The sequence below is a fragment of the Staurois parvus genome, unplaced genomic scaffold (genome assembly GCF_062004578.1).
Source record: "Staurois parvus isolate SC_StPar_1 unplaced genomic scaffold, SC_StPar_1.0 ptg000575l, whole genome shotgun sequence".
Lineage (NCBI taxonomy): Eukaryota > Metazoa > Chordata > Amphibia > Anura > Ranidae > Staurois > Staurois parvus.
The window spans coordinates 7,630,380-7,752,275 of NW_028318371.1; the positions used below are offsets into that span (position 1 = coordinate 7,630,380).

The 121,896-nt window shown below is 43.9% G+C and overlaps 2 protein-coding genes across 2 annotated transcripts; both read left to right on the top strand.

The window, feature by feature from the left end:
* Window positions 1-59,499: 59,499 nt before the first annotated feature.
* LOC149450410 (cytochrome P450 2C25-like) lies at window positions 59,500-105,095 on the top strand. The gene is made up of 10 exons (XM_089692090.1): window positions 59,500-59,646; window positions 66,532-66,715; window positions 74,369-74,531; window positions 76,473-76,613; window positions 81,165-81,325; window positions 81,739-81,912; window positions 92,275-92,416; window positions 97,628-97,815; window positions 98,918-99,059; window positions 103,358-105,095. The coding sequence occupies exons 2-10, from the start codon at window positions 66,536-66,538 to the stop codon at window positions 103,552-103,554; spliced, it is 1,488 nt and encodes a 495-aa protein (XP_089548216.1). The 5' UTR covers window positions 59,500-59,646; window positions 66,532-66,535; the 3' UTR covers window positions 103,555-105,095.
* A 14,905-nt stretch (window positions 105,096-120,000) lies between these two features.
* Window positions 120,001-121,623, top strand: LOC149450411 (E3 ubiquitin-protein ligase TRIM39-like). The gene has a single exon (XM_089691986.1). It carries the CDS (start codon window positions 120,022-120,024, stop codon window positions 121,621-121,623), a length of 1,602 nt encoding a protein of 533 aa, XP_089548112.1. The 5' UTR covers window positions 120,001-120,021.
* The last annotated feature ends 273 nt before the right edge of the window (window positions 121,624-121,896 follow it).

Below are 121,896 nucleotides of genomic sequence, written 5' to 3' on the forward strand. Positions count from 1 at the left end.
GATCTCTTCTACAGGAGGAGGGATGCCCGCCCCCCTCCCCCACCACCAATTCCTTTCCTGGGCTCTCTCATTCCATTGGGGATCCTGGGACCGCTCCAACCGGCAGCACCGACTTCAATACACACAGAGAAAGGAGCTGATGTAGTTCCTCCCTCTCTGTGGGATCACAAAATGGAAGCAACAAGGATTTTGTCACTTTTGGTTCTGGTTCTGTGTTTACTGGGCAGTTGCCGACCAGCTACTGTGCTGACCCATATGTGTCTGATCAGCTGCATTGGAGGCCAGAGGAGAGATCTGGGGTCTGATAGGTCAGATGTCTCCATAAAGAGGACCTGTCATAGCCCATGCTGTCACAAGGGATGTTGTACATCTCTAGTGATAGCAATAAAGTTGGTTTATAAAAAAAAGGTACAGTTAAAAAAAAAAAGTTTAAAAAAAAATTAAAAAAATGTTTTAAAGTGTCCCCCCCCCCCCCCCCCCGTGCTCAGCTCATGTGCAAATACATACACATACGTAAGTCCCGCACACACATGTAAATGGTGATCACACCATACATGTGAGGTATCGCCACGAACGTCAGAACAAGAACAATAATTCCAGCACCAGACCTCCTGCATCACTCTAAACTAGTAACCTGTAGAGGCTTTTAAAGTGTCACCTGTGGAGATTTGTAGGTCCCGTAGTTTGTAGATGTTCCACGAGTGTACTGCACAGTCTATTCCAAATCAAAACATAAAGAAAAATGTTTCAAATTTGTTATTACTTTACAAAAAGTGAAGAAAAAGGAATATTTGGCTGTTCAAAAAAAAAAACATGACCTTTTCAAGTATTTGGATGTGTTCAATCTTGATCCCTGGTATGCGATAAATAGGCCCAACACCGTAGTATGAGAAACATCCCCATATCATGATGCTTGCACCACCATTCTTCACGGTCTTCACAGTGTACTGTGGCTTGAATTCAGTGTTTGGGGGTCGTCTGACAAACTGTCTGCAGCAGATCCAAAAAGAACAATCTTACTTTCATCAGTCTACAAAATGTTGCCCCATTTCTCTTTTGCTCTTTGGTAAATTGTAACCTCTTCAGCACACGTCGTTTTTCCAACAGTGGGACTTTGCGGGGGCTTCTTGCAGATAGTTTGGCTTCACATCGGCGTCTTCTAATTGTAACAGTCCTCACAGGGAACGTCACACCTTCTTTCATCTCCCCGGAGCTGATCATTGGCTGTGTCTTTGCCATTTTGGCTATTATTCGATCCATTCAAATGGCAGTTTTCTGTTTACTTTCACGTTTTGGTTTCCATTTTACAGCATTTGAGATCATTTTAGCTGAGCAGCCTATCAGTTTCTGCACTTCTTTATATATTTTCTCCTCTCCAATGAACTTTTTAATCAAAGTACGCTGTTTTTCTACACTTTGTCTGGAATGAGCCGTTCCTCAGATTTGTAAAGATATATTATATATAGAGGTATATTCCTTTCAGCAACACTGGCTATATCCATATGAACGTCCAACCTCCAGGAGCCACAATATACCGGGCAGAAAACAAACCTTCCTCACAAATTCACTATTCAGTGTCTCTCCAAAGAAAAGCCAAAGGGATCTGCAATAATGTTCTGCCATAAAAAATGTTCTTTATTAAAACCCGACCGGTACTTACATAATAGGAAGAAACAAGAGCGACAATCATACAAAACGCACTCATATCTACATCTCATTGGTTGGTTTGTATTCCCACAGATGGGGGGCCCAGTTTTTATTTCTGGGGCCTGTTTGTTGCCACCTTAGGCAGACTGTAATGGTTATTATATGTGATTTATTTTGTTATTATATACAGTACATGTTGTTCCTTAAAGCAGTTAGGGTGGATCCTGTCATCTCTAGGTGCATGGAGTACACTCACAGTCCTAGAAAGCTGGACTCTAAATACAGATATGACAAATGTTTGCCTGTCAGAAGATTTTTATATCTGTTCATCCATTGCTGGGATTTACACAGCTCTGCCAGACAGCACAGCCAAGCAGACAAGACTACTTACAGTTAGGAAATACAGTGGTGTGCTCTGTCCACCCCCAACCGTCTGATTGGATGGTGAAACAACATCAGCAGACTGATTAGGTCATCTCTTTGCTCTCTTCTCCTATCAGTATGTTCTATGTTGGTACATGTGCATGCAGCACACCTGATTGGCTCTCAGTTCTGCCCCTTCTTCTTCCAGTGCTGCTGCATAGTAAGAGGCTGATACCTAATCAATTTCAGGCACTTCCACTAGTGGCATTAAAAAACACACATTTCTAGATGTATTAACCCCTTCCTGTCGGATGTATGTATATATGTGGCAGCACAGAGATTGGCCGTATTCTGTGCCTCCACGTATACACATACCTGTTTTGTGTTGGCAGCATGCCCCCAGCACTCTGACAGCACCGTCACTGACAATTGGAAGCTGGTAGGATGGGCTTCCAATTATCTAATCATCCAATCACAGTGATCACATGGTGCGGAAGCTGAGCAAGCAGGTAACGATGCTCCGGTGTTGCGATCTCTTAAAAGGCTGGGAAGAAGGGGTTAATGAATACAGAGTTGCATTCATTTGTGTCTGTTATATCTGTCTTGAGATTAGTCCAAAGATGTACAGTTTTTATTCAACTGTGTGTGGCAAAATATCCTAAAAATCCAGAGCTATGAACAGGGGATTCTAAGAAGATCCTGGGATTTCCCGCTGTAAACGCATGTGTTCTGTATTGCAGACATCTAGAACTGCATTCACCTGATGCCAAGCATACTGCGGTGCTGCGAGCAAAAGATCCTGCGGCGGCCCAGACCGGGTTCAACGCAATTCACGGGGCGGTGACGGAACTTCTTCCCAAGGTGATGGCCGAAGTCCAAACTCAAATGGGAAATACGGAACCTCTGGAAGTCATGAAATTCGGCACATGGGCTGGCTAGCAGAAAAGGTCAGTTTGTTGTGTCTTTGGCTTTATATTGTTTATCTCACGAGCTAAATGACCACAAAAATGTCTCATCTGAAGTCCCTTTAACCCTTTTCCGCCTACTCCGGTGTCCTTGTACAAAGTTCTGAGTGCCTGGGGGGCGAAAGATTTTCGATCATGTGACTACTGTGTTTGGCTGTCATAGTGGTCACATGATCAGGAGTCGTTCCACCGGCTATGGATTATTAGTGAGGGCTGAGAGCTGTCTTTGACAGCCCAGTGTCTGTGCTGGGAGCTTGCAGTGAGCTTGTTCTCAGCACAGAAACATTGGCTGCCCAACAACGCACATGTGTGGGTGTTAAAGCCTGCCCTTGCGGCTGCAAATATGTGTTATTTGGGTGACAACAAGTTAAAGTGCAACTTAACCCCCCCAGGTTTAATTTTACTGTAAACCCCCTCCTCCCTTGTGTGCTGGGGGGAACTTAAATAACATACCCAGCCATCAACTGCAGCATTGCCCTGCAGTAATCTGCTGAAAGCGGAACCCACAGGGCCTTGTGCCGCCATCATTGGAGCCAGCTTTCTCTTCCAGGTCCTAGCAAGCAGCTCCCGATGACACTCCACTGCGCATGCACAGCGTATTGTACATAGCCCCAAAGCCACCTGAGACACATGATGTTGGTATCCTAGGGGGCTTCAAGTGGGGTGGGGAGGATGTCATTCTTACCTAAGCAAGGAAGGCAGAAGCATGGGGTGTGTTTTCCTAAAGAAAGAAAGAAAGTACAGGAGTTGGACAAAAATATGGAAACACTACATGATTTGCAGGTATGAAAGTGACGACATGGTTTGCGTTGAAAGCAGAAGTGACGTAACATTCTTTTGCTTCCGTTGTGCGATGAGACACCTAGCTAACAGGTGGAAAGCCTCACTTCCATCATTTACTGCGTGCGCAGCTAGTAATATGGAGTCATGTCAGAGCTTACTGAGCTTCAAAGAGGGCAAATTGTTGGTGCCACTTAGCTGGTGCCTCTGTGACTGAAGTTGCTAATTTATTTGCCGTGTCACGAGGTACAATATCAAAGATTATGGCGGCATATACAGTTTCTGGGAAAACGATGTCTGGGCAGCCATATCTTGGTATTCTGCAGGTCCCATTGTCACTTTGAAAGATAGTCACTGCCAGTGACTATGTACACATTTTGGCCAACTATGTGCACCCCATGGTGCAGACATTGTTTCCCGAAGACCGCGCCATTTACCAAGCTGACAGTGCTCCAAATTCACACAGCTGGCGTTGTCAAATCACGGTTTGGCGAGGATGCAGACAAAGTCTCACACCTTCCCTGGGCGCCACAGTCGCCGGACCTCCATATCATAGAGCCATTATGGTCAACGAGATTTGGGCTTGGTTTCTGCCTCTGGCATCTCTGCGAGAACTGGAACGATTGTTGTATGAAGAGTAGTATCAGATTCCATTATCCACCACCCAAGACTTATATTTGTCAATTCCCAGGAGAATTCAGACCGTCTTGGATGCTAAAGGCAGTCCAACACTATAGTAGCTAATGATTTTGTTCTTTTACCTAGTGTTTCCATAATTTTGTCCAACCCCTGTAACTGGGACTGAAGGTTCGTGTTAAAATCTTAGTAGTTTGACGTCATCGTGTTCTTGCTCTATCTGTTTAATGTGCTGATTATCTGCTTGTTATTTGGGTCCACTTTAAACTATGATCAGTTACTTAGGCGGAGACCTTTCTCTGCCACCTACTGGAATTTGTCATTTCTGTGCAATGTATGCGATTAAAGAGGGGACTCCGTATGCAGCTTTCATTGAATGTTCCCACTTAACAGCAAGCACTGAACACATCAAATATGCCACAGTCTCCTGGGAAGTGTAATTAGTCGGTTTGTTTGAATTTGGGGTTTTACTGTTACACTTAGGAATCGGGGGAGGCTGAGGATAGGGCCACTGTAGCTGACAAGCCCCCTTTGCCAGTCACACTCCGTGAACAGGGGATTGTGGCAGCTATGCTGTGTCTGAGATCAATGTTAGTGACGCCCACTAATTGGGCATTCGTCGGGGAGGAGCAGAGAAGCTGGAAATTAAGGGACCAAAAAGAGATTTACTTCACATTTCAATACTGTTTCATTGGAGAAGTGAATACAGGCATTTAGACATGCAAGGATGGATCTGTATTTATGTTTTTAATTCCTTCAGGAGTTAATTTTTTAAGGCCCAACACTGGAAACACTTTTTAGTCAGTTATTGTGTACCGAGAATACTATCTCTACAGTCACTGACCTTACATTTTCCAAAATACAATATTTTTCCCTAAAGCGGGCCTTTAACGTCTTAAGGAGCCATGCACGGTGCTTACAAGAAGGTGTCCGTTCCGATATTGGGGGCACGTGTAAAGGTAAAGGTACTCTGGGCTCTGATTTGGGTCACGCCGTGTACATCGTTCTCTGGGGAGGTACAGTAGTAAGTGTAGATGGTGAGACGACTTGTTCAGCTGAGCCAATGCAGATTTAATGAGCATCACACTTGTTAGCGTTGGCGGTTGGATTGGCTGGATTTCCGTAAAGACAGATGGATCCAGTGAATGCTTCCTGTTAATATGGAAGATGGACAGTCTAGGTGTTGATAGACATCATTTATGTATTTACTTTGTACAGTTATTGTCATTTGCTTTTTATGAACACATAATTTCCAAAAGTTTTGCCCATTTATAACAGTCCCTGAGCGATTTCTCTGCTCCTTTTTTGTTATGTTTCCACAGAAGTTGAAGCGAATCTAAACCCGAGAACAAAATCTTTTCCAGTTTACCAATCTTTAGATTTGGTGGCTGCCATTGTTTTATTTTTATTAGGATTATCTAGTGTTTATGTTAAGCTGGTAATCATGTTCACTTCCTGTCCTAGGGTGACAACACTCAATGTACTATATCTATTGTAATGTTTGGGGGTTGTTTAGCTCAGGGTAGCGCTCACCAGCAAGTAGAATCCACACCAGAAATTGTTGTTTTAGAGTTTCTTGGCCCACTTTTATTAAAGAAAAAAAAAAGTCCATGCAATGTATGTTTGCCACATCAACAGAAAACAACCAATCCAGCCTCCTGGCTTGCACTTGCAACACAATAGTTCTTCAGCCTCCTGGCTTATGTACAGCAGTTCTGCTCAGGCCTTCCACTATAGACCCTCGTCAGTCCCCCATAGACCACTTCCTCACCAACACTGTCCACACAGCTGGCAGCCCCTTGCTGCCCTGATCCTCAGGCTCTGGACTCTGTCCTTTCCAATGCACATATGCACTCCTCTGGATTCTCCCTTGCACATACCTGGACTCCTCGGGAGGATAGAGCCCAGAACCCTGGTCCTGTCTCTACAAAAAGCCCAGAACCCACCTGCATAATCAGTGTTCTGGCTATAACTAAAATCTAGTCCCAGGATTGCAGATTTCTTCCCACCAAGATCACTTTGAAATTTCCAGGCTCCAGGTCCCAAAATGGACCTTTATGAAACAATGAAGAAACTGAAAAGCCAGTTTCCTCTGCATTACACAAACTCCCTGGAGCCCCTTAACCTGCCTTGTTGAGGATCCTGGGTAGCATAATATCCTTTTACCAACATGACAGATCACCGCACTGTCACACTATGGAGAGCAGCATTGTCACCCTAGGACAAGAAGTGTGCCAGGGCTACAGAACAAACACGTGTCGGCTTGTGAGCTGCTATGTGAGTAATAAATCTTACTAAGTGCTGATTGTGAATCGCCTGCACCTAACACATGCTCATACTAGTGTGTAAAAAAACAAAAACCCACAACGTGCCGCGCTTCACTTCAACAATAATATGTGTATCCAATCACTAATATTTCTAATGCATATCCAAATATATAAATGAATATAAATATATGTAATTGTGCATCCAGTTACTATTAGTTATATATCAAAATAAATGAAAAAGTGAATGAACCAATGATGATTGTCAACAACAGTGTCCATATGATTGTTATAAGCCGTCAAAATAAAATCCATATATGAGTTCCTTCAAACGTGGAAACTTTGCTTTACCGTATAATATCCCGTGCTTCTTAAAAAGTATTTGGTGCGAATAACTTGCATAAACGTGCTCCCCCCCCCGGTTGTGCTCTCACCTCCAATATATGAACAAACCGTTAAGTAAGGTCATATAGCGCTTGTGTCCCTTTAAATGGACCAAAGTGTGGATGGGACGGTATCCTGCTGTTTGGGGTCCTTCTCCACTCAGACGATAAACTCCCCTTCCACGGTGGTTATTATAGAGGAATACATCAAATCATAGTGTATTACCCTTTAAAAATCATTTTTATTAATAAAAGTAATGCACTCACATTTACTCTGTTAAAACTGCTTTGTGCACAAAATGTGTCCTCCAGAACTTTTTCCCAGGTGAAAATCCTAAAATTGCCAGCTGGTGTCAATATGGTACCATCGAGCATCGTGAGGGGCTTTGACGTCATGACGCTGGATGGAGCACGTTTATGCAAGTTATTCGCACCAAATACTTTTTAAGAAGCACGGGATATTATACGGTAAAGCAAAGTTTGCACGTTTGAAGGAACTCATATTTGGATTTTTCTTTTGACTGCCTATAACAATCATAGGACAGAGAGATGTTTCATAAGCTTGTTTTCATCACCTCGATGGAAGCTATATAGGTCGTTCTCTGATCGAAGGAGTTTTACACACAGGTTGGACTGATTTTAAGAAAGTTGTAGATCTTTGCATTTGTACACCAGAACATGCAAACCTATTACTTGATGTAAACACAGCCGGGAATCATCTGTGCATATCAGATGGCATGAAAACTGTATCCTGGACCCATAAAAAGCAGATTTGCCCAGGATTGCCAAACAGATTCCAGCAGCTTCCTTAGGTGTTAAGCACTGGGACATTTTCCTCAGGGCGACATTACTGGGAGGTAGAGATTCTAAAAGAATGAGGGGGGGGGATAGGGATGTGCTATTCCAGCATGGACAGATTAGGACCTTTTTTGTGGATTGCATTTAATAACAAGTACTTGTGTTTGATGAGGTTTTACAGCAATTATGACTTCTCTCATGACCTTTGTCTGCAACAGCTATCAGGAATTTCCATGAGGAGGTTCAGGGTGTATCTGGATTATGAGGCTGGTGAGATCTCTTTTTCTGAGCTATGTGACCCCATCAGACACCGCTTCACTTTCACTGAGACCTCCACACTGTACTGTATGTAGAGAAAAGTTGTGTACAGATGCAAGACCAACCACCACAAAGAGGACCTGTCAGCTCTTGTACTGTCCTAGCTGAGTGTATTCATCCTGCCGGATTCCTGTTTTATAGGAAATGATTGCTATATTTTTATATTTTTATGTTCTTCATCAGTGTCACACCTTGCTTACATGTTAAAGTCATCATTGTCATTCCTCAGCTTGGCAGTGTTAGACTACACTGGGTTTTTTTCCTACACATGACCATTTGGGTGCATAAAACAGATTCCAGCAGCAAGAGTCATCGGATTCTTGTGATTGGAGTGACAGGTGCATGCGAAGAGAGGAGGCCGCTCAGCCTATGTAAACTATTGACAGGCTGACAGTGGCCACCACAGTTCACATGTAGCCGCACACCAAGCAGGTGCCTGTGGTTAGGGGCTGTGTCCAGGCTAAGACATCTGTTCCTGACCTCAGGTAACCCCGTGGTGTGCGGCTACTCAGTCACTATTTGTGTGTACCTGTCATTCCGATGGCGGGAGTCTACTGATTCTTGCTGCGGAAATCCAATGTATGCAGCTAAATGGCTGTGTGAAGGAGCCCTTAGTGTTGTTTCCTATAGTTAAATCATGTGTATACGTGTGTGTACGTATAAAGTCATTTATAACTCTGCCCCAAATTACATCAACAATCTTGTCTCTAAATATCACCCAAACCGTCCCCTCCGCCCCTCGCAAGACCTCCTGCTCTCTAGCCCCCTTGTCTCCTCCTCCCATGCTCATCTCCAGGACTTTTTCCAGAGCTTCCCCTATCCTCTGGAACTCTCTACCCCAATCTATCAGACTATCGTCTACTCTGCTCACTTTTAGGCGATCTCTGAAAACCTATCTCTTCAAGGAAGCCTATCCTGCCCTCAGCTAATAATGGAGTCTTCTACTTTTCCAACCAGTCCATCCCCCACAGTTACTACCTTTTGTACCACTAGCCCCTCCCTCCTAGATTGTAAGCTCCAAGGAGCAGGGCCCTCCTAACCCTCTTGTATTGTTGCTGTATTGTCTCCCGTTATATTGTAAAGTGCTGAGAAAACTGTTGGCGCCATAAATCCTGTATAATAATAACAATCATATGGACACTGTTGTTGAAAATCATCATTGGTTTATTCACTTTTTCATTTATTTTGATATATAACTAATAGTAACTAGATGCACAATTACATATATTTATATTCATTTATACATTTGGATATGCATTAGAAATATTAATGATTGGATACACATATTATTGTTGAAGTGAAGCGCGGCACATTGTGGGGTTTTAGGACTACAGAACACCTCCCCTTTGTCCATCTATACAAGGCTAGGATCACACCCTCTCTATACTCTTTCTCTAAAAAGTTATTCTCTATATCGTATGGATGTATGTATATTAGAAGCCATAGGAATGACCGTTTCTGGCATTCCCGCCCCTTTCTCAAGCTCAATGCACGTTTGAAATTGTGAAAGGGCAGGGATTCCCAAAACTCAAGAAGCGGCTGATTAGGTGGTCGCCTAATGCCTCACCCTCACAGGGGCTTTGCGGCAGCATCATTTTCCTACGGCTAGGTTCACACATGTCTGGTGTGAATTTCCTGGTCATTTTCACTGCCAATTTCCAATGCTGCTATTCAGCGGTTCAGCTGCGGTTTTCAAATATGGTTCAGATGCAGATTTATGGAGCTGCTGGCCACTGGCGTCTTTAACAATACCTGGTCCACTTCAGGTCCAGACACTTGCACCCCCTTCCAGTCTAGGACAATTTTCAGCTTTCAGCGCTATCACACTTTGAGTGACAATTACTCAGTCATGCAACACTATACCCATATTACATTTTTATCTTTTTCTTGTGACAGAACTTTCTTTTGGTGGTATTTGATCACCACGGGGTTTTTTATTTTTTGCTATATAAACGAAAAATACTGAAAAGTTTGAAAAAAAACAAAACATTTTTTGCTTAGTTTTTGTTATATAGTTTTGCAAATAGATCATTTTTCTTCATAAATTTAGGCCAAAATGTATTCTGCTACATTTTTAGTATAAAAATAACCCAAAACAGTTTATATTATTTAGTCTGTGTGAAAGCTATAGAGTCTATAAACTATGGGATATATATTTGAAATATATGTCATATGGCTGTGATCAGGATGGTGGTATGACAGTAGCCAAGACGCTGTTATGTGGTATGGGGGTGATTAAGATGCTGGTATGTGGTATGGCTGTGATCAGGATGCTGGTATAGGGTGTGGCTGTGATCAGGATGCTGGTATGGGGTGTGGCTGTGATCAGGGTGCTGGTATGGGGTGTGGCTGTGATCAGGATGCTGGTATGGGGTGTGGCTGTGATCAGGGTGCTGGTATGGGGTGTGGCTGTGATCAGGTTGCTGGTATGGGGTGTGGCTGTGATCAGGGTGCTGGTATGGGGTGTGGCTGTGATCAGGATGCTGGTATGGGGTGTGGCTGTGATCAGGATGCTGGTATGGGGTGTGGCTGTGATCAGGATGCTGGTATAGGGTGTGGCTGTGATCAGGATGCTGGTATGGGGTGTGGCTGTGATCAGGGCGCTGGTATGGGGTATGGGGGTGATCAGGATGCTGGTATTGGGTGTGGCTGTGATCAGGATGCTGGTATGGGGTGTGGCTGTGATCAGGGCTCTGGTATGGGGTTTGGCTGTGATCAGGATGCCGGTATGGGGTGTGGCTGTGATCAGGGCTCTGGTATGGGGTGTGGCTGTGATCAGGATGCTGGTATGGGGTGTGGCGGTGATCAGGACATTGGTATGGGGTGTGGCTGTGATCAGGATGCCGGTATAGGGTATTGCTGTGATCAGGACATTGGTATGGTGTATGGGGGTGATCAGGACATTGGTATGGTGTATGGGGGGTGTTTTGTTTGCACTGGGACAGGTGACAAGGCCTCCTGAATGATGTATTATTGATATTGTGGGGCAGTGATCAGGGACACAGGGGAACTAAACTGGGGCACTGGGGAGGCTGGCAGTGCAGTGTGTGAGGGTACAAGCAGCCTGACATTCAGTGTAAACTCACACACTGCAGGATCGTTCACACTGAGAGCAGAGAGAAGCGATTGGTCACAGCAGTCACATGTGATACACCACGTGATCGCCCTAACACAGCGGTAATGTGATCCACTGTGTCCGGGCGACACACCGATCACCGGGTTTCGTGGTGAGCGCTCTGTGAGCCGCACACGAGCCATCGATGCAGCCTAACGTACAGGAACATTAGCCCGCATCGGCGCTGCTTCCCGTCTGCCGTCTATGTAGAATGGGCGGACGGGAAGAGGGTAAGGAGGGGGCCAGGTAGCTGGCTGCTTGTCCTGGTTTGGTATGGATTTTGAGGGTAACCCCATGCCAAAAAAAAACCCTTATCCGAGCATGTGACCGGGATGGGCAGTAAAGGGGGGAGACCCCCAGATCCTGCCAACCCAACCCCCCCATCCATGTGAATGACTATGGGGTACATTGGGCATTATTTTGCTATCTGTCACTTCGCTTTATCTGGCAATAGCACGGTCATGCAACGCTGCACACAAATGACATTTTTCATTTTTTTCCCCACAAAAATAGAGCTTTCTTTTGGTGATATATGAACACCACTAGGTATTTATTATATAAATGAAAATTTTGAAACAAAAAAAACTATATTTTTTACTTTTTTTAATAAAACATATCCAATAAAAATTAAAAAAAAAAATTTCTTCATAAATTTAGGCCAACATATATTCTGTTACATGTTTTAAGTAAAAACAAAAATTGCAAATCAGTAAATGTGTATTAATTGGTTTGTGTGAAAGTTGCAGCGTCTACAAACAATGGGATAAATAATAAATACTGGAATTTTATTTATCTTTTACATTTATTTATGTTTATACTATTAATGGCGATGATGAGTGGGGCTGTGATAGTGCGCCGAGCAATCTGACACTTTGTCACAACTGACACTGACATCTCCAGTGACACTGATACAGAGATCAGTGTTAATACTATACACTGTCACTGTATAAATGACACTGACTGGGAAGGGGTAACATCTAGGGGCCATCAAAGGGTTAGCGGTGTGTACTGTGTGTAGTATGGGCTGCTTTTACTAATCCATGTGGCTGTTTTTACTCTCTGCTTTGCAGAGAGAAAAAAAATAGACACAATGCTGCTGTTTGTACAGAGGTCTGTGTTGCTTGTCAACACAGAGCTCTGCTAAGTCATTTGCTCAGCCGTTCAGCAGGTCCCAGCCATAAATCATTTGGCTGAACCTGCTGATTGGCTTGGGCTGTAGCGAATGGCAGCACAGACGGAGGTAACGGGCACACATGCCCCCTACCTAGAAATGAAAGATTACATACATGTACGTGATCTGGTGCAGAGGAGACCCCAGGCTGCTGTATATTTGCATGGGCCTGTCGGCAGCTGGTTAATTCATGGAACAGAGTTCTACTACCTAATAGTCTCTTATATGTTGTGGTGAGATGTCTGGAATCGGGATCCCAGATCTTCACATCCAGTGCAGCCATGACTAGAGGGTCCAACTCTTCTAGATGTGGGATTCATTTTATTGGATGGTCCATGCAGCAGAATTAGTGGGAACAGATGATACTATGAGAGACAGAAGAGGCCAGAGGGTGACTAAGCCCCGTAGACTCCACTGGGAACTAAAATATCACTTTTGGGTGGACTGACCCTTTAACTGTACAGGATATGGTGGTGGTACACAAATGAAAGGAGTACGGGACACACGGAATTATAGAAATGCCAGTCACCACAGACTTGGAATTACACTGTATCTGAGCACCACAAAGAGAAAATGATCATTTATTCATTTGTAATAATCAAAGAAAACTCCCCCATCCATCCATGATTCCATGCTTTATTTTACTGAGAAATCACTTTGAAAAACTCTTGTCTAGCATTTCTGGCTGTGGCCACCTTGAGTAAGGGCAGATGACTGATGTAACATTTACTCCCTGGAATCCATCTGCCCTTAGCTCAGGCATGAGGGTGTGCTTTGCTGAGAAAGCCCCTCCTCCACTCCTGAATACTCCTAGGATGTATGACTTTATTTGCCTAGGCTAGAAACCAGGAAGTAACTGAGGAATTGTTAATAAAAAAGAATACATTTAAAACAAGTAAATGTGATCTACGTTCCTAAATACACTGCTCAAAAAAATTAAAGGAACGCTTTTTAATCAGAGTATAGTGTCAAGTCAATTAAACTTCTGGGATATTTATCTGGTCAGTTAAGTAGCAGAGGGGGTTGTAAATCAGTTTCAGCTGCTTTGGTATTAATGAAATGAACAACAGTTGCATTAGATGGGCAACAATGAGACAACCCCCAACACAGGAATGGTTTTACAGCTGGAGACCACTGACATTTTTTTCCCTACTCATCTTTTCTGACTGTTTTTCACTAGTTTTGTAACATATGACGCCCTCCCAGAACTGGACAACGCGCTCTATCCGTTATTCAGCTATAGCGCGCTTGGCAGGTGGTTAAAAAGTTATCCCAGCATCCTCTGAGATCTCATGTTTCAGTCCATCTGATGCTGCCACGTTGCACCTCAGACTGTCCAGGAGCTCAGTGGTGACCTGGTCCAGATCTGGGAGGAAATCCTCCAGGACACCATCCGTCGTCTAATTAGGAGCATGCCCTGACGTTGTCAGACATACATACAAGCACGTGGGGGCCATACAAACTACTGAGGACCATTCTGAGTTGCTGCAATACAATTTTAGTAAAATGGACTCGTCTGCTGCATTTTTTTTTCACTTTGATTTTCGGGGTGTCTTTGAATTCAGTCCTCTGTTGGTTGATCATTTTCATCAAACGATGGGGCGTCCTTATGTTCCTAACACATCACCCCGTCCATGTCAGTATAGAGACCCAACATGAGATTTTCCCCATTGAGATCTGATGTGTTCTCAAAGTGTTCCTTTATTTTTTGAGCCGTGTATTTGCTAAGGATAGCAGCAGAAGGATTGAAAATAGCTCATGTTTATTGAGATTGAAGTGTATTTTATTTATTATTTATTTCAGGTACTTCTATATCGCCGTCAATTTACACAGCACTTTACATATATATTGTACATTCACATCAGTCCCTAACCCTCAAGGGGCGTCCAATCTAAGGTCCCTAACTCACATCCATACATACACTATCTATCTATCTATCTATCTATCTATCCATCCAGTTGTATCCAACCCTTGGTGATTGCATGGACCGTCACTCGTAAGCGACTTTTTCCATGAATTCTCTTAGCAGTTATTTTACAGGGTAGGTTGCCAGGTCTTTCTCCCACCCCCACCATGCAGGAGATCCCACATGGCCAGGGATGAAACTAGGACAATTTAGACAGGAGCCAATTCACCTACCAGCATGTCTTTGGAGTGTGGGAGGAAACCGGAGTACCCAGAGGAAACCCACACAGGCACAGGGAGAACATGCAAACTCCAGGCAGGTGGTGCCGTGGTTGGGATTCGAACCAACGACCCAAGTACTGCCAGGCGGAAGTGCATTTAGCCACTGTGCTGCCCAAGTTGTGCATTAAAGTTTTTCTGTTGCCTGAAGTTGCCCCTCCTCTGATCAATTTATTGTGTTCCATTGAACGGGCTGCCGACACACGCCAGAATAGACCAAATATCGGACACGCATCGTTTCTTCTGACTAGATGTGCAGTGTGGTGCGCTGCAATGCATGTTTGTCAGATGTGCGTTCGGTTCCTATTGACAATGGATGGCACTGCAACACGCTAATGCATGGACCACGTGTCGTCCTATGTTGCAGTAATGCATCCCTCCGCAACACAAAGTGTGATTGGATGCTTCATGTAAGGTGCGCATAGGCAGGGCAATTCACAGAACGTTACAATACACAGAGTCCTCCAGCATACTTACCAGCCAGCCAGCAAAATTGGAAAAAGCCTAAAATGTTTCAGCAATTTGTGTTCAGTTTGTTGGATACATTTGCAAATATATGTGAAGCCGCACTGCCACGTCAAGGCTCCTCTGTACAGTGCGGTCCCTAACTCCACTCTAATGTCATTTCCAAATTGTGACATACAGAGCAAGAAATACATTCAGAATGTAAACTAGATCAACAAAAATTAAATCAAAAACAGAGGTTTTGGTTGCATATATTTGCAATCATATACGAAACTACCATCTATAGACGTCTGAAACATCAGTGAAAAAAAAATACCGGCCTCCAACCTCCCCTTATAGCCAGTCCAACACACGCCTTTAAAAAAGAATACCGGCCTCCAACCTCCCCTTATAGCCGGTCCAACACACACCTGGAAAAAAAATATTGTAGCTCTCTTGTGGGCGAAGAGAGCTGGTGTAATTGCTTTCTTGGAGGCAGGTGCTGATGACAGTCCTTCAATAGAGCGATGACGGAGCCTCCACGTGAATGTCACATGCTGACGGAGCCTCCACGTGAATATCACATGCTGACGAAGCCTCCACGTGCTCGGCACAAGCCGTCGGAGCCCCCACGTGCTCGGCACAAGCCCTCGGAGCCTCCACGTGCTCGGCACAAGCCCTCGGAGCCTCCACGTGCTCGGCACAAGCCCTCGGAGCCTCCACGTGCTCGGCACAAGCCCTCGGAGCCTCCAGGTGCTCGGCACAAGCCCTCGGAGCCTCCAGGTGCTCGGCACAAGCCCTCGGAGCCTCCACGTGCTCGGCACAAGCCCTCGGAGCCTCCACATGCTCTGCACAAGCCCTCGGAGCCTCCACGTGCTCGGCACAAGCCCTCGGAGCCTCCACGTGCTCGGCACAAGCCCTCGGAGCCTCCACGTGCTCGGCACAAGCCCTCGGAGCCTCCACGTGCTCGGCACAAGCCCTCGGAGCCTCCACGTGCTCGGCCCAAGCCCTCGGAGCCTCCACGTGCTCGGCACAAGCCCTAGGAGCCTCCACGTGCTCGGCACAAGCCCTCGGAGCCTCCACGTGCTCGGCCCAAGCCCTCGGAGCCTCCACGTGCTCGGCCCAAGCCCTCGGAGCCTCCACGTGCTCGGCCCAAGCCCTCGGAGCCTCCACGTGCTCGGCCCAAGCCCTCGGAGCCTCCACGTGCTCGGCCCAAGCCCTCGGAGCCTCCACGTGCTCGGCCCAAGCCCTCGGAGCCTCCACGTGCTCGGCCCATGCTGTCGGAGCCTTCCAGGCGGAAGTGCTAACCATTTAGCCAATGTGCTGCCTCCAACCATTTAGCTACCGGCCTCCAACCTCCCCTTATAGCCGGTCCAACACACACCTTGAAACAAAATATTGTAGCTCTCTTGTGGGTGAAGAGAGCTGGTGTAATTGCTTTCTTGGAGGCAGGTGCTGATGACAATCCTTCAATAGAGCGATGACATAGGGGACTTTCCGATGATGAAGATCCTCCTCTGCTTCACCTCCTAGTGTAAAATTTCTTCCAACTTCTTGGCCATCTTAACTCCCAGAACAGTCGCACCCTGGCCATTTAAGTGCAGTCCGTCCCTGCTGTAGAGCTGGTAACTGAACGAAAAGTCTGCCCAGTTCTCCATGAACTCAAACCCCTCCTCTCTGCACCAGTTCTTCAGCCACTTGTTAAGCTCTCTAATCTCATTCTGCCTCACTGGTGTGGCTCGAGGTACAGGCAGTATTTCTGAAAATACTGCCTTGGAGGTTCTTTTCTTCAATATAGCTCCCAAGTCTCTGAAATCTTTTTGTAGGGCGTTCCATCTTCCTCTGACTTTGTCGTTGGTACCGACATGTACGATGACAGCTGGGTCCTCCCCAGCCCCTTTCAGCAATCTGTCCATGCGATCTGCAATGTCCCGAACCCGAGCGCCTGGTAAACTACAGACTGTTCGGCAATGACGGTCTTTGTGACAGATTGCTTTCTCTGTACCTCTAAGAATGGAGTCCCCTACCACCAGTATATGTCTATCCTTTCTTGTATCCTTGCCCCCATCTTCACTGGAGGAGATGTTCCCCTGGCATTTTGGTAGGGTCTTGTCATTAACGTCGCGTTCTGTCGGAGTCTCCACGTGAATGTCAACTACTGACGGAGCCTCCACGTGCTGGGCACATGCTGTCGGAGCCTCCACGTGCTGGGCACATGCTGTCGGAGCCTCCACGTGCTGGGCACATGCTGTCGGAGCCTCCACGTGCTGGACACATTCTGTCGGAGCCTCCACGTGCTGGGCACATGCTGACGGAGCCTCCACGTGCTGGGCACATGCTGACGGAGCCTCCACGTGCTGGGCACATTCTGTCGGAGCCTCCACGTGCTGGGCACATGCTGTCGGAGCCTCCACGTGCTCGGCACATTCTGTCGGAGCCTCCACGTGCTCGGCACATTCTGTCGGAGCCTCCACGTGCTGGGCACATTTTGTCGGAGCCTCCACGTGCTGGGCACATGCTGTCGGAGCCTCCACGTGCTGGGCACATTCTGTCAGAGCCTCCACGTGCTGGGCACATGCTGTCGGAGCCTCCACGTGCTGGGCACATGCTGTCGGAGCCTCCACGTGCTGGGCACATGCTGTCGGAGCCTCCACGTGCTGGGCACATGCTGTCGGAGCCTCCACGTGCTGGGCACATGCTGTCGGAGCCTCCACGTGCTGGGCACATTCTGTCGGAGCCTCCACGTGAATGTCACATGCTATCTGAGCCTTTACGTGCTCGGCACATGCTGTCGGAGCCTCCACGTGAATGTCACATGCTATCTGAGCCTTTACGTGCTCGGCACATGCTGACGGAGCCTCCATGTCGATATCATATCTCTTCTCGCTCACTGTGGCAAGCCTGCCGGGTGAGCTGTGTTTGCAGTAAATAATATTTACATCTACAATAAAAAAGAATTGAATTTAGCACCTTAATCTACATTTTATATATTTTTCTTTATACAAAATCAAATTACAGAGAATAACGTTAAAAACACCTGTGCCAGGGACAGTAAGGAGACCTGACATGATAGGGACACAGGGATGACTATAGTGGCCTTCATATAAAAATGCTAGTTGGGTGGCAGTTATGGCAAGCCTCTACAATTAAATGACTGAAGAAACCGGCAAGTTAAATGAGTGGGCGGGTCACAAGGGAAGTGGCAGTAGGAAGTAGTGGTGTCACCTGCCTGGCTCTGCATTGTGGCTGGGGTTTGTGAATCATTGGGCCAGCTAAGCACAGCCTTTTTTTACTGGCAGTTTTGCCCAGAAAGTGTCATTTATCAGCCCTGAGGTCAGACAGGATACGGGTCACCCACTATGGGGGGGTCATACACCAGCCTGACAACAGCTGATTGTTTGCATTGGCAGGGAGAGTAAACACGTGACTAATGTAGTAGGAATATTTATGTCTAGTCATATGTTTTTATCAATGTTATATGGATATTCATACTTTTGCTGGTGGAGTTGCAATGTGAGCGTCACATGTATTCATGACCATCTGTATACATGTGTGCATATGGGAACGTCAGCCGTGATCAGTGTCTATGACCATCCGTATACATGTGTGCATATGGGAATGTCAGCCGTCATCAGTGTCTATGACCATCCCTATACATGTGTGCATATGGGAATGTCAGCCGTCATCAGTGTCTATGACCATCCCTATACATGTGTGCATATGGCAATGTCAGCCGTCATCAGTGTCTATGACCATCCCTATACATGTGTGCATATGGGAATGTCAGCCGTCATCAGTGTCTATGGCGATACCTATACATGTGTGCATATGGGAATGTCAGCCGTCATCAGTGTCTATGACCATCCCTATACATGGATACATATGGGAATGTCAGCCGTCATCAGTGTCTATGGCGATCCCTGTACATGGATACATATGGGAATGTCAGCCGTCATCAGTGTCTATGGCCCAGGGATGATGAATTCCTATCTCCCTACACCTGGGACATGTTCAGTCCTGCTGCGGGCAAAATAAAAAAAAAAAAATTCTAATTTTTTTAGTTGTAAACCATGAAAGGTACACCCAAGTACATATCATCCAATCCCCCCCCCCCCCCCAGACATATACGCACGTACAAACGTAAAAGCACACGCTGGGGCGCCTACACATGAAAACATTGATTACAATACACGTTACATATCGCCGCACACGCCAGAATGAGCGCAATAATTCTAGCAGCAGACCCCCTCCATACACTATACTGATCACCTAGAAGGGGCTGTAAAAGCGTCAACTACAGAAAATGTCGGACTGTTACAGCCCCTTCTAGGTGATCAGTATAGTGTATGGAGGGGTCTGCTGCTAGAATTATTGCGCTCATTCTGGCGTGTGCGGCGATATGTAACGTGTATTGTAATCAATGTTTTCATGTGTAGGCGCCCCAGTGTGTGCTTTTACATTTGTACATGTGTATATGTCTGGGGGGGGGGGGTGTTATGTGATTGGGAGGAACTTTAATTTTTTCAATTAAAAAAAATATATTTTATTTTTCCTGAATTTGTTTCCATGACATAGGGAACAATGTGCCGTCTGGGATGTATTTTGGTGACAGGTTCTCTTTATGGAGACATCTGAGGTGTAATAGACCCCGGATGTCTCCCCTGTACTACACTGGATGGACTGCAATGCACATCGGATTCCATATGTCCCGCCCTCGGTGGGCGGGGATCTCTGACCGGTAACCAGGAAGTGACATCACACCGTCACTTCCTGGTCAGGACCAGACGGGGACGGGCGCTCTCCTCCTTCCTCTCCTGCTGAGGGCGGTGAGTCGGCCCCGGGGCCCGCAGATGAGGGGGCGGAGCCCGGGAGATAGTGGGCGGGGGGAGGGTCACACGGGGGGGCCGGCACTGTGTGGAAGCTGCTGCCCCGCCCCTCCAATGCTTCCACTTGACAGGTGAGCCCCGCAGCAGGGCTGAAGGGGAGAGGAAACTACCTGCCCCACCCCCGGGACGTGTCCGGACATGCCCGGCCATATGAATTCCCCATCCCTGCTGGAATGTCAGCTCTCCTCAGTGTCTATGGGGATCCCTGTACATGTGTCCATATGGGAATGTCAGCCGGGAAAAAGGGGAAAAAAGGGTCCAGTGAGAGGAGGTGAGTTCCCTCGTCTCTCTCTAGATCCACAATACATACCATTTTGGTGTTCTGCCTTGTGGTGGCGCCCATTGACTTTACTGCCGGCGCCTAAACATCCAGCAACGGCTCTGAAGCAGCCGCGCAGAAAAGCCCGAGTCCTCTTCATGGTGGTGGGCCTCTTGGTGGTGGGATCTGCAGACTGCTCAGTGATCCCTCCTTCCATAGGGGGCTTTCCTTCCCCCGATTCCTCTTTGGTGGTTTTCTGAGAAATAAACGTTTTAATCTTCAATTGTCTCATTACGGAAAATAATGAAACCCGCTTCAACCTGTGTGAGAGAGGAAGTGCAGCCAATCGGATCAAATCCGAACCGATGAGACTGCAAGCCAAACTCAGGAGAAGGACCAATCACGTCTGCTCTGTACCGGGTACAAGGAGCGACTGAAGGGACTCTGGGGGAGCTGGCTTAGGGGGAGAAAGGGGGGGGGAGGGGGGGAGGGGGAGGGGCCAGGCGATGACATCACGGTGCTGGAGAGCCTTTTTTTTTTTTGTTTCCAAAGTTTTCTTAAAGGGGCCACGTCCTTTTTAAATTCAGCCACCTGCAAGTTTAATTCAAAAACAAGGACGTGGCCCCTTTAAGAACTCTAGGTGACTGTTTTTTTTTTTTTTTTTTTCAAATCTCCTGGTACTCAGACAAACACAACTGACGATTTTTCCTAAAGGGGCGGCAGTTATGTGAATGCAGCCTCAGTATATAGATCTCATATACCAGGAGAAGAGGTTTTTTTCTTTTTTTTTTTTTTTAATTTAAGTGAGTTATTTTGATTGATATTTCAACCTTACAGTCCCACGGCTTAAAATAAAGGTCTTTATTCCTATGAGAACTCTGTGATTGGAGCCTTATCGCTGAATAGAAAGATTTCCTGCCCAACAAATATTTTCATTTCTGTCTTGCTTTTTTTATTTTTATTGTCTTTTATTGTTATTGCCCTAAATGATGGACTTTTTTTTTTTTTTTTAATGCGAAAACGTCTCCCATAGACTTTAACGCAAAATCCCCTCCCATGGACTTCAATGTGAAATCCCCTCCCATAGACTTTAATGCAAAAACACCTTTCAGTAGCCATCCTATGTGAACACTTATGTTCTCTTGAGGCTCTGCTCTATCACTTGTGATTCTGGAACGCACCGCAACAAACTCGCACGGAACCCTTTCCATAATGGCACTCAAAGCACAATGCGTGTTGGTGGCATCTGTGTGAACCTCCTCAATAGGAGCACATAATATCTCGCCTGTCATGTCAATCTGTGAGTTTGAAAATGCATCCAGAATGGCATATGTGTGAACCAGGGCTGCTCCTTTCACATTTGGGCATTTTGGGATTGCGGCAGAATCGCTGTGACCGCAAAACGCACTTTCAGGCGCCATTATTTATTATTAGGGTCATGTACACGGGGCGTTTGGAAAACTCTTCTGACCTCTGGAAACTGACTGCTAGAAAACGTAGGTTATAAAATGTCAGTTTAGCCGCGTTTGCATACCGCGTTTATGCGCGTTTGCGTTTAGAAGCGTTTTTAAACAATAGCGTCAGGAGACCTTCCAAATGCCCAGAATGCACTGAAAATAGTAAATATTGAACTATTTCAGACATTTTGAGAGGAATAGAGAGAGCAGAAGCAGAGAGAGCAGTATGTGTGGAGATGACCTGTCTTTTCTGGTTGTAGTCACTATGGATCCCATCATAATGCGACGCGTTTTACCATTTTTTCCTTCACGCGAAACCTGGAAGTGACTGCGCTGGTGTACCGGGTCCATTGGAATACATGGAAAACGCTTTGCATGCACTTTTGATGAAGAAAATCGTCTCTGGACAGCATCTGGATATGAACCTGTCAAAAATCGCGTCTAAACGCAAACGCTTGTAAAGGCGGTTAACAGCGTTCATAAGCGTTTGGCGTTTGAAATGGCGGTAAAATCTACTCCTGAATGCAATTTTGGGGCGTTATAAAAAAGCCGACTAAACTGATCTGCCTGTAAACGTCTGTAAACGCCTGTGTGTACATGGACACAGGGAGACATAAAGGAGAGTTCAGGGGCTGCTGAAAAATCTGCTCCACAGTTCCTGACCGTCAGTGTAGCAGCTGCAGTGTACATGAGCCCTGAAAACGTTTCAGTTTTGCCGTGATTGTCGTGCGGTAAGTCACATGGTGTGAAGCTTGTCCCCCAAAAGTTGCCTTGTCCCAGGAGCTGACAATCCACGCTACTCTTTACAAAAATCAGTCCGCTGGGTTGAATGAAAACAAAGCTTGTAGTGTGTACCCGGCTACAGCGCCCTCTGCTGGAGGTAGTGAGTAAACAGATGAAGGACTCCATCTCTTCCACTCTCTGCCCCTGATAACAGTCAGGTCTGCGATGGTTGAACAGTGACTGATGAAAGGTTATAGCCTGTGATAGCCGGGTGTGAAGAAGGGCAATAAACTCACAAATGATAATGTGTTCATTTCCAGGTCTTATCCCAGAGAGGTGCCTCTATGTCTGTACCACAGGGTGTTGCAGTTCATCTGCTCAGCCGGGATCAACTCTGTTGTCTCTCTTGTTACAAACTGTTCATGACCACTGTGGTTCTGGGTATGGTGCCGTGTGGTTCTGGGTATGGTGCTGTGTGGTTCTGGGTATGGTGCTGTGTGGTTCTGGGTATGGTGCCGTGTGGTTCTGGGTACGGTGCCGTGTGGTTCTGGGTATGGTGCTGTGTGGTTCTGGGTATGATGCTGTGTGGTTCTGGGTATGGGGCTGTGTGGTTCTGGGTATGATGCTGTGTGGTTCTGGGTATGGGGCTGTGTGGTTCTGGGTATGGTGCCGTGTGGTTCTGCGTATGGTGCCGTGTGGTTCTGGGTATGGTGCCGTGTGGTTCTGGGTATCGGGTTGTGTGGTTCTGGGTATCGGGTTGTGTGTGGCTCCTGGGTATCGGGCTGTGTGTGGTTCCTGGGTATCGGGCTGTGTGTTTGGCTCCTGGGTATCGGGCTGTGTGTGTGGCTCCTGGGTATCGGGCTGTGTGTGTGGCCCCTGGGTATCGGGCTGTGTGTGTGGCTCCTGGGTATCGGGCTGTGTGTGGCTCCTGGGTATCGGGCTGTGTGTGTGGCTCCTGGGTATCGGGCAGTGTGTGTGGCTCCTGGGTATCGGGCCGTGTGTGTGGCCCCTGGGTATCGGGCCGTGTGTGTGGCCCCTGGGTATCGGGCCGTGTGTGTGGCTCCTGGGTATCGGGCCGTGTGTGTGGCTCCTGGGTATCGGGCTGTGTGTGGCTCCTGGGTATCGGGCTGTGTGTGGGGCTCCTGGGTATCGGGCTGTGTGTGTGGCTCCTGGGTATCGGGCTGTGTGTGGCTCCTGGGTATCGGGCTGTGTGTGTGGCTCCTGGGTATCGGGCTGTGTGTGTGGCTCCTGGGTATTGGGCTGTGTGGCTCCTGGGTATCGAGCTGTGTGTGGCTCCTGGGTGTGGGGCTGTGTGTGGCTCCTGAGTATCGGGCTGTGTGTGGCTCCTGGGTATGGGGCTGTGTGTGGCTCCTGGGTATCGGGCTGTGTGTGGCTCCTGGGTATCGGGCTGTGTGTGGCTCCTGGGTATCGGGCTGTGTGTGGCTCCTGGGTATCGGGCTGTGTGGGGCTCCTGGGTATCGGGCTGTGTGTGGCTCCTGGGTATCGGGCTGTGTGTGTGGCTCCTGGGTATCGGGCTGTGTGTGGTTCCTGGGTATCGGGCTGTGTGTGGCTCCTGGGTATCGGGCTGTGTGTGGCTCCTGGGTATGGGGCTGTGTGTGTGGCTCCTGGGTATCGGGCTGTGTGTGGCTCCTGGGTATGGGGCTGTGTGTGGCTCCTGGGTATGGGGCTGTGTGTGTGGCTCCTGGGTATCGGGCTGTGTGTGTGGCTCCTGGGTATCGGGCTGTGTGTGGCTCCTGGGTATCGGGCTGTGTGTGTGGCTCCTGGGTATCGGGCTGTGTGTGGCTCCTGGGTATTGGGCTGTGTGTGGCTCCTGGGTATCGGGCTGTGTGTGGCTCCTGGGTATCGGGCTGTGTGTGTGGCCCCTGGGTATCGGGCTGTGTGTGTGGCTCCTGCGTATCGGGCTGTGTGTGGCTCCTGGGTATCGGGCTGTGTGTGGCTCCTGCGTGTCCTGACCCGGAAGTGACGTGATGATATGACTTCTGGGGCCCCATTGACAGACCCCTGACCATGGAGGCCAGGATAGAATGTAATGCAGTGCACTGTATTCCTGTCAGTGTAGTACAGGGGACACACCCGGGGCTTTTAGAACTTTGATGTCTCAATAAAGAGAACCTGTCACACAGAAAAAAAGAAAAAAAAACAATAAAATTAATGTAATAAATGAAAGTTACCCCCAAGCACATCTCCTCCCCCCTTCAAAAAAAAAAATTGAGACCCCCCCACATATATGCATGTTGAAACAACAAAGCACACAGTGGGGCCCCTACACATGAAGATGTGGATTGCGATACACGTTACATATCAGCGCACACGCCAGGATGAGGCAATAATTCCAGCACCAGACCTCCTCCATACACTACACTGATGACCTTTAAGGGGCTTTAACCCCTCCCACCTGACCAATGTACATAAACGGCCAGCTGGGAGCTCCCCCGTTCTGATTGGACGTTCCTGTACGTCCCTCAGAACATTCGCTTGTGTGCGGCCCCGGGGCCACGCAACAGCACGGATCTGTGATGGCCGCGCCCGTCGGACTCAGCCCATTACGGATTGGGATATGGGCTCTCTGATTGGACCTTCCAATGGTGATGGCAGTGTCCAATCACAGCCATCTCTGAATGTCAGCTGACACGTGTCTCTGTAGCTGTTCCCTCAGCTGAGGTCTGTGAGAGCTCAGTGAGGGGGGGAGGGGGGGATGCTGCAAATTGTGACAGTTGATGTGTGTAGCTGATGATTTTATTCCTCCATTACACAGCTCTGCAGCCCCCCCACACCAGGACACCAAGCAGCATCTGTCCCTGTCCACATGTCAGCGTCTGTCAGTGTCCCACATACATGTCACCACCTGTCAGTGTCCCACATACATGTCATCACCTGTCAGTGTCCCACAAACGTGTCAGCGTCTATCAGTGTCCCACAAACATGTCATCACCTGTCAGTGTCCCACATACATGTCATCACCTGTCAGTGTCCCACAAACATGTCATCACCTGTCAGTGTCCCACAAACATGTCATCACCTGTCAGTGTCCCACAAACATGTCATCCCCTGTCAGTGTCCCACAAACATGTCAGCGTCTGTCAGTGTCCCACACACATGTCATCGCCTGTCAGTGTCCCACAAACATGTCATCGCCTGTCAGTGTCCCACAAACATGTCATCGCCTGTCAGTGTCCCACAAACATGTCCTCACCTGTCAGTGTCCCACAAACATGTCCTCACCTGTCAGTGTCCCACAAACATGCCATCACCCGTCAGTGTCCCACAAACATGCCATCACCTGTCAGTGTCCCACAAACATGTCATCACCTGTCAGTGTCCCACAAACATGTCCTCACCTGTCAGTGTCCCACAAACATGTCATCACCTGTCAGTGTCCCACAAACATGTCATCACCTGTCAGTGTCCCACAAACATGTCCTCACCTGTCAGTGTCCCACAAACATGTCATCACCTGTCAGTGTCCCACAAACATGTCATCACCTGTCAGTGTCCCACAAACATGCCATCACCTGTCAGTGTCCCACAAACATGTCATCACCTGTCAGTGTCCCACAAACATGTCATCACCTGTCACAGTGTACAGGGCACAAAAACAAATAAATAATAAAAAACAATGTAAAGTTCCCCCATCCCCCCCTCGCTGAAGTGCAAAGGTGAGTGCAGGCATTGGTGTCATACACATACATGACCAGTGATCACATCACACATGTGAGGTATCGCGGTGAATGTCGGAGGAGAGCAATAATTCTATCACCTGACCTCCTCTGTAACTCTAAACTGGTAACCTGGAACGGCTTATAAAGTGTCTCCTATAAAGATTTTTATGTTTCAATATTTTTATTAAGTGTTTTCAGAGATAAACAGGAAAAAAAACATTGAAAAGAGAAATGGTTCAATCATCCAATATTGCAATAGACAAGATATGGCTGATAATTGTGTTGCGGTTCCCCCCGTTGGACGGAGGAGGTGTTGGTCTTATTTAGCAATATCATCAGAGGTATTCGTGTGCAATTGGTGCACCCCGGTGAGGAGATTGGTATATTAGGGGGGTTTTGGTGGGGGGGTGGGGGAGGATAGGATTGGGGGAGGAGATTGGTATATTAGGGGGGTTTTGGTGGGGGGGTGGGGGAGGATAGGATTGGGGGAGGAGATTGGTATATTAGGGGGGTTTTGGTGGGGGGGTGGGGGAGGATAGGATTGGGGGAGGAGATTGGTATATTAGGGGGGTTTTGGTGGGGGGGTGGGGGAGGATAGGATTGGGAGAGGAGATTGGTATATTAGGGGGGTTTGGTGGGGGGGTGGGAGAGGATAGGATTGGGAGAGGAGATTGGTATATTAGGGGGTTTTGGTGGGGGGGTGGGGGAGGATAGGATTGGGGGAGGAGATTGGTATATTAGGGGGGTTTTGGTGGGGGGGTGGGGGAGGATAGGATTGGGGGAGGAGATTGGTATATTAGGGGGGTTTTGGTGGGGGGGTGGGGGAGGATAGGATTGGGAGAGGAGATTGGTATATTAGGGGGGTTTGGTGGGGGGTGGGAGAGGATAGGATTGGGTGAGGAGATTGGTATATTAGGGGGTTTTGGTGGGGGGGTGGGGGAGGATAGGATTGGGGGAGGAGATTGGTATATTAGGGGGGTTTTGGTGGGGGGGTGGGAGAGGATAGGATTGGGGGAGGAGATTGGTATATTAGGGGGGTTTTGGTGGGGGGTGGGGGAGGATAGGATTGGGGGAGGAGATTGGTATATTAGGGGGTTTTGGTGGGGGGGTGGGGGAGGATAGGATTGGGGGAGGAGATTGGTATATTAGGGGGGTTTTGGTGGGGGGGGTGGGGGAGGATAGGATTGGGGGAGGAGATTGGTATATTAGGGGGTTTTGGTGGGGGGGGGGTGGGGGAGGAGATTGGTATATTAGGGGGGTTTTGGTGGGGGGGTTGGGGAGGATAGGATTGGGGGAGGAGATTGATATATTAGGGGGGTTTTGGTGGGGGGGAGTGGGGGAGGATAGGATTGGGGGAGGAGATTGGTATATTAGGGGTTTTTGTGGGAGGGTGGGGGAGGATAGGATTGGGTGAGGAGATTGATATATTAGGGGGGTTTTGGTGGGGGGGTGGGGGAGGATAGGATTGGGGGAGGAGATTGGTATATTAGGGGGGTTTTGGTGGGGGGGGGTGGGGGAGGATAGGATTGGGGGAGGAGATTGGTATATTAGGGGGGTTTTGGTGGGGGGGTGGGGGAGGATAGGATTGGGGGAGGAGATTGGTATATTAGGGGGGTTTTGGTGGGGGGGTGGGGGAGGATAGGATTGGGAGAGGAGATTGGTATATTAGGGGGGTTTGGTGGGGGGGTGGGAGAGGATAGGATTGGGAGAGGAGATTGGTATAATTAGGGGGTTTTGGTGGGGGGGTGGGGGAGGATAGGATTGGGGAGGAGATTGGTATATTAGGGGGGTTTTGGTGGGGGGGTGGGGGAGGATAGGATTGGGGGAGGAGATTGGTATATTAGGGGGGTTTTGGTGGGGGGTGGGGGAGGATAGGATTGGGAGAGGAGATTGGTATATTAGGGGGGTTTGGTGGGGGGGTGGGAGAGGATAGGATTGGGTGAGGAGATTGGTATATTAGGGGGTTTTGGTGGGGGGGTGGGGGAGGATAGGATTGGGGGAGGAGATTGGTATATTAGGGGGGTTTTGGTGGGGGGGTGGGAGAGGATAGGATTGGGGGAGGAGATTGGTATATTAGGGGGGTTTTGGTGGGGGTGGGGGAGGATAGGATTGGGGGAGGAGATTGGTATATTAGGGGGTTTTGGTGGGGGGGTGGGGGAGGATAGGATTGGGGGAGGAGATTGGTATATTAGGGGGGTTTTGGTGGGGGGGGTGGGGGAGGATAGGATTGGGGGAGGAGATTGGTATATTAGGGGGTTTTGGTGGGGGGGGGGGGTGGGGGAGGAGATTGGTATATTAGGGGGGTTTTGGTGGGGGGGTTGGGGAGGATAGGATTGGGGGAGGAGATTGATATATTAGGGGGGTTTTGGTGGGGGGGAGTGGGGGAGGATAGGATTGGGGGAGGAGATTGGTATATTAGGGGTTTTGGTGGGAGGGTGGGGGAGGATAGGATTGGGTGAGGAGATTGATATATTAGGGGGGTTTTGGTGGGGGGGAGTGGGGGAGGATAGGATTGGGGGAGGAGATTGGTATATTAGGGGGTTTTGGTGGGGGGGTTGGGGAGGATAGGATTGGGGGAGGAGATTGGTATATTAAGGGGGTTTTGGTGGGGGGGTGGGGGAGGATAGGATTGGGGGAGGAGATTGGTATATTAGGGGGTTTTGGTGGGGGGGTGGGGGAGGATAGGATTGGGGGAGGAGATTGGTATATTAGGGGGGTTTTGGTGGGGGGTGGGGGAGGATAGGATTGGGGGAGGAGATTGGTATATTAGGGGGGTTTTGGTGGGGGGGTGGGGGAGGATAGGATTGGGAGAGGAGATTGGTATATTAGGGGGGTTTGGTGGGGGGGTGGGAGAGATAGGATTGGGAGAGGAGATTGGTATATTAGGGGGTTTTGGTGGGGGGGTGGGGGAGGATAGGATTGGGGGAGGAGATTGGTATATTAGGGGGGTTTTGTGGGGGGGTGGGGGAGGATAGGATTGGGGGAGGAGATTGGTATATTAGGGGGGTTTTGGTGGGGGGGTGGGGGAGGATAGGATTGGGAGAGGAGATTGGTATATTAGGGGGGTTTGGTGGGGGGTGGGAGAGGATAGGATTGGGTGAGGAGATTGGTATATTAGGGGGTTTTGGTGGGGGGGTGGGGGAGGATAGGATTGGGGGAGGAGATTGGTATATTAGGGGGGTTTTGGTGGGGGGGTGGGAGAGGATAGGATTGGGGGAGGAGATTGGTATATTAGGGGGGTTTTGGTGGGGGGTGGGGGAGGATAGGATTGGGGGAGGAGATTGGTATATTAGGGGGTTTTGGTGGGGGGGTGGGGGAGGATAGGATTGGGGGAGGAGATTGGTATATTAGGGGGGTTTTGGTGGGGGGGGTGGGGGAGGATAGGATTGGGGGAGGAGATTGGTATATTAGGGGGTTTTGGTGGGGGGGGTGGGGGAGGAGATTGGTATATTAGGGGGTTTTGGTGGGGGGGTTGGGGAGGATAGGATTGGGGGAGGAGATTGATATATTAGGGGGGTTTTGGTGGGGGGGAGTGGGGGAGGATAGGATTGGGTGAGGAGATTGATATATTAGGGGGGTTTTGGTGGGGGGGAGTGGGGGAGGATAGGATTGGGGGAGGAGATTGGTATATTAGGGGGTTTTGGTGGGGGGGTTGGGGAGGATAGGATTGGGGGAGGAGATTGGTATATTAGGGGGTTTTTGGTGGGGGGGTGGGGGAGGATAGAATTGGGGGAGGAGATTGGTATATTAGGGGGTTTTGGTGGGGGGTGGGGGAGGATAGGATTGGGGGAGGAGATTGGTATATTAGGGGGTTTTTGGTGGGGGAGGATAGGATTGGGGGAGGAGATTGGTATATTAGGGGGGTTTTGGTGGGGGGAGGGTGGGGGAGGATATGATTGGGTGAGGAGATTGGTATATTAGGGGGGTTTTGGTGGGGGGGTGGGGGAGGATAGGATTGGGGGAGGAGATTGGTATATTAGGGGGTTTTGGTGGGGGGGGGTGGGGGAGGAGATTGGTATATTAGGGGGGTTTTGTGGGGGGGTTGGGGAGGATAGGATTGGGGGAGGAGATTGATATATTAGGGGGGTTTTGGTGGGGGGGAGTGGGGGAGGATAGGATTGGGGGAGGAGATTGGTATATTAGGGGTTTTGGTGGGAGGGTGGGGGAGGATAGGATTGGGTGAGGAGATTGATATATTAGGGGGTTTTGGTGGGGGGGAGTGGGGGAGGATAGGATTGGGGGAGGAGATTGGTATATTAGGGGGTTTTGGTGGGGGGGTTGGGGAGGATAGGATTGGGGGAGGAGATTGGTATATTAGGGGGTTTTTGGTGGGGGGGTGGGGGAGGATAGAATTGGGGGAGGAGATTGGTATATTAGGGGGTTTTGGTGGGGGGGTGGGGGAGGATAGGATTGGGGGAGGAGATTGGTATATTAGGGGGTTTTTGGTGGGGGAGGATAGGATTGGGGGAGGAGATTGGTATATTAGGGGGGTTTTGGTGGGGGGAGGGTGGGGGAGGATATGATTGGGTGAGGAGATTGGTATATTAGGGGGTTTTGGTGGGGGGGTGGGGGAGGATAGGATTGGGGGAGGAGATTGGTATATTAGGGGGGTTTTGGTGGGGGTGTGTGGTAGGATAGGATTGGGGGAGGTGATTGGTATATTAGGGGGGTTTTGGTGGGGGGGGGGGATAGGATTGGGGGAGGAGATTTGTATATTAGGGGGTTTTGGTGGGGGGGTGGGGGAGGATAGGATTGGGGGAGGAGATTGGTATATTAGGGGGGTTTTGTTGAGGATAGGATTGGGGGAGGAGATTGGTATATTAGGGGGGTTTTGGTGAGGATAGGATTGGGGGAGGAGATTGGTATATTAGGGGGTTTTGGTGGGGGGGATAGGATTGGGGGAGGAGGGATATATCTGGGTAATTGAGGAGACACCAGTCTCGGTATGGGATGTGATTCCATCTCATGAAAGGTCATCAGGGTTGTACAGGACATTTCGGGTGGTTTTCGGCTCCATTGGATAATAGATGTGTGATGGGATGAAGTGTTCATTGCGGATAATGTTTCCATCTGACATTGAATGTTAAGGTCTGTAATCAGTGAAGTGATTGGGGGGGATTGTTTGTGTTCCAGAATCTAGTAATATTCATTTTGGCAGCAAAGAGTATGTGGGTAATAATTGTTGGGGGATGGGAAGGGAGTTCCTCGATCCCGATGTGTAGGAGTGCTAATGAGGGGTTCAGGACTATCACGATTTTGTGTATTTCGGAGATTAATTGAACAGTAGTATTCCAGAAGGATGGAAGTGACTTGCATGACCACAGAATATGTAATGTGGAGCCTGGCTCACCACGTTGTCTCCAGCATGTAGGAGATTGTTTCGGGGAGTAGATGGAGAGTCTGACCGCGGTCAGGTACCATTGGTGGAGTATTTTTCGATATGACTCCCACTGGGAGCTGCATCGGGTCACTTTATAGGTCACGTTGAAGGTATTTTCCCAGCATTTTAAAGTTATTTAGTCTGATAAGATTTTTTCCCAGTTGGTTAGGGAGGTTGTTTGTAGAGTGAATTGTGAGTTTATGAGGTGTGTATAGAAGGTGGATATACAGGTGAAACTCCAAAAATTAGAATATCGTGCAAAAGTTCATTTATTTCAGTGCAGCAACTTAAAAGGTGAAACTAATATATGAGATAGACTCATTACATGCAAAGCAAGATAGTTCAAGCCGTGATTTGTCATCATTGTGATGATTATGGCTTACAGCTCATGAAAACCCCAAATCCACAATCTCAGAAAATGAGAATATTCCATGCAATCAATAAAACACGGATTGTACATAGAACAATATCGGACCTCTGAAAAGTAGAAGCTGCATATGTACTCAGTACTTGGTTTGGGCCCCTTTTGCAGCAATTACTGCCTCAGTGCGGCGTGGCATGGAAGCTATCAGCCTGTGGCACTGCTGAGGTGTTATGGAAGACCAGGATGCTTCAATAGCGGCCTTCAGCTCTTCTGCATTGTTCGGTCTCATGTCTCTCATCTTTCTCTTGGCAATGCCCCATAGATTCTCTATGGGGTTCAGGTCAGGCGAGTTTGCTGGCCAGTCAAGCACAGTAATCCCACGGTCATTGAACCAGGTTTTGGTGCTTTTAGCAGTGTGGGCGGAGCCAAGTCCTGCTGGAAAATGAAGTCAGCATCCCCACAAAGCTCGTCTGCGGAAGGAAGCATGAAGTGCTCCAAAATCTCCTGCGTTTACCCTGGACTTAATGAAGCACAGTGGACCAACACCAGCAGATGACATGGCTCCCCAAATCAACACAGACTGTGGAAACTTCACACTGGACTTCAAGCATCTTGCAGTGTGTGCCTCTCCATTCTTCCTCCATACTCGGGGTCCTTGGGCCTCTCCATTCTTCCTCCATACTCGGGGTCCTTGGGCCTCTCCATTCTTCCTACATACTCGGGGTCCTTGGGCCTCTCTATTCTTCCTCCATACTCGGGGTCCTTGTGCCTCTCCATTCTTCCTCCATACTCTGGGTCCTTGTGCCTCTCCATTCTTCCTCCATACTCGGGGTCCTTGGGCCTCTCCATTCTTCCTCCATACTCGGGGTCCTTGGGCCTCTCCATTCTTCCTCCATACTCGGGGTCCTTGGGCCTCTCTATTCTTCCTCCATACTCGGGTCCTTGGGCCTCTCCGTTCTTCCTCCATACTCGGGGTCCTTGGTTTCTAAATGAGATGCAAACGTTGCTCTCATCAGAAAAGAGGACTTTGGACCACTGAGCAACAGACCAGGTCTGTTTTTCTTTAGCCCAGGTAAGACGCTTCTGATGTTGTTTGTTGTTCAGGAGCGGTTTGACCTGAAGAATACGATATTTGAAGCCCATGTCCAAGATCCGTCTGTGTGTGGTGGCTCTTGATGCACTGACTCCAGCCTCAGTCCACTCCTTGTGAAAGTTCCCAACACTTTTGAATGGCCTTTTCCTGACAATCCTCTCCAGGCTGCGGTCATCCCTGCTGCTTGTGCACCTTTTTCTTCCACACTTTTCCCTTCCACACAACTTTCTATTAATGTGCTTTGATACAGCACTTCGGGAACATCCAACTTCTTTTGCAATTACCTTTTGAGGCTTTCCCTCCTTATGGAGGGTGTCAATGATGGTTTTCTGTACAACTGTCAGGTCAGCAGTCTTTCCCATGATTGTGATTCCTACTGAACCAGACTGAGAGACCATTTAAAGGCTCAGGAACCCTTTGCAGGTGTTATGGCTTAATTATCTGATTAGAGTGGGACACTTTGAGCCGAGAATATTCCACCTTTTCACAATATTCTCATTTTCTGAGATTGTGGATTTGGGGTTTTCATGAGCTGTAAGTCATAATCATCACAATGATGACAAATCACAGCTTGAACTATCTTGCTTTGCATGTAATGAGTCTATCTCATATATTAGTTTCACCTTTTAAGTTGCATAACTGAAATAAATTAACTTTTGCACGATATTATAATTTTTGAGTTTCACCTTTACCTTTACCTGGGTATTGGGGTTTGGTGAAGAAGATGTAGGCTGTAATTGGTATCGTAGTGTTGTTGGGTAAGCTTCTTGTTTGTAGACAATGAGCGATTCTTAGGTATGTATATTTTCGGTAGAAGGGATATTATATTTGGATTGAAGAATTTAGAAGGGGCATAAGGATTGATTGATATAGAGGTCTGTTATGTTGGTTATTCCTTGTTCTGTCCATTGGGATAGGTCTAATGAGGGAATGAGGAGGTGTAGTATGTTGGTTGGAGTAGGTATATGTTTAATGTCTTTGAATTTAGTGGATAGGAGGCCCCGCCAAGCTTGTAGGGAGGCTATAATACAGGGAAGTTTTAGTTGGGGTTCTATTCGTTTGGACGGTGGGGTCAAGAGTATATTTTGGGGTTTAAGTGGCTGAACAGGGAGGGTTTCCATTATGGACCAAATTTTTTCCTTCGATGGATTCCACCAAAAATATAATTGGTCTAAGAGAGTAGCTGTGTAATAAGATTTGAGGTGTGGGAGTCCTGCTCCTCCTTTAGTTGTAGGTCGTATTAGAAGATTGGTGGTACATTTCGTTTTTTTTTGAGTTCCATAGGAACTTTGTGAGGATTGTTTGAAGGTTAGAGAAGAATGAATTAGGGATTGGTATGGGGAGTGTGCGGAATATGTACAAGGTTTTTGGTAAAATATACATTTTTAGAGTCACCACTCGGCCTAGTTTGGAGAGTTCTGAGGTGTGTAGAGTGTTTAGTTCTCGGGGGATAGTTTCAAGCAACGTTTTGTGGATTGCTGTGTATAGATGGTCTGTCGATGGTGTGAGTCTGATTCCTAAGTAAGGAAGGCTGTTTGTTTCCCATAAAAGTGGGAATTGTTTGGCTAATTGGGTTTTGGAGTTGGGCTGAGATGTGAAGGTTAAGTATGGAAGATTTGGGTTCATTTAGTTGTAATATGAAACTGTAGAGTAGGAATATAGGTGTGAGCGAATCGTTTGGAGGGATTTTTTTGGGTTGGTTACCATTAATATTATATTGTCCGCAATTAGGCTGATTTTGTGTTCCATATTAAGATGTGCGATTCCTGTGAATGTTCAGTCCTCTCTGAGTTTGGAAGCTAGGGGTTCAATAAGGAGTGTAAATATTATCGGGGAGAGTGGGCAGCCTTGTCTTGTACCGTTTGAGATGTCAAAGGGATCAGATAATGTGCCATCTGTCAGAACTCTAGCAGATGGGTGTCAATATAATGACAAGATGGCTTTCATCATCCATCCTGTAATGCCAAATTTTTGGAGTGTGAGTTGCATGAATTGCCAATGTATCCGGTCGAATGCTTTCTCTGCGTCCAAAGATAGGAGCAAGGAGGGCAGTAAGGAGGGGGTCTTAGTAGTTTCTAAGTTGTGTAGGAGGGATATAATTCTACTGGTAGCATCGGGTACTTGGCGACGTGGGATGAAACCAACTTGATCCGGGTCTATAAAGATTTGTAAATCACCTAGTTTGGCACCATTCCATAATCGTGCACAATTATAAAGCATGACGGGTTTTTATGTATTTACTTGGCGCAACACCAGATTTTCTATTTTACCAAAAATGTGGGTATTATATAGTGAGGAACAGAAGTATTTGAACCCCCTGCGATTTTGCAAGTTCTCCCACTTAGAAATCATGGAGGGGTCTGACATTCACATTGTAGGTGCATTCCCACTCTGAGAGACAGAATTAAAAAAAAAATTCAGGAAATCACATTGTATGATTTGTAAAGAATGTATTTGTCTTGCACTGCTGAACAGAAGTATTTGAACCCCTGAGAAAATCCGTGTTAATATTTGGTACAGAAGCCTTTGTTTGCAATTACAGAGGTCAAACGTTTCCTGTAGTTCTTGACCAGGTTTGCACACACCGCACACTTCACATTGCACCTACAATGTAAATTTCAGACTCCTCCATGATTTCTAAGTGGGAGAACTTGCAAAATTGCAGGGTGTTCAAATACTTCTGTTCCTCACTGAGCCGCTCACTCAGCCGTGGGGAAACCTGTCACTGGTTGTGTCCACGGAACACAGCCGATGACACATCACTACACCCACCCGTTACCAGTGTCATGTGACCGATGTGGCCAATCACAGCAGATCACATGTCAATTGTCAATAGTAAAAAAAAAAAAAAAAAAAATAGAAACATTTGAAAAAAAAATACAAATTCAATTATTATTATTATTGTCACCAAAGAAATGTAGCAGAATACATTTTGACTTAAATTTATGAAGAAAGTTTATTTTATTTGTACAATTTTATAACAGAAACAAAGAAAAGGGTTTTTTTCAAGTTTCCGTTGTTTTTTGTTTTAATTAAGCAAAAAAATTTAAAAAAAATTAGTGGTGATTAAATACCACCAAAAGAAAGCTCTAATTACGTGAAAAAATGATAAAAATGTCATATGGGTACGGTGTTGCATGACCGCGCAATTGTCAATGTGTGACAGTGCTGAAAGCTGAAAATTGGCCTGGGCAGGAAGGGGGTATAAGTGCCCAGTATGGAAGTGGTTAAATGATTTCATTTATTAAAGGAAAAAAGCTGTCCAAACCTGCTTGGTCCTATGTGAAAAAGTAATTGCCCCCTAAACCTAATAACTGGTTGTGTCACCCTTGGCGGCAACAACTGCAATCAAGCGTTTGTGATACCTGGCAATGAGTCTTTCACATCACTGTGGAGGAATTTTGGTCCACTCTTCTTTGCGGAATTGTTTTAATTCAGCCACATATGAGGGTTTTCCAGCATGAATGGTTTGTTTAAGACCATGCCATGGCGTCTCATCCAGACTTAAGTGACGCCAAAACCTTCATTTTTTTATTTTTTTTGAGCCCTTCAGAAATAGACCTGCTGGTGTGTTTCGGATCATTGTCCTGCTGCATAATCCAAGTGCTCTTGAGCTTGAGGTCGGGAACTGATGGCCGGATATTCTCTTTCAGGATTTTCTGGTAGAACGCAGAATTTTTGGTTCCATCAATTATGGCAAGTCATCCAGGTCCTGAAGCTGCAAAGCAGCCCAGGACCATCACACTACCACCACCATGTTTGACTGCTGGTATGATGTTCTTTTTATGAAATGCTGTGTTAGTTTTACGTGAGATGTACCGGGACGCACACCTTCCAAAAAGTTCAACTTTTGTCTCATCAGTCCACAGAATATTTTCTCAAAAGTCTTGGGGATAATCAAGATGTTTTTCGGCAAATGTGAAACAAGCCTTTGTGTTCTTCTTGGTCAGCAGTGGCTTTCACCTAGGAACTCTCCCATGAAGGCCATTTTTGCTTGGTCTCTTTCCAATTGTTCAATCATGAACACTGACTGACACTGAGGCAAGTGAGGCCGGCAGTTCTTTAGATGTTGTTTTGGGTTCTTTTATGACCTCCTGGATGAGCTGTTGTTGTGCTGTTGGAGTAATTTTGGTAGGCCAGCCACTCCTGGGAAGGTTCATCACTGTTCCAAGTTTTCTCCATTTGTGGACAATGGCTCTCAAAGTGGTTTGCTGGAGTCCCAAAGTGGCTTTGTAACCCTTTTCCAGACTGATACATGTCAATTACAGGTGAAACTCGAAAAATTAGAATATTGTGCAAAAGTTCATTTATTTCAGTAATGCAACTTAACCTCCCTAGCGGTCTGATTATGTCCATATTTCTGTGCTCAAAGCGGTACATTGCATGGAAATATGTATTTTTTTTATTGTAGGCCTGTAATTTTTAGGAATAATTCACTGAAATCTGTCCGAAAAAGAGTCTAGTAAACATTCCGGGTATGATAAAACTTGAAACACGAAATCATAAATTATAATTTAATAAATAATCATAAAAAATAATATAATAATAATAAATTTAATTCAATAATATAATCAAACCAAAAACACTGAAATGTGAAATATAGCGCCAAGTTCGCACATCGCTGAGCTCAGTCGCAGAATCGTTTTCAGTGTCTGATGATGAATTTCCCCCACCAATCATTATCACTCAATTCTGCAAGTGGTTCTGATTTACTATCGCTGTTCTCTAGCCGGTCTAAAACCGCTTTTGACGTAAAGAGACGCTTTTTGGACGCCATGGACGTTTCTCAGTTTCCAGGCAGAAAGAACAGTAAAAATGCAGGCAGGGCGCCGGACAAAGCACTCGGGACAAAATGTATGTGAAATGGTTTGATACAGGAATGTTATACTATGTGATTTTAGTGTATTTAGTGAATGTCACTTTTTGACATTTTCAAATTTCCCGCCAGTTCCGTCCCCCGTACGTCCCGATGCTCGCAGGGGACGGAACACAGATAACAGATGCCGGCATCGGCCGGAGGAGATGGCCGGGGACACTGCAGGGGGGACATCGCGGGAGCGCAGGACAAGGTAAGAGAAGAACAGATCCCGGATCGGCGCTGAAAGGTATTCCTGAGTGTAGCTCGGGGGGGTTACCGCTTGTGGTACTGAAACTTTACCCCGAGCTACACTCGGGAATACCGCCAGGGAGGTTAAAAGGTGAAACTAATATATGAGACTCATTACATGCAAAGCAAGATAGTTCCAGCCGTGATTTGTCATAATTGTGATGATTATGGCTTACAGCTCATGAAAACCCCAAATCCACAATCTCAGAAAATGAGAATATTGTGAAAAGGTGCAATATTCTCGGCTCAAAGTATCCCATTCTAAATCATCATGTAAAAACTGCATTTTGTATTTACTTATTTTTGTGTAATATTAAACTTTGTTTGATGATCTATATCATTTAAGGTTGAGAAATAAGCAAAAATAAATTAAAAACCCAAAATAAAATATCAGGAAGGGGGGGCAAATACTTATTTCATGGCACTGTAAGGGGACACTTTTTCACTGACCACCAATGTAAGATGTAATTTTTTTTCTCTGACCAGCAAGGGTACACCCACTGACCACTAATGTAAGGGTACACTTCTCCCACTGACCCCTAATGTAAGGGTACACTTCTCCCACTGACCACTAATGTAAGGGTACACTTCTCCCACTGACCACTAATGTAAGGGTACACTTCTCCCACTGACCACTAATGTAAGGGTACACTTCTCCCACTGATCACTAATATAAGGGTACACTTCTCCCACTGACCACTAATGTAAGGGTACACTTCTCCCACTGATCACTAATATAAGGGTACACTTCTCCCACTGACCACTAATGTAAGGGTACACTTCTCCCACTGATGCCTAATGTAAGGGTACACTTCTCCCACTGATCCCTAATGTAAGGGTACACTTCTCCCACTGACCACTAATGTAAGGGTACACTTCTCCCACTGACCACTAATGTAAGGGTACACTTCTCCCACTGACCACTAATGTAAGGGTACACTTCTCCCACTGACCACTAATGTAAGGGTACACTTCTCCCACTGACCACTAATGTAAGGGTACACTTCTCCCACTGACCACTAATGTAAGGGTACACTTCTCCCACTGACCCCTAATGTAAGGGTACACTTCTCCCACTGACCACTAATGTAAGGGTACACTTCTCCCACTGACCCCTAATGTAAGGGTACACTTCTCCCACTGATCCCTAATGTAAGGGTACACTTCTCCCACTGACTCCTAATGTAAGGGTACACTTCTCCCACTTATCACTAATGTAAGGGTACACTTCTCCCACTTATCACTAATGTAAGGGTACACTTCTCCCACTGATCACTAATGTAAGGGTACACTTCCCCCACTGATCACTAATGTAAGGGTACACTTCTCCCACTGATCCCTAATGTAAGGGTACACTTCTCCCACTGATCCCTAATGTAAGGGTACACTTCTCCCACTGGCCCCTAATGTAAGGGTACACTTCTCCCACTGACCACTAATGTAAGGGTACACTTCTCCCACTGACCACTAATATAAGGGGACACTTCTCCCACTGACCCCTAATGTAAGGGTACACTTCTCCCACTGATCACTAATGTAAGGGGGACATTTTTCGCTATCGTGTGCTGGTTGTTGATCGTGATCACGTGTACATATGGAATGCTTCCTGTAAGATATTTAGTTTTCTTTGTTTATCTATTTGTTATTAAATAAATGCTTCGCTTTATCAGATGGTTATTATAGTATTAATTGGTCAGAGGAAGGGGAGAGGGGCAGACAGACCCTGACATGTTATGGGATGCCTTTAAATGTCCCCTGTAATAAGCAATGTTAGATCACCAGATTTAAATGTGCCTGAAAATTTTTACTTGTTAGTCAGGCACATCTAAATCTGCTGATCTAACATTGCCTTCTTCCCAGACTGACAAAGCTGCTGTCCAAAGGTGGCTCCATTGCCCCTGCATCCAGAAAACAGACACCCTAAGACAGGAAGTTTGTTACTGGATGGATCACCAGGTGCAATACAGGGAAAACAACCTAAAAAAGAAAACTAATGCAGCCACCACATCTAAGGATTGATACTGGCTTACACCCTACCCATATACCTGGAGAGGATATCGCCACTTATACGCACATCTCTGAGAGGGAGATCGTTGAAGGGAGATGTATCCAGAGTTAGAGGAATCATATGCATGGAGGATCCGGTTTTGTGATCCCAAAAGTGTTTTGACCCCTGCGGGTGGAAGCAAGGAGGTGAGCGGCTAATTCGGCTACTTCGGATACCATTCTGTGGTTACCCACATTCACCATCCATGGGCATGTGTTGTTTTGGTTTTCTGGACTACATGGTGTTGTCAACACCAATTTTGGACTTTTCACAGATATATTTGTTGTTTTGGGTCATGCGTGTTTTCCATGATATAGTCACACAGATATTTGTCACTATTGTATAGATTGTTTGTTTGTTTATTTCATATATATATATACTTATATCTGTGTATGGAAACACTATGTAGTGTTTGGGGTTTATTTATTTTTTATGCACTTCTGATATGCACTTGCATGTTTATGCATTTTTTTTTGAGTCCTAATTGTTGGACATTCCACTTATTAGTCCCCATTTGGATGAAGTTTATATATATTTTATTCATATTCACCATCACTTCCGATCCCATTCAGGATTCATTCACCTTTATACCATACGTTTTTAGTATTGGTTCACATAACTCTGCTATTACCATCCTTGTGGTGGTTTAGTATTCACTGCGTTCACTTCTGGATCCATTGAGGATCAGCTCACAGTTAGATAACTGAAGATCCCAGGAGGATCAGGTCACTTTTACGTTCTTCTGCACATTGTGTCACTTTATATATTGCTTTCACATTTATTTATATTATGTATATATTAGGTTATATTATATGATTTGTATCTTTGGAGTAGCGCTGCATCATTTCCTTTTAATCCTATTACACCGTGATCATTTGGTATATGATTGGATGTAGCAGCTTCTCCCTATTTTTTGCATCTATCATAGGTAGAAGCGCAGGAGGTTTACACCATTATTTATTGAAGAAGTATTGCCCAGACTTCTCCTATGGGTCACAGGAGTGCACTTAGCTCTGAACTTCTGTGACCCAGATTCATAGCAGCAGTGTGGACTATTGCACTCCTGGCGTATGACATTAAATACCATAAATTCTGAGCTGTCTGTATAAAGGTAAGAAAATATTGTCCCATTTCCTTTGTCACCATTTTTTGCCTGTTTTTCCCTCCAGGGGAGGGCTGTCAGCCCTCTGTATTTTTACAGATAGTTTGAAAAAAAACAAAAAACCCTCCTTGCCCCCATGTCTGTGATGTGAGTTTATGTAAAAGTTTATGTAATAAAGTCTCAGGTACTGAAAGGTGGAGCATTTCACCACTTGGTACTGCAGTTGTGCTGGCACTGTTAGTCCAACAGTGACACCATAGTTCTGGTGTCTGTAGAGAAGCACCGCTGACCACCAATACTAGGTGTTTGTAGTGGGATGTCTGGGTCACACAACAGGATTGCCCCTGTTATGGGTTCTTCTGGGCTACACTAGGCACCTGTAACAGGATCACCTAACTTTACACCCACATGGAAGAAAAATATATTTGAAATATATTTTAAAAATATTCTTCCCAAATATATTTACATATATTTCAAATGCTACAATTTTGGACATATTCAATATATTTAAAATATATTTCAGTATATATATATATATCCACTCTTAGAGATGAACACACATCGTGTACACTTGCACAATAACTGTCCTTCAGGTAACTCTTGGGTACCCGTACAAATACACACCTTCACTATCCACTTGCAATTATGAGAGATACGCTGAGTCTGTGTCCACATCCACCTGCCCAGCATTCTCCACTACCTCCCTCCCAGTAGCAGAATGGAACCCCACCGTGCACCTAGTGTGGGCTCCATGCATGCACTTGACTCTTGACTTCTCTACCTCTGCACTAGCTGGGAACCTCAGGGGTGCTGAGCCGCTCCCATTGTTCTGGGAAACAGACAGCTTTGGAAGGAGTGCTTCCAACACCTCCCTTGCTGCTAAAGGTTGTCCCACCTGACACAGGCACACGCTTATAGGATGCTTGACTGATTGCTGGCTTCCATTACCCTCAGTAACCACTTGCTGTACGGCACTAGGATGACTCTGTAAGTTCTGTCTTCATACCCCAATGTGCTTAGTGACCCAAAGTTTTAAGTGAAGTGTACAATGTGTCGGTTACTAGCGTTACACTTATTTAAGAACTTCGGACCAAGCAGAAGGCTGGCTTTACTCAGAAAAGTGCCAGAAACATTAGAGTCCAACATATGAGAACAGTCCTTTTTTCTATGTCCCTAAACCCTAACTCAGGCTTGTGTGCTGTCCTGGCATACCTACAAAATGTAGAGTCCATTAGTGGTAAGTCCATTAGGATCTGCAGAGTCCAGCAACTGGTGTCTTCGGTGTGAACCCCGGACCCCAGTGGCTTCCTACATCACATTGGGTTCCAAGATAACAGAGAGGTGTAATGTCATTCTCTTTCAGGCCCAGGATTCACAGCAAGAGCCTCAGATTAGTGGGTCTGACCCAAGAAGCCCGCCGAGCGGAAAACCCGGGAACTCAGGTCAACCCTAATCCTCACATCCTGGGACATCACCTAGCTAGCTGTATTGCAACCTGCTTAAATGTTTAAAGTGGTTCCAAAGGCTGAAAGTTTTTCTATGCATAAAGGTAACAAAGCTTCAGTGTGCAGTTCCCCCCTCAGCCCTCTAATACTTACCTGAGCCCGAAATTAAAGCCCCATGAAGAAAATTATGCCACCATTGAGAAAGGAATGCTTAGCAATAAAGTGGACTTTAGACTCTCTCCGGTACTATGTCTTGGGTAGACAGTTTGAACTGGTAACAGATCATGACCAATAAAGTGGATGGCACAAACCAAAGACCAATAGGAGGGTGAATAGGTGGTTCCTGGCCCTTCAAGAAATCAGTTTTATCATAAAACACCGCCCCGGTGTTTGGGGAATGCAGATGCCCTGTCCTGAGTGCACGCATGCTTGCCAACCTGTGTTTGTTCCAACCCCAACCCCGTTTGAAACGGCAAGGGGGGGTGTATGTGACAGGAAGCCAGGAAGAACTATGGGTGTGTCCAGGATGGGGGTATTTGTTCCAGATTCATGCTGTACACTGACTGTTTTTCCTTTTGTGCTGTAAAGTGAATCTGTTTGGGTTAGTGAGCTCAGCTGTAGCAGGTTGAGTTTGTAGTGTGGCTTTCTGGGTTGAAGTGTGATCACTGCAGTGTGGTATACACAGTATTGGAGTGAAATATTGTTTTTGTAGTGCACATTTGTTGTGTTTTTCACGTTTGTAGGAGTTGCATAGGTGTGTGTATTTGTGTATGTATATATATATATGTATATGTGTGTGTATATATATTAATATATATATATTTTTTTTTTTTTCTTCTCCACGTGTGATGTGCACAAATTATATGTGTTTGCATGATCCACTATTAGTGGCACATATGTTTGATTTTTTTTTTTGAAGGGTATAACACTATGTTAGTTTATATATTTTTTTGAGGTACATGAATATTGGAAACTTCACATTGTAATCACAGGAGAGAGAATCATCTTGGAGGAAGAAGAAGGATTTTTATTATATGGTACTTTTTGAATATTGAGGACACTTTTCATTAGGGGTTTAGTGTTCATATAACAGCAATGGTCAAACTACGGCCCGGCGGACCTTTTAATCCGGCCCGCGGAGCTAGGCTCCCGCTAGGCTCCTCTCACAATCCACCCTGAAGACCGGTGTAGCATGAAAATCTGTCTCCTATGAGGATCTGTCCCCCTCGACGTATCTGCGTATGTGCCGGAGATCGCCGATCGGCTGCTAATGCCTGAAACTGGCACATGCGCAGATACGTCGAGGGGGACAGATCCTCATAGGAGACAGATTTTCATGCTACACCGGAACGGCGCTGGAACACGGCGAGAGGAACGCGCGGAGCAAAGGTAAGTGAATTGACACAGGGGGGACTTGGGGACTTAATATGGGGGATGAATTACTATATGGGGGATGAATTACTATGGGGGATGAATTACTATGGGGGATGAATTACTATGGGGGATGAATTACTATATGGGGGATGAATTACTACGGGGGATGAATTACTATATGGGGGATGAATTACTATATGGGGGATGAATTACTATGGGGGATGAATTACTATATGGGGGATGAATTACTATGGGGGATGAATTACTATATGGGGGATGAATTACTATATGGGGGATGAATTACTATATGGGGGATGAATTACTATATGGGGGATGAATTACTATATGGGGGATGAATTACTATGGGGGATGAATTACTATAGGGGGGATGAATTACTATGGGGGATGAATTACTATATGGGGGATGAATTACTATATGGGGGATGAATTACTGTATGGGGGATGAATTACTATGGGGGATGAATTACTATATGGGGGATGAATTACTACATGGGGGATTAATTACTATGCTTACTATGGGGGAATATTACTATACTTACTATGGATGACACATACACATCATTCATCTACTCTTGGTCCGGCCCCCGGGTCCAATATATGAACCCATTGCGGCCCTCAAGTCAAAAAGTTTGCCCACCCCTGTCATATAAGAAAAGGTTTTGGACTTTAAATGAGGTTTAATGTTGATAAATGTAAAGTTCTGCACTTAGGAACTAAGAAAATGCATACATCATACATACTAGGGGGGGTACAACTGGGGGAATTAATGGTCAAGAAGGTTTTGGTAGATTACAAGCTTAGTAATGGCATGCAATGCCAAGCTGCGGTTTCTAAAGTGAGCAAAATCCTCTTGGGGGGAGGGGGGGGGAGAGATCATTTTACACCGGTACAAATCATTCACCTTTCTCTCCTCTCCTTGCAGTGATGACAATACGGACTAGACATCATCTGATTGATCAGAACCGTCCATGTGACCGTGTTGACCAATCAAAAGCCTTCTAGCCCAAACTGTCATCTATGCAAGGAGAGGAGAGAAAGCCGCTTCACAGGTCTGGGGATTTGAAATCTCTGCGGCTTTTTCTCCTCTGCTTGCAGTGATGACAGTAAGGGCTAGACGGCATATGATTGGTCAGCACCATCCATGTCTCCTCCTGCTGAGAATATGGAAAATATGTCACTGTAGTATACATACCTACTCTCCCACTCTCCGCTGCCAGAAACTTCCCTGCACCGCTCCTGTGTGAACTCTGGCTATGACAGTCCGGGTTCACAGGAGCAGTGGGAAAACCACATGCGATTTGGACAGGAATCACATTCCTGTTCAAACCGCATGCTGTTCTTTGCAGTGCAATTTGCGCCAATACATTTTTATATTGACTCAAATCGTACCGCAAAGTATTAGTAATCGATATCGTACTTGCACTTGCCGGGTATGGATATCGTACTTGCACTTGCCGGGTATGGGTATGTTGTGGGCTTTTGAATCACGTCTCAAGAATATGACTTTTATCAAGACATAGTATTATATGGCAAACAGCTCAGCATAACCGGATATTAAGAGTTAATTTTGTCTTGGTTGAACCACCAAGAATTCTAGTTAAAGAACTGGAGAGAATGGGTGAAGGGATTGTTTTTTCTTTCCTCCTAGAGACAATACTATTTTGAAGTTCTACAGGTGATCAAACACCATTATTCAGACTTCAATAAGCAGGTAAACATATACAAGGTCTGGACATGACAATAGAGGAACCAAACTGATTGTCTGAGAGCTTACCCAAACCTTGTAGAGTGTGATGAACCAACAGACCTCTGAAACTATTACCATATACTATTGTTCACCAAGGGTGAAGGCATTAACAGATGTTTACCATGAGTCCAATACAAGGGCCAGGCAAATAGAGAATTTTTTTTCCCTACACAGAGGAAATGTTGATTCTGAAACAAAGGGGTGAAATTCAGGACATTTAAGTTTAAAAGTTCACTGTATATCATGACAAAAATGTACTACAAAAACAGATTATAAATAAGATGTCATAGACTTTAAACACCACTAAATACTCAGCAATGGGAACTATATATCACTAACTTGAGTATTGAGATGATGGGAAGTAAGATGTATTATAAACTAGCATTAGTTACATGTCTTATCAGGAAACAAACAGGATGATATTTCAAGTAGGAATAACTGAATATACACCTATATTCCATGGTCCCTATTTAGAATATCATAGGTATGATCACTGCTATATCTGGAAAGAGCCGTATATTTTATTCCTGAAATTACCTGAAGATTCCACCCAAGGTATGAGTCATCTCAAATGCTCACATTGTTCTGTGATACATGACCGCCACCTGGCGGGCAGGTGAGAAATAGCTTATGTACACACATTTCTCAACTAGCCAATCAGGAAGCCTGGTGGGAAGGTATCTTAGAACAATGGACTAGTGGATATAAAAGCCCATGTGCTTTAAAAAAAAGAAAAACCCTCATAAAAACCTCATGGAAAGACCTGACATCTGAAGAAGATCTGCTGAATAACTACTCTTCCATCTTTTCAAACTTCCTAAAACTTTAAACCTCTAATCTTATAACTTCCTACATTCTCCCCTAATGAATCTATCACTTGCTATATATATCAGTCTAAAGGCGTTCCACTGCCAGCTAAATCCACGGGAGAGTTGCCTAGTCTGAATTCCGGGTGTGGTGAGATATTTATTTGATTTTTGTATTAATTATTTTCTCTGTTGTGTGGAATCATAAAATTACCTCAGTGTATCATAACAATATTGAGTAGTTAGATATATGTAGAAAGATACTGTGTTACTGTTAAAAATTGTTTATTGCCATATTATAAATTTTTCCATATTTCATAATTTATTGAATATTAATAACCAGAGTATCACATATCAAGGGCTTACTTCTTGCAATCCTATGGCCACGGCGTGCGAGAATATAACCTTTGAGATATTCGAAATTATTAATTATTAATAAATTTAATAAATAATCATATCATTTAAAATTGTAATTGATGTAATTAGTTAGAAACTTGATTAGTGTGTCTTACATTGGTAGGATATATTTTTGATTGTGTGTACCAATATTCATTTATCACCAGTCTTTTGCGTTTCGTGTTAATATATATATAATTTTTGTACATAAATAAATTTTTATATTTATCTATTATAAGGCAAATTTTGTGTGTATGGTACGAAATCATATTGGCTAAAAGAATTCAAGGTATAATAATAAGTGGTGATCAAATTGTCAAGGTGTCCAAATTATTGGTTTACTAAATATTTGCCGTATTGTAACGGCTGGAGGCACTGTAATATTTCATCTAAGGGAAAGGGACACGCCCTTTATAAATTATATATATCCTTACATAAACCACCACAACATAAATTTGGAGGCACTGCTGAGATCCATAGAAATCGTACCATAACACAAAACGCACTGGTGATTGTATATTTGTACACTTTATCAAACATATATTTTGTATCAAAATGGCATCCAGTAATCACGGATCCACTTCTTCCAAGCATAACGAGGAAAATATGGCGGCTCAAGGCATTGAGCAAGAAGCTATGAAGCCAGCTCGGAAAGCTGCCGGTGCTTGGCAGAAGTATGTTGAAAATGAAGTAATAGATTATCTCCGCAAGAGATTAAGTTTGGGGGATAGCAATAAGGAATTTGTGGATGAAGAGAAAAAGCAGGCTATTAGCACCTTTGAGGACCTGTTCAACCAAAAGGGCCAGGTTGTTGGGTTTTTAATAGCATTTGCTGGAGCAGAAAGTGATAGAAGCCGTGACAGACTTCTCCTAGAAGCTTGGCCCATGTTATGGTTCATGACCGCTGGAGCTGCCCAGCAGACCATGACTCTAAGGGAAGAGTTGTCAGAGGCCCGCCTCTTGTTAGAAAGCAAAAATCAGGACATTGAGTCTTTGAAAGGGAAGCTTGGTCATGCCGGTGTTCGTTTAGACGAATCCGAGAAACATTATGATAGATTGGTCGGAGACTTTCGAAGTGCTCAGGACCTATATGAAAGAAACTTTCAGGAATTAAAACAACTTCAAAAGAAGTATCAGGACTTAAAAGATGAGGTGGAGTACTTCAGATCAGAGAGGTTATCTCCTGTCAAAATTAAAGTTCACCCAGGGGATAAGCATGACCAGTCAGAACTTACCTTGATAAAATCTGAGCAGAAAACTATGGAGGAGCAGATTATAAGGTTGACGGCCCAAATAAATTCTGGGGTCCAAAGACGGACCAACCCAGTCAAGCCAGAGGCTGATGAGCGGAGATACCCGCATCACAGCGAAGTATCTGATAGTGAGTCAGGGTCAGAATATAGGTCACCTCCTAAGCTTTCAAGATACACTCCAGAGCGCTCTGAAGGAAAATATGAGGTTTCATATAGGCAGGAAGGGAAATCCCAGGGGTCATTCAGGAGATATGACACCCCAAAGGTTATTAAGTTCCTGAAGGACACTGTTCCTATGTTTTCTAAGAAAGGGTCCCTTGAGATCACCGAACACATGAGAACATATGAACAGACGTTAGAGATTCTGGGCATTAGAGATGACCACACCAAAATAGAATTGTTGCCATGGGTGTTTGAAGAGAAATACCGGCAATTCTTTGAGACCTTGAGGGCCTATTCCAATCAGTCCTGGAGAGAGGTTAAACATAAGTGCCACATGGAATTTGGGCCTTATAAAACTGTAACCTCTGCCAAGGCTGCGGCCTACAATTTAAAGTGTGGTCCTCACCAAAGCCCTGCAGAATTTCTGGCTGTCCTCAGAAATGCCTATTTCCTGGCTGAAAAGGATCCCAATCCTAACCAGCCAGAATTCAAGACACTATTCTATGAAGCATTACCTGCTTACATAAAATTGGGACTTGCAAAGGATTACAGAAAGGGATGCTCTCTTGATTGGTTGGTGAGAGAGAGTGACTATTTATTCTCGATCCAACAGTCCAGTGAGGGCGGGATAAAAAGAGAACCTAAAAATAGCCCCAAGATAGTAGCAGCCACTACCGTATCCCCTCCAAATCCAAATTTGCAGGCAGAGAAGAAATCATATGCGGAAGTAGTCCGTGGGGGTAAAACCAATGGTTCCCCTAGATTTGTACCTCAAACCCAGCAAGTGAAGGAGGTCCAAAACTTTGCACCCCAAAACCAGTGGGTGAGAAAGGATAGACAAAAGCCAGGGAACTACGGTAGTGGAAGTGAGAAGAATAAAAAGTATGGTAAGGGCCAGTATAGTGATGAGAATCAAAGGAGGCAATGGTATCCTCAGAGGTTCTATTATCCTCGCCAAAACCAACATGGGAATTTTTATGGGAACCCCAATTTCAACAGGCCCCATAATCACAATAAGAATCCCAATTTTAATAAAAATTCCGACTTCCAAAGATTTCCTCCACGCCAAGAACACCCTCAGGCTCAAAGGGGGGATACAGTACCCCAGGCTCCCTTTAATAACAGGGAGACCCCAAAACCTCAGAGAGAACAATGGCGTCGGGATCAGAGCAGTAGTTCTGACTCTGAGTCTCATTACCAGTCTCGTCCAAAATACAAGCGCAAGTATAGGAAAAGGGAGAATCAACAGAATGACTCCTCTGAGCGTATTGGACAAATAGAGGCACAGGTCAGCAAAATGGCTGAACAAATGGACAGGCTTGTCACTCAATTTCCATCCAATCCTTTTTTAGGAGCAGCTCCTGTGACCAACCAAGGGTCACAGAATTAACAGGCAACCAAGCCTTAAACCAACAGGGGAGGACACTGAGTCAAATGACAGGAGATGTGTGCCCCGTCCCTGACACGCCTACTAATGGAGAAGCTAGTTCTCAGGCAAAGGGGGACCAGTTGTTGGTTATTAATGATTCTCCTGTTTTTCAGTGTCCATCTATTGCCCCTAATATAGTCGCGGCATCGGAAGTCGTCGGGATTGACAAGCCAGACGGAGCACCAACTTCTAGTTGTGCTTCTGTCTTGAGACAGTCCAAGAATCCCACCAGGGAGGATAAGGGTGATGTGTCCACCACATGCGGTGAGATAAGAGCTAGTCATAGGTTATTGAAGGGCCCACAGATCTTCAACCACACCAATTTCATGTGTGAGCTGACTGAATCTGATGGGAGATATTATGCCACGGTGCAGGTGCAGGATGCCAGTGATCTTTCGATTGTCGGCTTAATAGACACTGGATCCCAAGCAACCATCATGTCACAGGAACATTTTGACAAAGTGGCGAATGTCATGCCCACCAAGCCGAGACTTAAAAGTTTTGACAGCTCATTGATTGGTGTAGGTGGAGACCCGTTACAAGTCATGGGTACCGCCTGGCTTAAATTGAAACTGGGTAATAAGGAACTGAGACACCCCATCATCATTGCCAGTATCTCCCAGCACCACATGATAATTGGGATGGACTTCCTAAAAAGGCTGAACACCATAGTTGACTGTGTGAACCAAGTCCTGTGGTCACAGGTAAATACCCCAATTAAATATGGGAAACTTAAAACTCCCCATTCCCGACAACACTGCCACCTGGTGGAAGAAAGGCCTGGATCATTAGAAATCCATTTCAGGAACAGCCAACTTCCTGATGTAACGGTTATCAAACCTGATGACCATAACCCTATCAGAAGAGATGAGGAACACATTTTTAGAATTCCCCAAGATAAAATAAAAGATATTTCCCTCCAAGATGACATCCTTACGATATCTTTTCATCAGGAGGATAAACCAAGAAAAGGGGGAGATCATACCCAATTCTTGACAGGTATTGAAAGGGTTAACAGCGACTTGTTTATCCCCATCCGGATAAATGGTCTTAATAGGTCAAAATATGCCAAACTAGATTTGAGACAGGAACACAGCTTTGTAAGCCATGGACTGATAAAACACCTAACCGAAATGGAAATGATCCGTTTCTCCACACCTCAGCGTCATTGGATTTCAGACTCCCTTGATGACTCTGATGATCACAATTCAATGGCTAGGTGTCTCTTAAACGTCACTGTAGGAAACAAAACAGCCACCCATGTGTTCCTAGTCTTGGATAATCCCCAAACGAAAATTTATTTTGGCAACGATATATTACATCGCTTTGCAACGCAAGTCGACCTAATTAATGACTGTTTATGGAGTCGACTAAAGGGGGACCCCGAAAAATACCAAAATCTGGACTTAGCTTTAAAATCCCAGCAACAGATGCCTTATGCTGTTGAAGTCCAGGTAGCCCAAAAGATTACAATTCCTAAGGGCATAAATAATTTCATACTCCCCATCCAAGTTAAAAAGGGACATAGACTGAAGGGGTCAGATGCATTGGTATGCCTCTCCCATAAAATGCAGGGGGAGGGACTGAACATTACACACACGCCCCTAGTCAACACACATCAATCCCCGATGTACATTTACATACATAATCTGTCCAATCAGGACATCGTCTTACCCAAAGAGACCCTTATTGGTCTAGCGGTAGAGACTGAATATTATACCTTTGGGGTTACTAACCAGGTGATTGGACTCATCCCCGATGAATATTTGTCGGAGGAACAATTAATTGAACAAACATTCCATTCATTACCAGAGGGTATTTTCACCATAGAGTCCATTTATCCATTCGATTCTAAAGATGGCACCTGTCGAGTCGAAGAGACATCAATTGTCTTTGATCACCCAATCAAAGAACAAGAGTACCCCAAAGAACCTGGATGGCAGGAGAACACACACACACACATCACATACCCAATGACCTCACCACGAAACTTGAGGAGGCATATGAGATAGGTCAGCCGGAAAGCTTTCCTGGATTCAAGGAGTTAGTGGAAGAGATGGTGGCCCTCGCCGATGCGTGTTCCAATGATCTCGACCGACAATTGCTCCGAGAGCTTCTCCTTGAATTCCAAGAGATCTTTGCCAAGGATTCTTACGATTGTGGGACTACTGACCTACACATCGCTAGGATCCAAACAGATCCAGATGCCCCACCAGTATTCGTAAGACAGTATAGGTTACCATTAGCTTCCTATGAATCTCTAGCTGAGATTATCAGGAAGTTACATGAAAGGGGTATAATTAGGCCCATCCACAGCTCCTACAACCACCCGATCCTGGGTATCTTAAAACCCAATGGACAATGGCGTCTGTGCGCTGACCTCCGTCAGCTAAACAAACGTGTGTACATGTCAGGATGGCCTGTCCCATACATAGACCAATGTCTCGCCCAGCTCCAAGGATCCCAGGTTTTTACAGCCTTGGATTGTGCACAAGGGTATTGGACCATAAAGGTGAGTGAGGAAGACCAATACAAACTGGCTTTCAGTTTTGGGAATCGACAATATTGTTGGGTACGAATGCCTTTCGGATTCATAAATTCCGGACATGAATTTGCTGTGTTCATGCACAAGGCCATGCCAGACGCCTTCGAAAGGGGGACGTTGCCATATGTGGACGATATCCTGATCAAAAGTACGGATATGGCCAAACACATTACAGAACTTCGGCATGTCCTGGGCCAATTAAAAGCAGCAGGAGTTAAACTGTCCTTACAAAAAGCCCAGTGGTGTCGCACGAAGGTAAACTTCCTAGGCCATGAAGTTACTGCTGAAGGTTTGAACCCACAAAAGAAGAAAGTTGAGGCGGTTCTGAATTGTAAAGTCCCTATTAACCTTAAAGAATTGAGATCATTCCTAGGTATGGTAAACTACTCGCGTAAGTTTATTGATAATTACGCCGAGATAAGCAAGCCACTGCTTCACCTACTGAAGAAGGATGTCGAATGGTCGTGGGGTAAGAAACAGGAGGACGCCATGAAGGAATTAAAGGAACGTCTCACACAAGCTCCGTGTCTCGGATATCCCGAAGGGGGTAAAAATTTCTATCTAGAGACAGGGTTTACGCAGGTAAGTATGAGTTCTGTTCTTTACCAGAAACGTGATGATGTCAGTAAGGTGATTGCCTATGCCAGTAAAACTTTGTCCCCGGTTGAAGTAAAGTTCAGTGACTGTGAAAAAGCTCTATTGTCCACCGTGTGGGCATTACAGAATTTCCGCAGTTACATTCAGGGAGAGAGAATCATTGTTGAAACGGCACACCAGCCTTTACAGTATTTAAAGAGTGAACGTATCAAGGGAGGAAATGTGTCTAATAGCCGCATCACTGCTTGGACTTTGTCTTTGCAAGGGTGGCCTCTTGAAATTCGATACAAACAGAACAAGGAAAGTCCAGTAGCCCAGGGCCTAGCCGAGCTCCATGATTGTTCCGCAACTACGCCTACTATGGAGGGCCCGGACACTGACTTTCTGGAAGAACAACTGTTCTCTCCTTACAAGGTTTACGATGAAGAATACTGTAAACAGCTGCCGTGTGTATATGTAGATGGTTGTGCTTTTCATCACAAGGATGGGGAACAGCTCCAACTAGTGGCAGGTATTGGAATCGTTTGGACCCAAGGTGTCACCCCAATTTCTGTGGGATACAAACTTGGACCAAAGAGCAGTCAGGTTGCTGAACTTACTGCAATTCTTAGAGCAGTTGAGATGGCTATAGAGTTCAACATTAAAGAGTGTGCCATCATAACCGATTCCAATTATGTCAGGAATAGTTTTGTGGAGTATTTCCCTAGGTGGAAGCGAAACAACATGAACAAGAGTAATCACAAACCCGTGAAACATGGTAAGCTCTTTTGTCACATCGATGAACTGGTAAGGTCCAATGATCTCACCCTGCACTTCAAGAAGACCAAAGGCCACTCCAAGGTTCTAGGTGCCGAGAAAGAAGGGAACGATTTGGCCGATTCTCTAGCCAAGGAAGGGGCAATCACCGGTGAACTGTTAGACATTGATCAATTTTTAGGTACCGTACAGGTTGAAGCTGTCACCAGGCAACAGGCCAGAACAGCTGGTGATCCGAATGCAATACAGTGGAGTCACGATTCTCCTAGTGAGGATTTAATTACTGCCCAAAAAGAAGACCCAATAATTGGCTTGTTTTATAGTCATATAGAAGATCCCAACCAAAATCCCATAAATAAGGAAGTATATAGTGGGAAGGAGGATTTACGTATCTTAATGAAATCCAAATCCCAATTCTCTTTATACCAGGGATTGTTGATACGAACCTCAAAGGGTGGCGTACAACAATGGGTCGTCCCACTTAAATTTAGAGGTTTGATGCTACAGCATGCCCATGATGCTCCCACTTCCGGTCATCGTGGAGAGAAGATCACGTATGAGATCCTGCGGGATTATGCCTACTGGCCTCATATGTTGCGTGATGTGAAGGAGTACTGCCAAGGTTGCCTAATATGTCCCCAATTTCAACCTACCAAGCCAACTCACAGAGCACCTCTCCAGAAGAGGGGGATATGTATGCCTTGGTCAGACCTTCAGATGGATTTTATTGGGCCAGTAACAAAATCTTCCCGAGGAAATCGGTATATGTTAACAGTTACATGTTTATTCACCAAGTATGTCGAATGTATACCAGCACCAAATAATAGCTCCGAGACATGTGCTGCATTGCTAATAAATCATGTATTTTCTCGTTTTGGTTTACCTCAGAGGATAGAGTCTGATAGAGGATCGCACTTCACTAGCGAAGTGATGGCCAAATTGTGGAAAATTTTGGGGGTTAAAAGGAAATTGCATATCGCCTATCGGCCAGCCTCTAGTGGTGGTGTAGAACGATACAATCAGACCATCGTTAATGTCCTTAAGAAATTTGTTAAGGAAACAGGCAAAGATTGGGATGTCAAGCTCCCGCTGGTCCTGATGGCGTTGAGGGCTACTCCGAATACAGTTACAAAAATGTCATCTTTTGAACTGATGACAGGTAGACGGATGGTACTGCCCCAGCACTTATTGTATCGCACTACAGATCAAAATTTGATCAATGCTACCACCACACACCAGTACATAGAGGATTTACGTAAACATCTGCAATATGCTTTTGCCTTTGCCCAGCGAAATTTGGAAAGAGCTGCAACTAGTGCTAAGACATACTATGATCTCAAAACCTCCAAGAAGGAATATGAGATTGGTGACAAGGTCTATCTATACAACTTTGCAAGAGACCAGATCAAGGAACGGAAATTCCTTCCATCTTGGAAAGGTCCGTTCTCTATCATTGATAAAATCTCTCCGGTCGCATATAAATTGCAGGTTACCCGGTATGGTGAAATCAGTGATAGATGGGTGCACATCAACCAATTACGTGCTTGCCATCCGAAGTCTCAATTGCAGTTGTTGGAAGACTGAACCCACCAATTCCTATCTGGAGATATTGAGATCATTATTAAATTTCCTTTAAACATATAATTCATCTTTTGCCTTACAGGATCCAGTAACATAATTTTATGTATATCCATTACTCAAACTGTTCATTTTAATAATTTAGAAAGGAAGGCCCAGACTATGACCAGACCGGCGATCGGAGGTGTCAATGACCGGACCCTAGAAGGAAGCTATAATGTCCTGTGGGAAAGACCAGATGCCAGAGATCGATCCGGAGACGATAACCTGATGTCCCAGGCCACCAAGGGCCAGTCCAGAGGAAAAGACCCGCCTAGGAGACCGTCTAAGAGACCTGTCGTGCGGAGGACCCATGGACCCCAAGGTGGATGTGCCAGGCCAGGCCGGCCTCATCACAAGACCAGGATCGTCATCGGAAGTGTCCATCTAAAGACGCCGAGTCAAGTTGAGGAACAACCAGCATGACCGCTGCCATTTTATTATCGAAAATTTTTTTTTTTTTGAATTTCATTCCCTTCACCGGAGAAGACGAACGATCACTCTAACCCAAAAGTCCCACTCATGTTTTTTGATACAGACACCCCTCTACGCGTGCCTATACCCCAAAAACAAAGGGGGATTTTGTTGTGGGCTTTTGAATCACGTCTCAAGAATATGACTTTTATCAAGACATAGTATTATATGGCAAACAGATCAGCATAACCGGATGTTAAGAGTTAATTTTGTCTTGGTTGAACCACCAAGAATTCTAGTTAAAGAACTGGAGAGAATGGGTGAAGGGATTGTTTTTTCTTTCCTCCTAGAGACAATACTATTTTGAAGTTCTACAGGTGATCAAACACCATTATTCAGACTTCAATAAGCAGGTAAACATATACAAGGTCTGGACATGACAATAGAGGAACCAAACTGATTGTCTGAGAGCTTACCCAAACCTTGTAGAGTGTGATGAACCAACAGACCTCTGAAACTATTACCATATACTATTGTTCACCAAGGGTGAAGGCATTAACAGATGTTTACCATGAGTCCAATACAAGGGCCAGGCAAATAGAGAATTTTTTTTCCCTACACAGAGGAAATGTTGATTCTGAAACAAAGGGGTGAAATTCAGGACATTTAAGTTTAAAAGTTCACTGTATATCATGACAAAAATGTACTACAAAAACAGATTATAAATAAGATGTCATAGACTTTAAACACCACTAAATACTCAGCAATGGGAACTATATATCACTAACTTGAGTATTGAGATGATGGGAAGTAAGATGTATTATAAACTAGCATTAGTTACATGTCTTATCAGGAAACAAACAGGATGATATTTCAAGTAGGAATAACTGAATATACACCTATATTCCATGGTCCCTATTTAGAATATCATAGGTATGATCACTGCTATATCTGGAAAGAGCCGTATATTTTATTCCTGAAATTACCTGAAGATTCCACCCAAGGTATGAGTCATCTCAAATGCTCACATTGTTCTGTGATACATGACCGCCACCTGGCGGGCAGGTGAGAAATAGCTTATGTACACACATTTCTCAACTAGCCAATCAGGAAGCCTGGTGGGAAGGTATCTTAGAACAATGGACTAGTGGATATAAAAGCCCATGTGCTTTAAAAAAAAGAAAAACCCTCATAAAAACCTCATGGAAAGACCTGACATCTGAAGAAGATCTGCTGAATAACTACTCTTCCATCTTTTCAAACTTCCTAAAACTTTAAACCTCTAATCTTATAACTTCCTACATTCTCCCCTAATGAATCTATCACTTGCTATATATATCAGTCTAAAGGCGTTCCACTGCCAGCTAAATCCACGGGAGAGTTGCCTAGTCTGAATTCCGGGTGTGGTGAGATATTTATTTGATTTTTGTATTAATTATTTTCTCTGTTGTGTGGAATCATAAAATTACCTCAGTGTATATTGAGTAGTTAGATATATGTAGAAAGATACTGTGTTACTGTTAAAAATTGTTTATTGCCATATTATAAATTTTTCCATATTTCATAATTTATTGAATATTAATAACCAGAGTATCACATATCAAGGGCTTACTTCTTGCAATCCTATGGCCACGGCGTGCGAGAATATAACCTTTGAGATATTCGAAATTATTAATTATTAATAAATTTAATAAATAATCATATCATTTAAAATTGTAATTGATGTAATTAGTTAGAAACTTGATTAGTGTGTCTTACATTGGTAGGATATATTTTTGATTGTGTGTACCAATATTCATTTATCACCAGTCTTTTGCGTTTCGTGTTAATATATATATAATTTTTGTACATAAATAAATTTTTATATTTATCTATTATAAGGCAAATTTTGTGTGTATGGTACGAAATCATATTGGCTAAAAGAATTCAAGGTATAATAATAAGTGGTGATCAAATTGTCAAGGTGTCCAAATTATTGGTTTACTAAATATTTGCCGTATTTTAACGGCTGGAGGCACTGTAATATTTCATCTAAGGGAAAGGGACACGCCCTTTATAAATTATATATATCCTTACATAAACCACCACAACAGGTATCGTACTTGCACTTGCCGGGTATGGGTATCGTACTTGCACTTGCCGGGTATGGGTATCATACTTGCACTTGCCAGGTATAGATATCGTACTTGCCGGGTATGGATATCGTACTTGCACTTGCCGGGTATGGGTATCGTACTTGCACTTGCCGGGTATGGGTATCGTACTTGCACTTGCCGGGTATGGATATCGTACTTGCACTTGCCGGGTATGGGTATCGTACTTGCACTTGCCGGGTATGGGTATCGTACTTGCACTTGCCGGGTATGGGTATCGTACTTGCACTTGCCGGGTATGGGTATCGTACTTGCCGGGTATGGATATCGTACTTGCACTTGCCGGGTATGGGTATCGTACTTGCACTTGCCGGGTATGGGTATCGTACTTGCACTTGCCAGGTATGGATATCGTACTTGCACTTGCCGGGTATGGGTATCGTACTTGCACTTGCCGGGTATGGGTATCGTACTTGTACTTGCCAGGTATGGATGTCGTACTTGCACTTGCCGGGTATGGGTATCGTACTTGCACTTGCCGGGTATGGATATCGTACTTGCACTTGCCGGGTATGGATATCGTACTTGCACTTGCCAGGTATCGGTATCGTACTTGCACTTGCCGGGTATCGGTATCGTACTTGCACTTGCCAGGTATGGGTATCGTACTTGCACTTGCCGGGTATGGGTATCGTACTTGCACTTGCCGGGTATGGGTATCGTACTTGCACTTGCCGGGTATGGATATCGTACTTGCACTTGCCAGGTATGGATATCGTACTTGCACTTGCCGGGTATGGGTATCGTACTTGCACTTACCAGGTATGGGTATCGTACTTGCACTTGCCAGGTATGGGTATCGTACTTGCACTTGCCAGGTATGGATATCGTACTTGCACTTGCCGGGTATGGATATCGTACTTGTACTTGCCAGGTATGGATATCGTACTTGTACTTGCCAGGTATGGGTATCGTACTTGCACTTGCCGGGTATGGGTATCGTACTTGCACTTGCCGGGTATGGATATCGTACTTGCACTTGCCAGGTATGGATATCGTACTTGCACTTGCCAGGTATGGGTATCGTACTTGCACTTGCCAGGTATGGGTATCGTACTTGCACTTGCCGGGTATGGATATCGTACTTGCACTTGCCGGGTATGGATATCGTACTTGCACTTGCCGGGTATGGGTATCGTACTTGCACTTGCCGGGTATGGGTATCGTACTTGCACTTGCCGGGTATGGATATCGTACTTGCACTTGCCGGGTATGGGTATCGTACTTGCACTTGCCGGGTATGGGTATCGTACTTGCACTTGCCGGGTATGGATATCGTACTTGCACTTGCCGGGTATGGGTATCGTACTTGCCAGGTATCGGTATCATACTTTGTATTTGCACTTACTGGGTATTGGTATCAGCATCGTACTGTGTTTTTATTTTTAACAAATCCTCTAACCCAGCTGATCAGAAGTCCTTGCAGCATATTAAGTTAAAAGAATTTGGGCCAGTGAATTCCCGCATTAGTTTGCTGGGACCCCAAACCTCAAAATACACAGAAATACCCTCAGACCCAAACCCCACCTTCATCCCTACTTGAGATCTGGAAGTTCTTGTTAGACAGGTTGATAAGGTAATGTTACACAAGACAAGATCATATCCAGTGACTGCGCACTCCTTGTTTACAGGTACTGATGGCTTAATCATTAGCAGGATCCATGGGGAGGACTTTACTGAGGACAGTCAGGACTGTTAACACCAAGCCACCAGTAAAGATACAGGGAAGGCACTGATTAGTGGTCCCACCTCTACTAAAGAGCAGGTAATGATAATGGGGTTCTTTATGGGGGGCTATCATTCTGTACCTACTATTCCACCTTTTATAGAAGTGTGCATTGAATTCTTTGATAAGTGTGTCCATTTATGATGTATACCTCCAATCGTGTGTTTCCCATAGGATCTCTTGAAGGGGAATTGTAGTCTTTGTAATGCTTCTTTCTTTTTATTTATATACTGTATGAAAGATCAGCTGTACATAACCTTTTTATTATAAAAAGTGACTTTGTGGCCCAAATGTGATCATTGATCAGTGCCCCCCACCCTTGCTGTGAGTCAAAAAGCTCTTCTTCTGGTGAGGATTATCTTTCTGTTCCACTTGCTGTTCTCCGATCTCCTCCAAGCACTCAGTAGTACAGAGCATAGTAATGATGGTGCTTCAAACAAAAAAGAGGGGAAGAGGGACCACTCATAGTGTAGTAATAACTTTATTAACAATAGATTGTAGAAATACATTTATATTTTCATAAAAAACATTCAGCTTTAAGTATGTAAACCTGTTGGGCAGCTGGATTGCATTCTGGGAACACCACTGTTCCATGTTCATTACACTGATCGGATGTGACGTCACCGGACACCAGAAACTCCATCCAACACGTTTCACCCCTCCCACTGGGCATCTTCAGAGGTCTCGTAATGGAGAACAGCAAGTGGAACAGATCTTCCTCACCAGAAGGAACACGGTTTTTGTTTTTATTATAACCTTTTTATTGTATGAATTTCCTAACATCTTTTTATTTATGTGTAGATTGTATTATACATGTACATAGAAGGCAGACCTGTTTACTTAGACCAGCTCTGCTTGCTGCTCAGTGATTTTGTCTGGCTGCTCCTTATATCTCACTGTGGGTCCAGGGAGAACTTGTCCCCCTCCAACCAATACAAATTTGATATGTTGCGCTGGTAGCCCTGAGTGGAGATACTCCTCCATTCACACATTGATCAAGAGAGGGGTCCACAGTGAGTGGCCCATGCTGGGCATTAGAAAGCTACCTGCTCCCTCAGGGCCGGTGCTTCCAATAGGCAAACTAGGCGGCAGCCTAGGGCATACTGCCACGTAAGGGCACCTGCAGCACTCTCTCTGTATATGATACCGCCACGTCATGAATGATCCTCCAGCTGGAAGGAGGGTTGACAGAGGGGAGGAAGAAAGGACAGAGGAAGATGTCGGGTGTCTGGGGCCAGTGTAGCAGCTGAACTGCGGCTCCTTCCAGTACTCCTCTCAGACTCAGTTCCTTACTGCAAGCCGACTGGCAGCTGCTGATCAATGTTGAGTTCCAGCCCTTCTCTTCCCATTCAACAGAGGAGGCAGAGCTGTGCCTGCGGAGGTAGGTAATGTCTGTGTGAGTGTGACCCGGCCATCCATCACATGTGCAATGTGTCAGTGAGTGATGACATCACAATCCCACAGCCTGCTCTTCTAGTGCCTGCTGATCTGTGTCAGTGTTGGTGGTGGGTTGTTGTGTCGGACCTGTCACTGTGTGGGATCACTCAGTTCAGCTGCCTGCTGTCATGGCATGTTATCCCCCCCCCCTCCATTGCCTGGGGAATTCCAGCCTGGGATCTGTCAGTGTGGGTCCATCATCCTCCACTCACTGCAACTGTCTCTTTGCCACTGCCAGCCACAGACACAGTCAATCCGAGGCTCTGATTTTGTCTTTAATATTGGTGCTGGTGCATCTTATGGCACTTATTTTTGCAAATCAAAAGAAATTTAGCAGTTTCATGTTTTGTTGATAGAATTTTTTTAAATTAATTATGGTATATCTTTTTTGGGGGGTACAAGTAGCTGGTCTTGCCTTAGACCTACAATCACAGCTTCTGGCGTAGTGACAGGTGCTGTGATCAGTGGTCTGAACTTGGGGCAGGTATGCTATAAAATGCCTAACCTCTATCACTGCCTGCGGATACATATACAATGGGGAGGATTTACTAAAACTGGAGCACTCAGAATATGGTGCAGTTGTGCATGGTAGCCAATCAGCTTCTATCTTCAGCTTGTTCAGTTAGGCATTGGCAATAAAATCTGGAAGCTGATTGGTTTCTCTGCAGAGCTGCTCCAGATTTTGCACACACCAGTTTTAGTAACCTCCGCTATATACTGTATATACATGCATTCCACTTGTCTGTCATTCTTCCACAGCCAAGCCTCGTTGCTTATAATCTGTCTTGTTTCCACAATCTACTTTCACTTCACACCTCTCCCTCACACAATATGATCTTGTCGACTCCTGCACCACATTTAATACTCTGCCCTGCTTCCTCCATGTTCCCCTTAACAACCTGGTCTTTCTGCCTTCTCCCTCCCATTCCTTTATAATCCAATCTCATTGCTTTTGTTTTCTTCCTCCTCCACAAATTTTGATTCTGCTGCCTCTTCTGTTCCACACCTTCTCATCTCCCAACAATTCCATCTTTCTGCCCCACCTTAAAATGTCTTGCTGCCTCTTCTCAACCCATTTCCACTATCGTGATTCATTGCCTTCCCTCTACTCCCTTCCATTACCCAACTCCACTGTCTTCCCACTATTCTCTTCCATTATCCAATTCTCCCTACTCCCCTGTGTTATCCAACCCCACTGTCTTCTGTGTTTCTGCCTTCTCTCTACTATCTTCCATTATCCAGCCCCACTCCCTTCTGTCCACTCCCTTCCGTTATCCAACCTCACTCCCTTTCATTATAAAAACCCCACTGCCATCACTTCACTCCCTTTCCATTATGTGGCTTCACTCCCTTCTCACTACTCCTTTCCATTATCTATTCCCTACTGCCTTCCTTCTATTCCCTTCCATTATCCAACCCAAATGCCTTCTCTTTTCTCCCTTCCATTATCCAACCATCAGTGCCTTCCCTCTACTCCCTTCTATTATTCAGCCTCACTGCCTTCTCTCTACTCCCTTCCATTATCCAACCATCAGTGCCTTCCCTCTACTCCCTTCCATTATTCAGCCTCACTGCCTTCTCTCTACTCCCTTCTATTATCCAACCCAATTGCTTTCTCTCTACTCGCTTCCTCCAATTTTCCAGCCTCAATTATTTCTCTTCTTTCCATTATCCAATCACACTAGTTTCTCTCTACTCCCTTCCATTATCCATCATCACAGCCTTCCCTCTACTCTCTTCCATTATCCAGCCTCACTGCCTTTATTTGAACCCCTTTTATTACCAAGCTTCATTCCCTTCTCTCTACTCCCTTTCATTATCCAGCCTCACTCCCTTCTCTCAGTGCCTTTTCATTATCAAACCCTGCTCTCTTCGCTTTACTCCCTTCCATTTTGCAGCTTCACTGCTTTACCAACACTCCATGATCCATCCCTACTGCCTTCCCTTGACTCCCTTCCATTATGCAACTCAATTGCCTTCCCTCTATTCCCCTCCATTATGGCTCTCTGTTCTCCTAGATTGTAAGCTCTAATGAGCAGGGCCCTCTGTTTCCTCTTGTACCAAATTGTATTGTAACTGTTATGTCTATCTTCATTTTGTAAAGTGCTGATCAAACTGTTGGCGCCATATAACTCCTGTATAATAATAATTATCCAACTCAACTGTCTCCTCTCTACTCCTTTGCATTATCAAACCCAAATGTTTACTCTTTACTCACTTGCATTATCCAACCTGAATGCCTTCTCTCTACTCCTTTCCATTATCCAGCCTTTCTCTATTCCTTTCCATTATCCAGTCACACTGGTTTCTCTCTACTCCATTCCACGATCCAGCCTCAATGTCTTCCCTCTACTTCCTTCCATTATCCAGTGTCACTGCTTCCTCTCTACTCCCTTCCATCATCCATCCCTACTGTCTTTATTCTACTCCCTTCTATTATCCAACCCAACTGCTCTCTACTCTTCCATCATCCAACCCCATTGTCTTCCCTCTACTCTCTTCTATTATCCAGAGGTCTGACATTCCTTCTACTAAGTCAAACCTCATACTCCCTTTTAATCATAGAGCTCTGACTAAGCAGGGGTTATATGAAACCTCTGAAAGGAGAGCAATGGTCCTTCACTACAGCATGCTGGCAGTGGACAGGTGTTTCTACTCGGGTTGTGGCTGTTTTTTAAAAGAAAACAAACTGTAGGTCTTTGCACACCTGAATGCCCTCTAGGTTCTTTTGGTATATAGAGAAGTTATTATTCCCACAATCAAACCTCGCTCATAGACTCTGAAAAACAGGAACTGTAAAGCAGAGTTTCTAACCAGCAAAGGAGGGTTTGGAATATTTGACCTGGGGGCAGGGGCGGGCTGACAACTCATGGGGCCCCCCGGCAATAGGGGATCATGGGGCCCCTGTGTCCTTGCCCAAACTCAAAAAAGCCTATGAAAAAGGTACCAGGGGCATCTCATGGGGCCCCCTACTGACCCCGAGCCCTCGGGCATTGCCCGAGTTTCCAAATGGTCAGTCCGCCCCTGGCTGGGGGCAAGCACAACCAACTAGTCTTTTCATGGTGGGGATGGATTTCTGAGGGCTAATTAAAGTCTACAGCACAAAGTGTACTATGGTGCCACAATGATTGGTGAGAAAGGTGGGTGTTCCTAAAGGATGTGGTTTATTGTGACTCAATATTTCATATCTTCTAGAATTGGCTTCTCTTGCAGCTTTTAGCATTCAGTCACATGATATGAGGTCAATGTTAGGAGACTTTCCTCTGCCAGACACAAGACCTAGTGGAGTGCAGATAGCTATATAATGCCCACCATGTGTCAATGACTACAGATCTCTATAATTCCATTTATAAAATAGAACCAAAGGAAGGAGAAAGCACATGGACAGGATGAATTGAACTATCAGAACCTCCAGTTTTCGGAGAGCATATGGAAAGGACAACATTGTGAGGTCATTTTAAAGTAAATCTAAAAGGAAAGGTTTTGGTTTTACATACACGAATGTATCTTTTCCAGTCTTCGTTCCTGGAGCTCTTTTAATCACAAATGAAATATAATCTTTGGCACAGTGAGCGTCCAGCCCAGAGAAGCGATAAGATAAGAGCAATGCAGGCGGCTTCTAGTCTGATGGACTAATATGATAAAAGGATAGCAGATAGATAGATCGATAGATATTTTGTTTTTGTTCCACATTTTGCTTTTTGATGCTATTTTGAGAAAATTGAGTCATCAACTTCAGGTGGCGAAAACTAACAGTAAGATACTATTAGTCAGGAAGTCTTAAAATGCTAAATAAAAATTATACAATAATAAATAGTAATATATAAAATACTATAAATGTAATATTACTACTAACAAAATAAATAAAAACCTAATAAAAAGTAAAGTTCTCCCAAATTACCTTAAAAAACCTATACAGAAATGTATGCTTGCAATAATCTGAGTCAGAGCCATGGCAATAGCTATAGCAGCCCAGTTGGCTGCTATGGAGCCGAGGGTGGAAGGGAGCTCCTTCGGAGGGGTTGTTGAGGCAATTTGAACATTTGAATTTCAAATCAAAAAATGTTATCAAATGTACAGGAGAATTCAGAATTATTGCTGCCAATAATAGATTTAATTTGTTGGCTTGCAGTACGGAGAATTTGTTTGGTTGTCTCACACAGTGTAGATTTATTATTACTACAGCTTCTGGTCATCCCAGCAAGCACTGAAACTGAATCCTATCTTTGATTTAGAAATACTCTTACATTAAGCTCAATGACAGTAGGGAGGTCGCTGGGGAGCCCCATCAAAATTTTGCTGTGAAGCCCCACAGTCTGTAGTTATGCCCCAATTTAAATTGCTGCATCTAAAGCCTAACTTCACCCCATTGCTTTTGCTGTCCTGGATAGAGTTTAAATTTGTCACATTTCTATTTCTCACAGTAACCTCCTTGGGGAGGTTTTCCCTCAATTCCTGTGTCCATTACACAAAAACAGGAAATGGGGAGGATGTTTTTACTGGGAAAGAAGAGCCGAGAAAACAAGGAATATGCCATCAGATGTTCTAACACCTTCCTTATTCTACTGTAACACCCCCTGACCCCCAAAGACATGTGGGACCCCATAGGGGCAAGTTCGGCCAACGTCAAGCTATAGACTTCATACTTCTGGGAAAGAGGATTAAGGCACATAATACTCCTGGATTAGGCAGACTCCAAATAAAAAATGATATTTAGAGCTGCCAGAGAAAGAGAACCTTGAAGCTACTCCTACACTCTGTGAATTTGGCTATTATGTACAACATGGTCTAACACCCTAGGGAGTAGCCACCATACTCCACTGATGTACAAGCTTCAATTCAGCTTCTCAATACATTTGGCATTACAGCATGGCACTTTGATCTCCGTGTTACACAAGCTAGGCCTCATGCCCAAGCCCCTATCCAACCACATGGTCACTCTCCTCTGGCAGCAGGTTCTAGGAGGATCTCACAGCCAATAACATCTGTACCCCCAGATAGGAGGTCCAGAGGAGAATTGCCTTCCACAGGTCACTCCTGAATATTTATACCCTCCCCCATTCCCCACCACTGACAAATCTCCTAGCGAGATGCACAATCACTGGTGACACTTACTGGAAGTAGGCAAAAGAAAACAATAACTAGATCCCAGGAAAGCTGTACTATCCAGCTAAGGCTGACTACAGCTTGGCAAATACTACATCTAAATAGAAACGCCTGTCTTGGGGTGGCTACATTAAAAAAAAAAAAAATTGTCTATGTTCCTGCTGGACAGATTGTCAAGGAAATACAGGGACATCTCTTGCAGGGAGACACAGGAAAAAGGAGTACAGAAAGGAGCTGATTTCAGTTATTTTGCAACTAGAGAAGAGCAAAAAAAGTATAATTAAATAATTTGAACTGAGTCATAGTCATGTGAAGAGGTGGGCTGTACAGTAGAAGGAATATTGACCTCTCTCATAGTTGGTATCTATGTGTTTCTTCCAGGAAGATGGGATTCTCCACAATCCTCGCTCTGTTGGTCACTGTTCTCATCACCCTCCATTTTATTATATCGTGGTGGAGACAGCACATACGGTACAGGTCACTGCCCCCCGGACCCACCCCACTGCCTTTCCTGGGCAACCTGAAGTATATGGATATGAGAACTGCTGATAAAAATTACACCTTGGTAAGTGACTTCTGGGATCTAATCAGATTTTGAGAGACTGTTTATTTCACGATCAGGGGTCAGGCTCAAAGACCAGTTGCTATAGCAGTGGAAAGGCTTACCTGAAACCAGCAGGATAGGTACACAGGCAGGTCACTGTGGCAGAGGAGTGGGCTCATCTAAGGTGCGAAGTCTAAGTACTAACTGGTGTTCACCAGAGCTTCTGATGTTGGAGATGGAGTTTGCTGCGTGTTAGCACCAGGTTGCGGTCCTCAGGATCACCCCACCAGGAGGTGAGCAAGGGGAGGTCCAGTAGTGTATTAAGCAGGTAAGGAAAACACGGAAGCGTGGTCAGTACACAAGCCAAAGTCAGTAATGAACAGTTGCAGGTTGGGATCAGACAGAAGCGTAGACAAAGGTCCATAACGAGTGGTAGCTAAATATGGATGACAGCAGAGAAGGCAAGGAGCACAATACTGGCTGGACAGCACAATAATCTGACAAACAGGAAGTGCAGAGACATGGCTTATATCAGGAAGTTCATGGGAGGAGCAAGGGGTTCAAGGTTCATGACAAACAAGATCAAAGCAGGATTATCCAAATATTTGTCAAGGGAGCTGACAACATTCCAGGTGGCTCAGCAAGAAGAAACATTGCCACTCACAGCAGAAGGCCCAGGTTTGGACCCAGGCTCTGACAGTTATAGTGCTGCCTTTGATGGAACTGCTGGTTAAGATGGGTTCTTAGCCTCCACCTCCAAGCGCCTCAACCCTTCTGACACACCAGGATAAGAGAATACAAACCCAATGAAACACAGCAAATAACTCTGGCGTTAGGTAACAGGAATTATCTTAAAACCAGACCCCAAGCAATGATGGGGGTAAATTCAATGTATTATTCTCTCAGACAGCTGATAACCCCACAGGTACAAGCAAAATAAAATATAAAAAGTTACAGGGGTAGCACAGTCCAGCACCCTAAAGGACTAACAAAAAAAAAACTAGGTATAAGAGGTGTAGGACAACTTAATCAACAGGAACAGTAGCAGTGCCATCCTAGGATGCAATTACAGGTAGTAGTGAAACAGTCTAACAATAACAGGACTATACTGCTAGTATGCACTAATGGTGGCTGTGCTAGGCCTTGACAAGCTGATTAAATGTAGTTAGAATTTAAATAACATAAACAGTGTAAGAGTATGAGGGGAACATGTAAAATGGCTGGTTGGGTCAGGGGAAGGGGGGCACTCTCTAAGGTTGATCTCCTGCCGGCTAACATTGGGCCCCCTTTGAGGAGCATTGGTGCACTTATGATGGCCCTTAAACCTGCATGCAGTTAAGAGGTGAGGGTGCAATGTAGACTGTGGTACAAGGAACAAACTGGGCCAGAGGTGGTGATGATGCACTACAGCTGCCGTTCATAAATGGCAATAATGCGGCAGAGATATTGAGGGCGACAGTAATAAAAAATGGAGGGGTGTGGAAAGAGTACTACTTTCAGTAACTTGAATACTGCTGACAGTACAAAGTGGGTCAGAGTCCCTCTCAATGACTCCCAAAGGTGGTGATAGGCTGTTAGCGGTGGAAAGGTTCCCTTCAGTCTGGTTCCAGTGTGGTTGCAATTCATTCAAGAGGAAGGAGGATGGTGAACTCTCCAGTCTCTCCTCACCAATCTCTTATGGTCGGAGAGGCTGTTGGATGTGACTAGCTCCTTGGCGATGTCACCCATGGGTCCTCTGGCTCGATTTCCTGATCCCACCAACAGGTTTGAACCTGGACTCCTGGAATATTATGAGGGCAGGCTTTTCCTGGGCAAAAAAAGGCCTCTAGGCTCCTTCTGCATCCCACAGCCAGTTTGCATCATTCTACGGCTGCCACCTCGAACTACACCTCCCATGATTCCAGATGTCTTGCATAAGTCTATGAGAAATGAAAACAGAACCATGTATTTGTGTCAATATGTAGTAGCCCAGTGCCTGGCTACACTGTACTCAGTGGTTGTGCAAAATTTGTTTCCTACACTTGATGACAAATCATCATCCATAGCAGCAGGCAAGTAAAGCTCCTCAGTAGGCGTCCAGTGGGGTTCCAGTGTGTAGTACAGGTATTTATAGTTAGCAACTTTTTTAGGTAGCAAAAAAACAGCAGAACAGTATAATATAGCACTGATGTCATCATAACAACACAGTTAAGCTTGGCCCCCATCACCCCCCACGCCCCTCTAGTGGACCTTTTTTAAAGTAGTATTAAAACCAAAAACATTTTTTGAATATTGCTGTGTATTAAATATGTTGGCTGCATTGATTTTATTTTTTAGGATTTTTTTTCCCTTCCTGCCTTGAAATGTCTATACTTAAGATGGAGGAGCAATGGAGCCACCCTTTGGGCAGCAGCATTGTCAATCTGGGGGGAGGGTAATGTTGATTGGACTTGATTAAAGCAGACCTCCAGCTAACAATGGTAGTTGTAGGCAGTTAAGTATTTTTTTTCCCCTTTTGGGATAAAGGTTTTACATAAATGAATAAAAGCTGATCATTGTAAGAACCCCTGTCAGTGTTAAATGGTTTGTTCCAATCATCTATTTGCCGCTTTTGCTATAACAGACTTGCTGGCAGGATCATCAGGTGAAAATGAAGGCAAAAAGTAAACAAATGCAGTCACAGCATCTAAAAAGTGGTGTTTTTGGGTTTAATATAACTTTAACATGATTCAGAATGTGTAGGAAAACTGAAGTGTTACACCAATAGTTCTGGAGTCCGTAATAGAAATCCAAAGTACCAATCCAACTCCTTTTGGGGATAATACAGTATCCCCCTTTCATCATGGCTGAAAGAATCTTATTATTGATGTAACAATAGAGACATTTTTTATTATTTACATACACATTATCTATGTTTTTTTTTTTTGCCCTGATGGGGGGGGGGGGTACTTTATAACCCCACAAAAAGTGTTGGCTAGTTATCGTTGATGAAATTTATATTTTTGGATTCCAAAACTATTTGCAGTGCCCTCCTAGTGTAGACTAGGCCACTAGGTAAATTTAGTTTGCCTCGCCTGTAATCAGAGGAGTAGAGGTTGATTACTTAGGTCTGCTCACTGTTTCACTGGGTGCTGCTCTGCTACTTTCTCCTTTCGTCTAGAGGATTCTAGAATCGGAGTGGGAGGAAGGACAGAGCATGCGGCCTGAATATTTATGGGACTCTAGCTAATCCCTGTGGAGGTGTGCCCAGTAGGTGGTGAGAGAGCCCATAAATAGTTTGGGCTTCAGGGTGCATTGTTCCTGGGTCCAGTCTTGCAGGAGGAGACCCCTGTGCAAGGGCTCTACCCTTGGTGCACAATGAAGAGGAAGTCTTCAAGAAGACCCTGAGGTCCCAGCTACAGTTGTGTCCAAAATTATTCAACCCCCAATGCTGTAAAGGGGTTTAGGGACTATAGTGTACATTTGGAATTGTATTCAGAATCAAATCCTACAAGGACGTTGTAACTACCCAAATGCAACTAAAATGACATCAATTGTTTATGTAATACAGTAGTAAATGGTTCTTATGTGGTTTCTTCATTGCCACAATTATTCAACCCCTTAAAGACTACCACTCTGAAGAACAGAGGTTCATACAGGTGCTTTCCATCAGGTATTGAAAACACCTGTGGATGTCACCGAGCAGCAATCAAGCATAATAAGCACCAATTAGGCAGCTTTAAAATGACTGTGATACTCAGCTCCTTCTAGACATTTACTGGTGTGGTTACAAACATGGTGAAGGCAAGAGAATGGTCCAGGAAGACAAGAGAAGAGGTGATTTCTCTTCACAGGAAGGGCAATGGCTATAAGAAGATTGCAAAGATGTTAAACATACCAAGAGACACCTTAGGAAGCATCATTCGCAAATTCAAGGCAAAGGGCACTGTTGAAACGCTACCTGGTCGTGGCAGAAAGAAGATGCTGACTTCGACTGCTGTGCGCTACCTGAAGCGTAGAGTGGAGAGAAGTCCCCGTGTGACTGCTGAGGAACTGAGAAAAGATTTGTCAGATGTGGGTACAGAAGTTTCAGCCCAGACAATAAGACGCACACTGCGTAATGAAGGCCTCCGTGCCAGAACTCCCAGGCGTACCCCCTTGCTGTCTCCAAAGAATAAGAAGAGTCGACTGCAGTATGCCAAAAGCCATGTGGACAAACCACAAAAGTTGTGGGATAGTGTTCTGTGGACTGATGAAACAAAATTAGAACTGTTTGGGCCCATGGATCAACGCTATGTTTGGAGGAGGAAGAACAAGGCCTATGATGAAAAGAACACCTTGCCTACTGTGAAGCATGGTGGAGGGTCAATCATGCTTTGGGGCTGTTTTGCTTCTGCAGGTACAGGGAAGCTTCAGCGTGTGCAAGGTACCATGAATTCTCTTCAGTACCAGGAGATATTGGATGGAAACGTGATGCAGTCCGTCACACACCTGAGGCTTGGGAGACGTTGGACCTTTCAACAGGACAATGATCCCAAGCATACCTCCAAGTCCACTAGAGCATGGTTGCAGAGGAAAGGCTGGAACATTTTGGAGTGGCCATCGCAGTCACCAGACTTAAATCCGATTGAGAACCTCTGGTGGGACTTAAAGAAAGCAGTTGCAGTGCGCAAGCCTAAGAATGTGACTGAACTGGAGGCCTTTGCCCATGAAGAATGGGCGAAGATACCCGTAGATCGCTGCAAGACACTTGTGTCAAGCTATGCTTCACGTTTAAAAGCTGTTATAACTGTAAAAGGATGCTGTACTAAGTACTAAGATTGAATGTCACTTGGGGGTTGAATAAAACTGATAATGCTGTGAGCACAGAAAAGACATTTGTGGTTATTTCATTATAACTGTTATGTTATATTTGTCTGACCTACAAGTGCCTCTTTAATGTAAATGTAAGCAAGATGACTGAATGATCAAAAGCAATGTCAAACTGGCCAAAACACTCAATTTCAGTGGGGGTTGAATAATTTTGGACACAACTGTAGGCTTAGCCAGGGGGTCTATTTGCAAATCCACTTCTGGAGATCAAGTCTGGTCAGGAAAAGCTCACTGGAGAAAGCCATGAGTAAGGTGGTGGGAAAGAGTCCTATGGTGGTGTGAGTCTGCATGTCCCTCACTAGGATGAGCCTGGTGCATATCAACAAGATGCAACTGGTGATCCTGTGGCTATGTAAGTAGATGACCCCAGTGCTGCAGAATGGTGACCGCATGTAGCTTTTAACTCTGGAAGGAGTACAAGTCACCATCAGCATAGAGATCCTGTGGGACATTCATTTTTGGGCATCGCAGCCAGAATTTGAGGAATCCTCAAGTTGTTCAGTTTTACAGTTTATTGGGGTAAACCATGCTCTCTATCACTATCGAAGTTCATCGTACCCAAAAAGAAATCCCTAGACTGTTCTTTGGAGCCAGTGGAAAAGTGCAGAAAATGTGGTGTGCCTGGCAGAGTGTGCTCTAAGGGGGAAATGGGACCAAATTCACCTTAGAGGGTGCACTACATATTGGTGGGAGTTCCTGTTTCTGTACAGCTTCTGGATTTTATCTACGATAAAAAGGTAAAAAAATCAAAGATGGCTGCAAGTGTTCACTCATGCGTGGTGGCGTACATCCCTGCTTCACCCAATGAGTTTAGTCAGATATGACGTCATCAGGGGAACTGACACCAGGATCTGTACCATCCATTCATCGGGAACAAACAATAAAAAGCGCACTTTAATAGAAGTATTTTTTTAATACTAGTAATGGCAGTGATCAGCAACTTATAGTGGGACTGTGGAGGGCATTCTGACACTGGTGGGGAACTGACTAACTGCCACTGACATCCCCAGTGACACCAATACAGTGATCAGTGCTAATAAAAAGTACTGACACTGTACTAACGACACTGGACAGGAAGGGGTTAACATATGTGGCGCGATCAAAGTGTTAACTGTGCTGTGTGTGGTTTTACTAGGGAGACATGCTGTGCAGAGCAATACAAAGCAAGTGTAAGGAGCATTCTTCTCAATGACCACAAGTGTAAGGAGCATTCTTCTCAATGACCACAAGTGTAAGGAACATTCTTCTCAATGACCACAAGTGTAAGGAACATTCTTCTCAATGACCACAAGTGTAAGGAACATTCTTCTCACTGACCACAAGTGTAAGGAGCATTCTTCTCACTGACCACAAGTGTACGGAACATTCTTCTCACTGACCACAAGTGTAAGGAACATTCTTCTCAATGACCACAAGTGTAAGGAACATTCTTCTCAATGACCACAATTGTAAGGAACATTCTTCTCACTGACCACAAGTGTAAGGAACATTCTTCTCACTGACCACAAGTGTACGGAACATTCTTCTCAATGACCACAAGTGTAAGGAACATTCTTCTCAATGACCACAAGTGTAAGGAACATTCTTCTCAATGACCACAAGTGTAAGGAACATTCTTCTCAATGACCACAAGTATAAGGAACATTCTTCTCAATGACCACAAGTGTAAGGAACATTCTTCTCACTGACCATCACACTAATGTATCATGAGCTGTAGATTCAGTAATGTTTAGCAAGGGTTCCCCGAGACCAAAAATCATTTCAAGGGTTCCTTTGTGTTGAAAAGGAGGTCCTAGAAAATCAGACCAGTCATTGTTACTTAAATGAAACTTCTTTTACAGAAGCAAATCATTTGTACATACGGCTCTTTAGATTTTAATCGCATACAGTGCAACATTACAGAGAAACATGACATGGACCTTCTCCTATTAAAGTGCGCTTTTTATTGTTCGTTCCCGATGAATGGATGGTACAGATCCTGGTATCAGGGTCACTCCACACCTCAGCTGTATGGTCTCCTTCCAACTCCCAAGAGAGCCCGAGGGTCCAAACTCCTCCTACATACATTGCTTCTCAACCTGAAGTGACATATGCAGGAGGAAGACATTATTAACCCCTGTGTTACCAAACATTAACCCATCTGTGTTGACTATTATTATTAGTACAGGTACTTATATATCGCCGTGAATTTACGCAGCACTTTACATATATATTACACATTCACATCAGTCCCTAACCCTCACAAGGTGTACAATCTAAGGTCCCTAATGCACATTCCTACATACACATACTAGGACCAATTTACACAGGAGCCAATTAACCTCCCAGCATGTCTTTGGAGTGTTGGAGGAAACTGGAGTACCCGGAGGAAACCCACACAGGCACAGGGAGAACATGCAAACTCCAGGCAGGTGGTGCCGTGGTTGGGATTCAAACCAACAACTCCAGTGCTGCCAGGTGGAAGTGCTAACCATTTAGCCACTGTCCTACCCAAATACTACAGCATTCTCGCACCTGCCTACACATTGACTGAAATGTTATCTCTAGACATGGGCAGAATGAAAAAAAATTTGTTTTGTTTCAATCCAGTATTTAAATCAGCTGTGATTCGAACCATCTTTGGCCGGCCTTATTCCCAGCTCCCCCCTCCTTGCATGTCCTGAAGCAAGAGACAGGCAGGGAACAGGGAGGTACATCTACATTAAATATTGGGTTTAGCTGCTACATATTTGGCAACAAGGCGTGATCTGGGGGTGCCCTGCAAGTCTCTGATCCCGCAGAGGGACAATTCCTGATGCTACTGACCTCTGACTCTCTCTTGTCATTTTATTTTATCTATGACAGCTCAGCCAAAAGTACGGCTCGGTGTTCACCATCTGGAAACTGACGGAGCCGGTGGTGGTCCTCTGTGGTTATGAGACGGTGAAGGACGCACTGCTGACCCACGCCGAGGAGTTCAGTGCCCGCCCATTTATACCCACACTGCACATCCCCACCAAAGGATACAGTAAGAATTCAAGGACACTTAGAACTCATCCCTCTATATTGTACATTACGGATGAGCTGAACACACCTTGGTTCAGGTCATGGGAGGTTTGCCAAATGAGCCAAAGTACGAGGGTTATTCTGAACCCCATTTTCTCCCCACAAATAGAGCTTTATTTTTGGTGGGATTTGATTGCCTCTGTATTTTGTTTTGTTTTTTTGAGCTATAAACAAAGACTGACAATTTTGAAAAAAAAACCTCCAACATATCCAGTAAAAAAATAAAAAAAATAAAATTTCTTCATAAGTTTAGGCCAAAATGTATTCTGCTACGTGTCTTTGGTAAAAAAAAAAAAAAAAAAAGAAATCCCAATAAGGGTACAGTACATTTACCACTTGCCCTCCAGAGGATTCCCCCCCCCCCCCCCTTCCTGACCAGGCCATTTTTTGCAATATGTCACTGTGTCACATTAACTGACAATTGCGCAGTCATGTAATGCTGCACCCAAATGAAATTAATGTCCTTTTTCCCCCCCCCCACAAATAGAGCTTTCTTTTGGTGGTATCTGATCAAAAAAGACCAGGTAGGTGGCGCCCGGTGATTGCCAAGCATCTCTGATGGGGAGGGGGACTGGTTTGTTTACCAACAGTCCTCCTCTCTGTCGGCTCCGGCACATTGCTCTGGATGGCTGTGCACATATGGTTTAATATCTTGCTCTGTAGCTGTTCCCTATGTAAATTGACACTCCAGTCATAGAACATTGTCTGCCGTTTCAATAAGAATTACAATGTAGCAAAATTGTTACATTGTAATTACTCTGTTTCATTCAAAGCAGATCAAGGATTCACTTTTGACCTGCATATGATAGGGGTTAGTTAACCCCTTGACCTGCGCTACTTTTACTGGAAATTGCTCGATCATGCAACACTGTACGGCAATGAAATTTATATCCTGGTTTTTTTTGTGTTTGGTTTTTTTTCACACAAATAGAGCTTTCTTTTGGTAATATTTGATCACCACTGGTTTTTTTTTTAAGTTTTTATTATATAAACAAGATAAACTTTTCTGTGAAAATCCCCCAATATGTTCTAATTTCTGTTATAAAACCTATCCAACAAACAAAAATTAAAAATCAAATTTCTATATACAAATGTTTGCCAAAATCTACCTTGCTACATGTCTTTGGTAAAAAAACAAAAACAAAATTCCAATAAGTACGTAGTAATTGGGTTTGTGTTAAAGTTATAGCGTCTACAATCTATGTTGTGTGTGTATATATATATAATATATATATATATATATATATATATATATGTGTGTGTGTGTGTGTGAAGAAACAGTCAGATCGCTGTTCTTATATACACAGAGCTCTTTGCGTTTTGTAAACACAGAACTCTGTGTATGATTGGACACAGCTGATCAGCAGGTTTCAGCTGAAATCTTCTGCCAAATTTCTGCTGTGTCCAATCACAGCATGGGTCGCCAAGGAAGTAGCCAGCCACATACATGTACATGACTGTACCTGCCGCCCGCTCATAGTATATTTACTGTCTGGTGGTTTTTAAAGCAACCTTGCAAATAGCAAAAATGAAAAGTAAATAAATGTAAACCGTGTTCCTAATTAACTCTTAATGTACCCCTTATACACTACAATGAATCCCTTCCTTCCACTCCTCCTGTTTTTGTTGATTTATTTTTTTTGTACCATGTTTAAATGTTTTTAATCATTTGTTTTCCTTAATTTTTTCATGGACACATTATAAAAAAATGCGCACAATCAATAAAAAAAAAACAAAAAACCATCTTCATTTAATTTAAAAACAAGTTTGCCATACTTTCTAATAGAAATGTAATTTTTTAGAGCCATTATAAATGCTCCCCTGTAGAATGTGGCTTGGTTTGCCTTTTTATTGTTGGTCGTGTGGTTTGTAACTTATTGCTGATGATGATTTTCTTCTTCAGGTATTAGTGGCCCCCGATGGCGTCCTCTGCGCCGCTTCACCATCTCCTCTCTGAGGAACTTTGGGATGGGAAAGAAGAATATGGAATCCCGTGTGCAGGAGGAGTCGAATCATCTAGCACAGGCAGCAGCCGAGACGGAAGGTGGGAAAAATGTATTTGTATTGAAAAATTGGCTGAAGTGAAAAACGTAGAAGCTTTCATGTTCAGAAAATGTAAAGGGGGCCTAACTGTCTAGGAATTAAGGCCCACTGGCTGCTTCACTCAGCTCCTCCAGCAACAGAGTACTATTGCATGTACACACAAACATCATTATTATTATTATTATTCAGGATTTATACAGTTTGTGCAAAAAGTTTGTGCAAAATAGGAAGCAACGCAAGATTACGTCACTTTTCCCAGAGCTGCTGTTCGCCCGTAAAATGCGGGTAAGCTGTCAGCAAGTAGCTTGTAAAAAAAAAAACCCTTAAAAAAAATTCTCAGTATGGCGTTTTTTATTTTATTATTTTAGCATTTAAATTTTTAATTGTAACATTGTACTAGTGTGTGTGTGTGTGTGTGTGTGTGGGTGTGGGGGTGGGTGTGGGGGTGTGTGTGGGTGTGGGGGGGGAGGGGGGGTGATCAGGGATTTTTTATTTTTTCTTACTTTGCTTTGCAGGAGAAATAAAGATCATTTTCTCCTGCAATGCATAGCTTGCTGCCATGAACCTAACTCATTCATGAACTGTCATAAAGGAGTTAGGTTTTTGACAGCTTAATAGTGATTTGTAATTGGCTGGAGCTGGTCACATGGTACAGGCTGCTGTGATTGGCCCCATGTATCAGCTGTGGGCCAATCACAGCTCACTAGGAAGAGAAGCAGAGCTGCTATGAATTAGATTGATTCATAACAGCTTTGCTTACATTGTGATCGTGTAGTGATCACATGATCACCAGGTCCCATTCCCCGGGATCTTCATTCCGCTGGACACAGCAGTCAAGGGTGGGAAGCGCTGCGCACCCCCCTGTGTTAGTACAGCCAGAGCGATGTACCCGTACATTGCTTTGCCTGTAGCTGCCACCTGGTACAGCGGACGGGAAGCCATTAAAATATAAAAGGAGACAGTACAATTACAATACATTTTAATACAGAAGGAATAGCAGAGAACTGCTCACAGAGCTTACAATCTAGAGAGGTGGAACTGGTACAAAAGGTAATAGCTGTGGGGGATGATCTGATGTGGAACTAGTTTTAGGGGGAGGTGGGGTAGGCTTCCCTGAATAAATACGTTTTCAAGGATCTCCTAAAAGCAGACAGGGTAGGAGCTAACTGGACATATTGGGGTGAGGAGTTCCTGAGTATGGGAGATGTTCTGGAGAAGTCCTGGAGTAGAGCATCGAAGGAGGTAACGGGAACTAGAGAGCAGGAGGTCTTGGAAGAAGTGGTGAGGACAATTTGGGTTGTAGCTGCAGATCAGATTGGTGATGTAGCTGGGGGAAGTGTTGTGGATGGCTTTGTACATTGTTAGTATTTTGAATTTTATATGTTGGGCTAGTGGAAGCCAGTGAAGGGATTGGCAGAGAGGCATGGATCAGCAGCATTCATGATAGACTGAAGGGGGGATAGTCTGTATGAAGGTGGTGTAGCACCATCCTAGGTAGCTAGGGGGAGCTAGATTCTAATTTGTAGATAGGGGCTGAGTGGCAGCCCAGGTGTAATAGTTGGGGGCAGATTTCAGTCAGGGGCTGAGAGGCTCTGCAGACCAGCTCTCTGGGACTTACCCCTGCTTTAGGATTTTTGCAGAAAAAAATAGAAGCAGTGGGAGGGAGTGAGGAGTGGCTTTCTGCGCTGTCAAGGGATCCTGACCAATCCTCAACAGGAGGCTTGGCATGGAGCCAGGACAGCCCTTGAGAGTGTTTGAGTCTGCTCAGCAGTGGGGGAGTTCGGGTGGAAGATGGAGACGTGAGGCTGGAGAGGAGGAGCTTGGGAAGGGGCCCAGATGGAAAGGGGCTCATCTACAGGCAGGGAAGCTTGGAAGGAGAAGCTTGGGACTTCACTAGCCCTTAGAGCGAGGACCACCTATGCAGCAGTGAGTGGCCCAGCAAAAGGCCTGAGAACAGCCACCAACCCAACAACAGCATAGGAGAAGGACTGAGTGAGTAGACCTGCACCTCCTGGCCCAGTAAGGGGAAGGAGCACTCTGATTGGAAACTGGATTAGCTACTATCCAGGACTTTCTTCTCTTAAATTGACTGCCCAGGGATTCACCCAGAACAGCTGTATAAGGGGTATCTAGGGTCTTGGGAGGTATTACAGGAGATGCTGGCTAGCTCTCCAAGAAGGATTTGTTCTTTTGCTGCTAAGAGACTTGTATATAGTTTAGGAAGATTGTCCTGTTGCCATTACCCATACACACCTTACCCCATCCACATTTATATTCCCCTAATAAAATCCAAAAAACAAGCTCAAGGACTGGTTACTATCTCATGGATGCAAGTTTGAATTGAAAAATGTGAGCAGGACTATGGAGGGAACCAAAACTCAGCAACTCCTAAGAGGGTAGTGCTACAGTAGGCCAGTAAGGAGAGAGCTGCAGTAATCAAGGTGGGATATATCCAGGGAGTGAATAGGTTGTTTTGTGGTGTCATTAGTTAAAGTGGTTGCAAAAGTAATTTTTTTTTACATGAATGCCTTCTGTGCACTGAGGTAAAAACCCTCTTAATAGTATCTCCCCTGCAGCCCTCCAAATACTTACCTGAGCCCAGACTCTGTCCAGTGCTGTGAGATGTGTAAACTCTCCAGCGCATGAGAGATCCAATGCCAGGGGAAGGCCAGGGGATCAGATGCATAAATATTCTATGGATAACGTTCCAGAGATGCATCCCTCCTCAGATGGGGAGATCAACAAACTGGAAGAAAGCATGCAGGTGGTGCAAACACCTAGTGCATTATCCAAGGTTTATTAAAAGTATAAAAGGACAAAAAATATACACGTTTCATATAGCTCTGAGGAAAGGGATTTGTCTTCGAAAGCTTATTTTAGACACATTTGGGAGGTTCTCACGTTTTTAGGGTTGACCATATGATTGTACAAAGATAACCTGGGTATTGTGGGGGTTACCCATAAATATTTAATGCTATATTTAAGTAAGTAGATTCAGGTGAAGAACATAAGTTGTGTAGAAGACAATATTAATTGTGATTGGACAAATATTGGGTATAAAGCAAAGACAGGAAACATAAGAAAACGGTAACCAAGATTTAGCATCGTTCTGCTGTGTTGGTGGGACACATGCCATTTGCTGCTAAAAAAGGAAGGGTTTCCCTATGCTTGGTTTACACTGACTTCATGTGGTTAACCCGACATGTTACCTTCTCTCTAGAAGATGCAGACACATTCAAGGATATTCTTAAATGGCATATAGTGAAGATTTAGATATTGAAAAGATCTACTTTTACCACAGGTGGATCTTTCCATCCAGTGGCTGCCCTTACACCAGTGGCCAAAGGCGGTTTGGACCAATCATGTTGAGGCAGCAATTTTGGCTGCTTCTCCTATAGAGGATACAGTAGCTGCCTTGCAAAACATCAGACTTATGTCTTGTTTTGTTGGAGAACCAACTATCAACATTGTATGTTTGTGTGCCAGAATTGCTCTGGTCCATGACAGCCAAAATTGTGCTCTGACTCAAGCTGTGGTTGGTTGACTCATCCTCAAAACAATGATGTGAAATACCCTTATAAGGCTACTCCTTGTTCAATGACAAGTTGGAGACTATCAATAAAGCTACTAGGGGAAGTCTTTGATGATTCTGCAGGACCAAAATCTTCCTAAACAGCAACAAAACTCCAGACCAGAAGATGAAGCTCAGAACCTGCTGGAAAAATCCAATAACTTGGAAAGGCATTCCAGTGAAAACTTTCTAAGGTTACCACCTCAGCTCGACTTGAATCCAGCCCAATATAAGGGATGGCTATCCAGGCCTACAAGATCAGGCAAGACTTGTAGGTTTTAGGCAGGTCTGGATGGAGAACATTTCAGAACCCTGGGTACTATTCCTTAGAGGCATTCATAGAAATTTGTTAGAATGAAATAAGAAAAATCCACCATTACCTGGATGGTCTGTAGCATCTGGCTCATTCCAAAAGAAATCTAATCACATTCGGAGAAGTAACTGTTTGGACTCTGACCAACTTTGGCTTGATAGTCCACTTTAGGCCATCCTCAAGATCTGGCCTACCTCAGAGCTAGCTTAAAACAGGGTCCACCCAAAATGGCGAGCTTACTGCTAGGTTCAGTCTCTGACTGAGGTCTTCCATGCCCCAAAAAATAAATAGGACCCCAGTTAGTAACTGAACCTAGCAGTTAGCTCGCCATTTTTGGTGGACCCTGTTTTCAGCAAACCTTTGGAGTTAAGTTTCTACCTCAGAGCTAGACTGAAAACCCAGTTAAAAATATTATTTCTTCCACAAGAAAAGATTGCAGTAGTCAGGGTCTAAGAGTGCTTAGCTCTAGGTGTTTATCATCTAAAAGCATTGCAGTGCCTCAGTTATGACATGATGGCTTTGTCTATCCCCCATGGACCCATATTGGCCCCAATGGCACAGTTCCCTTTCAGACAAGTGGCTCTTATTTTTTTAATCTCAAAAGTGTAACGAAATTGTAAAAAAAATTTGAACTGTAAAAGTTACTTAATTTTTTTTCCCTATTTCAGGAAAACCATTCAATCCACTACTGATCATGGCCAGTGCTGTTGGGAATATTATCAGTTCAGTGCTGTTTGGAGAACATTTTGACTACAAAGACACAAAGTTACATGATCTGATGTCTCACACCTCCCGGCACATTAAGAATGTTACATCCCCATTGCACATGGTAGGTTACAATCATTGGTGGATTTGTCTTCCACTAGCACCTCTAATTACATAGTCACTGGAGGAAACCAGTAGAGCATATTACTAGGTTTTCTTGAATGACTTATACTGGGCTTAAAATTTCAGTGCTGTTTTTTGGCAAACTTTTCTTCTTGTATTGTATTTTATCAAAATTGTTAGCATATCATTGCATTTCCTATCTTTAGAAATTTCGGGTGCACATTTAAAGTATTTTAGATTTTATGGTTAGGTTTAGAGTTTACACCGAGGATAAAGTATATGTAAACCCAAAATCTATTAAAAAAACATGGAAAATGTGCATTATTGCAGAGATGTACATATGTGCATTTTTATTTTGCACCAACATGCATTGTAATTCTTCATTTGTTTACTCCTTGTGTTTCTTATGGTCAGCTCTGCAACGTCTTCCCATTCCTGCTCAAGCTGCCATTATTACGAAAAATTGCCTTTAAGGAAAACTCCTACCTGCAGAACTTTGTGCTAGATTACATCGAGGAACACAAACGTACCCTGAAGCTGGAGGCCCCCCGAGATTTGATTGATTATTTCCTGCTGAAGATAAAGGAGGTACATACACTGAACCTTATCTATTTGAAGAGCCTTTGATTATCTTTGGCCGTATCGCCATAAACCAGCCAATCCGAATTGAACTGGAGAATGGTGGTGTGCAGGGCTGGTGCTACTACTAGGCGAACTAGGCAGCCCCCTAGGAACACTGATGACTATGGTGCAGCCACAGCTGCTGGTTTCCTTACTCTCCACCATGGCTGGATCTAGGGGGTCGCTGGGGTGAGCTACACTACCCCCCAGATTGTGGTTGTACTACCCCAGACCGGTCTTTCCATAGACACTGAACCTAGGGGATTTGGGTAAGGTGGGACGATTTCATGCTGGGAAGGGTAATTTGGAGATGTGTTAGCTAGAGAAGGGATTTGGGGGAATTTTTCATAGGTGGGGGGGGGGGGGATTGAAGGAAGTGGATTGGTGGTGGGAGAGGAGATTTGTGCTCTGAGGGGGAGTTGGGAAGGAATTTGTGTTAGGAGAGGGGATGGGGGGGATTTGTGTTAGGAGAGGGGATGGGGGGGGATTTGTGTTAGGAGGGGAGATAGGAGGGGAGATAGGCGGGGAGGGATTTGTGAAAGGAGAGGGGATGGGGGGGATTTGTGATAGGAGAGGGGGGGGATTTGTGATAGGAGAGAGGATGGGGGGGGATTTGTGATAGGAGAGGGGATGAGGGGGGGGATTTGTGATAGGAGAGGGGATGGGGGGGATTTGTGATAGGAGATTGGATGGGGGGGATTTGTAATAGGAGAGTGGATGGTGGGGATTTGTGATAGGAGAGTGCATGGGGGGAATTTGTGATAGAAGATGGGATGGGGGGGGGATTTTTGATAGAAGAGGGGATGGGGGGGGGTGATTTGTGATAGGAGAGGGGATTGAGGGGTTTTGTGATAGGAGAGGGGATGGAGGGGATTTGTGATAGGAGAGGGGATGGGGATTTGTGATAGGAGAGGTGATGGGGGGAATTTGTGATAGAAGAGGGGATGGAGGGGATTTGTGATAGAAGAGGGGATGGAGGGGATTTGTGATAGGAGAGGGGATGGGGGGGATTTGTGATAGGAGAGGGGATAGGGGGGATTTGTGATAGGAGAGGGGATGGGGGGGGATTTGTGATAGGAAAGGGGATTGGGGAGGTGGGAGTCTGTGCTAGGAGGAGGGATTGAGGGGGAGGATTTGTGATACGAGAGGGGATTGGGGGGGTTTTGTGATAGGAGAGCGGATTGGGGAGGTTGGAATTTGTGCTAAGAGGGGGATTGTACGAGGAGAGATTGGGGGGGGATTTGTGATAGCAGATGGTATTGGGGGGGGATTTGTGATAGGAGAGGGGATTGGGGAGGTGGAACTGTGTGCTAAGAGGGAGGATTGTACTAGGAGGAGGGATTGGGGATGGGGGGAGGATTTGTGCCTGGAGAAGGGATTGGGGGGGTTTTGTGTTAGGAGGGGGGATTTGGGGGAGAGTATTTGTGCTATCATGGACAATTTGAGGTAAGAGAGGATGTGTGCTAGGAGGGGTGAAGTAAAACTACAGTTAAAGTCGTTGGTTTAGCCTAAGGCACACAATAGTCTGGCACCAGCCCTGGTGGTGTGAATGTAATCGGTTGTAGTGGAGAGGATGACATCTTCGGGATTGCTTTGAATGGTCCTTTATGGTGTTATATACTCACCACCCTACCAGATATACCAATGTTATATACACAGAAGTTATTTATGAGGGCTATTTGTGAATGGTGCTGTCAGCCTTGGGATTGTGTCATTTCCTGTCATAGGGTATCTAGATTTGGGCTTCTTGCTTCTATGGGAAAGCAGTAAAGGCCATACAGGAGAGATATAGTTACTACTTCGCGTGGATGAGTAAACCTTGGTGGGATCCAAACATGGGAATGGAGGAAAGAGCTGAATAGTCACTAGTGGGAGGGGTCATAATTAAAGGTATGCACCCCACTGCCATAACCACAGCTGTGTATACTGTATATTGAGTCTTTGCTGGCCTTCCTAATAACCATCTTTGCTGTATGTGAAAACCGCTCTGTTGCTGGACTATATTCAGTGGTGTATTTAGGTTTCATGCTGCCCTAGGCAACACAAACATAGTCTGCCCCCAGGGACACTGACCAACACAACCCCCCCTCCTTCCCCCTCCATCAGAGAGCCTGACATTTACCAACAACACCCCTTCCCCCCACCCTGAAGAACTTTCCACTACACCCCCCCCCCCCCCCAGTGATAGGGAGACACTCTTCACAACTCCGAACATCACCGGAAACAAAAGTCAGGCTCTACATACACCATCAAGCGGTCTCTCTGAGATCCCACATGGTTCCCACAGTGCCACGTGTCAGTCCCTTCTTTCATCCCTTCTTCTGGGGGGAGGTTCTTCCCCCTTGAAAAATGCCACCCTAGGCAAGTGCCTTGTGGTAAATACGCCGCTCACTATATAGATACAGTGCATAAAGTGTAAAGACACCATCTTCAGTAAAGCAAGTTTTGTTTATTCAACAATGTCTGGTTTGGTCATTGGATGAGAAAGGAAAGTGTGCTCCTGCGCTGAGTAAATTGATGGTGCTATACAGTATAAATACCTGTAATAAATAACTATTAGCCGCCTGGCCAATGGCCAAATGGCGGCCGGCAAATCCTCTTAGCGTTCCGGGTGGACGCCATATGGTGTCCTCCCGCACATGCACAGTTTGCGCGCCTGCAGAGCCGCGCAGCAACGCGATCTGTCACCGGCCGTGTACCTCAGACACGGCCGATGACAGATCTGAGTACCGGCCCCCGTTGCCGGTACCATGTGACCTGCTGTGACCAATCACAGCAGGTCACATGATAGTTGCATACAATGGATGGCTTCATTCATGCCATCCATTATATACTAGTGTCTAGCTGTGAATGGTCACAGCGATCACATGCACATGTCATGTGATTAGCTGTGGCCAAATCACAGCTAAGAACAAAAAAAAAAAACCTTGAATGAATCGATGTCATTCAGGTAAATGCTTGCTTATAGCAAAGTAATTCTTTGCTATAAGCAAATTGTGTAAAAAAAAAAAAAAAATACTGATCACTTCCCCAAAGTAGTACAATGTTACTATGGTAACATTGTACTACTTTTGTTATAGTGAAATCTGGAAAAAAAATCTTAAAAAAAATCTTAAAAAAAAGAAAACAAAATTAATAAAAAATTAAAAATGAAAAAAAAATATATTTTTTTTTTCATACTGTCACCAGTCAGTGTCCCTGATCACCGCCATGCCAGTTATATGATGACGCTGTACTGCACTGGTGACAGTATGTAAAAAAAAAAATAGTGAAAATAATTTTTTTAATTTTTTAATTTTCAGAAAAATTATGACAAAAAAAATACAACTTCAAAAAAACTCGCCATGCCTCTTATGAAGTACGTCGGACTGTCTACTCTGCAAAAAGGGGTCATTTGGGGGATGTCTGTACTGTCCTGACATTTGGGGGATATCTGTACTGTTCTGACATTTGGGGGATATCTGTACTGTTCTGACATTTGGGGGATATCTGTACTGTCCTGACATTTGGGGGATATCTGTACCGTTCTGACATTTGGGGGATATCTGTACTGTTCTGACATTTGGGGGATATCTGTACTGTCCTGACATTTGGGGGATATCTGTACTGTCCTGACATTTGGGGGATATCTGTACCGTCCTGACATTTGGGGGATATCTGTACCGTCCTGACATTTGGGGGATATCTGTACTGTTCTGACATTCTTGGACCTCAAGAAATTAGATTGGCTGCCAGTACTTCAGGATTGATCAATATTCAGATCTATACCATAGTTTGTGAACTCTATAACTTTCCTACAAACTAAATAATACATCCTAATTTGGGTTATTTTCACCAAAGACATGTAGCAGAATACATCTCGGCCTAAATTTATGAAGAACAATTATTTATTTGTAAACTTTTATAACAGAAACCAAGAAAAACATGTTTTCTTTTCAAAATTTTCGGTCTTTTTTTGTTAATTTAGCAAAAAATAAAAACCCCGGCGGTGATTAAATACCACCAAAAGAAAGCTCTAGTTGTGTGAAGAAAATTATAAAATTTTAGTTTGGGTACAATGTTGTATGACCGCGCAATTTTCATTCAAATTGTGAGAGCGCTGAAACCTGAAAAATGGCCTGGACAGGAAGGGGGAAAAGTGCCCAGTATGGAAGTGGATAAGAAAATACATTTCTGACAGCATGCTTGCTGTGCTCAGCATCCTCCCTTCTCTATTCCTCTCTTCCCATCTCAGTTCCATCCTTTTCCTCTCCTCTCCACTTTTCCTATATCTTTTCTTCTCTTCCCCTCTCAATTCCATCCTTTTTCCTCTCCTCTCCATTCTTCCTATCTCTTATCCCCTTTCCTATTCTCTCTTACCTCTTTTCTGTTTCTTTCCTCTTCATTTCTCTCCCCAGCCCCTTCACCTCTCTTTCTCCTCTTTTTACCTCTCCACTCCATCTAGCCCTCCTTTCCTAACTGTTAGAAATTCTATTCTACAGAACTGACCGCGCACAGACCACATGTTTTCTGCTTCACTACAAGCAAGGAAATGGGAAACTTTATTCAGAGTAAAGACATCGGGGTTGATTCTCTAAAACTGGAGAGTGCAAATCTGGTGCAGCTGTGCACGGTAGCCAATCGCCTTGTTCAATTAAGCTTTGACAAAAAAAAAAAAACTGGAAGGTGATGGCGTCTATGCAGAGCTGCTCCAGAGTTTGCACTCTCTAGTTTTAGTAAATCAACCCCAGAGTATACCATAGATGCAGTTACAAACTTAAAAACACTGCCATCTATTGGTTGAAAAATATATCTCTACTGAATAGTGATGTAGTTGCACAAAATACATAAACACTGTATTCCAGCACCCCCACTCAACAACTACTCCTTATATTAGTCCCATTTCAGATCTTGGTTCTATAAATCTGTTCTTTGTCAGCGAGCAGTTTTAGGTAGCTCTGAAAGTGTCCATGTCTGCAGTTCACTAAGAGATGTCATCTCTTCATCAGCAGCTCTGATCCAACTTTGTTTCTCATGGGTTGGAAGTCTTTGCATCTGATCCCATGAATCTGGCTCTGGTTTTAATTCTACATGAGCAACATAGGACAAACGTTTGGCTGGGATGCCTTTTATTACTTCTGGAGGATTTCCTGATTGAAGCCTCTCATGGCCTGGTTTCTTCTTTTAAAGTAATTGAATTGTCTGTGTTAATTTTATTTCTGTGTCACTTTGTTGCTTATCTTCATTTGACACTGATGTGGAATTTCCAGTTTTTTCAGTTGGAAGCATTTGTGTTCATGAAATGTTGAACACACTGCAGTTTCATCGACAATTGCACTTCTACTGATGGTTACCTAGTTTGTGTCTTGGTGTAGAATTCTGTATCCCTTTTGAGATTCACTGTACCCTGCAAGTACACCTTTCTTTTGGGATGTGCATATAGGCTTTGCTTCCCAAAAATTTTAGATGGTTTATATTTCATAGTTCATATAGAGTTTTCTCAGCTAATTTTCCTGGTAGTCCTTTTTTGGAGATGGCATACGGTCATAATTGCCTCCCCCAGTATGTGGTTGGCATATCTGCATTCAACAGCATGGTTCTTCCACTCTCACATAGAGTACAGCTCATTCCTTCTGCAACCCTGCTTTTTGTTCTGGGTTGTATGGTACAGTAGTTTAAAATATTATGCCATGCTTTCTGAGAATCGCCTGTGTATTATCACCTGTATATTGAGCTCCATTGTCTGTGCGCATTACATTCTGCAATTTGCCAAATTTGTTGCTTACGTGATCCAAATGTTGTTCAAGTTTCTCTGGCAATTTCTTACATTTTTCTTTTTATACAGCTGGTGCATTTCATTGTTTGATCACATGGACTAATTTTTATTCCACTTGCATAGTCATTCTCAGTTAATTTTTTTATTATGTTAGCACTTTTGTACCCAATCTGTCTGTGCCCTGCAGTTTGAATTTTTATCCTCCTTGGTAGTATTAACCATCTCACTGTAATGTTAGCCTTTTCAAGCAATATATCTCTTTGTGATGGCACAACTGTCATCTTGGCAGATCACTACATTGCTTTGTTTTTGTGAGCTTCTTCACTGATAAAAGATTAGTTTTAAGAGCAGGGACACTCTGGGAAATAGGACAGTAAAGAAAATATCTCCTATTCCTTCTGATTCCATTATTTGCCCATTAGCTATGGTGATTTTTTTTCTGTTTTTACTCTGGTCAAGGTGAATAAACACACCATGCCTGTGTAGCACCACCCCCTTAGGAGTTGCAAGATATTTGGGTCCCCCTATAGTACTGCAGAGCCAGGCAACACACATTTCCTTCACTCAGACTTGCAGTAGGAGACAGTAACCAGTCCTTGAGCTTTGTTTTTGAAGTTTTTTTTACTGAAGGGTTTAGAACTTGGATGGGGTAAAGGGGTGTATGGCATTCCCAAGGAATGGCAACTGAGGACAAACTCCTTAGCAACTATGTACAAGTATTTACAGCAAAGTTTTTCTTCTGGAGAGCTAGCTAGCATCTCCTGTAGTACCACCCCAGATGTCTCCTCTCCTCATCCAGCTGTACTGGATGAATCCCTGGGCAGGAGATCCACTGCCTGCCACTGCAGTGTGAAACAGTCCCGGGTAAGATAGCAAATCCAGTCCCCACTACAGTGCTCCTTCCCCCTTACTGGCTCAGGGGGTGCAGGTTTACTAACTTGGTCCCTCTTCTGTGTTGTCAGTGGATACTACCAGGCCTTCTGCTGGGCCACTCCTTCCCTGCCACACAGGTGGTCCTCTTTCAGGGGGGCAGTGAAGTCCAATGTTTTCCACCTTCCAAGGTCCTCTGTCTGCAGGTGAGCCTCTTTCCATCTGGGCCTCCTCACAGGCTCCTGCCCCCAGCCTCACATCCTTCTCTCTCTCTTCCACCTGAACTCTTCTGCTGCTGATCAGGCTCAGTCACATTAAAGGGTTGCCCTGGCCCCTTGTCAAGCTTCCTCTTGGGGATTAGCCAGGATCGCCTAAGAGTACAAACCAGCCACTTCTCAGATCCACCAATTGCTTCTAGACCTTTCCCCAAAGATCTGGAGCAGGGGGGAATTCCAAAAGGCTGGTCTGCAGAGCCTCTCAGCTCCTGACCCAAATTTAACCTTCTGACTATTACACCTGTACAGCTACTCATCCCCTGACTGTCAATTTAGGATCTAGCTCCCCCTAACTACCGAGGAGGGCACTACACCTGCAAAGATGAGGTCCAACTTTTGGATTGCAAAACATATTCATTATCTAAAGAAAACTGTTTTTCTTACTTCACACTTTTGGCCTTTTGCAGTTTAGTTCGATTTTGCATTCCAGCTTTCCAGATTCTGCAATCTGCTTTTAAAGTACCTTGTTTTTTGCACACGTAGCAATCAAGTGTTTTCTTGTTGCATGTTACTGTTTTTTATTTTTATTTTTCATCTTTAAAGCAGACCTTGCAACAGAAGCACCGTCACTATTAATGCTGCTTTGCACTTATATTCATCCACCAGCTTGCCCTTACACATTCCATTGTCCATTCATTATCTGGATATGCATAAAGTGCTGTGACAAGCGTTTCATAACTTTTCTGGTAAACCTCTAAAAGTGATAGTGCTGTGACATGAAAATCTTTATTTCTTCTCCTATAACTCACAGGCGTTAAACCATTTCCATGGTGTGCCTTATGTAATCCTGCATATCCTGACTTTTCATCAGCTTGGTTTGGTATAATCAAAAACAGTTTATTGCTGAGATTAGCTCTTTCATGCAGCTTTTGTAATCCTTCCCACATTTCTTTAGCAGTTTCATACTTGGCGTAGAAGATGATCAAATCATACATATATTTAAGAGACATTGAATTCCAAGCTTTCTGATCTTTCTCTTTCCACTCCTCCTGAAGGGTGTTATGGCCTAACTTACTTTATACATTTCCACATACAGTCATGACCAAAAATATTGTCCCCTCCTGCATTTGTCAGATAATGCAACACTTCGCACAGAAAATTGTTGCAATTACAAATGTTTCAGCATTCTCATGTTTCTTTTGTTTGTATTGGTATGATACAAAAAAGTGGAGAAACAAAAAGCCAAATCTGACACATTCCACGCAAAACCCCAAAAATGGGCTGGACAACATCAATTTAATATTTGTTAGCACGTCCCTTGGAAAAAAATAAATTAATGGCTTCATGTAACCATCAATGAGTTTCTTCCACCTCTCTACTGGAATTTTGGAGCGCTCTTCTTTCTCCAACTGCTCCAGGTCTCTCAGATTGGAAGAGTTCCTTTTCCCAACTGCTGTTCTGTGATCTCTCCACAGGAGCTCTATGGGATTGAGATCTGGACTCATTGCTGGCCAGTTCAGTCCTCTCCAGCGCTTTGTGTGAAACCATTTCTGGGGGCTTTTTGATGTGTGCTTTGGGTCATTGTCCTTCTGTAAGACCCATGACCTCTGACAGAGACCCAACTTTCTGACACTGGGCCTACATTGCCTCCCAGAATTATTTGGTAGTCTTCAGATTTCATAATGCCATGCACATGGTCAGGACATCCAGTGCCTAAAGTAGCAAAGCACCCCAAAACATCAGTAACCCCCCCCCACCATGTGTGACTGGAGGCACTGGATTCTTTTCTTTAAAGGCTTCATTGTTTTCTCTGAAAACAGTAGAATGATGGGCTATACCAAAAGGCTGGAATTTTGTTTCGTCTGTCCAAAGCTCATTCTCCCAGAAGGATTTTGGCTTCCTCAGGTAAGTTTTGGCAAACTCCAATCTGGCTTTTATATGTTTTTGTGTCAGCAGTGGGGTCCTCCTGGGTCTCCTCCCATAGTGTCCCTTTTCATTCAGATAGGGAGAGCTGTAACAGTTGTACCCTGGAAGTTATCCACCAGTCAAACAATTGCAATCTTTGATCAATTTTTCACTTTTGTCCATGTCCAGGGAGATTAGATACAGTGTCATGGGCTGTAAACTTGACAATGTTGCACACAGTGGAAACAGGAACATTCAGATCTTTGGAGATGAACTTGTAGCCTTGAGATTGTCATGCTTTTCCACAATTTTTGTTCTCAAATCCTCAAACAATTCTGTGCTGCTCTTTCTCTTCTCCATGCTCCATGTGGCACAGACGCACAACAGAAAGGGTTACATTTTTCACCATTTTAGCTTGTTGCGCGTATGATTTCTATATTGTCAGCGTCTGGTCATTGATACAGATGAGTTTAACTACAAATTACAGGAGCATCACAAACTTAGGATGCAATTATTTCTTAGTTTTAAGAATGTGCCAATATTTTTGTCCAGTCCATTTTTGGAGTTTTGTGTGGAATGTTGTAGATTTGGCTTTTTGTATCTCTATTTCTTTACTTGTATTGGTATGACACAAAAAAGTGAACATGAAAATGCCGAAACATTTATGATTGCAACACATTTCTGGACGAAGTGGTGCATTATCTGACAGAAATGGGGGGGTGCCAATATTTTTGGCAAAGACTGTACCATCTCTTATTAGCAGCATTTTCATATTGAATTTCCAAGATTGGTAGTTCTGGTTTGTCAGATTTGCAAAAGAAAGCTTTGTTACAGCTGTGTTACTGGTCATTTTTTCATTTATTATGTTGCGCAAAACATACCATGGATGCAGCTACAAACTTTTATAAACACTGCCATCTGCTGGTTGAAAAATATATCGCTAGTGAATACTGATGTAGTTGTTGCACAAAATACAGGAACACTGTATTCCAACACTTACCTCTCCTCTTCTTTCCACTCCTCTCCTTTCCCTCCTCTCCTGTCATTTCTTCTCATATTCCTCTCTCTTTTTATCCCCCCCCCTCCACCTTCATCTAATTATCTTCTCTTCTAATTCTCCCCCTCTATTCCCTTTCCTTACCACAGCATATTGCCTTCCCTTTCTTCTCCTCTCCACAACTTTTCACTTTTTTTACACCCAACAAAAAATAAAAATTGATCAATTATGTAATTGTTTGGTGGGTAGTGAGACCTTTATTTGCTCAGTTAAAGAACTGCAGACACGCTTCTGGGTTTTATGTTGCCTTGTCCCTCACTGAAGAAACATCGGCACGCCATAAAGACCCAGGCACATGACCTACAGCAGGACATAGCTTCTCAACTTAAAGAAATCTGAACAGGTAAGTATTAAAATATATATACTTTTTTTTTTACATATATTAAATATTATTTTTGCAGGGTGCTTAAAAAAATTATATAGTATGTGTATATGTTATACTGTCATGCCATGGCAACCTGCTGTAGTATGTGGCTCATTCATGTTGCTTATGCCTCCTGGTGTTATTCCCCCTTCTGTCTTCTCAGGTGGAGAATGAAAAGGACCCAGATTTTTGTGATGACAGCCTGATGGCCATGGCGGTGGGTCTGTTAGCAGCAGGTTCTGAAACCACCGCTACCACCCTGACATTCTGCCTGATCTTCTTGGCTCACTATTCTGAAGTCCAGGGTAAGATCAATAATACCCACGCAGAATTCAATATGACCTCTTATGTTTATCTGTCAGATATTCCAACCCTTACCCACTTCATCCAACACTTCACCACAAAAAAAAATGGCTGCAGTTCAACTTTTGAGTTGATAATGTTAACATAGGCAGTGCTCCGAAAAGACACAGAAACATAGAAAAGCAGAAAGATCAACTGGTCTATAAAGTCAGCCCCATTTTATGTAAATGTATACATGTTTTGGATTTTTTATTTTTTTTTATATATATAATGTTTAGATCTGTGACTGTACCAAGCATGATTGAATTCACTTGTGGTTGGCTAACTTCCTACCTTTGCTGGAAGTCTATTCCAAGCATCAACTACTCTTTTGGTAAAATGATTCTTTCTAAGGTTAGTTTTGAACGTTCACACATCTAGTTTGAGGTCGTGTCCCCCTGTTCTTCATATTTAAAATACTGCCCTCCTGAACCTTATTCAACCCCTTGCTGTATTTAAAGGATTCAGAATTTACATATGAAGTTCCTCTCCTGATATGATTTATCCCTCAGACCTTTCACCATATTGGTTCCCCGTCTCTGGATTTCTTATCAATATCTTTTTGTAAGTGAGGTCTCCAGAATTGGACACAGTACTCTATATGAGGTCTAACTAAAGGTCTATATAGGGGAATCAGGATCTCCTTCCTCCTGCTGGTGACCCCTCTAGTGATATAAAGATCTATATAGAGGAATCAGGACCTTCTTCCTCCCCCTGGTGACCCCTCTAGTGATATAAATATCTATACAGAGGAATCAGGACCTCCTTCCTCCTGCTGGTGACCCGTCTAGTGATATAAATATCTATACAGAGGAATCAGGACCTCCTTCCTCCTGCTGGTGATCCCTCTAGTGATATAAAGGTCTATATAGAGGAATCAGGACCTCCTTCCTCCTGCTGGTGACCCCTCTAGTGATATAAAGATCTATATAGAGGAATCAGGACCTCCATCCTCCTGCTGGTGACCCCTCTAGTGATATAAAGATCTATATAGAGGAATCAGGACCTCCATCCTCCTGCTGGTGATCCCTCTAGTGATATAAAGATCTATATAGGGGAATCAGGACCTCCTTCCTCCTGCTGGTGACACCTCTAGTGATATAAAGATCTATATAGAGGAATCAGGACCTCCTTCCTCCTGCTGGTGATCCCTCTAGTGATATAAAGATCTATATAGAGGAATCAGGACCTCCTTCCTCCTGCTGGTGACCCCTCTAGTGATATAAATATCTATACAGAGGAATCAGGATCTTCAGGGATATCATCAGCAAACAGATACACCTGACCCACCAATCCTCTAGTTATATTACCTATATACTGTATAGATTAAATAGAACAGCACCTAGTACAGAGCCTTGTTCTACACCAGTAGTGAGTGGTCTCTGTTCTGAATGAACCCTCTTTACAACCACACTCTGGTATCTATCCTTTAGCCAGTTGTGTGTAGCACTACAGCGCATCCAGAAAGTATTCCCAGCGCTTAACTTTTGCCACATTTTGTGTACAGACTGATTCTAAAATGGATTCAATTATTTTTTTCCTCAACATTCTACAAACAATACCCCATAATGACAACATGAAAGAAGTTTCTTTTGAAATCTTTGCAATTTATTAAAAATAAAAACTAAAAGAAAATGTACATAAGTATTTGGAGCTCTCCAGCCTCTCCTAGTATACCACCCCAGACCCCAGATAAATCATTCTCTTATCCAGCTGCCTGAGGGAATCCCTGGGCAAGGGGGTCCAGTGCCTGCCACAGTAAGTTGAACAGTCCCCGGTACGGCGCTAATGAGGTTTCCCACCAGAGTGCTCTCTTCCCCTTAACTGGCCCGGGAGGTGTAGGATTACTCACTCAGTCACTCTCTTGTGAGCTGGTGTAGGTAGTTAGCTGACTTCAGGTCTTCTGCTGGCCGGCTCCTTTCCTGGCTGTACAGGTGGTGCTCGCTTTGGGGGCCAGTGAGGATGAGTGATCCTCCTTTCCATCTTCCTGCCTGTAGGTAGGCCCATTCAATGTGGGCTTCCTCACATCTTCCACCCGCACTCTCCTGCTGCTGAGTAGGCTCAGTCACACTTAAGGGCTGGTTCCATGCCAAGCCTCCTGCTTAGGGATTGTCCAGAGTCCCTTGAGTAGCAGAACAGTCCCTCCTCATTTCTGCTCATTGCTTCTAGAATCTTCTCCAAGATTCTAGAGCAGGGGGAGGCATCAAGGAAGTGATCTGCAGAGCCTCTCAGCCCTGACCTGAATTTGACCCAGCTGACTATCACCCAGGCTGCTGCTCAGCTTTTCTAATTAAAAAAAACCTAACTAGCTCCCCCTAGCTAACTAGGAGGGTACTACATGTGTATTCACTGAACCACCCAAGGGATAAGCACAACTTTTGTATTCGATCATTATGCGGAACTGTATCAAATGCTTAGCTAGGGTAGGCTGTGTCCACAGCACCACCTTAGTCCAAAACATTGGTAACATAGTAAAAAAAAAATAATAATAATTAGTTAGATTAGTCTGATATGATCTGCCACCAGTAAAGCGATGCTGCTATGGGTCCAGCAAGTTGTCTGTTTTTAAGTATTCATTGATCCTTCTTTTCAGGAGTGATTCCATTAACTTGACTGCTACCGATGTTGAACTCACTGGCCTGTAATCACCAGATTTTACCTCGCTGCCCTTCTTGTGGATAGGTACAATATTAACTGTCTGCCAGTCATGGGGAACTTTTCCTCTTAGAAGAGATTGATTAAAAAGATCCATTAATGGTTCAGCAACTAGACCTCAAAGTTCTCTTAGAACTCTGGGATGATCCATCACGGCCCATTGCTTTATTAAGCTCTAACCGAGTCAGTTCCTCTGCTACCTCTGCCTCCGGAAATCCTAAAAATGAACCATCATTATTAGGCTGCATGCACACTGGGCATTTTAATAACGCTGGTAGCGTTCGCTGTGTAAAACCGTGTTAAAAATGCAAGTTTTTCAGCTTTTTTTGTTAGTGTTTTTGCATTAGCATTTAGCTGCATTTTTCCACGTTTATAAATTTTTACCATTTTTTTTTTTTTACACAGAAAAAAAATATTTTTTGCTAAAAAAAAGTCCAAACACGCAGTTTTGCCATGTTAGAGTGTTTTTACAGCTAAACAAAATCCTCTAGAAACCCCACTAATTCTGAGGGGGGTTTCAGCCAAAAAATGCTTATTAAAACCTATGTGTGCATAGATACCTAGGATAACATGCTGGGGAGTTTACCGGATGTAGAAAAAAAACAAAACTCCAAAAACCACAAACAGCCGCTGTAAAAACGTCCCGTGTGCATGAGGACTAAGAACTAATATGATTTCTGACTGGGAAGACTGAACAGAAGTAATTGTTTAAATGGTTTGCTACATCCAGGCCTCCCTCAACATAAGTGTTGTGCCCAGTTCTCATTTTAGGGATCCCATTGTACATTTTTCCTTCCATCACTGATGTACCTAAAAAAGGTTTTATCGCCTTTCTTAACCACTTCCCGACCGGACGTTGCATATAAACGGCCGGACGGTGGCAGTGCAGGGTCGGGTGGCCGTTTATAAACGGCCTCCCCGCACCCTGCTTGTGCGCGCTCCCTCGGAGCGCGCAGCACCGTGATCCGGTGCCCGCTGTGTCCTCCGGACACAGTGAAACACCGATCGTCAGATGGGACCTCTGTACAAGGTCCCGATCATGTGATCACTGATTGGCCAATCAGTGATCATATGCAAAGTAGTAAGCAAGATGTCACTTGTGACATCATTGCTTACTACGTGTGAAATCTGTGAATGATCACAGAGGTCACATGGTACAAGGCTATTCACAACAGCCTTGTACCATGTGACAAGCTGTGACCAATCACAGCTCACTCAGTACTTCTCAATGAGTGCAAGAATGCAGACAGAGAGAAAGAGAAATGATTGCTTTTACATCCTTTATGGGTGTAAAAGCAATCAGTGTAAAAAAAAAAAAAAAAAATTTTAATCACCTCCCACAAGTAGTACAGTGTCACCATAGTGACACTGTACTGCTAGGGTGACAGTGTGTAAAAAAAATAAAATAAAAAATAATAATATAAAAAAATAAAATAAAAATGTAAAAAAAAATGTTTAAAAACTATAATTTTTGGTTATAAACTAATTTGAATTTTTTTTTTACTAAAAAGATAACGGAATAAATTTTGGCAAAGATTTATGATGAAATATTATTTATTTGCAAAATTTTATAAAAAAAAAAAACACTTTTTTTCAAAGTTTTTGGACTTTTTCATTTACATAGCAAAAAAAATAAAAACCCCAGCAGTGAATAAATACCACCAAAATAAAGCTTTATCTGTCTCAAAAAAATGGTAAAAAATTCATTTGGGTACAGTGTTGCATGACCGCGCAATTGTCATTCAAAGTGTGCTAGAGCTGAAAGCTGAAAATTGCCCTGGACAGGAAGGGGATAAAAGTGTCCGGACTGGAAGTGGTTAATAGGTTTGGCCAATTCCTCCTCTTTCTGTGCTTTGGCAGCTCTGATAATGTGTTTGGCTTTCTTTTGGCTATTTTTATACACTTCTCTGTCAGCTTCATCTCCTTTTTCTCCTATAGGCTGATTTTTCTTCTCCCTTGCTATCCTACATACCTCTTTAGTGAACCATTTAAAACATTTAAGTGAAGATTAAGAACCTAAAAAAATGTTCTTTATACCTACACGTCTCATGGAACCCACAGGTCACATTCTTCATTGACCACCACGTGTTTCTTCTGAGCTTCTCTTTAGCATAGCAAATTCCTGAGACTGTCTCCGGCCAACAAGTGCACAGCGCTGCAAGAGACGACTAGACTTGATGGCTGCATGGAGACAACTGATAGATCGAAGTGTTGCCATGCACATGAATAAAGCATGGAGTTTGTTGTCCAATGCTTGCCAGGACTAGCTGAAGCCTTGAAAAAGAAGGGGAGCACGCTATTGCAATGTTCGGTGATTACGGATGAGTACCACTTATCCTATACAATTGCCCAGTACTTTGCAACACTCAACTCCATCAGTTGTCTCCATGAAGCTATCAAACAACCAGCCATTTCCTGCAGCTCTGTGCAGTTTGTTTTCTTTTTTTTTTTTTTCAAAAAGTCTACCAATTCCCTAGATGTTTTTAGGAACTCACAGCCACTTCCTTTTTATATTTCAGAAAAGGTTCAACAGGAAATTGATGAGGTGACACAGTCATTGCGTCTACCTGGAATTGAAGACAGACCTCAACTGCCGTACACCAATGCCGTCATCCATGAAATACAGAGAGTTCTAGATTTGGCACCAATTGCTCTCTTCCATGCCGTGACCAATGATATCAAGTTCCGTGGATACATCATCCCGAAGGTATACGACTGTGATATACGTCACAGCGACCTAAAATGTTTGGCACAACCAGGACTCTTCCAAGAGCTGGTGGCCCGGCCAAACTGAGCAATGGGGGGAGAAGGACCTTAGTAAGAGAGGTGACCAAGAACCCGATTGTCCCATCTCCACACAGGATCTCTGGAGCTCAGTCAGAGTGACCAAGTTCCAGAAGCTCTGATTTTGCAAACTCCAAGCGGGTTTTCATGGGTTTTGCAAAAAACATTCTGCACTGAAGGTTTCCAAAGAGCACAGCGACCTCCATAAATCTCAAATGGAAAATGTTTGGCACAACCAGGAGTCATCCAAGAGCTGGTGGCCCGGCCAAACTGAGCAATCGGGGGAGAAGGAAGTTAGTGAGAGAGGTGACCAACAATCCGATGGTCAGTCTGACTGAGCTCCAGATATCATGCGTGGAGATGGGACAAAGTTCCAGAAGCTCTGATTTTGCGAACTCCAAGCGGGTTTTCATTGGTTTGGCACGAAGGAGAGGCTTACATCTGGCCACTCTGCCATAAAGTCCAGATCTGGTGGAGGGCTGTAGTGATGGTTGTCCTTCTGGAAGGGGAAAACGTGCACTCTGACTGAGCTCCAGAGATCCTGCGTGGAGATGGGACAAAGTTCCAGAAGCTCTAATTTTGCGAACTCCAAGCGGGTTTTCATGGGTTTTGCAAAAAACAATCTGCTGCACTGAAGGTTTCCGAAGAGCACAGCAACCTCCATAAATCTCAAATGGAAAATGATGTATTTCTGCCTGCCAAAAAAATGACCACTTACTTGTACTGCACTTGGCCAATTATTATTATATCATGCAGCCGCTTCATTCTGAGTTTTTCTATTAATATTTTATGTTAGCAGAATGTATTCTACTGTTGTGTAGAAAAGCTTATGAAAAACAATCCTCTTCGTGTTCGGGCACCTAATACTCCTCGTTACTATACTCTTCCTCATTATTCCAACATTTACTGCTAGATAAATAAGTTACATTTTCACCCAGATATTCACATGATTTAATTGGCATTGAGCTTGTACAATGTATAATGTGATTGTTCTCATGTATAATAGTGACTCTCTCCTTTACCAGGGCGCCATCATCATCCCATTCCTGACATCGGTGCTTAATGATCCTTCTCAATGGGAGACACCAGAACGATTCAATCCTGGACACTTCCTGGATGAGGAGGGCCAGTTCCGCAATCGGGTGGCCTTCATGCCATTCTCAGCCGGTAAGAAATCCATAACATTATTCTGTCAGTGCCAGGCTGGGGTAAAGTAAACAATTTCTTCACTGAAATACATAGAAAGATATCACACAAGTGTCTGAAGATCTGACTTCTTGTAGAGTTTTTAAAGCAGAGCTCAACAAATTCCAGGTTCCAGGTCACCATGGCTACTAGAAATTGCCTCCTGGCACTTGGCTTCACACACTGCCTCCCATAGTCTCCAATGGGGAAGTCACGCCACATAGTCTACAATGGGGAAGTCGTGCCCCATAGACTCCAATGGGGAAGTCGCGCCCCATAGATTTCAGTAGGGACATTGCGCCCCATAGACTCCAGTGGGGACGTCGCGCCCCATAGACTCCAGTGGGGAAGTCTTGCCCCATAGACTCCAGTGGGGAAGTCACGCCCCATAGACTCCAGTGGGGAAGTCGCGCCCCATAGACTCCAGTGGGGAAGTCGCGCCCCATAGACTCCAATGGGGACGTCGCGCCCCATAGACTCCAATGGGGACGTCGCACCCCATAGACTCCAATGCGGGAAGTCGTGCCCCATAGACACCAGTACAAAAACTCCTTTCAATAGCAATCCTATGTGAACACTTATCTCCACATGCCACTCTACTCTTTCACTTGCGAGTCTGGAATGCAATGCTACAAACTCACACAGGACCCTGTTCATGATGGCACTCAAAATACAATTTGTGTGGATCGTATCTGCTTAAACCACCTCAATAGGAACACAAAATATCTAGCCTGTCATGCGAACCTGTGAGTTTCAAAGCGAGTCCAAAATCGCATACAATATGTGTGAACTAGGGCGGCTCTATTCACACCCGAGGCATTTTGGGATAGCAGAAAAATTGTTGTGGTCACAAAATGCAGGTTCGGGTACCATTATTTTCAAAGGTGCCTAAAATGTGGTGCGGTTTTGCCATGATTGTCACGAGGCAAATTACATTGCGTGAAGTCCCAGGTGCTGACAAACCCACTTCACGATAAAAAAAACCTGGCTCCTAACTTTTTTAGCTAGCTTCTAGATTCTAAGCAAATTTTGTCAAGCCCTGTTTTTAAAGAGACCTTGTTGCCTTGCCCTCTTAGGGAAAAGAGACACCCTCAACCACCTTATACTTCCCCCTTACCACCTTCACAGTGCTCCATTGCCAGTCCTTCCACTGTCATTCATCCTGCAGAATATCCATTGTTGGAGCTTACATGGGATGCTGATGTCATCCCTCAACCATGTGACAGTGTTCGGGCCTAGTTATTAGTCACTAGTCCCAAGGACTGCATCACAGGTGTGGATCATGTCTTCTTCATACTTGGAAGCACTGGGTATTTTGTGGTGACCAACAGAAGGAGTGACGGGAGGATTGTGAAGATGGATATCAGATTGTTGGGATATGGGCTTTAAACAGACCTATTACATTGTCCTGAACAGACAAGGAGCCAGACAAGGAATAAACACTTCAGTCAAGACTGAAAAAAAGGCACTAAAATTCCGTCATAGAGCCCAACCTATAACATGATTTCATTTAATGTTCGTTGTAAACAACGAGCACATACTGGAAAGATAAAAACACTCAACTTAAGTAGAACAAATTTTCCAAGGATGAGGCTGTTCTCTAGGACTTTGACTCGGAGGTAATATTGGCATCGATGAACACAGGATTAAAAATTGGAATTCTTCAAAAAGACTGAATGTGAACACACTGAAAAATACACCATATTGCCAAAAGTATTGGGCCGCCTGCCTTTACACGCACATTTGTCAGGTCAGGCACTGATGTCGGGGGAGGAGGCCTGGCTCGCAGTCTCCGCTCTAATTCATCCCAAAGGTGTTCTATGGGGTTGAGGTCAGGACTCTGTGCAGGCCAGTCAAGTTCCTCCACCCCAAACTGGCTCCTCCATGTCTTTATGGACCTTACTGTGTTCACTGGTGTGCAGTCATGTTGGAACAGGAGGGGACCATCCCCAAACTCTTCCCACAAAATTGGGAGCATGAAATTGTCCAAAATGTCTTGGTATGCTGACACCTTAAGAGTTCCCTTCACTGGAACTAGGGGGCCAAGCCCAAGCCCTGAAAAACAACACCACACCATAACCCCCGCTCCACCAAACTTTACACTTGGCACAATGCTGTCAGGCAACTACTGTTCTCTTGTTGACCACCAAACACAGACATGTCCATCAGATTTCCAGACAGAGAAGTGTGATTCGTCACTCCAGAGAACATGTCTCCACTGCTCTAGAGTCCAGTGGCGGTGTGCTTTACACCACGGCATTATTATACAGGATTTATATAGCACCAACAGTTTGCGCAGAGCTTTACAAAATGAAGGTAGACATTACAGTTACAACACAATTTGGTACAAGAAGAAACAGAGGACCCGGCTCATTAGAGCTTACAATCTAGGAGGAAGGGTTGAGCGATACAAAAGGTAATAGCTGTGAGAGGATGAGCTGATGGAGGAAATAAATGGCGGTTTGCTAGGTAGAAGAAGGATAGGCTTCTTTAAAGAGAGAGGTTTTCAGGGATCATCTAAAAGGTGGACAGATTAGGAGAAATCCGGACAGATTGGGATAGGGAGTTCCATAGGATGGGAGAAGCTCGGGAGAAGCCCTGGAGGTGAGCATGGGAGGAGGTGACACAGGTACTAGAGAGCAGAAGGTCTTGGGAGGATCAAAGAGATAGGCAGACAGCTATCCTGAGAGTCTGCAGGAGCCTGAGACTACACCTGTGCTCTGCGTTGTTTTACCTTAATGCATTCTGTACATTAAGGTAAAATAAAATAACCTTCTGCATGCAGCTCCACCGCCTCCCCAACCCTGTTTATACTTACCTGAGCCCAATTCTGAGCCAGCACTGTGCAGAACAGAGCCTTTCCCTCCTTATCAGCTCAGAGAGACTGCAGTGAGAGCCATTGGCTTCCGCTCCTGTCAACCACAGCCAGTGAGGAGGGAGCAGGGCCCAGCAGCGCTCTGTGGGGCTATGGACATACAGTGGTACCTCGGTTTATGAATTTAATGCATTCTCTGGGACATTTCGTATTGCAAAAAATTTGTAAACCCGAAAATCGGTTTCCCATAGGAATGCATTGAAAACACCTCAACAGCATCCGACGCTTTGCATTGCACTTGGTGATGGAAGGCTTGGATGCAGCTGCTCGGCCATGGAAACCCATTCCATGAAGCTCTCTACGCACTGTTGTTGTGCTAATCTGAAGGCCACACCAAGTTTGGAGGTCTTTAACTATTGACTCTGCAGACAGTTGGCGACTTCTTTGCACTGTGCACTTCAGCATGCGCTGACCCCGCTCTGTCATGTGACGTGGCCGACCACTTGGTGGCTGAGTTGCTGCTGTTCCCAGTTGCTTCCACTTTGTTATAATCCCACTAACAGTTGAGCGTGGAATATTTAGTAGCCAGGAAATGTCACGGATGGACTTATTGCACAGGTGACAACCTATCATGGGACCACGCTTGGAGTCACTGAGCTCCTGAGAGCGACCCATTCTTTCACCAATGTTTGTAGAAGCAGTCTGCATGCCTAGGAACTTCATTTTATACACCTGTGGCCATGGAGGTGATTGGAACACCTGAATCACATGATTTGGAAGGGTATCCCAATTCTTTTGGTAATATTGTGTATATACACTAATCTCTATATCATGTATAAACAAGTTAAACAGAATTGGTCCCGGGACAGAGCCCTGGGGCACCCCACTCACAACTCCTGACTATTCAGAAGTTACGCTGTTTATCACCACCCTTTGCATTGGCCCTGCAACCAACTTTCTCTCCAGGTATATACACTATTGTTGATGCCAACAGACCTCAATTTGCACATTAAGCGTTTATAGGGTATCGTGTCAAACGCTTTGGTGAAATCTAGATACACTACATCCACAGGCTTTCCTCTATCCAGATTACAGCTCACTTCCTCATAGAGTGTTAACAGGTTGGTCTGGCAAGAATAATCTTTCATAAAGCCATGCTGGTTACCGCTAATGATACTTTTTTTCATCAGCAAACTCTTGGATATGGTCCCTTATTTGGTGAATCCCTACATTAATCCGGGGATTCCCTCCTCAGTTCTTGTTCTGCATTGATCTACAACCTTGTGCACATTATTTCTAACAAATATTGTATTTACAATTAGTGTCATTCTAATCTGTGTTACTAATCTGGGCTGAGCAAATCTTTTGATGCATTTGATGAAATATTAAACAGAGTAAAACAGCCATGTTGCTTGTGTGGATTCATAACACTGCCTCATTTTCCTCAACCTCAACTCTTCTACAGGAAAGCGTGTTTGTGCCGGAGAGGGTTTGGCCCGAATGGAGCTCTTCCTTCTCCTCTCTGCTCTGCTCCAGAAATTCACCCTCAAGCTGCCCCCAGGAGATGAGCGTCGGGACTCCAAATGGCTGCATGCTAATAAACGTGACGTTGTGTCTAATACTAAGCTATGTGCCGTGCCCCGAGCATTACCCACCAAGTAACTTGTTATGAAAAAAGCATCTTAGGGGTTTGTGATGGACCTCATCATAGGGATTTGTGATGGACCTCATCATAGGGGTTTGTGATGGACCTCATCATAGGGGTTTGTGATGGACCTCATCATAGGGGTTTGTGATGGACCTCATCTTAGAGGTTTGTGATGGACCTCATCTTAGGGGTTTGTGATGGACCTCATCATAGGGGTTTGTGATGGACCTCATCTTAGGGGTTTGTGATGGTCCTCATCATAGGGGTTTGTGATGGTCCTCATCTTAGGGGTTTGTGATGGACCTCATCATAGGGGTTTGTGATGGACCTCATCATAGGGGTTTGTGATGGTTTTATCTGTCCAAACTCTTTAATTAAAAACAATATTATAAAAATCAGTTGGGCCCCGCTCATGTATAAATAGTTACATACAAAATACATAGGAAGTGCTATCATTGCAAATTATGAACAAATTAAATGTTCAATCCAAGTTATGTTCAATCCAACTTATGTGTACCAAACAGCTGATAAACACCATCCAAGGACCTGTATCAGTGTATGTCTCCATTGAACTCTACAAGGATAATTCAACCAGGTTAGAAATATGGTGCATACACATTTTCCACACGTGTAATATTGTAATATCACTGAATAGTTTATCCTGTTGGATCAATGTAGTAATGTTGCTTCTTAGGCCACTGTAAATATAGACCACCAGAGTTGAAAATCTAATATAAATGCTCATGTGGTGGTACTGGGTTCCTGCTTGGACAGTCCATGCAAACTCCAGATGTAGAGATAAATGCTTCATGAATTGTGGCCAGCAAGGGGATGTCTTACATATTTGGTGGTCGTGTCTGCAGTTGACTGGTTTTTGGTCCAGAGTCTTAGGTCTCTTACATACTGTTTCACCTGACGATTGTTAAGAATGCAATGTTAGCTCCACTACATTGCCTCATTCAGAAATTGGTTTCCAATTTATTTTTTGTCTGCTAAGCGGACCATTCCACAGGCCTGGAAGAACCCAACTGTCTTCTTTTAATGAGCGAAAGACCATATGACCACTTTAATGATCAATGAACAGAAGTCCAGCATATTAAAGGACTCTCTCACTAAGTTTCTCAAAAATGTGTAATCTTGGATCGATTATTCTTTCCCTTCTTTGCACCTGGCCAGTTTTGGCCGTTTATAGTTGATGCCTGAGATGGTCCTGAGTCTATGGTACCTCTTTGCCCTCTCTTCCCCCCTCCCTTCATTCTATTTCTTTTTATTTACTCATATTTTCTTAGGTTCTTTCATATTTTCTGGTTGCATCCATTGAAAGGAAACCTGCTTTTATGGAACTTGCCAAATTATGCATTTTTTTTTTTTAGCATTTGAATCAGACTCCCCATACAGTCGACTTAATCTTAGTGTTTGATTCATTTGGATACAATGTATATTTGCTATTCTGTGTCATTTCTTAGCCCCCTTGTTGTGGGTGCACTTGGAGCATGTTATGTTTTTGGAAAATGAAAATAAAAATTATTGAAAAGAAAATGTAATATAAAGACAATACTCTGAATATTTGTATATTGTTGTCATGATGCTATTCAACAACTTCCAACTATTCTGGACAAACAGGAAATTGAATGTTTAGATGAATCCAAAAAATGTATTTGTTAGGTGAGTAGTAATTGGTGCCCCAGAGTCATGACAGTGGCAGGTGTAAGGGCTCATGATTCGTATTTTACCAGTAGCAGCTCTTTTTCAGTATCATACACAGATGAACATAGGATTACCTTCAGCAATTCCACTGGAAATCTCTTGCGGATTTTAGTACAAAACGAAAGAGTTCAAACTACCCTTGGGCAAATGACTGCATGCTAATACAATGCTGAGCTATGTGCTGTGCCCCCAGCCGTATCCACCAAGTAACCTGTAACATCCTCAGATATGAAGGGGAACTCCTTTTACACTTCAATTCCGGGCACTTTTACCCCCTTCCTGCCCAGGCCAATTTTCAGCTTTCAGCACTGTTGCACTTTGAATGACAATTGCGTGGTCATGCAACACTGTACCCATATGACATTTTTATAATTTTTTTTCAAGTAAATAGAGCTTTCTTTTGGTGGTATTTAAACACCACTGAGTTTTTTTTTTTTGCTAAATAAAACAAAAAACACCTGAAACTTTTGAAAAAAAACCCACACTTTTCTTTGTTTCCATTATTATTATTATTTATTATTATTATTATACAGTATTTATAAAGCGCCAATAGTTCACTCAGCGCTGTACATTACACATTATAAAATTTTGCAAATAAATAACAATTCTGCATAAATTTAGGTCAAAATGTATTCTGCTACATTTCATTGGTGAAAATAATAATAATTGAATTTGTATTTTCTTGGTTATGTTTCTATTTTTTTTTATTACATTTTCTATTTTTTATACTATTATTTTTCAGCACACTGTGACCAAAGCGATACAATGTTACCATAGTAACATTGAACTACTCTGGGCAAGTGATCTGGATTTTTTTTTTAAGAAACTTTATTGGGTTTTCAATTATACATAACCTCAGCCGGTGAAATCCTTCAAGGGTGTATCATGGCAACATAGCATCATTAGTAATAGAACTGACAGATTAACCAAGACAGGCAATAATAAAAATTTTGCATTGAAAATCTGAGCATAGAAATTCACATAATACTTAATACCTCTGAAGAGTTTTCAGAAAATAATGATGAATCAACTAGATGGCACAAATTCTTGTGCGTTGGAGTAAATAAGACCTACTCCAAGGTACTCTGGAGATGGGAACTCTGCATACAGGTGACGTCATCAGGTGGGGTTGAGTCACTAGATATCATCAAACCATGGCAGATTTCCTCATTCCAGTAATGTGCAAAACCATCAGATTAAATGCATCTTGTAGTCTGGATTTCAGCCATCGGGGGATCATACACTTAAGTGTGAATCGCCTATTAAAACGCACATTGAAGGGGGGGGGGGGGTTCAAAATATCAAAAAAATGAGCCGACCAGCCTGCAAAACAACCGAATTAGCCCTCTCTAACAGTTTGCGCTAAGAACAGAGGGTTTTGTTTGCACACATTTTGCAAATATATGCGGAATCCACAGTGCCCACACCAAGGGAACTCTGTATATACTCTGCTCCTAATTTAGCATTAGAAGTAATGAACTTTGGGGTCCAAAAATCTGAAAGCAAGTTACTCGCTGGGAGGAGAACCATTGGGGGATTCCGGGATGGAAAAGGATCTGGGGGTCTTAGTAGATCACAGGCTCAGCAATGGCATGCGATGTCAAGCCGCAGCAAGCAAAGCCAGCAGAATATTAGCGTGCATTAAACATGGAATCTCCTCCACAGATTGGACTATAATTCTACCACTTTATAAAACTCTGGTTTGGCCACATCTGGAGTGTGCCGTCCAGTTCTGGTCACCAGTCCTCAGGAAGGATGTGCTGGAACTGGAGAGAGTCCAGAGAAGGGAAGCAAAGCTAATAAGGGGACTGGAGGACCTCAATTATGAGGAACGACTATAAACACTAAATGTATTCTCCCTGAAGAAGAGACACTTGAGAGGAGATATGAGAGCGATATACAAATACCTCCATGGTGATGTAATGTACCTTCACACATGGGGATTCCTTTCCTGACAGGAGATTCCAGGGTCCTCCTGTATGGGGCCCAGGCCAGACAGCTGGGTGAATCTAATGTGGGCAGGGATAGCTTTCTGCACAATGGGGGTGCAATTCATGGAATTGATCCCCTGCATGGCTCTCTCTGCAGCAGCTGAAAGCTGGCTTCCTCTCCCTCCTGCCATTTTTCAGCCACAGCAGAGAAAGCCATACAGGGGATTGGTTTCAGTAAATAACCCCCCCCCCCCCGCTGCACCCATCACCCTCACTGTGCACCACACATTTCCCCCTGTTGCCCAAGCCCCTTTGTGTGTCCCCACCCCCACAGTGCTTCCTTCTTCTCCTTCCCACCAGCAGCTGCAAGCACACAATAGGATCTTCAAGGATGGAGAGTGGGGGAAGGGTAAATATGTCACATTTACCAGCCCCTTCCTTTCCTTAATGAACATAATGAAGCAATCTCACCAATCACTCACTGTGTTCATTCATAACTGAAACATAGAAAACTGTGTGTGTGGGGGGGGGGGGGCGCTATCGGGCTGGCTGTATGGGGTTTCTAGCAGCAGCCCTGGGTGATTCCAGCATACAGAGAAAACAATTCATTTTCCGGGGGGCTTAAGAAGCCACATGGCCCCTCCATGATACTAGAGGAGAAGTGGTTAAACCTTAAACTGCAATGGGGGTTCTTTACATGTAAAGCGGTAAGGATGTGGAACTCCCTTCCACAATCGGTGGTGTCCGTGGGAAGTATAGATAGTTTAAAAAACCTATTAGATGGGTGAATGTAGTATACAGGGATATGGGACATGATATGGACATACACACACGGATACACACCCACACAGGTTCAACTGGATGGACTGGAGTCTTTATTCAACCTTACCATCTATGTAACTATGTAAACAAACTGCATTTTCTCTTATTGAGCAATGTTAGTTTAAAAATAAATCATGTTCCTGTACATGAAATGTGCGCCTTTTATGCTTCAATTTGTCCTGTTTAAAATGACACCAAAATTATGATTCTGGTACAAAGCATTGCAAAGTTATTAACAAATGAAATAAAGTTGTTTTTTTTTAATTGTGTGCTATTTTTAAATGGGAATATGTAAATTTATGTTAAATGAGTAAAAAAAAATTAACAAACAAAAGTTACCATATTAACAGTTAATTAACCAGTTAACAACCGCCCTCGAGCAGATATACTGCTACAGGGCTGCACCTGTGCACAGGATGACGTACAGTATATATACGTGATTTTGCATTTCCAGGTAGGGGGCACAAGCAAGCTGTGTATTCGCACCGTACCTGTGTTGCCGATCGTGGCCACGGCCGGTGATTACCGGCAATCACAGACAGGGAGGAGAGCTGCATTGTTTACCAACAGCCCTCCTCCCTGTCAGTTTGGGCACACTGTTCTGGATGGATGAGCTCAGCCTTCCGGATCAGTGTGCTTACAGTGAAGCACACCCCCCTTCCCCCTAGTAAAACAATCCCATCAAAGGCATCCCTAGGGTTGGTGTCACCCAGTGTGGTAACACTGAGTGACACCCCCTCCGACAATCCCTGCAGAATGGCTCAGATCTGCGGACTGAGCATAATGGATCGGACTCTGATCCATTATGCTCAATCCGCAGATCCGATCCATCCTGCGGGGATCGTCGGCTTTCTTAACAACTTACCTTTTTGTGGAGCTGGTCCGGCATCACCCCGTATACGTTGCATGCCATTTTATTCACTAGGGTGTTTGCTTTAAAAAAATATATAACGTTTGGGGGTTTAAATTAATTTCCTAGCAAAAAATACTATTTTTTTTCATGTGAACAAAAAGTGTCAGAAAAGGCTTGGTCTGAAGGTGGTTTGAAAAGTGAGTGATGTGTGGCATAAACTTCTAATGCTGGGCATAAAATGCCCCACCCCCCAAAATGACCCCTTTTTGGAAAGTAGACACCCCAAGCTAAGTTTTTGGAAAATGAATCAAAAATTTTTTTTACACAAAATTGTCACTTAAATGACTTATTGCTCACACATGCCATGGGTATATGTGGAATTACTCCCTAAAATACATTCTGCTACTCCTCCCGAGTGTGGGGGTACCACATGTGAGAGACGCTTTGGCAGTCTAGCCAAGTACAGGACCCCAAAATCCAATAAGCACCTTCAGGCTTTTAAAGGGCTTTATTTCCTCATTACTCTTCCTGACTACCTCACAGTTTTGGAGGCTCTGAAATGCCAGGATAGCACCACCCCCCCCCCCCCCCCATGACCACTTTTTGAAAAGTAAACACCCCAAGGAATTTGATAAGAAGCATGGTGAGTATTTTGCAGATCTCCTTTGTTGCCACAAGTTTTTGGAAAATGAAGAAAAAAAAAGAAAAATTTTTTCTTTTTATATTTCAAACCCTTGTGGGAAAAAATGAGATCTGCAAAATACTCACCATGCCTCTTTTTAAATTCCTTGGGGTGTCTATTTTCCAAAAAGGAGTTTGATGCTATCCTGGCATGTCAAGGCCTTCAAAACTGTGATAGGTAGTGAGGAAGTGAAATGAGGAAGTTACGCACCTTCAGGCTTTCAAAGTGGTCATTGGATTTCAGGCTCCTGTATATGTAGCTAGGCTCCGAAAAAGTCTCACACATGTGGTATCCCCATACTCGGTAGAAGTAGCAGAATGTATTTTGGGGTGTAATTCCACATATACCCATGGCTTGTGCGAGAAATATATCATTTAAATGACAACCTTGTGTAAAAAAAAAAAAAGTTTTTGTCATTTTCCAGAAACTTGTGGAAAAAAAAAAAAAAATCTTCCATGGACTCAATATGCCTCTCAGCAGATAGCTTAGGGTGTCTACTTTCTGTAAAGGGGTCATTTGGGGGTGTTTGTACCGTTCTGGTAATTTAGCTCCTCAAGAAATGTGATGGGCAGTCAGAGAGTAAAAGCTGTGTAAATTCCATTGTCTATAACATAGTTTGTAGATGCTATAACTTTCACACAAAGCAATAAATATACACTTATTGGGATTTTTAAAAAAAAACATGGAGCAGAATACATTTTGGCCTAAATTTATGATGACATTTTTTTTTGTTTTGAATATATTTTATGACAGAAATGAGAAAATTTTTTTGTTTATAGAGCCAAAAATAAAAAGTGCACAGGTGATCAAATACCACCAAAAGAAAGCTCTATTTGTGTAAAAAAAGGACATAAATTTAATTTATGTACTGTATTGCATGATCGCGCAATTGTCAGTTAAACAAATGCAGCGCTGTACAGCAAAAAAATGGAGTAAATTGCAGAATCTATACCATAGTTTGTAGACGCTATAACTGTCACACAAAGCAATCAATATACACTTATTGGGATTTTTTTTACCAAAAACATGGAGCAGAATACATTTTGGTATAAATTTATAACTAACTTTGAGTTTACGATATATCTTTTATAGCCGAAAGTAAAAAATATAGTTTTTCTTCACAATATTTGGTCTTTTTTTGTTTATAGGGCAAAAAATAAAAAGCGCACAGGTGATGAAATACCACCAAAAGAAAGCTCTGTGTGAAAATAAGGAGATGTAAATTTCATTTGGGTACAGCATTGCATGACCGCGCAATTACCAGTTGAATTAGTGCAGCGCCGAGTAGCAAAAAGAGGCCTGGTCATTAAGGGGGGGTAAATCCTCCAGAGGGCAAGTGGTTAAGCATTTATTTTGTATTGCATTGTATATCATATATTATTTGACGGTATATGTATTGCAGGTTGCACAGTTTTGCATATTATACACATTATTTGATGACACGTGAATTTTTAGTTTGCACATACCGCTTTATTTGTTTATCACAGTTTACGTGAATAACACACTTTTTTATGTGTTGTAATAAAATAAACAACCCAAACGTGAAACATAATCCTCCAATATACACCTTGTTGAATCTATGCCACGAAGAATTGAAAACAGTTCTGAGGGCCAAAGGGGGTCCAACCGGATACTAGCAAGGTGGACCTAATAAAGTGCAAATATAATAAAATAAGCAATCCAAATGTGAAACATAATCCTCCAATATTTGTGTATAAAATAACATTCATGAATCTATATGTAATGATCAAAAGTTCCAACATATGATCCCCAGATCACTTAGATGGAGTGTGCCTCCAGATACCAATGATACCACTGATTTAACAGAATGGTTTGATTTCTTTAATAATGCTGGTAATGACCTACTCAAATTTCTCATTGCCCGCAAGAAAAAGAAATTGATACACCTTGACACTGAGATTAACCTAATACGGGAAGATCTCAGTCCACATAAAGGGAATGAGGAATATAAGGCTGAATCAGAAAAATTAAGACTATACCTAGAAGGGATTGAAAAAGAACAACGTAATTAAAAAAAGAAAGAAATATAATAGGGATGTAAGAGATTACCAAGATCAACTTGTCTTTAAATGGCAACTAAAAGACGAGGTAATAGAAACTCCTGCACAGAGTACACTCTACCCTACACCAAAATCTAAGAAATCTAAAAAATTCAAGCCTTACATTCCCCCCACTAACATCAATACCTATAATAATTATCCTAATAAACCCACCTACAATGTCCCCATCCAAAACAGATTTGAACCCCTTTCCGATCCCAACATAGGGGCAAGGGACTCATATTGGCACCCCAACAATGGGCCCCAATATATGGAGTCGCCTAGATCATATTATCAACCGAATGGTTATCATAACAAACCTAACAATTCGTATCATGGTGGATATCAGCATCCTTCCAACAACAGTAATAATTATTACAAACCCTATAATCAACCACCTCGCAAAAAACAGCCTTATACCACAGGACCCAATCAATATGGACCTGTTCCAGCACCACCACCACTCCTCCCCCCTCCCAACTCACAATCCAACTCAAACCCCCAGGTTCGTTTTTTAGGGGGAAAGAAAACCCGAAAAAGAAGCAATTCCACAGGGGAAGGAGGGGAGGAACCAAAATTAATAGATACAGGAAAAAAGAGGAAAGTATAAGGAAGGATGGGATCTTCAATCTTAGTAAAGTCACCTTTTCTCAACAGGAGGTACAATTATTAAATAATGGTCTTAAATTTGCACCAAGTAAGAAATTGGACAAGTTTCAAACATATATAGATATTCAGAAATTTTCTAGACGACTGTCCCTGAAAAGATATTTCACATCCAACCCTATCACTCATAATGACACAACCAGTTCAGTATATTCCAATCTCAAGAACGCATCTACCTACAATCCCCCACCTCAGGCACAATCCTATGTGCAATTGTTCAGAGATATGACTTTGAGAGATTTAGACAAAATGACCATCAAACCAGCCCCACGGACACAAATGACTAATGCCATGAAAACCCTTTTGGATCATAGAGATCTGGTAATTAGACCTGCCGACAAGGGGGGCGGAGTAGTCATACTAGATAAGTCTGACTATATTAAAGAAGTCTATAATATCTTAGAAGATAAGACAACATATACTGTTTTATCTAAAAATCCTGTTTTTACTTTTAAATGAGTTTTAAAGAATATCATTAAAGAAGGTTTTACCAAAGAGATTATCAATAAGAAAGAAAGGGAGTTTCTATGTCCCATAGCCCCTAAGCTTCCGGTTTTATACATCCTTCCGAAAATTCACAAGGACCCCATTAATCCCCCTGGGAGGCCAATCGTAAGCGGCATAGGTTCATTATGTTCAAGGATTGGACAATACATTGATTTTTTCCTCCAACCGTTGGTCTCCCAGACACCAGCTTTCCTAAGAGACACCAAGCAGATGCTGAATGATATCAAAGATTTGTCCATCACTCCCCATACGTTTCTCGTAACTGCTGATGTGTCCTCTCTGTACAGTAATATTGCACATAAGGATGGGTTAGAAGCCGCAGAATATTATTTACGTACTTACAGCACTTTATCTTCTCCACATACAGATTTTATTTTAACTTTACTCAATTTCGCCATTAATAACAATTATTTCTGGTTCAACCAGAAATATTATCTTCAGACGAAGGGCGTAGCGATGGGGGCAAAATTTGCCCCCAGCCTCGCTAATCTGTTCATGGCACATTGGGAGGAGATGATAATTTTTTCCAGGGAATGGCCTGAACTCGCTTTCTACAGACGCTACATTGATGATGTCTTCCTTCTTTGGAATGGGGAAGAACAATCCTTGATCAATTTTTTTACCACACTTAACCACAACGACCTCAATATTGAGTTGTCTTATAGTTATAGTACTAAGGAAATAAGTTTTCTTGACTTAACATTGATCAATTATCAAGGTGGAATAGTGACAAAAACATTCTTCAAAAAGACAGACCGCAATGGTTACATACCCAAAAATAGCTGCCATCACCCCAGATGGTTGGCTAACATTCCTAAAGGGCAGTTCATTAGGCTACGTAGGAACTGTACTGACTTGGAAACATTCCAAGAACAATCCTTAATATTAAAAAATCGATTCTTAGAAAAAGGGTATGAAGAAAAAACTCTGGAGGATACTATTGACTCTGTAGCTCAGCTAAATAGGAAGGACCTCCTTATTGATAAACAGAGACCTAAGAAAAGCCAGATATGTCCATTTGTTACGACATTTTCGAGACAATATAAAGAAATTAATCACATCATTCATAAGAATTGGAAGGTTTTAAAATCTGATCCAGTACTCGCTAATATACTACCAGAGAAACCAGAGATTGTTTTTCGGAGGGCAACTAATTTACGCCATTATCTTGCACCAAATGTGATAGACCCTCCCAAAGAGGTCTCCTTGTTTAATGATCTAAATGGCTACCATCCATGTAATAAATGTATAGCTTGCAGATGTGATAACACTAGAAAACGCAAACAAACCACCTTTATGTCACACATAACGGGTAACACCTATAACATTAACAAATGTATTACTTGTAATAGTAAATTTGTTGTCTATTTGCTTGAATGCCCGTGCAAATTGCAGTATATTGGACGCACCACCAGGAGATTAAGGGACAGGTTGCGGGAACATGTCAACAACATTAAACGTGGGTACAGAGAACATTCGGTTTCGAATCATTTTAGGAGGTTTCACAATAAAGATCCCACTTCACTTAAATTTACGGGAATAGATTTAATCAAACCCCACTGGAGAGGAATGCACAAAAAAAGAGCTGTGTCGCAACTAGAAATGAAATGGATATACGAACTCCATTCTTTACAACCTAAGGGACTTAATATAGAGGTAGACATTAATTGTTTTATTGAAAACAGTTAATTGGGTAATAGTTTGTCCTTATCACCTGTCCTCTGTTGTTCTATATGAAGAAATACATTTAGGATAAGGGTGTCCTTATCACCAGCCCTCTGTTGTTTTATATGAAGAACTATTCATAGTTCCTTTGATTTTAGGGCTTCATCTATTTTAACTGATTTTTATCTTTCTATTATTTTATTTTTGTTATTTTACGCTTTCACTCTATATATGTGTATGTGGGTTTACACATATATATATACATTTTTAACATATTTACAGTTTTATACAATTTTGTTAGTTTCATCTATGGTCCTAATAATTTGATACTTCATTTGTGTTTTTGTCTTTGTGTGATACCTCATATCTATATGCAAAGATTTTATAATATTCTGTTTTTGTGAGGGCCATATGATGTTACATCACCTCCATTTGGAACATTTGGCCGCCTTGGAGGTGGCTGGTACATATTATTCGGTCTTTTACTGATGTCATTATTGATCTTGATTGTATTATGTTTGTTTTGGATTAGCACATGCGCAGTAATTACTTTTTATATGTAGCACTGATTATCCCTATAACTCCTTCATTAGGGGGTCATATATACCGTTCCAGTTCTTCCTGCTGGGGTATAGTCATTCTCATGGTTTTAATATCTTTACCAAACCTCTGCTCAAGGGCGTTATATTCTTCGCCCTATGTAGTCTCAGCAGTTTACAGTATATACAGACAGTCTTGCCTGTATTGCTTATCTACCCGGGGAGACCAAGGGAAAATGGCGCGCGTCTATTCGCGCATGCGCAGTTTGTTCTGCATGTCCCGTCAGGCTACACCACATTGCGCATGTGCGCACTTCCGTTTAAATACAAGTGACGGACGGCATGGCGTGTTTGGCAACCCCCCTCTGAAGACGTGCTGGAGCACGACACGCGTAAGGAGGACGCCATAACACGCCGTGAAGTCACGCCGTCAGAGCAACGCGGAGCTCTGGCGGCCATTTTATCATTCCAGACGGTTAGTTGTGTACTATTGACTGTCTGCAACGCTGTATACCTAAGCTCAATAAAACCATATCCTATTACAAAATACTACACTATGGGAGTATCTTTGTTACCCCCTGGGGGAGCATTCTAATTTGCAGACCTACTCCTGGACACACTGGAGGGACCCAGACCAGATCTCTATACGTCCAATATCAGGGGGACCCCTAAGTGGAGAGGATCATCAGCCTCATACACAGCTGAGGGAGGACCACCCAGTATCGGATGACATCTGGATTACTCATACACAAAGGCGCATATTTGATGCGGGTCTGGTGAGTGCGCATTGTTTATCACTTACGTGCACGGATACCAGAACCAAGTCACTTGAATACCTGAGCACCTACTTTTTGTCATCTAATTAAGGAGGACTTTTGTACTTGAATCGAACTGATTGTATATATATCAGTACCTATACATGTTTAGCGCTGCACTTTATTCTATGTTTTATAAAAGTTCCAACATGTCCAAAGAAATAGAGTGAACCATCAAAAAATGTCCAACATCCCAAAACACCACCACGTGAATCTTCCAAGAGTTTGCCTCCAGCAGTGTTCCCTTCACCACAGTTAGGAAATGTTCTTACCCAAAGTGCATGCTGATCCTATTACAGAGGAGGAATACACAGCTTGTATAACCCCAACAGAGATTACCATCCCACTTGCACCGCATCTAGGGGGATTCTTGTGGTGGTGTTCGTGATGTTGGACTTTTTTTTGATGATTCACTATATTTCATTAGACTGTTTGGAACTTTTAAGTACTACAGTTGCAAGAAAAAGTATGTATGTGAACCCCTTGGGATTACGTGGAGTTTTGCATGAATTGGGCATAAAATGTGCTCTGAACGTCATCTAAGTCACAACAATAGAAGAACACAGTCTGCTGAACATAATACTACACAAACATTAGATGTTGCCATGGTTTAATTGCACATAACATGTAAACATTCACAGTGCGGGGAGGAAAAAGTATGTGAGGCCCTAGCTTAATGACTTCTCCCAGAGCTAATTGGAGCCAGGAGTGAGCCAACCTTGACTCCAATCAGTGTGATGATATTGGATGTGTTGCTGACAGCTGTCCTGCCCTTAAAAAACACACACCTGTTTTGGGTTTACTGGTTTCAAGAAGCACTGTCTGATGTGAACCAGAACAGAGCTCTATTGTGACTTAGATGACGTTCAGAGCACATTTTATGCCCAATTCATGGAAAACTCCACGTAATCCCAAGGGGTTCACATACTTTTTCTTGCAACTGTATATGTGGATTAATGAACAATATTTTTCAGTTTTTTCTATTATATATTTTTCACATTTCATGCACAAATATTGGATGATTATGTCTCACATTTTATTGTGTTGTTTATTTTAATATATAATGTTTGAATACATGTACAGTCAGGTCCATAAATATTGGGACATCAACACAATTCTAACATTTTTGGCTCTATACACCACCACAATGGATTTGAAATGAAACGAACAAGATGTGCTTTAACTGCAGACTGTCAGCTTTAATTTGAGGGTATTTACATCCAAATCAGGTGAACAGTGTAGGAATTACAACAGTTGCATATGTGCCTCCCACTTATTAAGGAACCAAAAGTAATGGGACAGAATAATAATCATAAATCAAACTTTCATTTTTTAATACTTGGTTGCAAATCCTTTGCAGTCAATTACAGCCTGAAGTCTGGAACACATAGACATCACCAGACGCTGGGTTTCATCCCTGGTGATGCTCTGCCAGGCCTCTACTGCAACTGTCTTCAGTTCCTGCTTGTTCTTGGGGCATTTTCCCTTCAGTTTTGTCTTCAGCAAGTGAAATGCTCAATCGGATTCAGGTCAGGTGATTGACTTGGCCATTGCATAACATTCCACTTCTTTCCCTTAAAAAACTCTTTGGTTGCTTTTGCAGTCTGCTTTGGGTCATTGTCCATCTGCACTGTGAAGCGGTGTCCAATGAGTTGTGAAGCATTTGGCTGAATATGAGCCGATAATATTGCCCGAAACACTTCAGAATTCATCCGGCTGCTTTTGTCAGCAGTCACATCATCAATAAATACAAGAGAAGCAGTTCCATTGGCAGCCATACATGCCCACGCCATGACACTACCACCACCATGCTTCACTGAGGAGGTGGTATGCTTAGGATCATGAGCAGTTCCTTTCCTTCTCCATACTCTTCTCTTCCCATCACTCTGGTACAAGTTGATCTCGGTCCCATCTGTCCATAGGATGTTGTTCCAGAACTGTGAAGGCTTTTTTAGATGTCGTTTGGCAAACTCTAATCTGGCCTTCCTGTTTTTGAGGCTCACCAATGGTTTACATCTTGTGGTGAACCCTCTGTATTCACTCTGGTGAAGTCTTCTTTTGATTGTTGACTTTGACACACATACACCTACCTCCTGGAGAGTGTTCTTGATCTGGCCAACTGTTGTGAAGGGTGTTTTCTTCACCAGGGAAAGAATTCTTCGGTCATCCACCACAGTTGTTTTCCGTGGTCTTCCAGGTCTTTTGGTGTTGCTGAGCTCACCGGTGCGTTCCTTCTTTTTAAGAATGTTCCAAACAGTTGTTTTGGCCACGCCTAATGTTTTTGCGATCTCTCTGATGGGTTTGTTTTGTTTTTTCAGCCTAATGATGGCTTGCTTCACTGATAGTGACAGCTCTTTGGATCTCATCTTGAGAGTTGACAGCAATAGATTCCAAATGCAAATAGCACACTTGAAATGAACTCTGGACCTTTTATCTGCTCATTGTAATTGGGATAATGAGGGAATAACACACACCTGGCCATGGAACAGCTGAGAAACCAATTGTCCCATTACTTTTGGTCCCTTAATAAGTGGGAGGCACATATGCAAACTGTTGTAATTCCTACACCGTTCACCTGATTTGAATGTAAATACCCTCAAATTAAAGCTGACAGTCTGAAGTTAAAGCACATTTTGTTCGTTTCATTTCAAATCCATTGTGGTGGTGTATAGAACCAAAAATGTTAGAATTGTGTTGATGTCCCAATATTTATGGACCTGACTGTATATACTGTATTTTTTCATTGATCACTAGTGCTTTATAAGTTGACGATTTTGGTTGTCCGTGGTCTTCACATACTATAGTTGTTTTTATTATAGCAGTTAAGTGGCAGATACTTTATTCATCTAAATAGACATTTTGGGTGTTGTTGGTTTTGGCCATGGCACAGAGGGGTTTATCTATAGTGTCTTTATTTTACTATTACTGAATTTTTTATTTTGTGCAATGTTGGGGTTTTAAAATTTAATTTAGGTTGGAGTTTGTCAGGAGTCAAAACCCTTTGTATAATTTGAGGGGCTCCAAAAGAGGGGGGCAAAATAACTTGGAGGGTAATTAGAGTTATTACAGGGATCACATTATAGAAACCCATTGGCTGCATTGTTAAAGCACAACTTTGGGCTTCATACTTTTCCAGGCGGAGCCCCCCTCCCCCATTCCTGTGCATATCACATGCAATGTCTGTGCGGACCCTTTTTTCCAGCACCTGATTCACATTGCATGGTTCATACCCATGTGATCCGATTTCTGGCAATCACTCTGCATTTTGCGATCTGTTTTAGGATGTCATTAATTTAACATTGACACCCGCACCAGATCACATGGACGACGTGCGATTGCAATGCGGTGCGGGAAACGTTCAGGATTCGCTGCATTTCACGCATCACATTAGTGTGAACCAGGTCTTAAAGAGAAGCAGAAAGCTGCCATTGAGGACCTCTAACATTCAAATATTAGTTGCCTGGTTGTCATGCAGCTTTCTGACTCCAACACTTTTTTAGAACAAGTATTTTTGATTGAAAGTTCTCACCAAAAGTTTCTAAAAGAAGGTCACCAGTAACACCGTCCATATATCGCTCAGGACGGGTTTCTTTTAACTTTGGAAATGATTTTCTCTGAGGCCGGGTTCACACTGATGTGATTCACCACATCGTATGATATTCACCCAGCAATCGCACCACATTCCTGTGCAAATCACATGCCATTCTGTGCGGGGCAATTTGAGCCCATCATTTTGTATGGCTCATATCGCACCACATCCACATGGAGAAGTGCAGGCACCTTTTTTTTTTACCACGCTGGAATCGGATCGGAAGGATGTTCATACCCATGTGATCTGATTCAAGCAAATGCAATATGTTCTGCAACCTGCTTTCGGGGCGTTGGTGGGAGAAATGCAGCGATTCCTGTGCGTTTGTGTGAACTCAGCCTTAAACACAAAATACAACAAACAGAAACATGCCAATAGCATTTCACGATGCGGTATATAACCCAGTTTTATGTCTTGTCTGCAGATGTCATTTACAATTTAAAATCAATATGATGTATAAAAAAAACAGATCAGATCACAAATGTCGGAATATATTCCTTTAATTTATAAACATTTGCTTTATCCACAAACTTCCTGCAGATAAAACTGCAACACCAGCTCAGCCCCGCCCTGTGCTGAGAAATGTGAGACGACCTTTAGATTTTCCGTGTCGGAGACTTTCACTTCTCTCTTCTGCTGTCAGCAATGGCGTCTGCTGATCTGAGAGAGGAGCTGGACTGTTCCATCTGTCTGAACATTTATACCGATCCTGTAATGCTGAGATGTGGACACAACTTCTGCCGGGTCTGTATTGATCGATTGTTGGATACACAGGAGGGGTCTGGAGGTTATTCCTGTCCTCAGTGCAGAGAAGAGTTCCAGGTTCGGCCTGCATTGCAGAGGAACATAGCACTACGTAACATAGTGGAGACCTTCCGGTCTACTCATCCAGATGAGAAGAAGGCTGGAATCTTCTGTACTTACTGCATTCACTATCCTGTACCCGCTGTTAGATCCTGTCTGATGTGTGAAGCTTCTCTGTGTGATAATCACCTGAGAATCCACAGCAAGTCACCAGAACATGTCCTAACTGACCCCACCACTTCCATGGAGAACAGAAAATGCGCCATCCATAGGGAGCTTCTTAAATATTACTGTGCTGCAGATGCCGTCTGTATCTGTGTGTCCTGCAGGCTGGATGGAGAACACCAGGGACACAAGGTGGAGACTCTGGATGAGGCTTCTGAGAAGAAGAAACAAAAACTGAGAAACGTTCTGCAGAAACTGATGACAGAGACAGAGAAGATGGAGAAAAGAGTCCAGAGTCTGCAGGAACGTAAGGGAAAAGTACAAGAAAAATCAGCTGGTCTAACAGAGAGAGTCACTGCCCTGTTCATAGAGCTCAGGAGACAGATGAAAGACCTGAAGAAGAGAGTCCTGAGGGAGATCGTTAGCCAGGAAGAGCGGCTTTCATGTCCATTGTCTGAGATGATCCATCAACTGGAGATAAAGAAGAAGGATCTGTCCAGGAAGATGGGGGACATTGAGGAGCTGTGTAACATGACCGACCCCCTGACTGTCCTCCAGGAATCAGACACAGGGGACTTGTGTGATACTGAGGAGGGAGATGATGAGGACAGAGAGAGACATGGTAGACTCCTCCATGATGGAGGGGATCTGGATGTGGCTGGAATCTCACACACATTACACACAGGGATATCTGATATGATAAAAGGGGGAAATGTATGCTTCAATATACAGGAAGCTTCAGACTTATTACTGGATGTGAACACAGCTCAGAATAATCTACAGATATCAGATGACATGAAAACTGCATCCTGGTCACGTACAAAGCAGAATCGTCCAGAAACACCAGAGAGATTTCAGGGCTGGGAACAGGTATTAAGCAGTCAGAGTTTTTCCTCGGGGCGACATTACTGGGAAGTGGATGTCAGTGAGGGAGAAGATTGCGTAGTCGGGATGTGTTATCCCAGTATAGAGAGGAGAGGAGGATTGCAGTCAGTGATTGGAAATAATAACAAGTCCTGGGGTTTGTGGATGTATAACAGTGAGTGTGATCTATCACATGATGGTAAATCAATCCTCATATCTCCTGATACCCCCCCTGATAGAGTCAGGATCTATGTGGATTATGAGGCCGGGCAGCTGTCCTTTTATGATCTGTGTGACCCCATCAGACACCTCCACACCTTCACCACCACCTTCACTGAGCCCCTCCATGCCAGGTTGTTTGTAGGAAAAGGTCGTATAAAGATCTCTGGGGGGGTCAGGAGACGTGTAAAATGATCATATGACAGGAAATCTGACCTGAATCTGGTGAAATCTGCTGAGAAATGTGAATCTGGTTCATAGGATGACACCGTTTGTAGAGATAATATATTTCTTCAATCGGTAGATCTGGTAGATCTCAGCCGAGGAGAGTGTCCTCCATCACTTCCACACCCAACAAGGCAAGATTTTTTTGGGGGGGGGTTATTTAGCATTAGGCTGACCACACACTATACAATCTGATTGTACAATAACCTTTAGATCTCCCATCAGCTGTGTAGTATACGGGTC

Excerpts from the sequence above, each read along its gene's own strand:
- LOC149450410 (XM_089692090.1), top strand. The coding sequence starts at position 66,536 with ATGGGATTCTCCACAATCCTCGCTCTGTTGGTCACTGTTCTCATCACC. Across the intron at positions 81,326-81,738 it reads TTACATCCCCATTGCACATG|CTCTGCAACGTCTTCCCATT; the intron begins GTAGGTTACAAT and ends TCTTATGGTCAG. Across the intron at positions 92,417-97,627 it reads TCACTATTCTGAAGTCCAGG|AAAAGGTTCAACAGGAAATT; the intron begins GTAAGATCAATA and ends TTTATATTTCAG.
- LOC149450411 (XM_089691986.1), top strand. The coding sequence starts at position 120,022 with ATGGCGTCTGCTGATCTGAGAGAGGAGCTGGACTGTTCCATCTGTCTG.